The sequence below is a fragment of the Carex rostrata genome, chromosome 22, assembly GCF_964058835.1.
Source record: "Carex rostrata chromosome 22, lpCarRost1.2, whole genome shotgun sequence".
In the NCBI taxonomy this organism is placed as follows: domain Eukaryota; kingdom Viridiplantae; phylum Streptophyta; class Magnoliopsida; order Poales; family Cyperaceae; genus Carex; species Carex rostrata.
In genome coordinates, this window is record NC_135939.1 from 6,669,609 (window position 1) to 6,772,291 (window position 102,683).

General features: G+C 34.4%; 9 protein-coding genes and 1 pseudogene across 20 annotated transcripts; 8 read left to right on the forward strand and 2 right to left on the reverse strand.

The window, feature by feature from the left end:
* Nucleotides 1-12,329: 12,329 nt before the first annotated feature.
* On the forward strand, nt 12,330-18,485 carry LOC144573867 (uncharacterized). Of its 6 annotated transcripts, none has more exons than XM_078323634.1 (5): nt 12,330-12,789; nt 13,555-13,717; nt 14,367-14,555; nt 15,076-15,625; nt 15,959-18,485. In XM_078323634.1, the coding sequence occupies exons 3-5, from the start codon at nt 14,379-14,381 to the stop codon at nt 18,172-18,174; spliced, it is 2,943 nt and encodes a 980-aa protein (XP_078179760.1). In that variant the 5' UTR covers nt 12,330-12,789; nt 13,555-13,717; nt 14,367-14,378; the 3' UTR covers nt 18,175-18,485. The 6 variants fall into 6 exon arrangements, with proteins under 6 accessions (XP_078179760.1, XP_078179762.1, XP_078179764.1 ...); XM_078323636.1 differs by having other exon boundaries at nt 14,372-14,555; XM_078323638.1 differs by lacking the exon at nt 14,367-14,555.
* Nucleotides 18,486-22,298: 3,813 nt separating this feature from the next.
* On the forward strand, nt 22,299-102,321 carry LOC144573947 (glycine-rich RNA-binding protein RZ1A-like). Of its 4 annotated transcripts, XR_013518110.1 has the most exons (5): nt 100,087-100,194; nt 100,485-100,613; nt 101,070-101,422; nt 101,932-102,137; nt 102,257-102,321. XR_013518110.1 is itself a non-coding variant. In XM_078323726.1 (4 exons), the coding sequence occupies exons 2-4, from the start codon at nt 100,503-100,505 to the stop codon at nt 102,074-102,076; spliced, it is 609 nt and encodes a 202-aa protein (XP_078179852.1). In that variant the 5' UTR covers nt 22,299-22,309; nt 100,485-100,502; the 3' UTR covers nt 102,077-102,321. The 4 variants fall into 4 exon arrangements, 3 of the variants coding, with proteins under 3 accessions (XP_078179852.1, XP_078179853.1, XP_078179854.1); XM_078323726.1 differs by lacking the exon at nt 100,087-100,194 and adding an exon at nt 22,299-22,309 and having other exon boundaries at nt 101,932-102,321; XM_078323727.1 differs by having other exon boundaries at nt 100,101-100,182; nt 100,487-100,613; nt 101,932-102,321.
* Nucleotides 27,144-30,769, forward strand: LOC144573967 (glutamate NMDA receptor subunit epsilon-1, putative (DUF3598)). Its single transcript, XM_078323761.1, has 7 exons — nt 27,144-27,550; nt 27,667-27,761; nt 28,581-28,698; nt 28,785-28,903; nt 29,362-29,539; nt 29,775-29,918; nt 30,367-30,769. Exons 1-7 carry the CDS (start codon nt 27,266-27,268, stop codon nt 30,655-30,657), a joined length of 1,230 nt encoding a protein of 409 aa, XP_078179887.1. The 5' UTR covers nt 27,144-27,265; the 3' UTR covers nt 30,658-30,769.
* Nucleotides 36,451-38,630, forward strand: LOC144574234 (putative WRKY transcription factor 3). The gene is made up of 4 exons (XM_078324140.1): nt 36,451-36,648; nt 37,096-37,638; nt 37,729-37,877; nt 37,972-38,630. The coding sequence occupies exons 1-4, from the start codon at nt 36,496-36,498 to the stop codon at nt 38,207-38,209; spliced, it is 1,083 nt and encodes a 360-aa protein (XP_078180266.1). The 5' UTR covers nt 36,451-36,495; the 3' UTR covers nt 38,210-38,630.
* On the forward strand, nt 40,634-43,615 carry ORC5 (origin recognition complex protein 5). Its single transcript, XM_078323988.1, has 4 exons — nt 40,634-41,432; nt 42,011-42,415; nt 42,894-43,194; nt 43,443-43,615. Exons 1-4 carry the CDS (start codon nt 40,717-40,719, stop codon nt 43,491-43,493), a joined length of 1,473 nt encoding a protein of 490 aa, XP_078180114.1. The 5' UTR covers nt 40,634-40,716; the 3' UTR covers nt 43,494-43,615.
* On the reverse strand, nt 44,303-47,203 carry LOC144574172 (putative receptor-like protein kinase At5g61350 pseudogene; annotated as a pseudogene). The gene has a single exon (XR_013518136.1). The product of XR_013518136.1 is annotated as a putative receptor-like protein kinase At5g61350 pseudogene (transcript).
* Nucleotides 54,252-56,486, forward strand: LOC144574108 (uncharacterized). Of its 2 annotated transcripts, none has more exons than XM_078323970.1 (6): nt 54,252-54,733; nt 55,043-55,153; nt 55,272-55,337; nt 55,587-55,652; nt 55,748-55,798; nt 55,909-56,486. In XM_078323970.1, the coding sequence occupies exons 1-6, from the start codon at nt 54,413-54,415 to the stop codon at nt 56,053-56,055; spliced, it is 762 nt and encodes a 253-aa protein (XP_078180096.1). In that variant the 5' UTR covers nt 54,252-54,412; the 3' UTR covers nt 56,056-56,486. The 2 variants fall into 2 exon arrangements, with proteins under 2 accessions (XP_078180096.1, XP_078180097.1); XM_078323971.1 differs by having other exon boundaries at nt 54,255-54,733; nt 55,046-55,153; nt 55,909-56,483.
* HOS15 (WD-40 repeat family protein) lies at nt 67,351-73,700 on the forward strand. 2 transcript variants are annotated; one of them, XM_078323585.1, is made up of 15 exons: nt 67,351-67,576; nt 67,747-67,892; nt 68,367-68,766; nt 69,178-69,225; nt 69,327-69,409; nt 69,800-69,846; nt 69,961-70,111; nt 70,852-70,915; nt 71,440-71,598; nt 72,274-72,395; nt 72,511-72,585; nt 72,697-72,750; nt 72,849-72,922; nt 73,016-73,090; nt 73,181-73,700. In XM_078323585.1, the coding sequence occupies exons 1-15, from the start codon at nt 67,510-67,512 to the stop codon at nt 73,398-73,400; spliced, it is 1,785 nt and encodes a 594-aa protein (XP_078179711.1). In that variant the 5' UTR covers nt 67,351-67,509; the 3' UTR covers nt 73,401-73,700. The 2 variants fall into 2 exon arrangements, with proteins under 2 accessions (XP_078179711.1, XP_078179713.1); XM_078323587.1 differs by lacking the exon at nt 69,178-69,225 and having other exon boundaries at nt 67,364-67,576.
* On the forward strand, nt 75,116-77,607 carry LOC144573940 (Tetratricopeptide repeat (TPR)-like superfamily protein). The gene is made up of 2 exons (XM_078323721.1): nt 75,116-75,594; nt 75,838-77,607. Exons 1-2 carry the CDS (start codon nt 75,204-75,206, stop codon nt 77,349-77,351), a joined length of 1,905 nt encoding a protein of 634 aa, XP_078179847.1. The 5' UTR covers nt 75,116-75,203; the 3' UTR covers nt 77,352-77,607.
* On the reverse strand, nt 77,672-80,359 carry LOC144573941 (TIP41-like family protein). The gene is made up of 8 exons (XM_078323722.1): nt 80,144-80,359; nt 79,588-79,773; nt 79,367-79,457; nt 78,645-78,752; nt 78,485-78,544; nt 78,339-78,380; nt 78,118-78,249; nt 77,672-77,904 (listed from the first exon to the last, which is right to left on the reverse strand). The coding sequence occupies exons 1-8, from the start codon at nt 80,287-80,289 to the stop codon at nt 77,800-77,802; spliced, it is 870 nt and encodes a 289-aa protein (XP_078179848.1). The 5' UTR covers nt 80,290-80,359; the 3' UTR covers nt 77,672-77,799.
* Nucleotides 102,322-102,683: the final 362 nt, after the last annotated feature.

Genomic DNA, 102,683 nt, shown 5'->3' on the forward strand with positions numbered 1-102,683 from the left:
GATAACTCACAACAAATCTTTCCTAAAAATTATACCAAATATTCTCAATATTATATACCATAAATTCAAGTTCTCTATAAATATGTCTCTATTTTGCTCTATTTTTTGTGGGCTTGTTCGGTTGGGATAAGAATATTTTGTACAAACATTACCGTTCTTCTAATTCACATTTATTAAAAAACATTACAATTTTTTTGAATATTAATAAAATAAAATAAAAACTTCCACCAATCTTATAAACAGCACTCTTCAGTACTTGACAACTTAAATCTTGTACCACTGCCGGAAACTTTTATATGAAGCTTAGGTCATGTTTGGTTGTGGAGTAAAGTTAAACCGGATTAAATTTCTTACTCCAAGCTAAACCGGAGTAAGTTAATCATGTTTGATTGAGTAAGCTAAACCACCTCTCTAGATGGTGTAAGTTACTCCGGTTTAGCTCAAATCTTACTCCATCTTAAACCGCCTATGTTACTCCTCGTTTGGCTCCTTAAGCGTGGAGTAAGGGGTTTACTCCACCTCTTACTCCACAACCAAACATGGAAGTGCTTAACTTAACATTGACAAGTTGATAAATTTTCATATCATGTGAAGCTTAATATGGACTAACTGTTGCATAGTTTGAAAATTATTGGATAAGAACAAAATGAATATAATTATGATATTACTAAAAAAATAAAATATTACCTTGGCAAAATCTACAATCCATCATGGACCGTGACAGCAGCTGAACTAAAGAGGATTTCTCATTTCTGGCGGACTTGATTGAGAAAGGATATAAAGCATAATATTAGAATGAGAAGGGGGGTAATTGTGAAAATGCAATCGAAGATTCTGTGGTCCCTGCTTCAAAGGTTCTCATAGTATATACAAATTTCTTGCGAGAAATTCACGTTACCGTATTTTTTAACATTTTTTTTTATTATACCGCTCGATGAGAACAAAGTTGTAACGATCCGAAATGTTAAGGTCATGTTTGGATGGACATTGAATTATAAAAAATTGTGAAATTTTTTTGACAAATAATTAAAAAAATATATTAAATTGGTTTGAAATAATGAATTTAAACCATTGAAATTGAACTGCTTCACGAGAGATGCGTGTAGACGCAAAATTTTGAAAATTTGGTATTCCTGTAATACAAAATCTTGCGTCAAAAAATAAAGTTTTATAAGTTATTTTAATGCATTTTTTTATTATTTTTTTTTACCACTTGACATACTAAATTAATTCAATTTTTTTTTTAAATCTTGCATGTGTACACATCACGTGATGTGAAGTAGTTGAGTTTCAACAGTTTTGATTTGTCATTTAAAGTCAATTTAATAAAATTTTAAAATTATGCTAACCAAATTCTCTTAATGAACATATATAATACATAGCAACTTTATTCGGATTTATTCTCTTTATTCTCTTAATGAACATCTCTACCATCCGATCAGGCCAATCCGGTTCAAGTAGAATTCACAGAGCTCCTCTAACATTCGTGTAACCTCTCTGATCAGATAGTCTGGATTCATTACACATTAACTCAAACCTTGAGTTAATAGTTAATACAGAGGATACAAATTCCTTGATCGGTTGATCGGTCGCCTAACTGAATTCGGGGCCCCACGTAGTAACTCAAATTTCTGTTTGGATCCGGACTATCCAATCTACTCTGGTATTAATATAAAAGAAGTTTGTGCATTCAAACCTCGGAGCGGACTGACTTGACCTCTAATCGGACGGTCCAAATTATAACTAAAAAATTGTGTTACTCTAGAGAATCTGGACCCACGATCAACTTCGCTAGCTTTCTCCTCATTTTTGTTTCCTATATAATACCCAGTGCAGCCAATTGTTGCAACAGATTTATACAAGAGCAAATATAACCCACTACCATATTGACAAATAAATAGTTCAGATTCAGTTTGATAAGGTCAAAAATTCATGATTCGGATATAATTCGGAAATGATTTGGTACAACAAATAAGTCCTAATAAAAAAGTTCATGCTTTTTTCGCGTTTTTCTCTCTGGTAATTCTTGACTCGCGTTTTATTTGCGAATAAAATATATTATATGTTTTTTTTTGCGTTTTATTTAGTGTTCGATTCAAAAACATTAAAAAACGAATAAAACGCAAATTATTCGCGAATTTACCGCGTATATTGTTACTATACCTACTACTAGTCATACACAAGATCTAACCTAAAAGCGCCCATTGTCTTTTTTAAAAAAAATATATTTAAAGAATCTATAAAATCATAAAAAAAAAAATCAAACTCTCGATTTCTAAATAACCAATAATTTTAGGAGTGCGTATCCTCTGGGATATCTCATATTTTGCGTGACCGACATGTCCGGTGCCTATTCGGGGGTGACATAGGGGGCGGTATTACTTGAGCTTTGAGATTTGCGCAAAACGTACTGCAACGGTTGAGATTTTCCAAAAGACGCAAAATATGAGATATCTCAGAGGATGCTAATTCTAATTTTAGAATCTTTTCTAATCAACTATGCTACATTTCTTTTCCTCTATTCAATTTCTTTCACTTCAGTCGTACTTTTTCTTTCTATAATCATCAGCGGACGATGCTACCATACAATGCGACTTATATCACGAGACACGGAATGAACGGTTTAGATTTCGTAAAGTATGCATGATGCGCAAGAGTGGATTGATTTGCCTATTTTCATTGTAGCCCTTTTACTTTTTTTAATTATTTCTTGCAAACTTTAGGGATTATTTGAACTCCATAAGTTATTTTGATAATGATTTCACTATTCTTGGATTGAATAAAATTTGGTCCATTATACTTTCATGTTTAATTCATAGTAAATTTTATCACACTAAATTCTTTTAATCTCATCTCTTAAAACAAAAGATTAGCTTTATCAACTTTTCTATTTATTTGAATTTCTCATAGGTATGGGTCTATGCTTTTTTTTTTTTCAAATAAAGAAGATATAGGAGTTTGGCTAGTATAACATTAGGGTCATTTAAGCATATATAATATCAACTTCAAACCTTATGTTTTAAACTGAATTATTTGCATGTCAAGTACCGTATGTACAATTATTAAATCCAGATCGTTCTTCAATTCTTGCACGAATCTTAAACGGATTCTTTATGTCTGTAATAGGCATCAAATTTTTTTTTTAAGTCGGCCGGTATTAAATCTAGACCGTTTTTTCTCATAATAGAGTTGCGGTACATAAAGGGATACAGATTCTTGAGACGATGTCTTATATGTTCCATGTGCAGTGAGGAGTGAGGTTTATAATAATGTGTATATTATGCAACGGTTCGCTTCATGAATTTAAAATTATGTTTTTAAAGTTCAAATAGTCAATTTGAACTATTAAATATAATTTTTGTATAAAAATATAATTATGAAAAAAGTAAAGCAGTCCAGTAAAACAAAAAGAAAAAAAAAAGTGATAAAACAATAACCGGCTCCTCCTTTCTCCACTCCATTTTGTTCCTCTCAACTCATTTAGATCTTATTTATTGACAAGTGATATCATTCCCTCTCTTTCATTTCTACCTCTTCGAGCAGAGAGAAGAATGATGGAGAGGGGAGAGATTCGAGCTGAACGGAGCCGAGAGTGCGGTATCGTCGAAGCTCGGAGTGTAGAGTTCTTATCTCGATCGGAGCATGATGATGAGTAGATCCAGTTGTCGAAGCACGGCGGCGGTCAAAAGAACGGATTCGGTCGTGAAACGAGATGGGGATTAAAGTATTAAGGTGATGGTGAGTGTATATAGGTATGATTAATTAGAAGAGTAGACATAGTACAAGAGTTTATCTAGGAATTTAACTGGTGATTCAAGGTGATTGGAATAATTTTAGAGGATTTTGTGAGAATAAAAGAGTAGATTTAGAAACTAGAGTCATTTGTTGTAAATATATTTTTTATCGATCGAATTGTTAGTAGATATTAAAGTCACTAAATTAAAAAAAATGTAATTACAAACCATTTTTTTTAACCTTTTTTATTTTTTTAGATAGATAGAAAATCACTAGGTTTGAAAAAAAATGTTAATTCTGACTATGTATATATATTTCATACAGAGATCATATTTAGTCATTCAGATCGACTTTTCGATGTTCAAAAGATAGATCCACAGCATGAGCCGACATTTTTATTTTTATCCAAATTTTAAAATATTTTAATAAAAATAACCAGGTTTTTGAAAAAATTTTAAAAATACCCAAAGTGAGGAAAAATTCCTCACCCCGGAATAAAAATTCGGGAGTGTGGAAAAATTCCGCACCCCGGAATAAAAATTCGGGAGTGCGGAAAAATTTCGCACCCCGGAATAAAATTGTTTAGACCTTTGGATTAAATTCAGCACGGATCTTGAAGCACCCAATTAATCCTCTCTCCCTTCTCTCTTTCTCTCCTCTCCCTCCCTGTCCGTGATTTTCCTGACTCGATCGAATTGCTCGAACCCCCTCTAGATGACCTCCGTTATAATATTGGTAAAGGCATAAAATTTAAATAGGGTTATTGGTAAACTTAAATAATAAGGAGGGGTGTAATGCGAATAAACTTGAATTGTGTAAATTAATCAAGTAGAGGGGCCTCTATGCAAATCTGAAAATTTTGAGTTATTGTTATATCCCGAAATTTTAAATAAATATTAATCGTGCTAATTTAAAATTTTCACTCAAATTAAAATATTACTAATTAAACCAAATGATCGTTTAGAAATTTTATTATCAATTTAAATGAATCTAAAAATTTTGAAATATAATTAAACTATGAAATTATGTATATTAAAATTTGAGATTTAAAAAAAAATAAAAAAATAAAGTATAGTACCTATAATAATTTATAATTATCCACGAGATTCATAAATCGAAAATTCGTTACAAGTTCGTAAAATTTAGAATAGAAAATTAAATAATTTGTGTAGAGAAATAAATAAATAAGAGTTATAATTAGGAGAATAAATATACAAAATTCTCGTACGAATAAAATTATATAAAAGTTACAAATTTCGTTCATTTTTGAATTATAGATATTTGATTTGATATTTATATATATATGTATATACATACATACTAATTGATATCGAATTTTTCGAATTCTAAAATCGAATTATAAATACTTGAAAATATTCATTCAACATTATGGAAATTTTACGAAGCCTCGATTTGAGTTCTGAATTGAAGAATGATTTGTGAATAATTACATGATATGAAATATTAAACTTTGAAACTCATATAGAAGAAAAATTTATAACAATGTTAATTAAAAAAATTATAATTGTTTGCTTCCCGTCATTGAAAATATTCGCACCATATATATATATATCAATCAATGAATCACTTGATTCTTTGAAAAATCTCCACCGTTCAAATTTTGCTGCACTCCAGATCCGTGCTGGATTTATTCCGGGGATTAATTGGGTGCTTCAAGATCCGTGCTAGATTTAATCCAAAAGTCTAAACAATTTTATTCCGGGTGCGAAATTTTTCCGCACTCCTGAATTTTTATTCCGAAGTGCAGAATTTTTCCGCACTTTGGGTATTTTTAAAAAAATTTCAAAAACTTGGTTATTTTTATTAAAATGTTTTAAAATTTGGGTAAAAATAAAAATGTCGGCAGCATGAGCCGTGGTAGAAATCAACTAAATTTACAAAGTACTGTATTCTTTTTTGGGGCCCCTTTTGCTAATTTCTTGTGACAAATTACTGATACATTCTGACATGATTAAGACTTCTTTGGAATATGGCTTACTACGTCAGAGTCAGGCTAAAAATTAGTTCATTGGGAATATTAAAGTTAAGTGAAGTTCCAGATCTAATTTTAATCACAAAATCAGAAACAATGAAATTAGCAAAAAAAAAATTTGAAGGTTATATAGTGGCTTTAAGAAATTAGCAATTTTGAAATTCTAATTCTTCAAGACGACCTAATCCAACTTTTAGAAAAATAATAATAATAATAAATAAAAATAAAGGCTCCCCTAAATTCCGACATCCATTTATTTTTCTGATGTTTTTTTTGCGAAAGCATGCGCTTCTATGTATATATATAGATAGAGAGAGAGAGAGAGAGAGAGAGAGAGAGAGAGAGAGAGGTGAAACCATCATCATCATGTACATGTATTATTAAGTCTATAGCTCACCTAACCGAATTATATATTAAACAAAATAGATACACGTAAAAAACAATGCTTCTTGACTCTTGAGCAACTAACGTGTAGGATTTGGTTCATTTCTAATTTTCTATATTTTACCTAATTATGGTCAGAAGAAGTACAACAAGATCCAGACCCAAATTAGGATTTAGGATCCGATCAGACATGCTGTTCTCAATATAATAGTACGTTAAAAAAGGTAATAAAAGAAAAGTTATTTAATTTAATCACGGACACCGTCTGATGACAGCATAGCATAGCATAGCATAGCATAGCATAGTCTCTCATTATGAAAATTCATGATATATTCAATTCTAGCAGGGACTAATTGTAACAATTTTGAGGCGGATTTAGTAGTAGACAAAATGGTAGAAATAAGAGAGCTGATATATATATCGATATTTGCAATTATTCTTATTATTAGTGCATGTTATGATTAATTTTAAGTCCAATTTATTTGAATAGGACTTAATCAAGACGAAGGAGGCTTTAACCATTTTCGAAAAATATAAATCCATAGCGCATATCCCGAAATTTTTATTAATATCCAAAAATAATAATAAATTTCAAATTTTATCCACTTCTGCGCAGGATTTCAAAAATTGCTCAAACCGGTCAAAATCTCACCGGTTTTCCAACTTCTTTCTGGTTATTTTCTCACTGGTTCAAGAATTGAGACTAGTGAGATTCTTGCCGGTTTCAAGAAAACAAACCGGTGATATTCTCATCGTTTTTTGTGTTTTTTTTTACAAAACATATAATTTTATAATTTATTTATTTTTTATACTGAAATATTATAAATATTTAATATATTTCTTTGAAAATAGATGTAATACAATATAATTTGATTTACTAGAAAAATTGTGACAAATAACCCGGATCAACATTTTTTAGGTCGTATTTTTTGTAGTTGTAAAAAAAATTAATATATTTCTTTATGTGTTATTGAAAAAAAAATGTTTAGATTATGAATTATTGACCCCGGTTCAAAAGTCACTTCTAAGTAAATACATAAAATATTATCATCTTTCTAGTACATTTAATTTCTAAAAAGTTATATCTATTTTTGAAAAAAATAAAAACTTTAAATTATTTAATGATTATTATTCAAAAAGAATTTTCAAAATAGATACATTTTTTTAGAAATTAAATGTACTAGAAAGATCACAATATTTTTTGTATTACCTAGAAGTAACTTTTAAACCGCGATAAATAATTCAAATTCAAAGCATATATTTTTTTCCAATAACACATAAAGAAATATATTAATTTTTCTTACAACCGTGAAAAATCCGATCTGAAAAATGTTGATCTTGGTTATTTGTCGCAGTCTTTATAATAAATCAAATTATATTGTATTCCATCTATTTTCAAGGAAATATATTAAACATTTCTAATATTTCAATACAAAAAATAAATAAATTAAAAAAGTTTCTATTTTGTTAAAAAAAACACACATACAAAACCGGTGAGAATCTCACCAGTTTCTTTTCTTGAAATCGGTCACAAATTTGAGAAATCGGTGAGATTTTGACCGGTTTGGGCAATTTTTGAAATCCTGCACAAAAGTGGGTAGAATTTAAAATTTATTATTTTTTCTGGGTATTAATAAAAATTTCAGCATATTATCAATTCTCACCGATTTCTTTTCTTGAAACCGGTCAAAATCTCAACGGGCCCAATTTGAGAAACCGGTGAGATTTTGATCGGTTTGGGCAATTTTCGAAATTATGCACAAAAGTGAGTAGAATTTGAATTTTTTTTTCTTTTTGAATATTAATAAAAATTTCGGCATATTACCATGGGCTCACTCTTTTATTTAACAATCATGCCAAATGAATGACTTAAAATGGACTGGATGTGAGGCGGCTTTTGTCTCCGACAATACTCATGACATGGCATCCACATTTATTTATTCTGATGTCATTCATATCCGAACCACATATTAGCCGCACTAAAGACTAATATCACCTTGATCCTAAAGACGCCGTTCGGTAATATATATATATATATATAGAGTATGGCTTGGGTGCTATGGATAGCATAGAGGCCTCTATGTTACGGCTCAATATTCGAGTTTTCAAAATCCAAACGGTCGATCCGAACCGTTCATATTATTCTCCATATTAATATCTGCTTGGAGACCAAATTTTACATTTTTCTGAATTTTTTTACTATTTATTAAGTATTTTACAAAATTGTTGATCCAACGGTGGCTGCACAAAACAGTAAAACCGTTGGATTAGCGATTTTCAAAGTGGCTTAATAAATAGTAAAAAAATTCAGAAAATTATAAAATTTGGTCTCCAAGCAGATATTAATATGGAGAATAAGATGAACGGTTCGGATCGACCGTTTGAATTTTGAAAACTCGAATATTGAGCCGTAGCATAGAGACTCTATGCTATCCATAGCACCCAAGCCTTACTCTCTCTCTCTATATATATATATATATTATCAAAACCTTTTCAGATTCTTTAGTGGCTTAATTTTTCAACTATTGATTTCTTAGTGTAAATTAAGATTATGTCCTTTTATCTTGCTTTTGTTCAAAATCTTAATTATTATCAGGTTCTCAAGATATTTCAAGTTCTCAACCCTTGCTTTAAACCTTCTTAACCTCTATTTAGAAATTAAATGAACCGAACATGAAAGTTCTAACATAAATTCATATTTATTTCATTTACAAAAGGGTGTGAAATGCCATAACATCTTTAGGTCGTATATGATTGTGGAGTAAAGTTATTCCAGATTAAATTGCTTGCTTCAAATTAATTAGATATAATGAATTAATCATGTTAGTAAGTTGATAAAAAGAGAAAAAGTAACAAGTTTGTTGTTATTCTAACTACAGAAGAATCTACAGATGAAGTAAGTTACTCTATCTAAAGAGGTGGAGTACCTTATTTCGGATTAACTCAAATATTACTCTATTTTAATCTTTCAAATTTACTTATGATTTTGCTCTTTAAAGGTGAAGTAAAGAATTTACTCCATCACTTACTCCACAACCAATCATAACCTTAATCGCTAACCACCTTACCTTAGTCAATAGTTTAGTAAAATCACATTCACGTAGGATTGAAATTTTTAAATTTACTCTCAACCAACAAAAAAACATCAAAAAGACCATTGTTTATGTAGAATTTGATATTTATTCAGACTGCAACTGAGGACTACCATTTATCGTTGCGGCTCCGAAAAAACCAAAAAATTCAACGTTTCCACCATTCTTTGTTGAATTTTTATTGATTTTTTTAATAATTTTCAAAAAAATAGAAAGAACAACTAATAATTTAAATATGTTAGAAAGAACATCAAACAAAATAAATCAAACATCTTATAATTTAGATGTACTAAAAGGACTTCAAAACATTTTTTAGGCATGATTTTTTCTGATTGTAAAAAAAAAATTAAACTTTTCCTGGGTGTTACTAGAAAAAAAATAAAAATGCTTTGGATCTGAATTATTGATCCTGGTTCAAAAGTCTCTTCTAAGTAAATAAAGAAATTATCATGTTCCTTCTAGTACATTCAAATTGTAAGATACTCCATCTATTTTTGAAAAAAAATTGATTTGACATTTTGTAATGATAACAAATTATTTTTTTTCAAAATAGATACAATATCTTAGAATTTGAATGTACTAGAAGGGCCACCATAGTTCTTTATTTACTTGACGTGACTTTTGAACCAGGATTAATAATTCAGACCCAAGACATTTTTAATTTTTTTCCACTTACACACAAGGAAATAATTTAATTTTTTTTACATCCGGAAAATTTTTTGTCTGAAAAATATTTTCAAGTTTACATCTAAATTATAAGATGTTTTATCTATTTTATTTAATATTGTTTCTAACATATATTCAAATTATCAGTTGTTCTTTCTATATGAAAATTATTAAAAAAATTAATAAAAAATAACTAAAGAATAGCGGAAACGCTGAATTTTTGTATTTTTTGCGGGGCCGCAACGATAAATGGTGACCCCAAAAATAAATCTACCATTTGTTGTTGCAGTTCGGATAATTCTGAAATTCTACACAAACAATGGTCTCTCTTTTTTTTAGAGTATATCTAAAAATTTCGGCACATAGGATGATAAAAATATCGGAATGATGCATGCATGTGTGTGTGTGTGTTTGCGTCATTGCGTGTGATGTATATAATGGAATCATAAACCACAGAAAATCACAGTTAGACATAAAAGGTTCGGAAAGATAATCATAATAAGTTAATAACAGTAATTGCATTTATCTGTTTATCCGTATAAAAAAAGAAGCGTGAACTGAAGCAGTGTGTCACATGGGCCCATGGGCCATGGTGGCATGCTCCTCCCATTTCCGTAATTTATCTCAATATTTGTGGCATTTCAATTCCCCAGTCGGCTTTCTGTATCCTCCGTTACTAACCACGTGGGTCCCACACTGCCCACCATATCAGCATTTTGGAATTAATTCCTCTCCAGTTTATTAAATGACATCTGCCTCCATTTCCAAACTGTTTGTATGAATTGACATCCGCATATTTTTTATGTATGAATTGACAGCCTCAATTTGTATGAATTATTTAAAGTATATAATTAATTTATAAGACGAGCAACATGTCTATCTTTCTTTCCTTTTCTTTTTAAAAAAAATCAGCAAGTTAATTAATAGTTAAATAGTTAATGAATCTAAATCCTATAATTAATTGTATACATTGTTTAATTACAAGATACGATATTGCAATTAATGCATTTTATTTTAAATAAATGCATGCCGCAATATAAAATTAAAAAGTTTCTAAATCAAGAATTGCAATTTATTATTTTTTTTTTGTTTGAAAGTCCGTAGGTAATTGCATTGATCCGATGATTTATAAAGTAGCTATTACATATAATTATTTTGTTTAAATTGAAAAGCATTTAAACCTATACATTGAGCTACTTGTACAATCATCTAATTTGCTATGTCTAGAAATAAAAGATACGTGAAGTCAGAGAATGCGAATTGATATATTCGCGCCCGCAATTTATTGTGCGAGTCCGTGCAACAATTGATTTGGTTTGATCTTTTATTTATTTTATTTGAGTTGACTGGGGCTTCTCATTTCAGTATTGACTGGAGAAGAGTGAACTCACGTTGGATCAAACAAAGATTACGGGTGCCCAATAATTATTATTTGCAGAATATAAAAAAATAGGTACTTGGTACCAAGAGTTCATAATATAATGGCTTTTATTCTGTTGCCATGGGTACCACTAAATGTACCAAATTATTGCATCCTTAATTATCACAAATAATTATATACTAGTTTTAATCTTAATTATATAAGTTGAAGAATAGAACTGTAGACTCTACGTCAGTGTATTTTAACTGTCAGTGATATATTTTAACCGTCAAAATTTGAATCGCTCTTGGCGGCAACAAAAAGGCGGATTTAGTCGATTTAAATCTACCAAATACACACAAACTGCAACAAAAAGAACGTTTGGATATTTTTGAACCACACATGAGTCTGAGAAAAAAATATAGACTAAATCTTAACTAGAACTATCAAAATCTTACGGGTTTGATAATTAAAAGATGGTCCATACTTATAGTACATAAACAATATTTCAATCTTAACATGAGATTACGCAGCTGTATGAATACAAATTCTGTTTTAAACATGATATGATAATTTTGTCGAACAAATATACACTTGTTAGGAAAAAATATACACTTCAATCTTAACGTACAATCAGTGTTGTAAAAAATGTCCATTTAAGCCAATTAATCGTTCGATTAGTTGTTGGCGGTGACCAAACTGTCACAGATTTTTCTGAATAATCAGCTGATTATTTTCGATTATGCCCAATTATTTTCAAATAATCGGTTAGCGATATCCTATCCATCCGACAAACGCATACCGTTATTTACATTAGTGCGTACAATAAGAGGATCCCAAACATATTGATAGACGAAACTACATACCAAAAAAACCAGAAAAGATGCCGGTTTTGTAGATTTGAAGCCTCCTAGTACTGTCCTCGTGGTATATGTGGGTGTGTTTTGCTCATTCCCTTTCTCTCTCCTGTAGCTTTTTATTATTATTACCAATTTCCTTTCCAAAGGTGAAGAGGAGAGAATATCTCCTCTCTCTCAAGCCTTCAACTCAATAAAGCCCCCAAAAAACAACTGCAAACTACAAAGTAAAGAAAATTCATTTTAGAAAAAATAACATATTAAACAGAGAAGAGAGAATAAAAGACCAGATGTTGACAAATTTCCTGTCACTGCTCTTAGAAGGTCGTTTGTTCCTGTGAGAACTGCCCCTCTTCTCTCTCTCTCTATCTCCCAAGTTCTATCTCCCTTTCTCTCTCTATCTGGCCCCCATCAGATCGAAATCTCTCAGTTTAAAATCTCGGTATTCTTCCAATGGCTGTTGAGATACAACAAACCGCTGTTTTTGCTTTTTGATCCCTTTCCTTTCCTCATTTTCTGAAAAATACAGCTTTTGCCATAATATATCGGGGGTTACTGCGGGGTTTATGGTAGTGGGGAAAGTCGAGATCTTTTTGGCTTTTCGGTGGTTTTTTTTTTCTTACTAATTCTCTCTCAATGGGTAAAACTTTGAGGTCCAGTCAAGTCATCTCCAAGTTCTCATGCAGAGCTCGTTGAATTAAGGTAATTAATTGCTCCTTTTTAAGTTTCCTGTAGATTAGTTTTGTTGTTTGTTTGATTGGATTTAGAAGGATCTTCCAATTCTTTTTTTTTTTTCTGGGTTTATGGAGGTTGAGATTGTGTTATTTGGTAGAATTGTGGTGTTTTGCATTTGAGATTTCATGGTTAATATAAAAGTTTTGGATTTTCTCGCTTTTATTTGTCTTTAATTTATGCTAGTGCTGAGAATTGGCCCAATTTGCTGCTCTTTTTTAAGGGCTTAATATTTTATATAATATTATATTTGCTACATTAAGGTTTTAGATTAGATTGGTTTTTAAACACTTGGCATGAATTTTTTTTTGTCTTTCTGGGAGTTTAGCTTTTGGGAAGTGCGTTAATCTAAATTTGTTTTTCAACTACTATTTTCTTAGAAAAATTCTATATTTGAGGTGAAAAGGCTTTTAAATTTGCCATTTTCTACATTTGGTAAGGCTTAGATTGTTTCAGTTGTGCCTAATTCTCTCAAAATATATATTTTTTTCTATTAAGTACTTATTTAATTATCTGATTTATTTGGTCACCTCACAGTAAAAGATCTTACTTCCAATCTGAATTTTTGACAGTAAGCATGATATATGAAGTCAAATACTTTGTTTCAATTGGTACCCAAAATGCTGCTACAATACCTTAGGGTTTCTCTTGTTTATTATCAATTGGATTCCCAGCAAGTCAACTTGTTAAATGATGCTTTCTAAAATTTTCCTTGGTTTTGTCATTGCATGGCAGGTTTCCTTAGTGATCAGAGAATCTCATTTTATCTTAAGATAAACTACTCAAGTAAAAGGGGGATCAATCGTGCGTGACCTCTATTCTTACATAATCTTCCTTTTAGCATGCTGAACAGCGTGTAGAAACAAGCTTCTCCTATCTACATTTCCTTGTTGATATGGTAATTGGCTTGTTATCATGGCACTTGCACAAATTTCATTTGCTTCTTCCCTTTTTGCTCTTGCATAATTTTGGATTAAAAGATGCATAAATTTCTGTATTAGGTACATTCTGTGTAGAAATGGAGTATTTATGTGAAATGTCACGTAATATTAAAATAACAAGGCAGTATTAATTGACAAGACAAAGATGTAGTCTAGACTTTACAGTTGATTTATCATTGGAATGCATAATATTAACAATCTGTGCTATTATTGGATATATGTTTCGTTGTTTATAGCCATGCATGGAGTTTATGACTGCTATACGTAAAACTGTAAGCTGCATGCATGTAACGCTTGCATGATGTACATTTAATTCTTATAGTTGCAAAATTTACATGGACTTAGTCGCTTGGCTGATTTACAAAAATGCCCTTTACAAACTAATTTGCACTTTTTAATCGAAGTTTGCCGAAGTACTTCCATCCCCAGTGTTTCTGTGTTGGCAAGCATCTAGCTGCTATTTTTTTTTGTTAAATTCTAGTTGTCCAATCGAGCATACTCGTAAAATTGAACTTATCGGTGAAGCTTGTCCTACCAGTATTGGTGATGTATATTAAAAAAAAAAGCCTACTCAAACATCTATACACGGTGTGCTTTTTTCTGTAGAGAAGAAGTTAAATGGGGAGTAGAGCTGATAGCGAGGGCTACGTACCACCTGCAACTTATGGAATGGCGGGGCCCATGATGCATCTGTGTTATGATGAGAGAGGAGATCTTTTGCATGGTTATTCAGACCATGAAAAGGAGATGCTCAAGAGAATTATTCTCGAGCATGAAGTTGTTTTCAGAGGCCAGGTGGAGTAAAACTCTGCTCTTGCCTATCTATTTCGAAAAGAAAAAAGAAGAAAAGAATATTGGGGAAATTTACTCGTAAATCCTCAATATATCTTTCATAGCATACACAAAAGAAATATTATTGCTACCTCTCTCTTCGCCATTTTCATAAGTTGCCCAAATATAGACCTCATTAAGTCATCCTTGCTCTTTATGGCCGTGGAGATCGGAGTAGTTTGGGCATTTATTGAAAAGAAATTTAGGAATGTAGCATATGTGGATATTTCAGCATATGATAGGGTCTATATGTAAATTTCTTATGCAGTGGTGACGTGCCTTTCTGTTCAAGTCGAAAATGAACAGCAATATAGAAGGTTTTAAATGGTTTATTTGAACACATTTATTTTTGAATAAAAACAGATTCATATTCGCATATAAAATTTGCGCAACATGGACATTCCTTTGAAATGTTATTCTTTATAATGATGCATTAACAAATTAAATATATTGAACCTCTTAGTTTGTATTGTTCAATTTTCAGGTGCATGAACTTCATAGGCTGTGGAGAGTACAGAGGGATTTAATGTTGGAGTACGAAAGGAATCCATTGCAAAGGAATTCTTCTTCATCTCCAGTTCCTACTAATCAGCACAGCACCAACGAAAACAATTCTGTATTTGATTCCAACCAGAACCGACCCACTTTCGAGTTCGTCAGAGAAGGGAGTGCACAATCTTCCGCAAACATTGTTCCCGCTAAAAAGCCCATGTTTGACCTTCGGCTTCCAGCAAGTGATTACATTGAAAATGGAAATGGATTGGAAGGTGGATTTGGATTAGGAAATAACACTGTTTCTTGCTTTGGTAAAGGTGGTGTGTTTAGTTCAGCTAATGGGGCAGGCACTAGTGGAAGTGAGAGGAATTTGGTATCTGACCTGAATGAACCTGTTGAGGAGATAACGGGTTTGGACTTCTTAGGTGTGAATAGGGACCCAGTTTGGCATAGACGAGTTGACGAAGGATCTAGTTTGGGTTTGTTCAGTGGAAATAGGAAAATAGCTAATGAAGAGTGGTCTCTTGAGAAAGAAAAAGGTACGCATTTTCCTACCATTTACAAGTGTCTGGCAGTATATCCATACAAGGTTTTTACTATTACATCTCAAACTTTCTTATTTGTTCTCTTTTCACTGTATTGGTGCTTTAGTTGCATGGTTGACATTAGTGTGAGATTATTTTGATTTGCAACTCAGTATAAATCCTGCAAGATCAATTCGTTTTTTGCCTGTTAGCTTGTATTTAGTATCTCTGTGTAAATATTTATTCATGCATCTACTATTTGTTCATGTAGTTAGTATGTTTGCATTTTTATTGAGGTGGATTTACTGTTTCTCAAACACTACTAACTATATCAATTTAATTCTTCAGGCGGGAATTCATCAGGAGTAAATTTCTTTAACCCAGATAGGTGCCACCCTAATTTCACCTCTAGGAATTCACCAGGGGTAAACTTTTTCGCTACCTACAGAAGCCACCAAAAACCTTTCAAAGACCAGCATGCCATTGCGCCTCAACTATTTGGCCAAAAGCTAACCTTCAGTTCTGACCCCTCTCAAGCTCAATCAACCCATATTTTTAGCTCTAATAACAGTAGTAATAATAATTACAATAATCATAATTCGGTGGCTCCCACTTCTTTCCCTGTTCTTGATTCAAGCCCCCATTATAACATCTTAAACAAAAATAAAGGCCTCATGGCGGGTTCTATTCATCCCCTAAACCCATTCTTTAATAATGGTTCTGGTACTGCTATGAGAGTTACAGGTGACAATTCTGGATATTTTTTGAATGCGCCTCGTAATCTGGTACTAGGGAATTCTGGAGGCCAGTCATTCGATTTATCAAAATCGAATTGGGAGAAGAATTTCGCTCCGGGTACCAGTATGGATTTGAATGAACCTATTCCAGAAGGAAATCGAGAAATTAAAGGCATTAAATTATTTGGATCTAATTGTGGGGGCTTTGTTCCTGAGGCCGATTGGAAGAAAAATGAAATAAATTTAAATAACACTGCAAATGAAGATGAGCTTTCTCGGAAGGCCTCCAGTTCTGCAAGTGTAGTTGCAGGTGAACCTAATAGCTGCAATATGAAGTTACTTGGGTTTCCCTTGTTTGGCAGTTCTTCTTCAAACAACAAGTCTGCACTGCATGCCAATGAATCAAGCAAGAGTGAAAGAAGGGTTGATTATGAGCATGTGGAACCTGCCAAACGGGTATTAATTGACCTTAATGAGGATCTACCGTTAGAAAATGACCTTAATTCTTTAAAGGAAAGAAATGAAGGTAAAATTACTCGATATGTGATTGATTTGGAAATGCCAGCCTCTCAGTTTGACGAAGCTGACGTTGGTATGCAACATGAAATTGAGATCGAAAGAGAAAGCAGGCCCGATTCGTCAGATACAGAAGCGGCTAATACTATAGTTGCCATTTCACAACTTAAAATAAACCCAACACCATCATTCCATCAACCTGATGCACTCGTATGGTTTGCAGATCTTGCTGTATCTGGTTGTGACAAACGGGGCTCTGAACCTGACTCTGATAGTGAAGATCTTTTTGAATCGATGACCCTTAAACTAGAGGAGGTTAAGTCTGACGATCGTTTTGGAACTGGTAATTTCTGCGAGAAAAAATTCGAAGGAGAGAGCAGCAGCGTAGCAGGCGAAACAGGGTACACTTCGTTGCTTTTTACCCGGGGCAGGCGGGGCCCAGCCAGAAAGAGGCGTCAGAGGAGGGATTTCCAGAGGGATGTGTTGCCTACCATAGCTTCTCTCTCTAGAGTTGAGGTTACAGAAGATCTGCAAATGATCGGTGGTCTGATGAGAGCATGCGGACACGAGTTTGACTCCATTCTGACAAGGCGGGTTGGCCGGGGTACCTCCAATGCAAAAGGGAAGAGGCAACAGAGAAGCCCTCAAGTGAATTCACCTCTGAGGACACCTCAGGTGAAACAGCCAGATAAACACCTCCCTCAGACGTCCTTGTCAAAAGGAAACCTACCTCAGGCGAACACATTACAGAACCCTTGTGTTAACCCATCACAAAGGATTCCAAAGGGGAGCAACCCACAGAGGAACCCTCCAGTAATGAACCAGCAGTCTGGAGTCCCTATGGTGAACCAGCCTCATGGAGGGCCTGTGATGGGCCCACCACAGAAGGTCTCGCTTGAGAACCAGCAGCAAAGAGCCCTCCAGCCAAACAGGCCACAGAAGATCACACTGGTGAACCATGCCCACAGGTTCACACTCTTTAACCCGAGGCAGAAGGCTGCTCCAATAAACTTGTCACAGAATGGAGGCACTGAGGTCGCCCATTCAGACATGGTCCTGGTAGCTAATCAGATGCAGAGAAGCGAGCAAAATAACCAGCCACGGAGAAGTGTGTACATGGGCCAATCACACACAAGTGCGCAGGCAATTCCGCAGCAGACAGTTAACCAAAGTTCTGACATGGAAGGTGAAGGTCTGAGTGTTATTGGGTGGGGCCGGACGACAGCAAGAAGGAACCGGAGACCAAGGGGCCTGCCACTGGCTCCGCAACAGCAGCAGCCAGGGAATAATAATAAGCACTCGTGCCTTTAAATTAAGGTGATTTTGAAACTTTTTTAGAGGGGTTATTTTATAAAGAGGGTATACTTTGGTTTAATTGGATTGGGGGCCGGGTGTGTGTGTGAGTGTGTGGTGGGCGTTGATTAATTGGGTTGGCTGTAAAGTGGCGCTGGAAATTTGACCGCTCATTTTAAATTTTTGTATATCAGGTAATAAGTGAACCTTTTTCTCTTTCTTTTTTTCTCCTTTTCATAGACAAAAACAAAGCAGTTTCAGTTTAATTAGAGAACAATGGAACATAGTTTGTAGATATTAATGGGTGTCTCTGCTTGTTGTGATGCGTGTATATTGTTTTGGTGGTTCTGGGTTCATGAGTATATGGCTTGCCCTGTTCCAAATATACCATTGTATATTGGCTGGTGCTAAATAAGGCGGTGAAAGTTCAGTGAAATTAAATTTTCACAAGGTGGCAGTACAGTTTCTCTGGCATTCTTCAAGCCTAGCAAGTTGTACATTGTGCAGGAAAGTGATAGATACTCTTATTAGGGTTGAAAGTTGAAACCCATTGTTAGCTGATACCATTTGCTCAGCTCATACAAAATGCTTCAGGGTTTGACGCATGGTGCTCTGAAGTAATTTTCATCAGTATTTTTATCTTTTCAATTAGAAATGTTTAAACATGCTTAGTTCTGTTTGCATGTGGCCAGAGTTTTGTTATCATCGCAGCCACAGCCACAGGTGATTATGCTTGGATAGCAAGGGACCTTATATTTATATTTTATTATTTGTTTGTCATATCTCATATGCGCATGGGAAGTCCATTTCATATATGATATGGTAGCTGCAAGGATTCTAGTGCTAGTGCACTATCTTTTGTTTTGTTAAGCACTTTGATTACAAACCGGTTTAATTAATGAGTAGGGTTAAAATGCATAATTGGTTTTGTGCCTCAATCATACCCCGCATCTTTATCCAAGCGATCCGAGCCGCTCAACATGATCTCCATATTAAAATGTGCTTAGAGATCAAATTTTATATTTTTTGAAAATTTTCTACTATTTTTTTAGATAGGTACAAAATCAATGCATCTGGACCATTTAAAAACAGTGATTTTGTACCTATCTAAAAAAATCGTAAAAGAAGTTCCAAAAAATATAAATTTTGGTCTCTAAACACATTTTAATATGGATATCATGTTGAGCGGTTCGGATCGACTGTTTGAACTTTGTAAATAGAAATAGAGACGTGGGGTATGGTTGGAGCACAAAACCAATGGTGCATTTTAAACCTACTCTTAATTAATTGCTTACTAAATATATTATATACACATTTGTAAATATCTTACTTGTGTAATAATCTTCTACAAAAACCGGTTTAATTAATCATACCTACTTTAAATGTTGAAAAAAAAAATTCTAAGGTCAATATTTCAAATAAATGTCCTATAGTATGTGCCTACAAAACATAAAATTAGTATATATGTGGTATATGAATATGACCATAATACTCTCTTGCCGAACATAGACAAACCATGAGATTTAACTAAAAAATATGTCACTAAGAAGGTAAAAAAAAATGACTATTGCCGAGAGTACACTGACCGAAATTGTTATTTATGAGCATATCTATATTACTTCCGTGAAGATATTGCCAGCAATAAGCGTAGGGATAGATTTTTATAGTCACTTTAATTTGCTTTGAATTGGAATTGATTAGAATAATTTATGGGGGGAGTTGTATCATGCGAAAGCTGGAATCATTTACACGTCATTTACAATGCATGGGTTTTTTCGGTTTTTTTCTTTATCATAGAGAAAATTCAAGAATATAAGAGAAAAATGTAATGACTAAGAAATGGTCGTTGAAGTCAACGTAGAGAAACCACACAATCAAACGAGGACAGGAAATGGCAGGCTTGGCAGGGCAGCTGCAGAAATATTGGAGGGGCAAAATTGTCCATAATTTCAGAATCTTAGAATTGTCGTGTTAATATCAACCTGCCGCTGTGTACTACAGGGGATAAGGATCTAAAGGGAAGATCACACCACACGCTCTTATTCTCAGAAACTGTGAGGGCTGATATAAATAGTTTTACTTTAGATTTGGCAGGAGATTGGCGCATTTATATCCCAACAGGATTGCATTTAATCGAATTTAATTCCACCGTGATGTGATCAATGCGAATAGTTGTACCAATAACAATTTCAAAGGACGTACAAGAACATCAGCATCGAGCAGTTATTACAGAAATCAACCAAGGAAATGGAGAATTGGAGATGTATACACAAATTAAGTTGGGAAAAGGCATTTTCGTCGCCCAGTAAAAACGAGCAAAGGATTTTTTTTTAATTTTTTGTTGTTATTGTTGTTGTTGATAAAAGCAAAGGATTTTTTCTCTGTTTCATACTCCGTTCTCTTTTGGATTCAAATCTACTCATTTTCTTAAGAAAAACACCATCCTATTCTTCAATCTGAGCCGTTCAAAATCAATCACACGGCTTCAATTACTTTTTTCTTTTATATCAATATAATATCTTAAAATGAATCATATGTAATTGAAGCTCGGATTTGAACAACTTGAATTGAAAAACAGAAGAGTGTTCATTTTCTTAAGAAAAAGAGCAGATTTGAATCCATCCCCTTTCAATAAACTTTATTTATTTTGACTCAAATGATCCTAAAAAATATTACTCTTCTCATATTATTTTTCTAGAGGAGAATTTTTTTTCCAAGAGTCTCTAATGGTGGCACCAAACTCCAGTCTATGAATTTATTTTTATTAAAAAAGAATTATGAGAAATCTCTTAACCCAAATTCGACCATTCTTTTTAACTATAACATTAAAAAAAAAAAAATCAAACATAATATCATATTGCAAAAATCTCAGAAATGCCACTACTGTAGACATTATCTAGCACTAGCAGTATGATTGGAAAGAGGCAGAACTCTCTTTTCATCGTTGATTGGTGGCTTCTTTCTTTACTCGATTCCTGAACACTCTTGGTCCACAAGATCTATACATGATATATATCTGAGGATGAATTAGTGTATAACCACTCCTTTTTATTTGATTTTTATCTTTTATTTCTGCTTTGATAAATTTCTTATGTAGTCTTGCATATCAATTAGTTTGTTGGCTTTAAAGAAATTAAGATTTTTTTTTTTTTTTATAAGATAGGGATCTAGTCACTAACTTGTGAAGAAATGAAGAAAGTTAATGGTAGATGGTATTTTCTCATATTCACAATAATTAAAATGAGAAATTTCTTATCTTTGCATTGGTACATAATATTGGGTATAAAACCGTATTTGTGTTGACACTTGTTATGACTAAATGATCTTCAGGTGTCTCTTCTGAGTTCTGACTGAGAATGGAAGTAACAAATTAAATATGATATGAAGCTACCAACTAATGAGAATCTTGTCACTAGGTTTTTATTATTGTAAAATTTACTCTAGCTGTAACTTGTGAGTTGTGACTACTTAATCTGAGTATCAATTAGCTAATTATGTTTTGTACATGTAAATTGCAGTTTAAAGATGAATTTGCAAATGAAAGAATTTGGTGTTTTTTTTTTTTTTGAAGTCCTAGCAGAGGCTGCTAGGTTAATTTCATTTAAATAAATAGAGTTACATCAAGCTGCCTACATACCATCAGTAGCATGCAGGCCAATAGGGCTATAGTTGCAACTAACTAATATCTATAAGTTTCGAGAGTAAATTCTAATTTAGCAACTACTTAGCAATATTTGAGTCAACTGCTCATCTCTTGAATGCACCGGTTAGTCAAAATCTTTGGAGCCAGCCATTTTGTTTCAAAAATTACACGATTCATTATCTTCCATACATGCCAAACTACGCATATAAATCTTGAGAGCCACTGTTTGTAGTCCATTCCTCCTGCATTTCTGACCATGCTCCATGATTCTTCCCAAATAGCGTGAGACCTGGTTTCATGATTTGTTTATTCAACCTATTGCCCACATGAAGTCATACTTCCACGGTATATGGACATAAAGAGAAAAGGTGTAGATATTGGTCTCAGGGTTATTTGTTTAGGCATTGGTGAGAAGGAGATTTGCAGCATCAAAGATATTGGTCTCAGGGATCTTTGTTTAGGTTGGAGGCTATAAACTTTATGAAATATTAGAATGATGTCGATCTAAATGTTATATATATAACATGTTATCCTTCTTTTTTGTCGACAACATTTGGTTGGTCAAATAAACATTTGATTAGGAAAATATTAGTGTGTTGAGATAAATCAAATCACAAATTTTAGACAAAAATATGTTCAATCATTGAATGAAGTTGAGATAAATTTAGATAACTGATTAATGTTTGTTCCTACTGTTAATTAGAATAATAATAAAATTTTAGCGTTTGTTGATTGTCTCTGATCTCTCATTGCAATATACATAAACATACATAATATTAAATGAAGAATTAATGAAGACATGTTTTATTTTGTTATTTGCTTTTACTAAAAAAACAATTATAGTTATTTGCTATTGATTATTTTTGTTTAGACAATAGGTCATTATTAATATCATTTGCTTTAAATAAGAGATATTGAAAATAAAGAATCAAGTGACAAATACATGATATATCATGCAAAATTCATCTCTTTTGTACACATACAAAACTTGTTGTGATGTTAATTTGTAATGAAGATATGTTGTATTTTGATATTTCAAATGCAATTGTACTGAATCGCACGATTAAATAACCTTTAAAAATGCTTGAGAGTCGAGACAATAAAAAAAGTATAAGAATATCATCTCTGAAACCAATTTAATAAAAATATGAATTTAGCGTCACAACACAAATCAAGGTCCTGGTACGTTAGTATTCAAATAAACACATCATTTATTTAGATTAAACATCAACTTTAAAATATTCCATCAATTATCAAAATAATGAGAATAATACAAACCATAAAAAATATAAGAACAAATTTAAAATGAACAAGGAATGAAGATTTCGAGATTATAGAATTTTTCATAACAGCACCAGTTTAATTTGGTCCCAGATCAAGTGTTTCATTCGCTTAGAATAAATATAGTCCCAGATCAACAATTTTAAATGAGTTTTAATAGAAAAGATATTAAAATGAATAAATTTGTGAGTTTTTTAAGTTTAGAAGAGTAAATATGATATTATGAATTTTAGAGGGGGAAATACGTAATTTCCAAGTTTTTGAGGGGTATACATGAAATCCCCCCTAAAAAAAAAGGTTAAGGTTACATAATGATTATTTAATAAAAAAAAAAAGACTAAATGTAAGCTATAATTTTTAGAGCTTGTTACTTCAGGAAAAAAAAAAAAGGATTATCAGCTTCATGTTTATTTTATTTTGTTCAAATTGTCTAAACAGGTAACTAAGGATCTGGTCCTGAATTCGGAAAAATAAAAATAAAAATTATAGTTAAATTAATATTTTTCCTTCTTCTTAAATTCACCTAACCTTTTAAATTCATAAACAGACCGTAAAAGATATTTCCTGTTGGTAACTGTCAAATAATTACTACTGTGATGTCAACATATAACCGATCTGTATGACTATGACATCAAAATGTTGACTTAAAACTTAAAACGAGAAATTGCCTTGCTATTCAGGAAGCGTATTCTCTGCGGAGCTTTTAATTTGGTATGTTTTTTTTTATCGGACAGACCAGATTAGATCTTGCAAATTTTAAGAATATATATATTTTTTTCAATTCGAATAAGATCTGATTTGATCTGTCCAATCCGAAACGAACAGATCAAATTAAAAACTCCGCAAGAATTGGGAGAATACACTTCCTTGCTATTCAACCATCTACGGCCAGCAAGCAATATTTGAACCATCAAAATTCACTTAAGACTTCTCCTGATTTCTTTTTATTTTTTAAATATCATTAATTTAATAGGTAGAAAATCATCTAATAAAAAATATTTTAACTGAATGTGATTTTCTATCTATCTAGAAAATAGCAAAACGATTCAAAAAAAATATAATATAGATTTTGTTTTCAAGTACATTTTTATTTGAAAATTATGTTGAATGATTTAATTAACGGTTTGAATTTTAAATGCAAAACTATAGATCCATAATATGAACCTATGTACGCATTAGAAGGGGTCCGGATTTTCTAAAGTAATACAATCTTTGGATTTTTGATCGAGACCGTCCGATTCGAATCCATTGTTCGAGATTGCTTCGTAATTCGAATTCATATTTTGGGACCTCCACTTCGGATAGACTGTCACGGATTCAAATCGAACGATCCCGATTTAAAACTCAAAGATTGGGTTACTTCACAGAATCTGAACTCCATTACAAGTACCATGACCTCACTTATCAAGCAATGCAAGGTAATATTTATCTATTTTTAGAGTAAAATATTGTTAATGAAACCTAAATTTAATTAACTGGAACCTCAAATAATGTGAGGTTATGAGGCGCCACAGGTGTTTTGAAATTAAATAACATCACTATAATTAGCTAACTCATCTTCTATATATATATAGATAGATCAAATTAAGAATCGTGACTATGAAAGACATGAATTTCATGGATTCTGAAGACACACTCTCTCGGTTTGCTTCCTTTTTGACCGTGTCTATGTTGAGCTTCCAATATGTGACAATTGGCTTTTCCTGGCAAAACGATCCACAAAAACTAGTATCCTTTCATAATATGTATAATCTTGCTGTTTGTTTTAGCCTGTTGCTTTTTGAGGTGTTTCTGATAGAAAATAATAGTAAGAAATCAGAAGAAGATCATGATCAGGAAATGGAAGCAAACAATCAGACAAAATCAAAATGGAGGGGTCTGATGATATTTCTCATCTTTGATGTTTTGAAGCTAGTAATAGCGATAGCTCCCATCGCTTTTCCAATTAAAGCTATTCTTACTGCTGTGTCCAAACACAAACTATCTGTATATGATGAAGTTAAGTTTTTCTTTATTATTCTGACATCTCCTCTCTCAATTCTTGGAATAACTGTTTTTTATAGCATTTTACGTGCTAGAGGAGCTATTGGAATATGTCGACTCAGATAATTCAGATTATTTATATTTATTTTTTATTTCCTATTGTACCTTTATATATATATATATGTTCCTTTTTTTTGACAAATATGGATGAATCCACCTATTTCATTACGAAATTGAAATAGTTTGTTTACAAGCAATTAGTGAATTAATACATATCACTAAGTCTAAAAATATAAAAAGACTCACAATACTAGAAAGTCTATCCTAGATCAGTAGATCTACTAAATTTTTTTTTCTTCTAATAATTTTGATCTTCTTTCATAAGTAAGAAACTGAAGATGTAACATCTTCAAAGATATATATAAAATTTTCTCAAAAATAAAATAAAATAGACAAGGTGCTTCTGAATTTTAGTTTCACTTTAAGAAATATATTCTTCATTGAAAAATGCATAAGAAGAGAAAAGAAAGATAACACAGTTGGTTAGGAGAAAGTCATTTCTGTTACACAGTAAAAACTAAGGATTTTTATTGTTGTTGTTGTTGTTGATAGAAGTAGAAATTATTCACCAATTTCATTAGAAATAAAAGCTACTCATAGATGCTGGCTAGTAAGAAATTTTATAATTAACTTCGTTCATTTTAAGGTTTTGTTTGGTCTGACATAGATTTTATGATATGGAGTTCAACATTAATCTCATCATTAAAATATAGAATAATCATTTTGGTATCCGCATTTGAGTATCCACATCATACCCGTACGATATCGTGTCGCGATTAACTTCCATAGTTGTACACAGTGGTCCCCATTAACTATCGACGTAACTAACACTAGTATTAGACCTTCCATTTTGAAATTCAAAACTTCTTTTCTCTCTATTTTTTTTTTTCCTTTTTCGAATCTAGAGGCAATTTATAGGTGATTTCGAAACAGTAGGCCATTTCCATTAGATTTTGAGTCGATCTATCTTCTCTTTTGTGACAACGCTCTCTTCTCAATTCTCTGTGGTTAATCAGTGATTTTTACTAGTGATCAACGAGGTTAATATTTGTTTTTTTTATTGATTTCTAGTTTGTTTTTGTTCTAGCAAATCAATAACGATAGATCGTATCGTTTGTAATTCATATACACAATAGATTTTTAGTTTTAATGAATTTATATGAAAGTGTGAGATGTTTATGATAATTTGATTTGTGCCAAACGCTATAATTTTTAGAGCTTGTTACTTCAGAAAAAAAAAAAAGATTATGAACTTCATGTTTATTTTATTTATTTTTTTCAAATTGTCTAAACTGGTAAATAAGGATCTAGTCCTGAATTCGAAAAAAAGAAAAAGAGTTAAATTAATATTTTCCTTCTTCTTAAATTCACCTAACCTTTTAAATTCGTAAACAGACTGTAAAAGATACTTCCTGTTGATAACTGTCAAATAATTACTACTGTGATGTCAACATATAACCGATCTGTATGACATCAAAATGTTTGCTTAAAACTCCGTGAAACAAACGAGAAAGTGACTTGTTATTCAACCATCTACGGCCAGCAACAGCAAGCAATCTTGTACCGTTGTACGTACCAAATTCAGTCTGGATCTCAAATCAAACCAGGTCCGAATTGGCTCCGATGCAACCCGACCCGCAAGTGCACGGCAGCATTATGGTAAAGATTTTAACAGAGTAGTTTTGACTTTATGCAGCGCACGGCCTATAGAATCAAAACAGCGCTACAAATGGTTAGTGCGCTGCATGAAGTAAAAAATACTCTGTTAATAGATTTATCCCAGCATTATCCCGGGTCCGGATCCCCTAAAGTAACCTAATTTTTGGATTTTCGATCGAGACCGTCCGATTCGAATCCGTCTGTTGAGATTACTTAGCGATTTGAATTCATATCTCGAGATGTGTGCGCTCTACTTCGGATAGATTATCACGGATTCGAATCGGACGGTCTCCATTGAAAACCCTAAGATTGGGTTACTTCACTGGATCCGAGCTCGCATTATCCCCAAGCCCAAGCTCGACTCGCTCAGATTACACTTTCAGATAACGCTTTTAAAGCCGCGAACTCAAACGAACGCGCACACACTGACTCTCTCGCTTGAGCAGTTGGACAGCCTCCATTTTTATTTTTTCTATCATTTCAATGGCGGAAGCAATTGGCGCCAGATTTACTCGAGCAGTTCCCGCTTCTATCTCAAAGCCCAGACAGAGACTCCTCAATTTCTCTAACCAATTCCCCACTTCTCCTTCGTCAATTTCACTGGCTCGTTTCTGTCCAAAGAAGCGAACTCGGCTCAAAACCACCAGCTGCGCTATTGCTGAGACGGCCCAGACTGATAAATCAAAGCTCGAGGAACAAGTGATGAGCATAGATAATTTGCACCGGTTCTTCGACCTCAATATTGGCAAGTGGAATGGTTCTTTCTATGTTAGTCTCCTTTCTTTCTCCCGCTCAATTTTTAAAGTATAAATTATTCGTCTCCTGATTTGTTCTTGTTTTTGGTTTTTTTTTTTTTTTCGAAATTGACTTTTCTTCAATTTCAGCAATTCGATGCGAAAGGGAATTTGTTGCAGAATGTGAGCACAAAGCTGTCAGTTAGCTCATATGGAGAGGATGAGCTTATCAGCCTCATTCAAACGTAACACTTTCTTACCTTTCTCTTATTATACGACAGTACATTTTTAGTGAATGGCAGTGCTTCTTGTCTAAACAGTACACAGTGTCGCTGGACCAGGATTTTCATCAGAGGAGGCAAAAAAAAATATCGAATCGGGTTTAAATAGCTAATTGGGTTTAAATCCATTAACTAATTAGGCACTCGATAAAAAACATTGCTTTAACTTATATTTTCCAATATTCTAACTTGTAATTTCTGATTCTACCTATAATTCTAATTACCAATCATAATTCAAGAAATTTATTTCAATTTTAACTCTAAATTTAACCCAAATTATAAATCAAACATCCAGAGGGGGGCAAAAGAATTGTCGGGGGGGGGGGGGGGGGGGGGGGGGGGGCGGTGGGCAAAGTCGATCGAAAAGTCCCGATCTCCACTAAAACTCAAAATCCAGAGCTGCCCCCCTGGGACCATGTGGGTCCGCCCCTGCACAGTGATATAATACATAATTAATATCCATTGACAATGGACTAGTAATCAAGCAAAACAAGTTCCAAAAATTGATGTGTTTATAGCTATACAGGTAGCTTTACATATGGAATTTTATGCAATGTAGTATTATTTTAAATGGATTATTGGCTCTAAAGTTAGACAACTAAAAATTCAAATTCGTTCAATGGATGGTGAAGCATGCATTGAATCTAAATTATTGTATTTCAGATATAGAATTCATTTAGAATGATTTTCAAATAGTCAATGGATTCTAACTGTAGTAATAGTAATTCATTTCTTTTGTTGCAATATAACTTTATATCATTTTATTTATTTTATTTTTTGTAGGTTGTACATAAAGCAACATCCATCCAGTACATCAATAGCTGGTCAAGAAGAAGAGCCTGACTGGACAGAGTACAAAATCAAAGAGACCAACATGTTCACTGTAGATAAATACCAACAGGTGCTATTGACATTTCAATCTCTATTTGTTTTCCTTCAATGCTTCTTTTTTCTCAGTGCTAATGATCTCTGTTGTTTAGAGCACAGATTGGATTCTTTCCAAAAGAGAAAGCATTCTCTCTCAGGTACCAAACGGCTGGTATGTTAGAGACAGTGCTTCGAGCCGGAGTACTTGGTGAAGACGATACAGGTGAAGAAAATCCAAGGTACGTACTACCTTTGTCTCAGCAACTCTTTGTATTTACCAGTACCAAGCATAGCTGGTATGGGATCAATCCAGCTTATGGTACCAGACAATCTTCAGTGGGTTCAGCATGAATCAGTACGTGATATTACTGAAATATCACTGTTATGATGAAGTAATATGTTATTTTACCATATACGAAAAAATAAGAACATTGATTAGGGAACAATAAAAAAATTGAGCGTGAATCAAGTGAAATGAACTAAATTTAATTCTAGGTTTTTGTGATGTCAACTCAGGAAACATTGTAATACTGGTTGAGTGGTTGTTATCAACTCAGAAACCAAAATATCGGATTCTTGGTTTGGTTTTATTTCAATTTGAGTAATGTCCTTCATCATCATCATTCTTTTGTTATAGTTAGTTATTATTTGGGAAAACAAGAGCTCACAAGTTAAATCCTCTATTTTTCTTATATAGAAATTTGAAAATACCGTCAAAGATTCCATCAGTTGTTTGTGAGAACTGCCTTTATTCTCTCAATAAAGATAGGAGAATCAGGGCATTTCACATATTGGATCCAAAAGGTGTCGTTGAGATGTTTCTCCTTTTCATTGAAGATCGAGGCAATGAGGCACCATTGATTTCTGACTTTCAGGTCTTTCTGTAAATTCTACAATTCATCAAATTTAGTTTCTTACAATTTGTAACTCATTAGTAATAACAAATTTGATGGGTATTCTTGGAATTTGGCTCCTATCGACAAAAAGAACTCCAAAGAGACATGCACACAACAAAACAAATTTGGAGGAAATGGTTGCAGATACTTCAACACTGACATAAGCCATTTCTAACTATGAGCTAAAATTCATGTAAATTTGTGAAAATGGCAGGGAAGCTCAGATAGATTATCTCCGTTTCTGGGGAGATGGAAGGGGCACTCAGTAACAAAAAGGAGTGGAGTCTATGGCGCAACGATTGCTGAAGCAGATACTGTTACTCTTCTTGATGTGGATGCCGATGGTAAATTGATTCAGGTATTTATCCTTATTGTTTCCTTGTACCAGTGATGGTGGTAGCACAACCCCATGCTTGTTCTATTCTGCTATAGATACTAATCTGCACACTAAACCTTTATTTCTTCCTTGGAGTCAGAAAAGCTGGTAGCATACTCTTTCTCTTCTTGAAATGGTATCAATGTTAAATTTGTTAAAGTGTGAGCTTGACCAGTGCATTTTGGTACAGAACCTAACCTGCACAGTATAAACTCATAAATTATAGTCCTTGCTATTTGTACAAAAAGGCTACCATCCTAGCACTAGATTTAACTAGAATTGGAACAGAAATTTGAGTATCTGACTGCTGATCAGGATTCAGTATTGACATCCTATATTGGGCTCTTTGCTATCAGCACTGAAAATATGGAGAGAGTGGAGAGATGCCGAGTATTACAAATATTAATCCAAGATAATATTTTGTTCGTAGGATATTAAGTCTACAGGGAAAGGTAGCACGGCAACAAGCAATGTGCCCTGGACAGGATCTATAACTGGTAATTTAGTTACCTTTGATGGAGGTTATAATATGACGTTATTGCCTGGAGGAATGTATATGGGATGCCCCTCTGATGTCAGCAAGAATGTAGCTGAGTCACAGTCATTCCACCTTGAGTTTTGTTGGCTGGAGTCACCTGATAGGCGTCAGAGACTGGTACGCACCTATGACTGGCATGGGCTTGCTGTCTCATCAACGTACTTTTATGAGGTCAAGGTTTGAGATGAATAGCAGTGAAGTGTAATGTTGTTCTTTGCAAATTTTATGATACAAGCAATGGAAAGATTATTTTTACAACCTTCTCTTAAACAAACAGGGTTCTTTGCAGATTTTAGTTTTTCCATGCAGTTGATTACTGCATTGTGCATAAGTGGTGTGCACATAGCATATGCATATGCGATATGAATAAGTTGTTTGCTCTGGGCAGGGATTTCTTTTAACAGTAATTGATAGTTGAGGAGGGATCCAATACCTCATGTATTTCAATCCTCATCATATCTTATATTTTATATCTTCGTTTTCAAAGTTTAAACTGTCAATCCGAACTGCTTAACATGATATCCGTACTAAAATATCCTTGGGGATGAAATTTTATAATTTTCGAAAATTGTTTTCTATTTTTTAAGATAATTGCAAAAATCACTGTTTATATACAGTTAAAAAACAATGATTTTCTATCTATCTAAAAAAAATAGTAAGAATTTTCCAAAAATTATAAAATTTCATTCCCAAGCATATTTTAGTATAGATATCATGTTGAGAGGTTCGGATCGACACTTTGGACTTTGAAAACGAAGATATAAAATATGAGGTATGATGAGATATGAAAGGTACGAGATATTGGAATTCCCCTCTTGATAGTTTCACGTCTCAGTTGTCTAAAATGTCATTTAACATGCTTGAATAGTGTAAAGAATGTATAAAAGCGTAAATTAATCATGAAAAAAAAATCGTTTCTTCTTTTCTAATAATTGTAAGATTATAAACTGGCCCAGTAGGCATAATCACCAAAATCTGTATAAAAGCAAAGAACCCAATAGGCATAAAATGGTTTTACATTTTTACCGACAACAATTTATAGTTTTTAATACATAAGGACCTAAATTAATTATAAAAAAATACTATTTTTTTTTCCAAATCTTACATTTTTTTTCACTTTCTTCTAAAGAGTTTCCAAACTTGGTGACTATTTCCAAGCTTTTTTTTTTTCTGAATGTGTGCACTTGATTTCTTGTTTAATGAGGAGTATGACGTACTTACAAATATACAAATGCTAATATAAATACAAGTTGAAGTCTTTAAATTTTTTTTAGTAAAATAAGCTTGAGAGGTTATGAATTTTAGGTATAACTTAATCCAACATCCTGTTCTTCTGTTGGTGGAGAAATCCAGAGTCAAATGTCGATCCACATTTTTTTATTTTTTTCCTTTTGTAATTAAAATTGCAACTATAATTAAGAAATTCGATTTTGCGAATAGAAAATGTGACTTCTGACAAATACTATTTTTAGTTGTCAATACTTGGTCAAAAATATTATACAAGTATTGGTTGATATTAAACTATGATCAAACCTTTTAGCCTACTATTCTTAATATATATATAGGCAAAGGCTTCTATGGACATAAGGACCTATATATATTTTTTTTGAGAAAGCTTAATGAAATATTAAATTAGAAGTATTATTTTCCGTAATATATTATCACATAAAAACTTGATATTACAATGTCACTTCTAGACATAGATACTATCCTATGTTGAACTTGATTTTTTTTTTCTTTCTGGTTGAAACGAAGATAATGAAAGAGTAAGGTTAAAATGTATTATAGGTTTTGTTCTCCAATCATGATTCACATTATTTTTTTCGTTTCCAAGGTTTAAGTAGCTGATTAAAACTGCTCAACGTGATTTCAAAATTAAAATGTGCTTGGATATCAAACTTTTTTATTTTTTTTAAGATAGGTACAAAATCACTGTTTTTAAAAGATTTTGGATCATCCAAACAGTGATTGTGTACCTATCTAAAAAATATATAAAATTTGATCTCCAAGCACATTTTTATACGAAATCATGCATGTTGAGGAGTTCTGATCAACTGCTTAGACCTTCAAAGTGGAGAAAATAATGTAGAGCATGATTAGAGCACAAAATCAACGATGCATTTTGAACCTTCTCTTATCATTATCTCTGTTTCAATTTTCAAGACTACTATTAGAATTGTGTATACTTCTAACCTTAATAACTACAACTAATTAAGTCTCGACATGTTGCAACAAAACACAGCAAAACTAAGTAATTAATAATAAAAAATAATAAGGTACAAAATACTAGATAATAAAATATGTAAGAGTTATAATAAGATTTTAGGGGATTTAATGTATAAGAAGAGTTAGAATAAGGTTTTATTGGAGCACTAAATCATGATGCATAATTAATTAGCAGCTTTGATTAGGATTTAGGGGGGCATTTAATTTGTTTGGCCTCCACTAACATCGCAAGGGGCCTTAATTATGTGAAAACGCTAAACAGAAAAATTAAGGAGTTGACTCTAACTTACTCTGCATTTTTTGCTATTTGGATATCTCCATTTCTACCAGAGAGACCTGAATTAAGCATTGGATTGATAGTTGGGTTTCTCACCATTTGGGTTTTAAATGGACGAGAGAGTAGCTAGCTAGGCTCAAACATGTCATGGTTTGTCACCCATGCTTGCGACATGCTTGGAATTAGTTGTACAATGATCGATGTAGGAAGAATAAATATACAAAAAAATATTACGCCAAATGAGTCGCGTCTAACTTAAGCTACTCACGATGTTATAATTAAATTATGTAATTAGGCGATGTTAATCTATTTATTAATTGGAGATCAAACATGCATGTTAGCTACTCAACTATCATGTCTTGCTTAATTTCAATGAATAACTTTGCAATTGAAAGAATTATCTTAATGAACTTTGAATAATAGTAACTATATGTAATTTTGACAAGAACCTAATTCAACCATACATAAAACAAAAGCAATCTTAACTTAAAAGTTGGTAATGAATATTATCGAAATTTGATTAAATAAGAATTATAACAAAACTAGTTTTATATTATTAGAGTATGGTTCAAATGTCTCACGTATTTCATATCTCAATCGTATCTCACATCTTTATCTCTAGTATTAAAATTCAAACAATCGATCTGAACACTCAACATGGTCTCTATATTAAAATCTATTTAACGACAAAATTTTATATTTTTCAGAGACATTTTACTAATATTTTATATTGGTACAAAATTATTATTTTTTAGAAAATTTTAGACCATCCAAAACAGTGACTTGTTAGTTCTTACCTATCTAAAAAGATGATATTTTTTTGCAAAAAAAATATAAAATTTGGTCTCCAAGAAACAACTATTAATATAGAGATTATGTTGAGTGGTTCATATTGGCTATTTGAAACTTGAAAATAGAGATAAAATATGAGATACGATTAAGGCATGAAAACACGAGGCATTTAAACCCTACTCTTATTATTACCATTGAATTTTAGATAATTGTAATAAATATTAAATAATCTTTTGATCAAATGAATATCAACCATCCAATAAATCGATGTATTTGACTTATTTTTATAAATTAAATAATAGATTTATATTTAATTAAAAGAAGCTGATAACAGTACCTGCACTCTAAGTATTTACAAAATCTCCACATTATAAATACCATAACTATCTGGAGGGGGCTGCAAAAACTCCAGCACTAATTTTTTTTTTAAAGTGCTAATATTTATATACGGAAATATTTATACCTATGCACTGAAGTATTTATACCTATGAGGTGAACATTTTGCGTAAATAATTGTCTCCCGAATCAAATCTCTCAAACGTACCCGCATCATTAATTAATATCTATGAAGGACCACTCAAACTACATGAGGGACCATACATGTTTTTAGAGGTTATTTTTTTTTCTCCGTTCAATCTCGTCCATATTTCTGACAACCTGTGAGAAATTCTGCAAATCTAAAACTACGAATGTCTGATATGCAATTTTCTCTTTCAAATAAGATCCATGATAACGTACTTTCGGGCCCATCATATTTATACCTCGTCGTGTAGGTATTTATACCTATACTTGTAAGTATTTTTTAAATATGATACTGGATGATGTTTGAAAGTATTAATATCAGGTATTATAAGTATTTATATATATATATATATATATATATATATATATAGGTTTTGGCTAATATGCTACGGGTAGCTAAGAGGCCTCCGTGCTACGGCTCGGATTTCGAGTTTTCAAAATCCTAACGGTCGATCCGAACCGTTCATCTTGTTCTCCATATTAATATGTGCTTGGAGACCAAATTTTACATTTTTATGAATTTTTTTACTATTTATTAAGCCACTTTGAAAACCGCTGATCCAACGGTAGTTTCTGGTTTTACTGTTGGGTTAAGCCACCGTTGGATCAGCGGTTTTCAAAGTGGCTTAATAAATAGTAAAAAAATTCATAAAAATGTAAAATTTGGTCTCCAAGCACATATTAATATGGAGAACAAGATGAACGGTTCGGATCGACCGTTAGGATTTTGAAAACTCGAAATCCGAGCCGTAGCACGGAGGCCTCTTAGCTACCCATAGCACCGTAGCCACGTCCTATATATATATATATATATATATATATATATATATAGAGAGAGAGTACGGCTAACGCGCTTCCTCTAGCATATGGGCCGAAATGCTTCCGGTGAAAATTTGAAATTTCAAAATCCAAAAAGTCGATCTGAACCGTTCATCTTCTTCTCCATATTAATATCTGCTTGGAGACCAAATTTTACATTTTTCTGAAATTTTTTACTATTTATTAAGCCACTTTGAAAATCGCTGATCCAACGGTAGCTTCTGATTTTTACTGTTTGGTAAGCCACCGTTGGATCAGCAATTTTCAAAATGGCTTAATAAATAGTAAAAAATTTCAGAAAAATGTAAAATTTGGTCTCCAAGCAGATATTAATATGGAGAAGAAGATGAACGGTTCAGATCGACTTTTTGGATTTTAAAATTTCAAATTTCCACCGGAAGCATTTCGGCCCATATGCTAGAGGAAGCGCGTTAGCCGTACTCTATATATATATATATATATATATATATATATATATGCATTGAAATATTTATACTTATGAGGTCATCTATTTTTGTTAGAGGAATGTTGACGCAGAGACGATTAGAAAATGTTGATGAAAGGATACAGGTCCCCATTACCTCATTAGAGGGAGGTTGATGTGGAAATGATTGGAGAATTCGAAAAGATATTATCATAACAAGTTATACATCAAAATATTAATATCTTATTTTTTATTAAGTATTAATATATTATATTCCAAGTATTTATATTTATGAAGGTTGATACGGGCACGAGTAGAAGAACTAAAAAGAGAGAGACCATATTAGTAGAAATCATAATATACCACTCATTTAATGTTGTGAAAATTTTGAGTGTACATATATATATTGAAATGCGGAAACTCTAATAATTATTCTTAATTAAATTTTATGTTCGTTTGTTTACAATACCCTTTAAAAGATTGCGTGCATGAGTGTACATCACAAATAATAGTGATATTTTCTTGTCTTATAATATTAAACTTTGGTGCTTTACCAAATCGTAAGAATTAGTAAGTATATTTTTATTATCCATGTAAACAGCGTTTTCCTACAGCTCAGGCCTCAGGGGATGCCGAAGGAAATAGGGCATGAAGAAATATCAATTCAACCGCTACGTGAGCAAAATTCTTCAGACATGCCAAAACTCCTCCAAGCTTGGGTGTGATGAGAAAACCGCAATTTCAATTCCCTGCCGACTTTCCTCTTTCAAACAAAACATCAAACCAAACGCTTCAATTTCCTTTGCCCTTTGGTCATCGTTGTCATATTTTTTTATTCTTTTTAAGGACAACTTCCCTTTTTTAAAAGGGAATAAAAATAAGAGGAATGGGAGCATAGACTTTCTTTCTTCTTTCTTTCTCCTTGCAGTTTGCACCCAATCACAACCCCCGTACTCTGTTAATGGAACACGGCAACCATGGATCAGGCATGAGAGATCATAGCGATTTCAGCGAGTTCGAGCAAGTTCCGTTCATGGAGCTACTATACAGTCCGCCTTCTGTGGATGATGTGGAGCATCATCATAATTCAAATGGCTCTTCTTGGGGACTTCCTGTAAGTCCAGTTACATGCATATAATGTTTTTTGAAGGTCAGTGAGAAGCCTCACCAACTGTTTCATGGATAAAAGAGAAGTTTTAACCTAACCTAATCTATTATTCTTAGAACAAAGAGGTCTTAGCATTGAGAAGTTCGTTTCTTTATACCTTGTTTGTTGTTGTTGTTGTTGTTGGTGGTGGTGGTGGTAATGGTGATGCTTCTGTTGCTATTGTTGTAGTTTAAATGTTTAAAATTAAAAATAAAATGAAGATAAGGGATCATCTAAGTTTACTGTTTGAAGAACAGAAGAGAGGGATCTTCCGATTTCTATTTCTTGAACCTTTTTTTTTCATATGATTACTTTGAAACTAAAATAAAAGTTTCTTATGCTTTTCACCATTCTTTAATCTGTTTTCATTTGACTAAATTTCGATTTCTCAAATTGTTCAATGATCCATTTCAGGCCAGTAACTATAACTTCTCTCACCAAAAATCGTCGCTTAATCAATTCATATCTCCAATTCCAATTCCAAGTTCTTATGCAGTTGCCTGTAATTACGCCCCGCTAAACCATCTGTCTTCGATCCCACCCCCAGATCAAAACCAATTCAATTTTGAGACCAAATTAAATATTTTGTCCCCAATTGAAAACCTCACTGTTGAAAAACCAGCAGACGATGGATACAACTGGCGCAAGTACGGTCAAAAACAACTAAAAGATGGTAAGTATCCAAAAAGTTACTACAAGTGCACCAGTCCAAGTTGCCCCGTAAAAAAGACGATTGAACGCTCGTCTGAGGGGAATATAACGGATATTACTTATCAAGGCCAGCACAACCATGGTGCAGTGCGTCAAATTGAAAGCTGTGAGGATGGAGAAGAAGAAATTGTTGTTAGCAAATCTGATCAAGAGAGGATGTCAGGTTCAGTTGACAGTGATGGATTGGGTAACAGCGAAGTGATCATAGACAGTACTGCTGATAGTGAGATAGACAAACATTCTAAGGTAAAACTATTTTGTTTCAGAATTGTATTTATATTTATATCATTTTACAAACATCTCCAGATTTATATTTTTTTGACTAATTTTTTTAAGGATGATAGTAGTGGATCAAGTTCTTCTGGTAATAAGAAAAAGGAACAAAAGATAATATTTGAGACGCGTAGTGAAGTAGATCTTATTGATGATGGTTTTCGCTGGCGTAAATATGGCCAAAAATCTGTCAAAGGGAACCCCCATCCTAGGTACAATTATATATATTCCCTGTTGTTATCAACTTGTAACCTTCTTTCGTGTTAACGGGTCGAACAAATTATATCGGTTTTATGTATCTTGTAGGAGTTACTACAAATGCACTCATTTGCATTGTAATGTGCGCAAGCAAATCGAGAGAGCCTCAAGGGACCCAAAAATAGTATTAACAACATATGAGGGAAAACATATGCATGACCCAACACCGTCTGCTAGGGCTATCAGTTCGCATGATGCGATTCAACCTACCATGGTTTCTGAGAAAACAACTAATCGCTTGATGAATGATGCCAGAGAACACGCGCGCTATGGATCTTCAGCCTAAAAAGGAAGCCTTTTTTGTTACTTAGCCACTTTTTTGGCTGATAATTGGTGAACTGCTCATTTTAACTGATAATTGGCTGGACTGCTCATCTTTTCTTTGGTGTGGATTTGATTGGGAAATCTTCAAGAGAGAAAGGAAATAATATACAAAATAAGAAAAAAAAAATAGATAATGAGTGAACTAGACTAGTGAAAAAAGAAGTGTTTTTGGAGAGGTTTTTGTCTATTTTTTTTTTTTTTCATTTATTTGGTTATAATTTCCGAGAGTGCTAAACTAAAGGTGGTTGTGAGGAACTTGTTAATATTTGTGGGATGGATTTGTTCATATTATTTTCTTAGAGAGCTCTGCTAATCTATTTTAAAGCTTTTGAAAAATGAATGTGTAAGTATGGTTCTGTAAAGATTGGAAATGTTAAATATATAGAAGAATGTGCACAAGTTTGTTTGGTTTCATATTTTTGGTTTTGCTCCTTAAACCCAGCACACTGCATATAAAAAGTAACTGAATTGAATCTGACAATACCCTAACCATATATAGAACCAAATATTTTTCTCATGAATACTTTGTATTTGATCAGTGACTTGTAATTGGATATGGGAAAGACAGTCTGGAAAAGAGAACTTGAACTCTGCATTAATATAAATGCTTGTATTCATTTTTTGACTTGTAATTGGACAAACGGGTGAAAAGGTTAACAAATTAATATTGGACGGGTTATGATACGAACAAGGTCCGAAGTTTGATTCATGTTCAGATTAATTCTTACAAAAAGAGCGGGTCTGAGCAATTAATGAACAGCCCGTTGAACACTTCATTTTCCTGTCCAACGAACAACCCGTCCGAGCTGCCCGTTTGAGTGCCTCTAGTTACTCCTCTCCCCCGTTTTGAGCCGCCTCTAGCCCGTCTGAACAATTAACTAGAGGCGAGCCACCTTCCCGAGTGCTTCTCTCCTCTCTCCCAGACGACCTTGGTACCAACCGTCTCCATTCTTGGTAAGCGCTCCCTTCTTCGCTCTCTCTTGTTCTCTCTGATTCGGTTGAATTACATATCAATTTTTAAGGAGTCAAAATGGGACTTTACTTCCTGACCAAAAAAATTTAGTGTGCTTGATTATATTGTAACTTGTAAGCAGGAGAAGCAAAAAAAATAAAAATAAAATTAGTGTGCTTGATTATATTCCCCAACAAATCATTGGACTTTTCATTTAGAATGACTATTTGCTGATTATTTTTTTCTGGATAGCATTTCTTTTATCTATTAAGTTGTTTGAATTTTATTTAAGATTATATTTTGTTGCAAAAAAAGCAACAAATCTGCAAAACAACTTATTATTGATGTTAGATATATAGAAAGGGCGAAATCAACATTGAGAACATGATAGGGTGAAATTTTAAGATATGCCATATTTTCAAATTATTTCGAAAATAAATAATATTTTTACAATTTTTGAGTAAAGGTATACTTGCACAAGCAAAAGCAGTATTATGTCTTTTGTTTGAGTATACACACAAAGCATGAATTGATTGCAGCCCAATTAAGCATGTGTTTTTTCAACAAAAATTATAATTGATGATTCTTAAATGCAAGTGCTTTAATATGCAGTTTCTCTTATATTGGACAGTATTGTGATGTTTGTTTAAGTAGGTTTTAATTACCTCAGTTAATCTGATATGGCAATCCTTGATTTAGTTAGAAAACCTTACGTAGTTAAAACAAATTAATGAAATGATGATTGATTATAATTGCTCAGTGAAGACTGGTACTATTAGTTTTCATACTGTCAAGTATTACTGGTATAGTTTCTATTCCTTACTGGTATGGTTTCCAAATAATATATACAGTTTCTCTGAGGTTTGAACTTTGAAGTGTTTTAGTTACAGTTTCTGACACCTTATGCATCAAACCCAGTAGCTTGGTAGACCTCATTATTCTCCTTTCTTTTTATATCTTTCTGTTTTTGTTCTTTTAATAAAGGTTTAGGTCGACCGAGGCTTAACTTTTACAGGGAAATTAAATTGTGAGAAAAAAAAAAGAGCCAATTGGTTCTCAATAAGCATATTTTGATAATTGAAATTTAAACATTTTATTCTGGTTTTGAATTCAATCAAAATGTTGAGTCTGCATTGTTTATGTTTTATGGTTCAATTTAGTTATACGGGCTTTTCTGAACTGATCTTAAGATGAATGGGCTGAGTCCGAAACGGGCTCAATATTGAACATAAATTGGACGGACTGAGTTCGGGCTTACTCTTCTTAAATACAGGCCGAGTTTGAACGGGCTTTACAGACTTCATAAATTAAGACGGGCCGAGTTTGGACTCAAACCCGCTCATTAACAGGCCTATTTCATAGAACTAAACCCTAACAACCAATTCCCCTTCCCACATCTCAGTTCCCGCCTTCCCCTCAATCAACCTCGTGCTCTCAATTCCCGCCTTTCCTCTCTCTCTCTTCCTCTCCCTCTCCCTCTCCCTCTCCCTCTCCCTCTTCGCTTAATCCGGTCGTAAATGGGGAAACAACCGAAAACACCCGAACCCGAGAGAAGAACAACCCGATCCACCGCTTCCATTTCTCCTGCGCCTACCCCATCAAAGCCCTCCGCTCCACCAAAAACCCCGGAGCTCTCCAGTTCTCTCCGCTATCTCCTCTCAGGTCTCCCTGGTAGAAAGTCTCAGATCCTAGACCTAATCCGCCTCATTGGACCTTTGAATTGCCCCAGCTTACCTCTCCTCTTGTACGGCAACGCCTCCACTGGTAAGACCAGCACGGTTCTCAAAGTCCTAAAGCATCTCGACCGTTCGTTCGTTTACGTCAACTGTAGATCCTGCCACAACCCGAGAATCCTTTTTGAAACGGTGCTTAGCCAGTTAGGGTCAAGCCACAAAAAGTGCAAGAAGATGCCAGATTTTTTGAATTATCTGAGAGAAGCTTTGGTGGAGAGAAATAAAGAGATGGTATTCTTGGTTTTTGATAGTATCGAGTCAGTGCGATCATGGGATAATGGATCGAAAGTACTTTCTCTTTTGCTTACTCTGTATGATCAACTTCAAAATTATGGGGCAGGTTTGCTTTATATCAGTCAATCCACACCTGATGCATATCTGTTGAGATTTGGTTCGTTCCAACCAATTGACTTGTGCTTCCCTGATTACACTTTTGAGGAGATTCATAGTATTCTTATGAGAAATCGGGCCAACCCCAAACTGTATTCTTCATTTTTAAGGTAAAAGACATGCTATGTTAGCATTTTTAATCAAAGTTTTTGGATCTTCTGCTCGATTTGTTTGCAAATAAAAAACAGTATGTTTCTGTATTCTTTGCACTTAGCATCCAGATTGCTTGGGTTTGCAACTGACACCTAATACTGTCTCAGATAGTTACCATTTTTACATCCAACTGCTAGATTGGGGTAATGGTAAAAGGTATCCCTTCAATACTGACAATCTTCAACTTAGTTATAATCTCAAATGGAGCTGAAATGGGGCAAACCAGATTTATTTGCTGCATTTCAATCTGTATAAACTCGTTATTAAGATATTTGGTTGATACAAGAATTGGAGTTGAGGGCCTTTCAGTACTTCATCATTGTTTCTGACAGTTGGGTTTTATTTGTGAGTGTCATAAAAAAAATTGGGTGCTAATTGCAAATTTTGGACGCCACTCATTATATACAAGAAAAGGAAAGGTGGGAGTTATCTGCCAACACATTAGATTATTGTGTTTAATTTGTAAAATTTCTCTATTTTTCTCTTTTAAAGACACTAATTTGGGTTCTTTTATCATTTATTTTTTAATTCTTAGTGTTGTTCTAAAACCCTTCACTCGAGTGACCAGACGGCTTGATGAGCTGGTGTCGGCACTTGATCCCTTGTACAAGAAATATTGCGAACCATTGACTGATTCAACCATCACACCTGACGAGGCCATGAAGAGAAGGTTATTTGATTATGTTCAGCCCCATTTGATTGCTGCTTTAAATCAGACATTTACAATTCCACCTAGGGCTTTGAAAGATAAGGGTGGTATAAAGAGGCAAGGAAGTGGAATTGGGAATGCAACTGGTTTGCCAGAATTGGATTTTCACATGTCAGTTTCTGCCAAGTATCTCCTTATTTCAGCATTTTTGGCTTCAAGAAATCCAGCGACGCTTGATGCATCATTATTCGATTCAACTGGGGGATGTGATGGTCGAAAACGCAAGAGAAAGTATGAAATTTTTCTCTCTTTTGTGCTATTTTGCATACTAGCACCTGCCTGAAAAAAAAAATGAGTTAATGAAGGAGAAGTATGTTTTTTCCCCCAATACTTGTGCTATTGACATATACTGTCATCAGGACAATTCCGGCATTACTTCTGTTGAACTGTATATCAACTACTTTCTATTGTAACTCATCTGAATAATTATTGTACAAGTTAATGCGATGTTTGTTCTAAAAATTAACATCCTATGAGGTACAATAGCATACCAAGCTGTTCTCTTACCAGAATAATTTATTTTTTGGTTTTCTGCGTTCTAGTAGTTTATAGCTGCCAAATCGTAATATATCACTAAAATCAACAAGAACCTAAAATATTAATATAGGGGTGATAATTAGATGACATTGAGATTTGTCTTGAACTTTTGTAATTGTATAACAACAAAGTGTTTTAAGATGGTAAAACATGGTCTTCTTTTCTTAATTAGGAGCTCTCAATCATCAATAGATAAGAAGAATACAAAGGCCGAAGAGATGCTAACAAAGGGACCCGGTACATTTCCACTGGAGAGGCTCCTAGCCATATTTCAGTGCATAACCTCTGTCTTAGAAGAAGAACCATCTCTGAATGAAGAAAAATCCCTAGAAAACGGTATCGGGTTGATGTCAGATGTGTTATTGCAACTTTCTACACTGTGCAATTCAAATTTCCTATGTAAGAGTGGAAATTGTCCCTTAGAGGGGTCAGTGCGGTACCGGTCTATGATCGATGAAGATATGGCCTTGAAGGTGACTTTTATTATAATTATCATATGGTACTTGTCAATGTCTGGTGGTTGCTTCGCCTACAAAAAAAAAAAATCTGGTGCTGGCATGCACAATACCAGTGAATTACCAATACTGTGGATTCCTGTTGCTGGAGTTGACATGCTGAAATGCATGCATTTTACCATTTTGAATTGCTTTCCAGAATTTTGTTATTGCAAAAGTGTTCCTTTTAGGCTGATTTATTTATTTTTATTCAAAAAATGTGGCAGGTTGCAAGGAGCGTCAACTTTCCTTTGTCAAACTATGTTTATAGAAGATAGCCTTTTGATTAATGAAGAGTCAATGTCCTTTCATTTGTACAATGTATCACCCCTTTACACTGCTCCAGAAATTGAATAGAAGGTGAAGGGGATGGTAAGGAAGGGAAGAATTGAAATCAAGTGAGGCACCATCCTTCCCAAAATGAACGTTTTATCTTACGTGATTTTTTTATATGTAAATAATAATTTCTGAAATTAAGTGGTACTGTATCATATTGGTACATTGGTACCAGCACATTTGCATCATGGTCCGACTTCTTGGAAAACACAAAATCTGCTCTTATTAAGAGTGGTACTTAACTGGTACTAGCCCAATCAACACTGTTTGCAATTCACAGTTTTATTCAGTATTTGAAAACATCAAAGTGCTTATTATCATTACAAATGCAAAGGTTAACACACCACATGCAAATTTTCAATTTTAGCCCGTAATTTACTCAACCATTTAAGATTGTTTTTGCAAACCGCATAAAACTCAGCATCCATTGTCATATGAGAATGCAAACTGAGATTAGGTGTAGTAAATTAGAACTTTCAACCACGTTATTTGAACTGATAAACAAAAAGGAATAACAGTATATGAATTCAACCAATGCCCCCAACCAATACAGTCATGAAAACCAAAAATAGCATAGTATAACTTTATTAGAAAACATATTCATTCCATGTATGCAAGAGTTACAAAAGCATTCAAGTCAAATAGTTAACAAAAAGAAAACGATAAAAGCTACAGTATCGTCATTAGTACATATGTTATACTATGAGAGTATGAGTACTCACGACTGACATGTACTGAAGTACAACGATTGAAGATTGAGAATTAGAATACACTGAATAAATTGTTTCTAAATAATTTACAAACAATTGCATGAGCATTTCTACTGTAAATTACAAAAAAGTCTTATTCATACACCTTCAAAACAAACAAAACAACTGAATATACGCAGAAAAAAATATATATAAACAATAGGAAAAGGACCCATAATTATGGGATCATATCATATGTGGCAATCACAAATGTGTGTGAGATGCATCGACTTTAAAAAATTAGGAGGAAAAGGAAAGAACTTTTAGGAACAAGAAGCACCTCCTCATCTCCCTTGGTCTAAAGGAGGAGGAATCTGGGTCCCGGATCTATCGTTGAAACTATCAAACCCTGTTAACCCGCTTTTTTGAGAAGTTGTTTTCTTTAAAGGCATGTCCATTGCACCACCACCAGCACCACTTCCTGAGCTCTCTGCTACTGGAGTAGAAGCCACTTGCAGTTGCAGGGCTGATTCAAGCTTCCATAAAACATCTCCCATTGTTGGTCGATCAACCCCATAGTCTGCTAAACATTTCTCAGCAGCATCTACAAACTTAATTAGCGAGTCTTGATTAATTGTACCTGCTATATTAGGGTCGATGATTTTTTCCAATTGTCCCTTTCGTTTCCATTGTAGGGCCCACTCAGCTAGATTGACCTGATCTCTTGGTAATGCGGGGTTTATCGCTGGTCTAGCACAAAGAATTTCGAAAAGCACAACCCCAAATGAATACACATCGGATTTGTCTGTCAACTGTTGACGCCGAAAATACTCTGGATCGAGGTATCCAAAACTACCTTTCACAGCTGTGCTGACGTGGGTTTGCTCGAGTGAGGGTGCAGTCTTTGATAGACCAAAATCTGACACCTTGGCCACCAAGTTTTCATCCAATAATATATTTGTAGTTTTGATGTCACGATGGATAATTCCTTGAGCTGCACCGGTGTGTAGGTAGTGGAGACCCTTAGCAGCCCCAATGCAGATCTCAAGCCTCTTCTTCCAGTTGAGCAGTGGCATACCAGTCTCACCCCCTCCGGTACCAACATATAGGTGGTCCCGAACGGTCCCCTTTGACATGTACTCGTACACCAATATCATCTCGTTCTTCTCATCACAACATCCGATAAGTGACACAAGATGTCGGTGCCTAAGCTTTGATAGCAATTCAATTTCTGTCAGAAACTCATGCATACCTTGGTCAGAGGAAGAATTTCCTCTTTTTATAGCCAATTTGGTGCCATCCTCTAATTCACCTAGGTACACCTTACCGAAACCGCCTACTCCAATCACCGCCTTTTCATCAAAGTTTTTAGTAGCCTTTTGGATTTCAGAAAATGTGAAGACTCGACTGACCGCATATGTCCCAGACATAAAGATTCCAGAAAACCCGTTTTTACTCTGGGCGGACCCAAACCGGCTTCTAGAGCTCTTGCTGTACCCACTTAAGAAGCTAGATGTTGATTGGCTTGCATTAAGTGGCATGAGCCAAGAAGAAAAGCTGCTTTTCCTCTCCCATCCTGGCTTTTCGCACCTTCTTCTACAGAACATCATAAACACAAGGGCCATCGCAACAGCTGCCATAGCCAATCCAATGGCAGATATTATCATTTTTGTCTTACTGTTATTCTTTGGCTTGGCAGCATAGAACCCATCTAAACTATTAACTTGGTTGCTTATCTTCATCATCTCTAGCCCATTTAGTATTGCGTTTGGCACTCCGGAACTTGTCGAGGTGGGACCAACTTGTACCAGGATGGTGGAGTTGCTGATACTGGAGGAATCTAGCACGAAATCCCGGTAGTAGGTAACAGCGAGGCCCGTGGTTAGACTGGATAGGTCAAGGCTTGACACCCCCATAAGACCATTTAGGTACACATTAAAGTAGAGGTTATTTAATGCCTTACTCACAATGTCGCAAAAGTGTAGCCTTATTAGGTATGAGAAGCCTGGCTCTGCTGGTATCTTCCAGGAAATGTTGAATCGGGCATTGGATGTGTTTGATTGTGCCATCTGTTGTAAGGATGAATACACTGTTGGTGGAGCAATCAATGGGCTCATTGAGCCATCTTCTGGGTACTTGATTGTGCTCACCGGGACCCATGCAGCGACTGCCGCTTCAGGAAGTATTAAAAATGTCGTGTCAGGTTGCCAAAACCGATAGAGCGTGTCATTTGCAGGAGTTATCAAGGGCCCACCCATGTTCAACCGGTACACGACTTGCAAGGCATTGCCCGACAAGTCAATCTGGTTATTTGTGGTGGTCCCTGCTGTGGCAGTGGTGTTTGGTACAAGGTTTGGTGGTGCTGATACGACCTCAATTGCATTCACAAAGGCAACCGAACCTTTTAATGGAGAGAATGAGAGTTTCATGGTGTTGCTTTGGGTTGTGATTAGATATTCTTTAATTACCGGTGACGGTGGTATTATGGGTAACGAAAATCCATGGAGAAGCACAACTGAATCAGCATTGACCGAAAAGGTGGCTGAGGAGAGGTTATAGTTTGAATTTGGTAGAGGGAAAAAATGTAGACGTACCCAATGCCGACCAGCTTGTGCGAGATAGAAACTATAGGTGGATTGGTCCGTAAATACTCGTGCAGATACGTATATGGGTGCGAGGGGCCCGGTTGAGGCATGAGGTGGGTTGTCAGCTGAGATTTTTATATTGGTCGAGGTAGATAAGTATGAAGCAGTGTCTGGGTCGGAACGAAAGGTACGTCCGTCGTCTAATTGCGCCGCGCCTGGTGCACCACAGCTGATCATGTATACATCTCTTGGCTCAAATTTAACACTCGGTGGAGGAATGGCATAGGTTATTGGGGAAATATGAAAGAGAAAGAGTGCTAGATAGGTTAACAAACCTCCAGCCATGGTGACCTTTGAGTGTGTTTGAGGAGAGTATTTGCTGGTAAGAGTTTTACATGGGTGTTTTGTGATCTCTTTTGTTTTGGGTTTCGAAAAGCACTTGAAGTAAAGAGGGAAGATGAAACAAAATTATGATATTTGTGTTTCTTTTGATCTTCTAAGCGGCTTTGGCTTTGTTCACCAAGTTGTAGTTGGTTGCACGTCGACGAAATAAATAAATACAAGGTGCAACAATATGTCTCCGCCGCTTGCCACCCCTACCTTGGATAAATAATAAGAATATACACCAGCTTTTTTTTTATCCCAGTTCAATTCAAACCAGCACATCCGTGGGCCCCATACGGGGGTCGATGACTGATCGATGGACCCGGTCCATGAAAATGAGTGGAATGCATGCAAGGGATAGGCCTGCAGACGTGGCTGTCATGTATATGCTGTTTTCCTTTTTTTTCTTTTTTCTTTTTTCTCTTTTTTTTTTTTTCTTCTATCTTTATAACAGAAAATTGACAGCTAGCTAGGTTGGCTCCCGCCAGCAGAGCAAGGAGAGGACGCCCACAATGCCTAATTTGTAAATATTATCATAATAATATCACCCAACGATTGGATTAATTAATTAATCAGCTTTGTTAATAAATCCTCTGATTTGGTCGTCTTAGATTCTTAAATGATAAATTATCGCCTACATATTTGGTCTGTCACTTCTTCTTCTTTTTATTTCTTATGCTTTATATCGTAACTATCGTATAAGATAATAAGACAGAGGCTTTGATGAATCAATATATATCCGCTAGTTGTCATTGTTGTGATCTTCTTTGAAATCTCTTAAGACCACATTGATGGATTAATTCAATTATATATATATGGAACTTTTTTTTATAAACCATAATTAAAAAAAAAGATTTTTATGAAACCAACATGATTACTTTTTTTTTTTACAAAAAACATAAAAACTGAAAAACTATTTTGGTCCGAATTTTTTTTTTCGGGACCGAAATGGCAATTCAGTCAGAGATATTTTCACAATTTTTCAACGTATTTTTTTCTCGAAATCTGTGAAAACGATTGGAACCAAAATGACATCTCGGTTCTTATGATTTTTGAAAAAAAAAAAAAAAAAATCAAGTTGGTTTAGTAAAATCTATTATTTTTTTATTCATGATTTTTAAAAAAAATTCCTATATATGACACAAACCTACCGTGGCATCGATGGGAGGCTATAATGACATCTTTAGGATTGTTTTGTGTTGGGCTTAGTGTTTTTGCTATTCTCCGTTTTTGTAGAGCACGTGAAACAGGCCCTGCTTTTCAGATAAAAAAGTTGCTTCAGAACACAGATTCGGCCCATTTAAATTTTCACCTCTGAGCAAATATGGTACATACAGCTTCAGCCCATTTCATTGCTTCCACACTTTTGATCTTTCAGCCCACAGATTCGGCCCATTATATTGCTTCTACACTTTTGATCTTTCAGCCCACAGCTTCAGCCCATTGGCAAGGACGAGATGTGGGGCGAATATTTATTTATGTTAATAAAACACATTAATAAGGATCGTATTTGATAATATAAAAATATGGATAAGAATTTTTTTCATGAACTTAACATATGATGTTAATATACTATGTGAATGATTCGCTTAAAATAATAGATTTATTTATTAAAATTTTGACAAGTTATCAACTTATTTAATCATTATTAATTATTTGTTCATTATTTATTGATATTATCAGGTACGAGTAAACAGGTAAACCTATCTTTTTTTTATTCTTTTTCAATACCCCAAAAGTTGTTTTTATTCTGGATTTTTAAAAATAACCTTTGGGCTATTGAATTTTGAATTCTTGCTCCATTCTGAAAAATTAATTGCCCTGTATTGTTATGAGCGTGATTTGAAAATCGGTCGATACAGGTCTGATTTTTATCCGAGATATGTGTATGAGCAAAATTTATGTGAAAACTCGACAGAATCGTCCTAAATTGTATAATCGGCTATATTTTGTATAAAAATCTATGATTCGAGGAACAGTTTTGTAAATATAACAAAATAATAGGATGAGAAAACAAATTCAACATGTGATATTAAAGCTAGCTAGAGAAAAGTGACATTTAACAGACCTTTTCTTATCTAATATGTACATTTCCTTAAATTTTAATATATACGGTTCAATTAAAAGTTTGAATTTACTTTTTTATTTATTTAATTAAAGCAATTTGTAATTCACTAGTTTCTAAACATGATTTTACAAGAAGACAGTGTTTTACAAAATTATAATTTTGTAATGTTATTTAACAAATTAATTTTATTAAAAAAATGTCTTATTCTTTGAATACAAAACAAATTTTGTTTAAAAAAAAAAATCTGAATTTCTGATCCGAGTCAGCAGACTCTTACTAATTTATCTGATTTCATGATTAACTTGTTAATTCCACTTGCGGTTCCGAAATTTGAACTCTGGTTGAGAGCCCACAACTCAATTTTTATTTATTTTTATTAAGCGGGTCTTGTGCGCACGCGTAGATTGTAAATAAATTTCATTGAGTTCGCTACTATGCTTTGTATATTTTTTATTTTGTTGAAAAATCATATCATTGAGTCAAAGAAGAAGAAAAGGCGAAAACACTTTGCTCCTCGGAGAAAATAAAAGCAGTAAATGACTGCTCGATCGGTTGCTCCTCCGTTACTCGGAGAAATGAAAAAAAAGAAACAGTGGGCACCTCCTCTACAAATCCTTGCTGGCTTTGATCTGCTAATGAGTTAATTATTTTCTTGTCCTATCCTGACCATTCTGACAAAAATTCTAAATCTGCCTCTAATATAATATAATTTATGTTAGATTATATTAAAACAAATACGGGTACAAAAATATTTCTGGTATAGACTTACACTTGTTATTTTCAACACAAACTATATTGATCTAAAATTTCGAATCTCTTAGAACCACAGTTAAGAATTGCAAGAATGGTTCAACTTAGTAGCCACTGCTGCCAAAGATTAAAAAAATAAAGAACAATTGCGATAATATAAATTGTAATTAATGATAGAAATAGCTGTTTTATTTTTTTTAAAAATCATCTATACTGTTACACTAACACATAGATGTTTTAAATAAATAAAAAAATTATGATAAGTAAACTTTATACTGTCGTATGTTTTGAGGCAAACGTAAATCGGATTAATGGACGTATATATATATATTTTTTTTTAGAAAGTGGGTGGATCTACCAATTTCATTAGAAACCACAAAAGTCTAATGCTAAAATAGCTCCAAACAACTAGAGCTCATAGCATGAATACAAAAACAAAAGCATTGTCAAGCAATGTATGATGATAATAAAGACTACAACATAAGAGTTGCAGTAAAACCAAGCAGCTAAAAACAAGCACATACTATCATCTAAACAAAATATCAAAGCATCATCTTGTATCCTGCTCCAAGCATGTAGAAGATCAAGCTATGTATCCTGAATTGTATCAGGCATAAGGATTGAAATGCCTGGTACCACTGGGGTGGTCTCCCTGTCAGTTCCTCTTCTTCTACCAGCTCCTCTGAGGGATTGTCCTCTCTCTCTCTGACATCAGAGGCATTAGATCATGAGGGATTAATGGACATATAACTATCTAATTAACAAGTTTGTATGACCGTTTCTATTAATAGTTTTGTTTTCCAGATAAAGTTTGTTCATAGCTCGCCAATATCAACTGCTGATAATACGAGCAAAAGATTATTCTGCACAGGGGCAGAGTCAGACTTTCAGACTATAGTGGTCAAACGTGAATGAGAGTCAAGTATGTAAAAATTTTCTACTAGGAGTAGTGGTCAATTTAATACTATCCATAATATTTTAGTTTAAAGTACATTAAAATAGAGTAAAAATACAAAAAAAAAAATTGAAAATGAATGGGGGTCAATTGACCCCCATTCATTAAACGTAGATTCGCCTCTGATTCTGCAAATATAAACCCTAACTTCTGCAAATATAACCAACTAGAATATTAATTAACAATTAATTTCTTTTTAAATATGAATTTATACAAAAAAAAAAAAACGAAATAAGCAGATACGAAAAGTGTCAATAATTGGCACTGATGAACATAGTGACAAACGAATAATTTGGGTTTGATTCGGCGGGGTCAAAAATTCGTGATTCGGATATAATACAAGAATGAACAAGGAAGCAAACCCCCACCTCCTCCAAAATAAAATCGCATTTTTCTTGCGAATAATTTGTGATTCATATTTTATTCGCGAATAAAAAAGTATTATACGTTTTTCTTTTTGTGTTTTATTTATAGTTCGGTTTAGAAACGTCAAAAAAACAAATAAAAGATAAATTTATCGCGTATATTTTACTATTCGGAATAACAATCTGTGAATTTTAATGAAAGCAACATAATGAAGGGGTTTAATCAAGGAATAGACAATCCAGGCTATTCTATCTGGAAGGACTATGCACGCTTGGCCTCGGAGAGACTTGAGATAATAAACTAAACTAAACTACAACAAACTACAAGATATGGGATTGAGACATTTGATTCTTTCTTGGTCGGTTTGTGTTTGTTGAGCCCGTGACACTAGAAAATTATGGAAGCCTCTTCTCTTCTCATTGTGTTTCCCTAAAGATTTTTGGTGGTTCAAATCTTCCACCGTATCTTCCGCCCAAGGACAACAATTTATTAATTAGTTCTAGTTGATGTTTATTAATTAGTTATTTAGTTTGATCATTGACTGTTTAAACTTAGACTAGACTAGACTATGATTTTTTTCGTCTCCTAATGACCTAATGATCCGAACCTCGAGGCTAGTAAACTATATATGTGAATTTTTTATGGTGCTTGTCTTATTTCCTGGATTTTGGTCTATTCTTCACATATTCTTCCAAAAAGAATAATAACAAATTGCGGAATAAATATCGAAAGAAGATGGCTGCATCTAGAATGAGAAAAATTACCACATGCCGTGACTATATTTTGAAAATTTGATATGATACATCACATCACACGAAATATTTAATCACAGCACATAATCACACGGGTCATGTGTAATTAGAATTGTTATATATACCTTGATCTAATAGTGAATCTTTAATAAATTAATATAAATTATGATTAAATTGTCATACGAGTCACATTTAATCACGGCATGGCTATATTGTATGTTGTGATCATCACTTGACATTTTGGTCACAGTACGACACAACACGTAAAAAATTAACTTGATTACAGTACATCAGTACGACACGGTACGAGACTAAAGTCATGACGTGTTAATCACATCACAGCATGCCACATTTTTTTCACTCTAGCTGCATCACATCATTTATACACATTACATTCCAGTGTTATTAATTACATGCTTAATTATTCTTTATTCTTTAATTTATTGTTCGTAGATCCTACCTTTTATTAATGAACAATCGACGCATGATTTAATAATTAATAGCATATTTGCAACAGAGCAAAACATAATTAAAAAAAAAACATAACGATCGATGCATGTTGGTACGAGTTTAAATCGATCTCAGGGTACCCGAAAAGCTTATTTTCCGGTTGAGATATATACTACTTAATTACTTCAGTTTGAAGATTAAATTATAATTTAAGCTAATTATGATTGGATACATATATATTTGACGAGAATGAAAATCATTAAACAGTCGCTACAGCGCTATACAAGAATTATTTTTTTATTCTTATATGTGCACTGTTTGAAAATATTGTGTCCTCTAAATTATTCTTCATGTGAATAAACAGTACCCATAAAGTTATAAATTTGAATAGAGGAATTAATTTATGTTTATTGAAGGAAGGTCAGATATTTAATTGGGAAGAGAGAGGAAGTATCCATTCTGAACTGGTACGCTTTGGCTCTGGAAACTAGATAAAGAGACAAACTCAGCAATTAATTCAATTAATTAAGCAAGCAAGCAGAGCGATGACTCGATGAGGTAATCTACAGTTAATCCGCATAAGACAAGTCTGTCTCTGGCACGGTTTTGCCTCTGTACTCTGTAGGGCTCGTTTCGCGCCTAACCTATGTAAGCGGTTTTAAACCCGCTATGATAACAGAACCCGAGACGAGGAGAGAGAAGACCCTGTCCGGCTGTCCCTGGCAGGAAACTGGACCCGTTATGACTCATTAAATACGGACAGTACTTGGTGGTTCTACTTCTACATTGTTTCTACTTTCTACGCGACATCAAATGATGAATTATTAATATAAAATTCTCTTAGCAATACAAATTTAACACTAATTTCCGTTTACAGCTTTACTTTGGTTCGATGGACTAATTCACCGTTCGATCTATGTTAAGATGTGTGCGCTCCACTTTAAAATCTGTGTTGTCTGCTTCAATTTTCGTGCATCGAATCTTAATGCAGATCAGACAATTTTGAAATTCATTGAAAAAATAAATCCCATACTCATCGAATCTACTCAGTTCTCCGTTGTATTCATTAGATTAAGCTTTTTTTTTTAAAAAAAACACAATTTTGATCTGTACATTAAATTCTGGACCACATATGCTACTCAAAACAAATCTCCGCCGTCCGATTGGCCCACTTGGGACTTGGGGTGTCAATGACAGAAATGATATCCTCCGCGGAGTTTTTCCGTATAGAGCTTTTAATCTGGTCCGTTCGTTTCAGATCGGACAGACCGGATTAAAAGTTTCGCAAATTTTGAGTTTTTTTTTTAAATTCGGGCAAGATCTGATCTGATCTGTTCGATTCAAAACGAACGGACCAGATTAAAAGCTCTATACGGAAAAACTCCGCGGAGGATACGCTTCCATCAATGACACTCATTCACCCTACTCATATCAATTTTTAACGAATACAAATAAAGTATAAGTAAAATCAATTTTTAGTAAATATGAATATAAAAATATTTCGACCGTATCCGTATCGTATGCATTGACACCTCTCCTCGAGACGAGGCGATGTGAAGGAAACCAGAACGGAACAAACGTCTCTCTCAAGAAAAGTAAACAAAACAAAAACAAAGGTCAAGCAAACCGTACTGTGACAACCATTAAAAATGTTTTATATACAACCTTGAAAAAGACCCACCTCTCTCTCTCCCTCTCGGTGGCTTAGCTCTTAATAACTCTCTTCTCTGCTCGTGTGAAAGAAAAAGGCGCTGTCTTTGCATCTTTGACCTGAGTTAACACTTTTCTCTAGTCTCTCCTGCCTCACCTTTAATTTCCCTTTCTAACCCCACGCTTTCGGTTCAGTTCTCTTCACCTTTTCCATGGATGACAAAGGGGTTGTACAAGGAGAGGAGAGTTGTAGTTACTTGGACATGTTGAAGTGTGGAATGGGAGAAGGAACCGAAGAGGAGATTCTAGGGTTTTCTTCAAGATTTCTAGGGTTTGGTGGTTTCTATGAACCAGTAGGGTTGCCTATGATGTATCATGGAGTTAGTGGTACTGGTAACAGTAACAGTACCAGTACCACTGTACAACAGATGTCTAGTGAGAGCTCCTCCATGTCATCTCTCTCTTCTTCTCCTACCTCTACTGCTGCTACTAATTCAATGATGAGCAATAGTTCTAGCTCTAGACAACAAAAGGTGACTTCTTTTTTGTAAACAGTGGGTTCTGCTCCTGATTTCTGTTTAGTTTAAGATCAAATGCACCAGTTTGATCAACCTTCCAACCTTTTATGGTGACAGCTTTATATATTTTGACAAAGCTTTATCTATTTTTCTGAATTGGATTTTGGTCACTGTCAATTTATATATTATTAAATCTATTTTCTTGTTTCATGATTAGAGCTTTTTAATAAAGTAGAGATGTCAATTCATGCACAAAGTTGCTATTTAACAAGTATGCTTGCTTCTGTGCTCATTATCTTATATAAATTAATGTAAAAAATGTAGCAGAAAAAACAAGAGAATGGAGGGAGAAAAACAGGAGCAACAAATGGAGGTCACAATAAAAAAGCAAAGACTGGAGGTGGGGTTTCTCATTCTCAAGGTGGTACAATCAAGGTGGGGTTTATCATTTATGTCTCAATTATTTAATTATTTTCTCTACAGTAAACAATTCAGTTCATTAAAAACAGTATATTTGATGTGTGTTTTGTTTAATTATTTTGTGTGGGATTAGGTAAGAAAGGAGAAATTGGGGGAGCGAATCATGGCGCTGCAGCAGCTCGTTTCTCCTTTTGGAAAGGTAAAATTGCAACACTGCTACCAAAATCTTCTCCCATTTAATGCCAAAGCTCTCTATCCTATAATATCTGTACAATTTGACTGTTTTTCAACCATTCAAATTGGACTCATTTCCGTTTCCGTTTTCTTCCCGTTACCGCTGGCAGCCGAATATGACCCTACTTTTATCTAAATAGCAGTTGCGCATGTTTTTAATTGGTGGGAAATAAATTTGACTTTGACCATGAAAAAATTACAAAAATGTATGCAGTCTGACACGGCCTCGGTTCTGCATGAAGCTCTTGGCTACATCCGCTTTTTACATGACCAGGTTCAGGTAAACCCTCTCTCTCTTTCTCTTCTCCACTCACGCATCTATCTCTCATCTCTGATTCTCTGTAATCAAATAGACTTGTCTATGTTTCTTTTCAGGTCCTCAGCTCGCCGTACCTGCAACGCCTGCCATCTTCTACAACTTTACATGTATAAAGCTTTCTCTTTCTTTCTCTCTGTGTCTTTCTCTTTCTAGAATAGTTTAGTAACATGTGTTGATATCTCTGGCACTGGCAATAACTTTTTCTTCTGTTTGACAGGAGGGAGCGAGAAGTGATTTGAGGAGTAGAGGTCTCTGCCTAGTCCCGGTCTCATGCACCGAACACGTGACAAATGCTAACGGCGCTGACCTGTGGTCCCCATCCGCCGGGAACACCAATCATCCTTCTTTCTCCTCCAATCACTAGCTATAAAATTGTGTTGGAATTCTCTCTTTAATATGGAACCTTTTTTTAACTCGAGAGAAGGTTTCATTAGAAAAATTGTTATTATGTAAGTAGAAAAGTTGATGCTAAGCCTTGGGGAATGAAAGGTTGCGTTCAATAGTTTGTATCCTTCTGGCATTCTTGGAAGTTGGAAGATGAATGCTTTGTATAATTAATTGCATTGGTAGGGTAGAACCGTAGAAGAGGAGGCTAACTTGGTTTTGCCAAACAAACGAAGCAATCAAGGAAAAGACTTAAAAACTTTTTAAAGGGGGTACTGGTAGGACCATGTGTTTGACTCATGGGGAAGAGAGGAATGGACAGGGCACCGTACTGTTGTTGTGTGACTCGATGACAATGTGGGCCCCTCTCCCTCATTGGTGTTAAATTTTATTAAGTATTACGGTTATTGCAAATTTGCAATGTTACATTTGTTTTTTTTTGTTTTTTTTTTTTTTCTAATGGGCTGTAACATGATAACAAATGATGCAAGCAACAAAATTATAATGTTAGATGCACAGCCATCCGTCGTAAATTATCAAAATTGAGCTCCCTTCTACACGCTGGCAACTGTGGTGTTATTTTTGTTTAAATGACACTAAATTCAAAATTTATAATATAGACTTTAAATAGTGAATTCGAATTGTTCAAACATATCAATTTGATGAGTGATGCGTTTACAAGTAAATTTATTAAATATCAATTCAAGCTGTCATATGTGATTCAAGTTAATTTTAGTGTATTTTTTTTCATCAGTTTTTGACAGTTTAAGTTTATCATTTGTAGTCTATCTAATAGTTTTTGAAAATCAGTGTCATTTGACTCGATTTCATATGAATTCACATCCCCTCAAGTTACTGAACTGAGTACAATTGAATCGGACGGCCCAAAATTGTTCTTTTTAACTTGACACGAATCTCAAAGCACAAATAATACTGCCCTGCACCATTCTAAACAAGCATCGGTTGAGAATAAATATGAGCCGTCTGTTGCAATTATGTTGAGTCAGGTACCTGAGAGGATACAGATCCATTTCCTATGAGGCGTCTGAGGCGAAGATGTTGGATTTATTGCCAACCTCGTTGGATTTAATGCCAACATTGAGCATATATGTAATCTAATTATGCATTGTTTACTGTCATATATGATTGTCAATTAAAGTGATAAAATAAGGAAATAGACAATCAATATATTCATTAGGATGTGGTCCACAAATGTGTAGACCAATTTAGGCAAAAATCAAATCATTGATGGACTGATTCTGAGATTTGCAATTAAGGAAACAGATTTTTCAGCAGCTGCACGGATTTTGATGCGACTGCACGGTTTTTGATGCAATAGCACAAAATACCTTTTTTAAGTTGGCATAAGGCCAGAAAATCTGTTTAGGGTTAGGGTTTGGCAATATGCCAACTCCTCCTCTCTATAAATAGGTTGGTCCCCAAAGCACAAGAATATACGAAAAGTTGCAGAATTTTCTAGCCATCATCTAGTCAATTCTGTAGCCTTCTCTACTTCTCCCCATTAAAGAATAGAGATGTGAGATCATTAAGAAATTGTGAACACGATTTCACAAGGGCAGTCTTGTAGCTTTGGAAGGCTTTATCCTACCACTAAGGAGGCCGTCGACGCTTCAACCTCTATATCGGCACGAAGTTTTTCTTGCCGCTGTCTTACAAGTTCATCAACCGCTTTTGAGAGAAGCTTTGCATAAATACACTAATGGAGTCAGGTATTGCGTCTGCTCCCTAAGAATTGATGAATTTTGCATGATGACCATTTTGGCATAGGTAGATCAATAGTGGCATATAGAATTGAATTGCTTATGTGTAACAATAAGGTTTCAACAGAAGACACATCAAGGAATTGAGGGTCAATTCACTCTCATTTATTTTCAAAAAAATTTGTATTTGTACACTATTTTTTTATATAATTTAGAGTAAAATGTTATGGATATTATAAATTAACCTCATTCACAGCACAAAAAATTTATATGATCGACTCCTATTCATATCTGACCCCCATAATTGAAAGTCGGACCCTGGCGTGGCTAGCAATCCCTTTGGAGGGTTCCGAAGAAGGAGACAACTCGATTATTTTGTTAAGTCAATTCTTTATTCATATTTTCCGCATTGATTGGGGAGATTGAATGCAAATTAAGTACGATATATATATCATTATGCAACTTGTTTCATGTTTTCTCGTAATTGAAAGCGACATATTTGAGCAAGAAAAATTGTCTACCCGGATATGATGATTCTGCCAATTTTAAAACGGCTCAATAATCGAGCCCGGGTCCCTCCTCTATTGTAATTTTTCATGAAAGAAGCGGTACTTGATTGATGGAGCGTAAACAGTCTGTTTGCCCAATTAAGTTATGTATGTATATATATTCTATGGTTGGATTAGACAGCGATTCGTAATAGCTAGCTACGATGCTGTAACCCAAATGGTGTTGCTCTAAATTGTTAATATGTATACGGGTTCACTGACAAAACCTAGCTGTCTATATATGATGACAACGGTTCTTGTACCTGTCGGCAAGATTTCGGTGGTACCTGCTGGCTGCTGACAAAAGATTTTATTGTTAAACATACAACATGCTTAAATAACACGTCAAAGACATGTCCATGTCGTGGATTTTTTTTTTATAAACCATAATTAGAAAAAAGATTTTTACGAAACCAACATAATTATTTTTTTTACAAAAACTATAAGAACCGAAATACCATTTCAGTTTTAGAAAAAAAAAATTGGGACCGAAATGACAATTCGATTCTAGATATTTTGTAAAAAGAGACTGAAATGACATTTCAGCTCTTATAATTTTTGTAAAAAAAAAATAATCATGTTAGTTTCATAAAAAACTTTTTTCTAATTATGGTTTATATAAAAATTCCATGTTAAATTCGAGATTTTTAATAGTAATCTGACGAGATATAAAATTCATAATTCGAATATATAGAGAAAGCTTCAGATCTAGGTATTTGAACCGATTTGTTTAGTACGATGATCTTCTGTTTTAACTTTTAACATATAGTTTAAATATAATTGAAATTAGAGTTTTTGCCTTTTTAATTATTTACTAATTGTTCGTAACATTTATTACCAGAGTGAGTCTATGGTACTATGCATATTACGATTTGTTACCGTGCTATGGCTCTATATTCGAGTTTTCAAATCCTAACGATCGATCCGAACCGTTCATCTTGTTCTCCATATTAATATGTGTTTGGAGACCAAATTTTACATTTTTTGAAATTTTTTTACTATTTTTTTAGATTTATTGAAAATCACTGTTTTTGGATGGTCCAGAATTTTCAGATCAAGTGATTTTCTAAATATCTAAAAAAATAGTAAAAAAATTTCAAAAAATGTAAAATTTGGTCTCCAAACACATATTAATATGGAGAACAAGATGAACGGTTCGGATCGACCGTTATGATTTGAAAACTAGAATATAGAGCTGTAGCACGGTAACAACCCGTGATATGCATAGTACCATAGACTCACTCACCCATACAGAATGGATAGTATATTTCATCTCAATTATGTATAACTTGAATAGTGTACAATACGGTTGGCATCTGTTCGAAACGGAGACAATTCGGAGGGTTCCTGAATGGTACTGAACATTCCGTTTTGAACGGTTGTCAACCGGAATAATTATTATGTATTGAAATATTTTTCTATCCATCTAATATTATTCAATACATTATGTACTAAACGATTTGCTTCTGTATCGAACATATAATTTGAGAAATTAATAATCTCATATTTACTTTACTTTTCTATTTAATATTACAATTTATAATCTTAATCTTCACAAAGTCTTGTTGATTTCCTTTGATTCTTTAAACTTAATCCTGTAAGTATATTGTTCTTGAACCTGTAAACTCACTCGTATAAAGAAATCGTTAAATTAAATTATTGTATATTTTACAAATTAGTCAAACAACGTTATAAGAAGATTGCATAGAACAACAGCTCGCTCATAACTCGCTCACTAACTGTTCGATTTAACTCGCTCATTTACAACTCGAGTCAGTTCCAACTCAAGTTGACTAACTCATTTAATAAATGAGCTAAGTTTGAGCACATCCCAACTCGTTCATTAATAACTCAAGTAACACAAAATTCATTACAATAAATCCCAAGCCCTTCTAAATGGCTCCTAAGTTGTTCATTGGATTGTTTGTTTCGCTAATTGTCTTGTTAATTATGTTTGAATTGTTTGTATTTAGTTAAGGTCATACTAAGCCATTTGAATTATGTTGTGTTTAGATAAACTTTTACTAATATATAACTATAACTAAGAAAATGGACTAGTCAAAATAGTTATAAACGAGTTGTGAACTAACTTGAATTGGTAATGAGCTAAACTCAAGTTAGCTTTACAGCTTCTCATTGCCATCCAAATTCAAATTGACTCGCTGATTGACTAAATGAGGTGAGCACGAATTGGAGGTAACTCGCTCAAACTCAGTTCATTTATAGTCTTTGACATGAGTAGGGGTGTTCATTGGGTCCACTTTAAGGTTTTGAACCAAGCCGAATTAGTTTGGACTAATCGGTTTATTTAGGTTTGGTTTTCTTTTTAAAATCAAATTATAACTTCAGTTCTGTTAGATTTGGAAATTTTCAAGACCAAAATAACCGAACTGACCGAACTTTTATATATTATTAATTTGGTCCGAACTGTCACGGTTAATTTCTTAATAACCAGTTTATTTCTTAATCAATTGCTTTAAATGCTTCAGTTTATTTCTTAATATCCTGATTTATTTCTTAATACTCCGATTTATTTCTTAATCAATTTCTTTAAATGCTTCTGTTTATTTTTCCTTTTTCGAATTTAGTATATATGGATTATTTGTGTTGCAAATAATCTTGAAAAAAGAAAGAAAAAGAAAAATGTGTATGCTATCTTATACTGCTATTTATTATTTATTTATTTATTTATTTATATGTTTAATTTTAAAGTTCAATCTTATAATATAACTATGTTGCAACGTACGGACACGATACTAATTTACTGTTATCTAATCTAATTGTCCACTTCCAAAGACAAGCCTAATGGAACAAAATATTTCTGATTAATTATAACTTTGATTTGAAATCGAATCGAAAACACGCCTGTCACATGATGCCGAGATTTTTATTTTTACCCAAAAAATAAATAATTTTATTATAAATAACCAAGTTTTTCGAAAATTTTTATTTCTACCCAAACCGCATATATTCTGTGCGGCCCGAATTAAAAATTCGGACCGTATAGAATATATGCGGTCCGAAATTTTTTTTTTTTTTTTTTTGGATTTAAAAATTCGGACCGCCTAGAATATTTGCGGTCCGAAAATTTAATTTTTTTTTTTTTTTTTCAAATGGCCTAGGCAATTTTTGAGTGATAATATCTCACGATCTGTTTAGAGATTTTGGATGAAACTTCACAGTCTTGTTCTACGATGTCAAGACTACATGTCGGTCAATTTTCATGAATTTTAAAGATGTTTTTCTATGTTTAACCAGGGATGCAAAGATGGACTCAGAAGCACTCCTTTAGCAGTTCGGGCAATTTTTGAGTGATGATATCTCACGATCTGTTCAGAGATTTTAAATAAAACTTCACAGACTTGTTCTACGATGTCAAGACTACATGTCGGTCAATTTTCATGAATTTTGAAGATGGTTTCCTATGTTAACCAGGGATGCAAAATTGGACTCAGAAACACTCCTTTAGCAGTTCGGGCAATTTTTGAGTAATGATATTTGACGATATGTTCAGATATTTTAAATAAAACTTCACAGACTTGTTCTACGATGTCAAGAATACATGTCGGTCAATTTTAATGAATTTTGAAAATGGTTTCCTATGTTAACTAGAGATGCAAAGTTGGACTCAGAAGCACTCCTTTAGCAGTTCGAGCAATTTTTGAGTGATGATATCTCACGATCTGTTCAGAGATTTTAAATAAAACTTCACAGAGTTGTATTCTTGACCGATATGTATTCATGAAAATTGACCGACATGTATTCTTGACATCGTAGAACAAGTCTGTGAAGTTTTATTTAAAATATCTGAACAGATCGTGAAATATCATTACTCAAAAATTGCCCGAACTGCTAAAGGAGTGTTTCTGAGTCCAACTTTGCATCCCTGGTTAACATAGGAAACCATCTTCAAAATTTATGAAAATTGACCGACATGTAGTCTTGACATCGTAGAATAATTCTGTGAAGTTTTATTTAAAATCTCTGAACAGATCGTGAGATATCATCACTCAAAAATTGCCCGAACTGCTAAAGTAGTGCTTCTGAGTCCAACTTTGCATCCCTGGTTAACATAGAAAAACATCTTTAAAATTCATGAAAATTGACCGACATGTAGAACAAGACTGTGAAGTTTCATCCAAAATCTCTAAACAGATCGTGAGATATTATCACTCAAAAATTGCCTAGGCCATTTGAAAAAAGCAAAAAAAAAAAAAAAAAAAAATTAAATTTTCGGACCGCAAATATTCTAGGCGGTCCGAATTTTTAAATCCAAAAAAAAAAAAAAAAAATTTTTCGGACCGCATATATTCTATACGGTCCGAATTTTTAATTCGGGCCGCACAGAATATATGTGGTTTGGGTAGAAATAAAATTTTTCGAAAAACGTGGTTATTTATAATAAAATTATTTATTTTTTGGGTAAAAATAAAAATCTCGGCACATGATGCCTCCCTAACGATCTACCAGAAGTGTTGTTTTCTTTTCTAATCACTAGTCACTTGCCGATTTTTTTTAAAATACCCATTAAAAAAATTAATTTAATAAAAATAACTAGATCTGAACTGAAATTTTAAAAATACTCAAATCGCGGATTTTTTCCGCGACCCGGAATTTTTATTCCGGGCCGCGGAAAAAATTCGCGCCCCGAAAAAAAAAAAAAAAATTTATTTTTTATTCCGAGCGCGGATATTTTCCGCGGGCCGGATTTTAAATTATTATTATTATTTTTTTTTTTCTTTTGGAGTTTGGAGAAAAAAAATTATTTTTTTGGCCCAACTTTGCAACTCTGGTTAACATATCAAAACACCTTCAAAAATCATGAAAATTTACCGACATGAATTCTTGACTTCATAGAATAAGACTGTAAAGTTTCATACAAAATCACAAAATAGATTGTGAGATATCGGCTCTCAAAAATTGCCCGAACTGCTGAAGGAGTGCTTCTGACCCCAACTTTGCACCTCTGATTAACATACCAAAACACCTTCAAAAATCATGAAAATTTACCGACATGCATTCTTGACTTCATAGAATAAGACTGTGAAGTTTCATACAAAATCTCAAAACAGATTGTAAGATATCGGCTCTCAAAAATTGCCCGAACTGCTGAAGGAGTGTTTCTGACCCCAACTTTGCACCTCTGATTAACATACCAAAACACCTTCAAAAATCATGAAAATTTACCGAATTTGAAGTATCATATTTATCCTTCTAAAATATAGAAACTCTCCAATTTAGTTACCTTTCTATTGTCATTCAGTCATTTTAAATAAAGAAATCTCTCGCGTTCCGTTCTCTTTGCTCTCATGTAAGGCGGCACAAAAAGTTCGTAGTTCGTGATTTAATTTGAGTTTGATTCAAAAAAAGTTCGTAATTAATTCAATTTGAAATTAGTTTGTTATGAAACAAATCAAACCAATTCGTTTTGAATCTTAATTCAAACTCAAACTCAAACTCAAAAAAAGTTCGTAATTAATTCAATTTGAAATTAGTTTGTTATGAAACAAATCAAACCAATTCGTTTTGAATCTGTTTTGAGTTTTTTTTATAAAACTTCACAGTCTTATTTTATGAAGTCAAGAATGAATGTCGGTAAATTTTCATGATTTTTGAAGGTGTTTTGGTATGTTAATCAGATGTGCAAAGTTGGGGTCAGAAGCACTCATTCAGCAGTTCGGGCAATTTTTGAGAGCCGATATCTCACAATCTGTTTTGAAATTTTGTATGAAACTTTACAGTCTTATTCTATGAAGTCAAGAATGCATGTCGGTAAATTTTCATGATTTTTGAAAGTATTTTGATATGTTAACCAGAGTTGCAAAGTTGGGCCAAAAAAATAATTTTTTTTTTCTCCAAACTCTAAAAAAAAAAAAAAAAAAAAATTATTTTAAAATCCGGCACGCGGAAAATATCCGCGCTCGGAATAAAAAATAAAAAAAAAAAAAATTTCGGGGCGCGAATTTTTTCCGCGGCCCGGAATAAAAAATCCGCGATCTGGATATTTTTGAAATTTCAGTTCAGATCTAGTTATTTTTATTAAATTAATTTTTTTAATTGGTATTTTAAAAAAAATCGGAGTCACTTGTGATTAGGGATGCAAACGAACCGAACCAAATCGAACATGCCCTAGTTCGAATTCGAATTCGAAATAATTTCGAACCAAATCTAATTCGAAATTGAAATAGATTTCAAACCTAAAAAGCCAGTTCGAATTTGGTTCGGTATAATTCGAACTAGTTCGATTTGATTCGAAATTAGTTCGAAATTGAGGCAGTAATCACCAATTAAAGAAGAGGGAGAACTCACTGGACAGACACCACCTACTCACTGGAACACCACGATGGCAGGCCAAAGGTCGACGGGAGAATAAGCAGTCAGTTCTTTCACCTAGAGCCGGACTGATAAGGGACGACATCCATTTACTGGTAAGCGGAAGCAAAAAGAAGATTGTCAGATACAAGAGAAAGGGAAATATGCAAATACATCCCCATATTTTTCATTCATCGGAACGAGCGGACAACTTGGATGACCCCCTTTGTTGTTTTCCTTATTTAAATAACTGATGCGAGTGCAGCGTGTTCAGCTTAGTCTAATTTTTTCCAAATTTTTTTTTGGCAATTTACAGCCCAATTCGAATCAAATAAACTCACGAACCTATTCGAATCGAATCTGATCAAATTCGAATTCGAAATTGAATTAATTTCGAATCGAACTGGTTTGAATTAATTTCAAACCGAATCTATTTCGAATCGAATTTTTTTCGAATTTTTTCGAATCAAACTCGAATCGAATCACGAACTACGAATTTTTTGTGCACCCCTACTTGTGATGATGCTTTTCTCTTTTCTTAAGAGTTAAGATATGCAGCACTCATGGAAAGAATGAGCTATTAATATTCTCTTAATTTTCCTTTAAGAGTAATATGCTTTTGAGCACGCAGACCAAGATAGAAGTCTTCTTTGTGGAACTGAAAGATTTGTCTAATAATAAAATTATTCTTTCTTCTCATATAAAGGAATATTTATTCTTCTGTTCAAACTTCAAACTGATTTACTGTACAAGTGACGTTTGTATGTGCAAAATTTATATTTTTTTTCAAGTTATTTTAATATTAAATCAAGTGGTAAAAAATATTAAAAAATGAATGCGTTAAAATTAATTTAAAAATTCGCAGATGATAAAAATTGGCATATTTGACCGCTTGACTTGATACTTAATAAATTCAAAAAATTATTAATTTTGCAAGTAAATGCAAAACTAATAAAGTAGATTGGTTTGAATGGTTTGGATTCGTCGTTTGAGATCGATTCAATAAGTTTTAAAATTGGTGTTATGTAGACTAAAATGACGCTGATACCATACTAGCCGGACTCTATATTGATAACTACTTTTAAATGAGGATCACAGTTATTGGCAAACTAATAAAATTTGTAGAATTTTTTTAATGTAAATATACGTTATTTATTAAATTTCTTACAATTCATTTAGTCGCTGATAAGGTACTCATCACGATTTATTTTAGCTTTATAAAACACATCTATAATTCATTTTATTTATAACCTTATTTATCGCGGTATTAAATAAGCTCATTAGAAAAAAAAAATGCTTGTTAAATATTCTAATAATATTACTTGCATTGAAAATAAATTCAGATAACAACCGGAATAATTTCACAAAGTTTTAACAAAAAAAAAATAATTTTAAATTTATTATTTATTGAGTTCGATACGCTGTTTATCAAATTCGATGTAATATAAACCATGACTGGTCATCCATTGAATTTAAAATAAACCGGTTCAGTTTTATGAGAATATAATAAATTTCAAATTATACTAAATTTGATACATGACTTAATTTAACTGTCAGAACACCTTATCTATAAATTATCAATCAATAAAAAGTTTCTTAAATGACACTTAAAAAATAAAAAAAAATCAGAACTAATAAAAGAGATGATATATATAATTGAGTGAGTCTATGGTACTATGCATATCACGGGTTGTTACCGTGCTACGGCTCTATATTCGAGTTTTCTAATCTTAACGGTCGATCCGAACCGTTCATCTTGTTCTCCATATTAACATGTGTTTGGAGACCAAATTTTACATTTTTAAAATTTTTTTACTATTTTTTTAGATATTTAGAAAATCACTTGATCTGAAAATTCTGGACCATCCAAAAACAGTGATTTTTAATAAATCTAAAAAAATAGTAAAAAAAATTCAAAAAATGTAAAATTTGGTCTCCAAACACATATTAATATGGAGAACAAGATGAACGGTTCAGATCGACCATTAGAATTTGAAAACTCAAATATAAAGCCATAGCACGGTGCCAAATCGTAATATGCATAGTACCATAGACTCACTCTATATAATTTGTATGTGACAAGTATGTATTTAAATAAATTTAGACTTTTATACGATTAAAAGCATAAAAAAATTAAAGAATCAAAAGAAAAGAAAAAATATTTAATTAGAGAGCTGATTTTCATTATTTAATGTTATCTTTTAATTACAGTGGTTAGTGGAGCTTAATATAAGAATGGTGATGTAATAATTAGAGTATAACATTTATACTGATAGTTTTGGATCCCGTATGTGGCGAGTATATGTTTAAATAAATTTACACTTCTAAAAATATAAAATTTTTTTAATTAAATGGTTGTATTCAATAAAAAATGTTGTTTTTAAATTATAGATGTTAGCGGATTACAACATGTGCGTACTTAATATAAGAGTGGAGCATTTATTACGATGGTTTTCGGCCCATATAGCCCAGCCTACGAAATGGGCCTTTTGAATACATAACCCATCTACATTCTTCTTATTCGAAGGCCCATATTCCCAAAAATCCACGACGGAAAACCCTGGTATGCATTTTCCGTAAAATCCAGCCCGTTAATGCTGGAACCTCATTGTAGATCGGACGGATGAAGATGCGTGAAAGGTTGGGACCATTGGTGAAAACTGAATAGTACGCTCAAGTTTTGATAGATGTGCGGAGGGAGGGAGGGATCTTGATTTTATTTTCACGGTCTTGTTTCTCTCTCTCCGTTCTCCATCAGAGAGAGGGAACTAAAACTTAGAAAACCTCTTCTCTTCTCTTCTCCTCTACTGCGTGCCGCAAACAGAGTTTCGCTTGCAATTTCGGCAGTTCGACATGTCCAAGTCGACTATCACCTCCGCCGAGCTCAACTTCCTCATCTTTCGTTACCTCCAGGAATCAGGTCTCTCTCTCTCTCCCCCTCCTGCTCTTGCTCTTGAAACCCTAAAATGTGGTTTTGTTAATTAGCATTTAAACCCTAATTGGGACTAGAGTTCTTGGTGAAAAACCCTAAAATGCAGTTTAGTTATATAGCACTTATTTTGAGGTTTCCGTTTTCTTTTGGAAATCTAGGTTTCACTCATTCGGCATTCTCAATGGGGTACGAAGCGGGGGTCAATAACAGCGAAATCAATGGGAATTTGGTGCCACCTGGTGCGCTTATCACTATTGTCCAGAAAGGGCTACAGTACATTGAAATGGAAGCTAACTTAAGCGATGTAAGTCTTGTAAACCTTTTAATTTAGCTAATGGATGGGAAATTTGTTAGGAAATTGGCAGGAATTGCTTGTAGCTTGTCAGGTACAATATATTTTATGTATAGAATAAGCTATCATATTTTTGTCTCGGAAGATGTTTGGAGAAAGGAAAATAAACAACATGCTCTTTTTTTCTATTGCAAGTAACGATTGTTAGGTTTGTGGTTAAAATTTAGTTATACTGTTGTAAAGTTTGTCTTTTATTCTGGGATTGTAGAACTGTGTAGCTCTCTGTCAATTAAGAGGGGCTGTGTGATTTTGCACTATTTAATATACTCACCCTGACAGCTTCTGTCAGTTTTCAAAAAAGTAACGATTGCTAGTGTACCAAAGATGACCAAATAGTAGCTGAGAATCTTTATTGCAGCAATTTTGCTTAGCCCACCTCCTCCTTTTACTCCCTAACTAAACTGAATTTATCTGTATATTTTAAAGGGAGAACTTGAAGTAGAAGAGGATTATTCTCTTTTACAACCCCTGGAACTAATCTCAAAGAATGTGGGTGAGCTACAAGAGATCATAAAGAAGAGAAAGAGAGACAAGATGGAAGGTGAGAGGGAAAAAGAGAAGGGGAAGGGAAAAGAAGGCCTTGGGGAGCATGAAAGACATGCTGGGGGCGAGAAGGAGAGAGATAAGCATGAGAGAGAAAGAGATTATGTAAAGGAGAGGGACAAGGCAAGGGAGAGGGAGGAGAGAGAGAAGGAGAAGGAAAAGGAGAAGGAGAAGGAGAAAGAGAAGGAGAAGGAGAAGGAGAAGGAAAGGGAAAAGGAGAAGGAGAAGCAGCATTTGGATCGTGCTGAGAAGGCAAGAACAAGTGAAGACAAATCTGGTGGAGGTAAAAACACACATATACATGCTCATCAACTCCTTACCATTCCTGTGCTATGTAGATCTTAAAAATCAACATGTACAAACTTAGGTAAATAACACTTTATGAAAATGAAGTAGGAATTATGTCAGTAAATGCACATAGACTACACAGTATCGTAGTCCCATTCAATTAAGCACCTGGTTTTCTGATTCAATACTGAATGGAATAACAATGCTTTGTTGCAATAACTCAGGGGACTAAAGATGACAAACCTGGCATACCAAAATTTAAGCACCTTTGCTGCTATTATGAGCCACAAAAATTTAAGGCTTGGTGTGCAGAATATAAAACTGCATATTCTTAAAATGCTAAACCCGCCTTTTTTTACTGAACTCTGATAATTAGTTATATTTGAAATTGATTCTTCTCCACTAGGCAAGTCAAAAAAGAAGCGTCGTTTCTTTCTTGGTACCGACTCTGCAGGTATGTCTTGGTAGCTAGTCAGGCCGCCTTTAGTGCTCTCCTTGCTTTCGTGTCTGCTAATACAAAAGCAAATGCATGTAAACGAATGACTTAAATTTCAGGTGTTGAACCAATGGATGCTACTCTGACACCTTACGAGATCTTAAATTCGGAAGTGACCATCTTGGAAGGTCACAGCTCCGAGGTACTGTAATTTATGTTTTTCTTATATCTTTTCATTTTTCTTCTTGACAAGTGTCAACTAATGTGAGGGGCAATTTAAATTTTTTTCCTGCTAAATGTCAAAGTATGTTCCATATACTGCAAAGCTTACATGTGCACCTATAATACATTAATACATATCGTGCATACACCAAATGAATGCAACTAATATCCTGTTTGCCCCTCTCACCTCATTACTTGGAATGAAACCCAATGTAAACCTGTAAACTATTCTTGTTGTTTGTCTCAACGCAACATTTGTATAAAAGGAAGGGTATAGGAGATATTGCTCATTTTGAGGGACATGCATGAAATTATTTCCCAAATAAAACCCTGTGCTTAATTTTGACATTTTATGTCTTCACCTGTTCAGGTTTTTGCTTGTGCATGGAGCCCAACTGGTTCCCTCTTAGCATCAGGGTGGGTACTGAGTTTTCCCTTTGAAAAACTGTGCTATTTTTATATTTCTTTTTGTTGATTTTTTGGCTGTCTAAATTTTTTGAAATGTTCTGATAATGTTATGGTGATATGTAGGTCGGGAGACTCTACAGCTAGAATATGGACAATACCTGAAGGCCCGTGTGGGGTCCAGATGCAGGCCTTGCCTCTCCATTCTCATGTGCTAAAGCATTTCAAGGGGCGAGTCAATGAGAAGAGCAAGGATGTCACTACCCTTGATTGGAATGTAATTGTTGCTCTTCTCCCTATCCTTTTTCTTCTCTTTTTGTCTCTCCATTTATACATGAAGGGGTGAAACCTGAGTAGTTTGTAGTAAAATCATATCCATATATGTATTTTGTTTATGTTTTTAAATACCTTGCTGATATTAAACAAATGACAACAGCCTAATATCTGCACTAACAATTTATATGGGTAAGGTATAAACACTGTACAGTTACAAGATGCTGATTTTACAAAATTTTATATATTTTTTGTAAATAAGTTATTTATTAAAATTTGAGGGAAAATACATAATTAAATGCACATTTTGAATTATCAAACTATATGTCAATAATGCAATTATCTTCCAAATGATTAAGCATGCACATATATTAATTTTAATTGAAGAAGATTATGATCAATGAATGTTGCTTGTCAATCTGAGAGTATCCATATCAGTACCACTTTTGAAACACACTGTTCATAATGCTATATTACTTGGGACTCTTAGGATATGATTATACAGATCTGTTTTGCATTTGGAGGATTATACTATTTATCCATATGATATCTTTATATTTTGATCATATCTGATTGGTATCTAATTATCTATGTCCATATTAGCATCAGATTATCAATATCTGCATCTGCATAGATGTTGATGCAGATAACTTGGATAGGTCTGCTCCATTTACAACCTGTCTATATGAAATATCAGAAGCTATAATGTGTGTTAAATTTATACATGTCCACGTGTTACCATAGGTTGAAGGCACTTTGCTTGCTACTGGTTCATATGATGGCCAAGCTCGAATTTGGGGCAGGGATGGTAAGTTATGGAGCTTCTTTTCTCAATATTTGTTTACTCATTTCAAAGATATTCCTTTTTTCTGTCATCTCTGTAGTCATTTTGTTTATTTCGTAACTCCAAAATAAAAAGTTGCATCTTTGGAATCCAAAAGAATGTTTTTTAAACTGAGAAGATCAAAGAAATTGTCTGTGATCCACTTAAATGAAAGGAACTTCGGTTTTGGAATTCATAACACAATGTGGAGTGTTCTTCAAAAGATATTGCTTCTGTCACCGTGGCTCTAGTCATTTTTTATTTGGTAATTTCAAAATCCAAAGTTACATCCACTGAATTTTACCTAAACAAATATTTTTGAAACTGAAAGATTGCAGATATTGCTGCTATTCACATAGAAGAAAAAGATCTTCTGGTTTTGGAACTTCTAAATAAAATAATTACTGCCCTCTGATTGGTATGCTATAGGCTTGAAAAATAATTAGTGCAAACTTGTTTTCGCTAACTTAACTAAAAAATAATTAAGACTAAAATTACAAAATGAGCAGGAGAATTGAAGAATACTCTGGTAAAGCACAAGGGACCGATATTCTCCCTGAAATGGAACAAAAAGGGAGATCTCCTTCTGAGTGGAAGTGTTGACAAGACTGCCATAGTGTGGGATACCAGGACGTGGGAGTGCAGGCAACAGTTTGAATTTCATTCAGGTATGTACTCAGCAAAGCCACAATATATCATATCAGGGGCAGAACTAGAAAATTTTGATAGGGGTAGCTGAAAATTAAAATGCAAATTGTGGTGAGTGGGATTTGAACCCATCTCAACCGTTAAATAGAACTTTAACCACTGGCCTACAAATAAACATTTGTCATTCATTGAGGGGTGGCTAGACTATATAAAAAGTTTAAAAAGGATAAAATTCAATTAAATTCGCTAAGCCTTAGATCCGCCCTTTGGCTAAGCCACCTAGACTATATAATTAAAATTTTGAAATCATAGGGGTGGCTCAGCCACCTTTGGCCAAGCCTTAGATCCGCCCCTGTATCATATATGCCCTTGCAAAAGTGGGATAATAACCCCATGGAGAAAAAAAGGCATTGGGATGTCGCCTACCTTTGGTGCATCTCCTTCATACTTGACAAAAAAAAAAAAAAAAAACTTCTAAAGTACACCTTCAATCGATTAATGTTATGTTGAGAGCAATAAAGAAAATGGAGAAAGCTGAGTGTTGAATTGGATATTTCTCATGCAGGGTTTCTGATATTTTGATTAAATTGCTCGAGTTCTGATTATTGTTTGCAATGTTTGACATGTGAATTGCTCCTGGCCGTCTTAAATATTCTATCTGATTTGCAGTATTGTTATGATCTTTCATTTTGCAGCTCCTGCACTAGATGTTGATTGGAGGAACAACAATACATTTGCAACTTGCTCAACTGATCACATGATATATGTGTGCAAGGTCGGAGAAACTCGACCTATCAAGGCCTTTTATGGTCACCAGGTTTGTTTTTCCATTTGACTGTCATGTTTAATTAGTTAATCTAGGGCAAGACTAACTCTGCTTAAATCACTATCTGAAATTTTAGAATTAATTTCTGTAATTTTTTTGTATTCAGGGTGAAGTAAATGCTATCAAGTGGGACCCAACCGGCAATCTGTTGGCTTCATGCTCAGATGATGGCACAGCGAAGGTACTGTTATTAATATTATCATCATTCTTAGGTTACCACTAGAATTCTTTGTGTTCTTTTGGTTTTAGTTTTTTCTATTTGTGTAAACTTATCAAGCCCGTGTCAATGCAGATATGGAGCTTGAAGCAGGACAAGTGTATGTATGATTTCAAGGAGCATATCAAGGTGTGTTGAGAATAGTTATTTTACTTTGTGCCATAATGCTTCTTTAGTTAGAGCTACAAGATAGACAAGTCTGTAAGCAAATGAATATCTTATCCCAGGAAATATACACTATAAGATGGAGCCCCACAGGTATGGGCGCAAGCAATCCTAATCAACAGTTGATTTTGGCCAGGCAAGTTTAATTGTTATTTAGTACTACTAATAACCTTTTCCCACTTACCTCTTTTTTTAGCTAATGATTGTGCGTTGCACAACTTCTTTTCAGTGCTTCCTTTGATTCGACCATCAAGCTGTGGGACATAGATCAAGGGTGCCTTCTCCATAGCTTGGCTGGCCACAAGTAATATGCACAATTTACTATATCAATTCCGTAAACATTATCAGATGATCTCTTATCAGTACCTGTCATTAACTCGTTATTAAATTGTAGGCAACCGGTGTATTCTGTTGCCTTTAGCCCTAATGGAGAGTACCTGGCAAGTGGATCCCTTGATCAGTGCCTCCATATATGGTCAGTGAGAGATGGGAAGGTTTTGAGGACATACAGAGGTGGTGGTGGCATTTTCGAAGTTTGCTGGAACAAAGAGGGCGATAAGCTTGCTGCTTGTTTCTCTAACAACACAGTTTGTGTGATGGATTTCAGGAAGTAAGCCTGATGCATTGTGCTATGGCAATATGTTCGATTGATTGAAAGCATTAACCTGTAAGTTGTATTGGTAGCATTGTAGTTATTGTGGTGGTAGCTAGAAGCCTAGAAGTCTCTGGTTAGATGTTGTTGTAAATATTCATTTTAGTATAGCTGACCGTAGGTAGTTAGCTATTGTCTGTTTTATCCTGGATCATATTGACTTTAGCCTTTTAAGGAGTCTTGAATTGTGAAAAATGTCATGTGCAGAAAGATGCTTGTTGCTGAAACTCTTTGGTTTATTGGAGAACTGGTTGTTTTGGGAGGGATACCCTTTTTCTCTTCTACCACCAAATATTACACCCAAGGCCATGTAATTTTATTCCGTTTAGTTTATAACATCTATTGACAACTTTTAAAACAACTAATTTTTACGGCTATTAATATCTATCTTCAACTTTTAGACTTGTTTTTCAAAAGAGGGTCTAAATGTCTCGTCTCTTTCATGTTTTATTGTACTTGTACCTCATATGCTTTATTTATTTTCAAAGTTAAAACAGTTAATCCGAACTATCAACACGATATCCTTGTTACAATTTAAAATTTGCTTGAAGACCAAAGTTTTTCTTCTTTGAAAATATTTTACTATTTCTTAGATAGGTACAAATCTTTGTTTTTTGATGGGTCCAAAGTGATTTTGTACTTATTTAAAAATTATATTTTTTTTTTCAAAAAATATAAAATTTGGTCTCCAAGCATATTTTAAAAGAGAGATTATGCGGATCAGTTCGGATCAATTGTTTGAACTTAAAAAATGAATATAAGATATATGTCGTACTAGAAATGCATAAAGCATTTAAACCCTCTCTTATTCAAAATTCCCACAAATACACATTTCACTAAATAGAAATAAATACTTGTCTAAATTAAAATGAACACTTATTGTTTCTAATTATCAAAACCAAAACTCATAACTCGAATTATTCTAAGATTAATTTGTAATTTTCTAAGTTTATTTTTCAGTTTTGCTATTTTTTTTTAGGAAAGATTGAAGGTCAAGAATTTTGCTAATTTAGAATTTTAAATATTTTTGGTAATATGCGTACTCTGAATTTGTATTCAATTTCTTTCTTAATTGTTTGAAATTAATATATTAATTATTTGGTACTGGGCTAATAATTAAAATAATAATATAAATTATGACTTTTGCAATCATTCTAATTTTATGGAGTTGCTAAGTCTTAATTAATGATATTGATATCTAAGATTAATTAAATTAGTTAAAAATGACCTTGTGGTTCCAATCTAGGAGCCTCCAAATGATTTAGTGGCCTCTTTTTTTTTATGAAAATTTTATGACTTCTTTGAAATCTGTGCCACCTCATCTGTACCGATTGAAATTGAAATTTTATTTGATTTTTTAAAACCAACATAAGCAATTGAAATCTGTGCCACTAACAAAAAAGAAAAAAAAATTGGAGCAGCTAAATGTTTGGAAGGTCTCTAGACTGATGCCGCAAAGTTAATTGACGGCTCCTAATCTTTGGGGCTACTAAATAGCTTGGCAGTTCCAATAAATTATGAATTCTCATCTGATTTATTTGTTTTTATGAATACGGTAGAAATAAAAATTTCGGGAAACATGAAGATGAAAATAATCTAGATCCGTTCCCTACTAGATAATCCGAACCCGCAACCCGCAAATAAACAACAATTGAAAGTTGGAACGACAGCACGATATTCCTAGTTTGAATGAATCTTGGGATAAGGCAAGAGAAGCAGCACCTGCACTGAGCCTCTGCCTCTGAAGTTCTGAGCAAAACAAACCATGTCTCATGCTCTCTTCTCCGCTGCTACCGCAATAACCAGCACCGCTCCTTTCACCTCTACCAGCTCCCCCCATCTCCCTCCTTCATCTCTCAAACCCGGCCAAGCATACCGGCTCCTCTCTGAATGTACCACTGCGCGGCGCCTTTTAGAGATCCACGCCGCCGTACTCCGGTCGGGGATCGACCACCGAACTATCGTCAACTTCAGGCTCCAGAAATTGTACGCTTCTTTCGGTTATCTCGAGAAAACTCTGATTCTCTTCAGACAGACCCCCGATCCCAATGTTTTCTTCTGGACGAATGCAATTCACGCCCATGCTTGCCAGGGCATCCGTTTTACCGCTCTTTTGCTTTTCGTTGAGATGCTCTCCTCCGATGCTACACCAAATTGTATGTATCTTACATTGAATGAATATTAGTTGTCCCCAGAACAAACGACTTGGTTTTTCGATTTTTAAATTTCAAATAGTCAATCCAACCCGTTAGATGTTCAATCTATATTAAAATGTACATGGAGACCAAATTTTATATTTTTTGGAATTTTTTTACTATTTATTAAGATGGTTTGAAAATCTTTGTTTTTCAATGGGGAGTTATACGATATAATTTCTTCATGTTCATGTTTCTTGTTAGGTTTTACACTCTCTTCTGCACTTAAAGCCTGTCGCCTGTACCTAGGCAAGGCTGTACATGGCTATGCAATTAAGCAATCTCTCCACAAGGGGCCTTATGTTGCCACTGCCCTCCTTGACATGTATGCACGTGGAGGTGATGTAGAGGCTGCACGATTTCTGTTTGATAAAATGCCGGAGCAACGTATTGTCTCTGTAACAGCAATGATCACGTGTTATGCTAAACAAGGTGACCTTGTTCAAGCACGTCATCTGTTTGATTCAACATCCGAGAGAGATTCTGTATGTTGGAATGCTATAATGGATGGGTATACACAGTATGGGAAACCAAATGAGGCAGTTATCTTGTTTCGTCAGATGCTAAAGTCGAATACTAGGCCTAATGTAGTGACAATTGTAATAGTTTTGTCAGCGATAGCACAACTCGGCTGTGCCAGTTCAGGAAAATGGGTGCATTCTTTTATCAAAAATAAACATAACCGCATTGAGCTGAATAGCAGAGTAGGCACCGCTCTGATTGACATGTATTACAAATGCGGGAATTTAGAGGATGCTTGTTTGGTATTCAATGAAATAAAGGAGAAAGACATAGTTGTTTGCAATTCAATGATTGCTGGGTATGCAATGCATGGGCAGAGCCAAAAGGCACTTGAGTTGTTTGATATGGTGCGCTTCAATGGTCTTTGGCCTACTGATATCACATTTATCGGGGTCTTGAATGCTTGCAGCCATGCAGGATTAGTCGAACAGGGGCGTCGATTCTTTCATTTAATGGAGAAAGAGTATCAAATGGAACCCAAAATTGAGCATTATGGTTGTATGGTTGATCTATTAGGGCGTGCAGGGCTCATTGAAGAAGCTTATGATCTAATTCAAGGCATGAAGAAGATTGAGCCAGATGCTGTTATGTGGAGCTCCCTTCTCTCTTCTTGCCGACTACACAATAACATGTCGCTGGGTGAGCAAATTGCAAACCATGTAGTTAGCAAGGGAATTGCCAATTCTGGTACCTATGTCCTTTTGTCGAATATTTATGCAGCAGTCGGGAACTGGGAGAACGTGAATTGGGTGAGGCAATTAATGAAAGAAAGCGGTGTAGAAAAGGAGCCGGGATGTAGTGCCATAGAATTGGGAAACAAGGTTTTTGAATTTGTAGTTGGAGATAGAAGTCACACCAAGAGCAAGGAGATATATGCAATGTTGGATGAGTTGGGTGCTTTGATAAAGGCACATGGATATGCCCCCAATACAGACTTGGTGTTGCATGATTTGGAGGAGGCTGAGAAGGAGAAGGCTTTGGCGGTACATAGCGAGAGGTTAGCGGTTGCATTTGGGCTAATTAGCACTAAACCTGGGACAGAGATTAAAATTGTGAAGAATCTTAGGGTTTGTGTGGATTGCCACAACGCCTTCAAATTGATCGCCAAAGTTACTCGGAGAAAAATTGTTGTCAGAGATCGGAGTAGATTTCACCATTTTAGCGACGGAGCGTGCTCCTGTGGTGATTATTGGTGAAATCTATGTTGCTATTGGTGAAATCTATGTTGCATGGATACAGATATATGACGATATGATACAGGTATCGATACAACAATACAATATGAATTGGAATCGGATACGGGACCATGTATGAAGTATTGGGGTAACATAGGGTGAAATTTTATAATGCTTTTCTTTTTTAAAAACTTTAGCGATGGCTGCCATGTACATACAACGATTTTCGTTGTTACGTTGCCATACCTGAAGCTTAGAATAGATATTTGATGAAAAATTTCTTGTTTATTCAGAATACCATAAGATCAGCATAGCCCTCTGCTAGCTTAAGGTAATACCAATTGCCCAAATCTCAAAAACAATTAAGAGATATAACTAACATTCATAAATGCAGTAAGTAACATATATAATTGCGTAGTACATGAAAAATAGTTTTCACAATAGAATACTATGAAGAGAAATTACAGTACTATCTGGAAATCTTTAGCTTCTGGTTTTTGTGCATGACGATCGGTAACCTCTCTTTTATCAGATTAGGATCTCCATATGCTGCTGGGTCAGCTAGGTAACCTTTCTGCACGATATTGAATGAGCCAACTTAGAACCATTTTTAATGAAAAAATACTTCTGCAGAGGTTGGTAGTGTATTTACCAAGAACTGGGGGATATTTGAGCCTACTTTAGCTTGTCATTTGTTTTTTAGGTTACATAAGCTGCTGCTGATCCTCTTCATAATTGTACAATGCAAAAAAAAAATAATAACCAGTTCAAAGAGCAACAAACTTACTGCAGATAAAACACTGATGGGTGATTCTCTCCAGTTGATTTCCCGAATGATAAGAGGTTCATCTTTGGTTTCATCAAAAGCACAATAAACTCTAGTATCTCTCAACCTCATTAGCACACCATCAACTCTAAGCTATAAAAACAAAGCCAGTCAGAGATAAAATAAATGAATATTTAGGGAAAAAAAATAAAAGGCTAACAAAACGTTGATATTAAGCTTACCCAGAACCGCAATAAAAGGAACCAACAGCTTGGCATCACTCTCTGCATAGATGTGAAAATAAACAAGGCATTAGAATAAAAAATGATTTCCATGAACAGGATGAAAATAAAATAAAATTGAAATTATAACAAAGATTAAAACTGACCACTTTAACAGTTAACAGAGAAACTCCATTGTCAGCCAACTCATCTTCATACAGAACCACCTGCATTGAGTTGTACAACAGTGGTTACAAACCAACAAAAAAGGGCCCCTATATTTGCCACGCAATACCTTCATTTTTATTACTTGTTTGTTTGTTTTACCTCATCGTAGAAAAGAATAGGTTCTGTTTGTGATGAAAGAGAAGCTAGGTTAATTTGCTCATCAGTATCCTCCCAGCACAGGCCAAGACAACTGTCTTCTAATTTTTCCTGCATAGAAATGCCATCAGAACTGTGCAAAGGCATCTTATAATCTAAAGCGAACTTCATTTTATTCTCCTACTTAACTGCTAAATAACACATCCTATTTTATAAGTATAATGAATACCCCCCACAAAACCACCAGAAACATCACACGCCTCTACAAAATTAGCAAAATATTGTCGGCTCCCCATAGTACCTAGTACATTCTTACATTGCTGAACCTTTTTTGATAAGCATGCCTATATAAAGGATGTGCATTGTACCCTTATAACTAACTATCCAACGGTGAAGAATTTATTTAAGATTATAAAATGATTATACTGTCCATATGTAATTCAACTTTATTGCACCTTTATTGATTATCTTTCCTGAATTCCTGTTGAGACTTGATAGAGAACAAATAAAAGCGAAGAGAGGCGATTTCCGCGTATCATTGTTCAATACATGAATTGACATCATATTGACAAAATGCTCTTTCATCCACGATATGTGCATATCATAGGTTTTGCAGATTGCATAATAGATTCTGCCTATAATTTTTTTGCAATAGAAAAAAAATCTGCCTTTCACTTAAATCACAGAAAACAACTTTAACATCACAAAGCAATGAGAAATTAAACCTTTGGGGTGTTTTGTTCTCTAGCCTCACTGCCGCAGTATGGTGTAGTGAATGTGTAGTCATAGTCAAGGACAACCTGCTCCGAAGGTTTACTGTACCAAAATACCAGACCAGTGTATTATCAGATGTATAGTACAAGATATTTTGCATAGAAGTTCTAACCTATAAAATTGGAAAGCATATGTCAGAAAAAAACTTTAAAAATGGTAGGTGCAAGAAAACCATCTGAATTTCCATTGAGCTGCCGCTGGGACCTCAACCGGTGGCAATGCCTCCTCCTTCCATCCCTTGAGAGCATCTAGTGCATTGAAATGAAGTTTTGTACCAGTAGGTCTGTGAACAAGAATCAGAGAGCTCTCTCCAAAAACCATCTCTGGCAAATGTGTTGTCTCAAGTGTTTCTTCCCATCTGAATTAAAACAACTAACCATCAGCATAGGTCAGTACCAACCTTTAAATCCCCTTAAAACCAATAAAAACTATAAACAATAAGAAGCTTTCCATACAGCATAGTTACATACTGCACATGTAATGGCATAACCAAATTTAGAAGGCAGCAAAAACTTTAGGCATATCAGTAAAGAAAAGAATGCAAATTTCTCCCAAAAATAATGATGGGTACACCGATAATTAACCCAACTGAAAGTACCAAACCAAAACTTTCATCTGAAACCAATCAGCAACTCGATCACTGATGATCCATAGGATTCACTCAATACTCAAGACCCTCTAATTCACCCAAAGAAGAGAAAATTCGACTTAAAACCAGGAGGGCATACTGTTGAACAGCGGAGGAATTGAGAATGGGGCCATTGAAGGATTCGATGTGCCAGCCCTTTAATCGTACTCCAGTTCTTCCATCGGGAAGAGCCTCCGCTCCAGCCGCCTTTAGGTCGCTCTCCGCCGCACCGCTCCAACCCGCCATCTCTCTCTCTTCTCCCCGTCTCTGTCTCTCTCTCTCTCTCTCTCTCTCTCTGTGGACAGCGATTGCACCGAGGATCGAGGCCGGGTTCAATGCCACTCTTTAACTGGGCCAGGAAGGCTTGAGAAGTAGAAAAATCGGATATTGGCCCAAAAGATATTTTCTAAATAGACCGGGTGTTTTCTTTAATAACGGGCCATGGAAACTTCGTGGCGCATTTTAAACCCACAGCCACCGATTTTTTTTTTTTTTTTTTTTTTGAAATTTGTAGCTTTTTTTAAAAAAAATTATGACATCAACTCGTTAAAATTTCGGAACAGAGCAATTTTTTTCATCATTGACAGTATTTTTCTGCTGGAAAAAAAAATCATAACAATAACAACATTTTATTTATCAAAAAACTTTGTCATCAACAACGGTTTACCTTTACTCTTTGGTTGGATGGAGAGTAGAAGAACGGATGGTAGGTGAAAAATAGAAAAGAATGGAATGTAATAGAAAGGAAGATTAACATATTTAATCTCTTTGTGTTTGGATGATTTATAAGGAAAAAAAATTGACGCAGCTAGCACTGCCTCCGCCTGAGCGAGGCCTCTGTCGGATGAGAAGGTAGGCTATTTCTTTATTCTTTCACGGGGCAGAGGAGAAGGGTTTTGGAGAAGAGAGAAAAGCGATGAGTAATGGACTAGATGTCTCCAGTAAATGAACGAGAGTTTCAGCAACAAACTCTTTAGATCTGAAATGCGATCCGCACTTATCTTAAAACAGATCTAAGGGACCAAAATGCAAAGCACAAGAGCCTCTTCACTTGATCTGAATGGTACAGAATTTTCAGATCAAGTGATTTTTTACCTATCTAAAAAATTAGTAAAAAAATTCTAAAATATATAAAATTTGGTTTGCAAGTACATATTCATATTAAGATCATGTTGAACAGTTCGGATCGACCGTTAAGATTTTGAAAACTCAAATATTGAGTCGTTGCATGGAGGCCCTCTATGATACGCGTAGCATATATATACATATATATATATATATATATATAGTAAGGCTATGCTACTTCGCAAATTAAACAGGCTGTTTTAATTCGCACTCATATCTCTAGTTTCGAAGTCCAAATAGCTGATTCAAACCGTTAGATGTTTAATCTATATTAAAATGTGCTTGGAGACCAAATTATATATTTTTTGAAATTTTTTTACTATTTATTAAGATGGTTTGAAAATCGTTGTTTTTTAATGGTGCAGAAATTTAATAAAAGCAGCGATTTTCAAACCATCTTAATAAATAGTAAAAAAATTCCAAAAAATATAAAATTTGGTCTCCAAGCACATTTTAATATAGATTAAACATCTAACGGTTTGGATCGGCTATTTGAACTTCGAAACTAGAGATATGAGCGCGAATTAAAACAACATGTTTAATTCGCTAAGTAGCATAGCCTTACTCTCTCTCTCTCTATATATATATATAGGCTGTGGCTAATTTGCTGCCGGCAGCATTTCTGCCGGCGGTGCTGCCGCCTTTTTTTTATTTTGTGATGTCCAAACAACAAATCTAAACCGTTAGATGTTTAATCTATATTATAATCTACTTGGAGACCAAATTTTACATTTTTTGGAATTTTTTTACTATTTATTAAGCTGGTTTGAAAACCGCTGATTTCAATGCTGCAGAAATTTATTGAAATCAACGGTTTTCAAACCAGTTTAATAAATAGTAAAAGAATTCCAAAAAATGTAAAATTCGGTCTCTAAGTAGATTATAATATAGATTAAACATCTAACGGTTTGGATTTGTTGTTTGGACATCACAAAATAAAAAAAGGCGGCAGCACCTTCGGCTAAAATGCTGCCGGCAGCAAATTAGCCGGACCCATATATATATAGAGAGATACGCTAATGTGCTTTTGGTAGCATATGGGCCAAAATACACACGGTCCAAATTTGAAATTTCAAAATCCAAAAAGTTGATCTGAATCGTTCATCTTGTTCTCCATATTAATATGTGCTTGGAGACCAAATTTTACATTTTTCTGAATTTTTTTACTATTTATTAAGCCACTTTGAAAATCGCTGATCCAATGGTTTTACTATTTTGTTAAGCCACTGTTGGATCAGCAATTTTCAAAGTGGCTTAATAAATAGTAAAAAAATTCAGAAAAATGTAAAATTTGGTCTCCAGGCACATATTAATATAGAGAACAAGATGAACGGTTCAGATCGACTTTTTGGATTTTGAAATTTCAAATTTGGACCGTGTGTATTTCGGCCCATATGCTACCGAAAGCACATTAGCCTATCTCTCTCTCTCTCTCTCTATATATATATATATATATATATATATATATGTACTAGTATCATACCCGTGCGTTGCAACGGAGACATATTATAAGAAAAAAAATATCAAAGAAAATAATAATAATTATTCAAAAATTAAGACACATGTTAATAGAAAATTTATATGATGTTGTATTTTTAATTAACTTTAATCGTGATCTCTGATAACAATTTGATGATGTGATGATTCTTTATTTTTAAATACCAATGATATCAAATAATAGCTCGATTCGAATCTAATATCAAATATCATACAACAATTCAATATCAACATATAATATGATATCAAAAAACATAAATAAAAAGTGTTATCGTGTGTGTGTATAGGATACACACACACACACATATTATAAGAGAAATATATATTCACACATATGTTCCAATTTATATTCTTCTTCTTTTTTGTTTCCAATTTAGAACACACACACACACACACATTGATATATTATATATTGGAAATATATTCTAAATTGCCTACAACAATATGTATAGAAACAAAGAAAGAGAAATAAGGAAATAAAAAAAATGATTTCCATTGTGATCCGTATAGAAACGAAGAAGAAGTAAGGAAACAAAGAATAAGAAAATGGAAGATGGAGTTTTCTCAATTGAAGAGGAGAAATATGGAAACAAAGAAATAAGGAAACAGATAAATATATCGCTAAATTTTAGAGTTTGTTCAATTTTAATTGTAACGTATCGTGTGGCAGCACATGTGGTGAGTATGTTTTTAACTAAATGTAGACTTCTATACATAAAACAGATGCATTTAATCTAAAGAAGACAAATTATGTAATTGGAGGGCTGAGATCAAATCTGAAGTTTCATCCTTCAATCGTAGCCATTTGCAGATCGGACACCCAACGTGCTTAATAATATAATGAAGATATAGGGATGGGCTACGCTACTCCATGGAGTAAAATGAGTTGGTGCTCCACGCCGCCATATTTTTATTTTGAAAATCCAAACGATCGATCCGAACCGTTAGATGTGATCTCCATATTGAAAATTGCTAATCCGATGGTCCAAATTTTTTTACTGTTCACAGCAAAACAAAATTTTTGAAAAATGCTTAATAAATAGTAAACAAATTTCAAAAAATGTAAAATTTGGTCTCCAAGCACATTTCAATATGGAGATCTGACATCTCCATATTATATCTAAATTACAGCCCTGATTTACACTGAAACCTGTGCTTTATAGCCTATAAATGTGGATTTTTTACTTATATTTCGATGAAATGTGGTACTGCTATGCTTTGTTTGGTATTTTGCAGGAAAAATGGCGAAAAACTGGATCTGACTACTTTTCATACGGCCCGTACAGGATCTGCCCAACTACACATAAGGTTCCACAACAGAGGCACAAAGTCTCCAAGACAAAGCACAGGCATACGGCCCGTACGGGGTCCCCTACGGCCTGTATGGGGTCCCATACGGGGTCCCCTACGGCCCGTAGGGCGCTAATTCGGAAAATCCAGCTGGAATCTGAAATGAGCATAATTTAAGGAGGCCGAAAAGAAAGCCCCTGGGGGCGCGATCTGGGGCATTGAATGAGATATTTCCTCACCAAAAAAAGGGGATTCACAACTGGAACTTGGACAAGCTTTCTTGGAGCAAAAGACAAGAGGAGGAGAGGAAGAAGAGAAATGAAAAACACGAGTTTGCAACGGATCTTCAGATTTTCCACTGTTTTGTCATGAACTCTTTTATTTTCTGTTATTTGTGTTATCTTATGAACATGAGTAGCTAATTTACTTTGTTTCTAGGGTTAAGATGTAGTTTCTAGTTTGGTTTTGTTTGCATGCTACTTGGATTTTGTGTTGAATGCTTTGTTTTTACTTTGTTGAGTAGTATTTTGATTGCTTTATTTGTGCTTGCTTGAATTGATTAGTCATCCCGTTAGATGAATGCGCACATCTAAGTGTTAGGAGCCAAGTCTATGACATTTAATCCAACCGAATAAAGTATATGAAGTAGGGTTAAACCAAGGAGTACCCGAAAGGTGAAACTTTCCTTGAGGCGAAAGTCCTTGGATACTTTTAGTAAACCAACAAGTAACTTAGATAAATTAGGCCAAAATGCGAAAGTTGAGGTTTAACGCATCTAAGAGGGAAGTATTTGAGTCCGGTAATCGGGTACTAGGCCAAAATACGAAAGTTGAGGTTAGGTATCTAGATCTGGTCGATAGAAACCCTAAACATTAGTATCAACACAGAAAACAGTAGCTGCAGCATTAACTCGGGGTCCCTATGTTTGGTGAAACCGGATTACACCCTATGTTTTCAAAGTCCAAATAATCGATCCAAATCGTTCAACATAATGGATATGTTAAAATGTACTTGCAGATGAAATTTTACATTTTTTTTATTTTTTTTACTATTTATTAGGATGGGTACAAAAATTCAATGGTCTGAAAACATCAATTTTGTAAAATACTTAATAAATAGTAAAAATATTCAAAAAAAAATATAAAATTTGATATGCAAGCACATTTTAATATATCCTTCACGTTGAACGGTTTAGATCGACAGTTTAGATATGTGACTTACTAAAATAATTAAGTTTAAATTTGATGTAACATGAATATAAACATTGAAACTTGGTTATAAAGATTGTCATTCACTCAATTACATTTAATAATATATTTTATGATCCTTTGATAGAAAAAACACATGCATTGTTGATCAAGTCAACAGGAGCAATTAAGTCAAACTGAAAAAAGTAAGATTGATTAGGACTCTTAACAGTAGTTAGTTAGATTAGTTAGTTTGTTATATGTATTAAGATTAAATCAATGAAATACAATTCCGGTTACTGTTGAGTTACATGGTTGGATCAAAGTTAATTCAGTTTCAATTGTGCATTACACTTGAAAAATTAATACAAAATTAATTCAGAGTTGGAACAAGTGTCAAAATGCATCCACCATTCCACATCGAGTTACTCTGTATCCTCTGCAGTACGTCAAATTTTGAGTTTAGAATCCGGATGTCTCATAAGAATTTGGAATTTTTTTTAGAAACCATAATTAATTTTTTTTTTTTTACCAAACCAGTTTGATTAATTAGTTTCGTTTTAAAATATATATATAAGAACCTAATAGCTATCTCAGTCTGAAGGAGCTTTTTTTTATATACCGAATTGCCATTTTTTCATGTATACTAAATTAACTTTTTGCATGAAAACATCTCGTACTGAAATGACAATTTGATACATAAGAATGAAACTTCTGACCAAAATAACAGTTTAGTTCTTATGATTTTTGTAAAAACAAAGCTAATCAAATTGGTTTGGCAAATTTTATTTATTTATTATGATTTCTAAAACGTTTTCAGAATTCGGACCAATTTGGCACAATTCTATTTATAATTACAAAAGGGGAGGGAATAGTCACCTGACTTCACCAATTTATTTTTACTTGCTTCATAACACTAAATTCTAAGATGAAATTAAGAAGGATCGAAAGAATGTGAACAAGTTTTTGTAACTCTTAAATCAGAATGTTCAAGAGATAAACTAGTTATCTCTCAAATCAGAAGAAGGTTTCGAAATAACAATTTGTGTTCCTCTTTTTTTAAAAGAAAAAAAAAACTGTGACTTCAAGTTTTACGTAGAATTAATAAACAAAAACTGCTCATGAAATACAAATTAAACAGCTGATTTTCATTATAGCTTAAAAGTTAAATATAAAATAAATAAGGCTAGCGTGTATATAACATTATTAATTTAAAAATAGTTACGAAACTTATTGAAGTGACAAGAAAAACATCTTTTTATATATACTATCTAGCACCTCAACACAGGAAACAGGAAGCTCAAGCATATATATATATATATATATTGACGTCGTCAACAATTACCAGTTCTCTGTCACTGTCAGGGATATTCTCTTCCTTTTTGGTTCTTTTATTTTGTGATGTCTCATGAGTTGCATGGAGTGGCTTTAATTTCTGCCTCTCGGAAAATTATTTTTGCTTTGAACAAAAATAAGCATTGTGCATATTTGTCCCCCCATTAATTAATGCATTAAAGAAAAACCAGTCAGACCACTAAATTGTTTATATATTATATAGGGTCTGTCTAAATTGCTGCTGGCAGCATTTCAGCAGAGGTGCTACCGGGGCTATATTTAGTCGTGTGATGTCCAAACAACAAATCCAAACCGTTAGATGTTTAATCTATATTATAATCTACTTGGAGACCAAATTTTACATTTTTTGGAATTTTTTTACTATATATTAAGCTGGTTTGAAAACCGCTGATTTCAGTAAATTTCTGCAACATTGAATTCAGCGGGTTTCAAACCAGCTTAATATATAGTAAAAAAATTCCAAAAATGTAAAATTTGGTCTCCAAGTAGATTATAATATAGATTAAACATCTAACGGTTTGGATTTGTTGTTTGGACATCACAAAACAGAAAAATGGGCGGCAGCACCGCCGACAACAAATTAGCCACAACCTATATATATACATATTGAAGGGACAAGCTGGCACCAGAATTATTCGCAGTATCAAGTCAAAACAGGAAGGTTGAAGAATAAAGGAATTGAGCATCCAGCCTTGTCCGATATTGAATAGAATATAGAAATATGAATATTGCATGAGCTGTCAAAATTGTAAAGGGAAATTTGTAATATTTAGATTCTAAATATAATGGTTACAGAAACCATAAAAGAGAGGGAGTAGAGAAATAGAAATATTCTTCTCTATAATGAAATTATTAATTCAATAAAAATTGGGTGGGAAGAGAGTTTCAAGGGAGTGCTTGCGTTTTTCTGTGATTTACTTTTCTAACATGGTATCAGAGCAGGAATTGTTCTGAGGTATGGATTGCTGATGGTCATACCGAAGGTGATCTAGATACCTCATTCGATGACATGATTATAACAGGTGATGATATGAATGAGATTCAAAACCTAGAAGAAAAATTGTCCAAGGAATTTGAGATGAAAAACTTAGGTGGACTGAAATATTTTTTAGGCATTGAGGTGTCTCGAAATAAGGAAGGTATTTATTTATCTCAAAGAAAATATATACCTGACCTTCTTACTGAAGTCGGTCTGTTAGACTGTAAACCGGTTGATACTCCAATGGTTCCAAACTTAAAATTAGATGCCTATTCGGATCACACACCGACCAACATAGAAAGATACCAAAGGTTAGTTGGGAAGCTGATTTATTTATCTCACACTAGACCTGACATTGCATATGTTGTGAGCGTTGTTAGTCAGTTTATGCATTCTCCCAAGGAAGAACATTTAGAGGCAGTGATGAGAATTCTCAAGTACTTGAAAGGCGCACTAGGAAAAGGTATTACATTTATGAAAAATTTGCACTTAAATATAATGGCTTATAGTGATGCAGATTGGGCAGGGTGTGTGATGGATCAAAAATCAACAGCGGGATACTTCATGTTTGTAGGTGGAAACCTGGTAACTTGGAAGAGAAAAAAACAGAACATTGTTGCGCTCTCCAGTGCAGAATCAGAATTTAGAGGAATGGTGAAAGCAATATGTGAGTTGTTATGGTTAAAGAAATTTTTAACGGAACTAGGTTTTGAACTAAGGTCCGAAATGAGACTACTTTGTGATAATAAAGCTGTCATCGACATTTCCCATAACCCAGTGCAGCACGACTGAACAAAACACGTTGAGGTGGATAGGCATTTCATCAAAGAAAAATTGGAGGCTAAAATTATAACAATGTCATTTGTACGATCTAGTGAGCAACTGGCAGATGTACTAACAAAACCTGTATCTAGCAAAGCGTTCATCGAGTCAATCAAATGGCTGGGCATGACAGATATCTATGCGCCAACTTGAGGGGGAGTATTGAAGGGACAAGCTGGCACTAGAATTATTCGTAGTATCAAGTCAAAACAAGAAGGTTGATGAATAAAGGAATTGAGCATCCAGCCTTGTCCGATATTGAATAGAATATAGAAATATATATGAATATTGCATGAGCTGTCAAAATTGTAAAGGGAAATTTGTAATATTTAGATTCTAAATATAGTGGTTACAGAAACCATAAAAGAGAGGGAGTAGAGAAATAGAAATTAAGAGAGAAAAACAGAATTATTCTCCTTTGTAATGAAATTATTAATTCAATAAAAATTGAGTGGGAAGAGAGTTTCAAGGGAGTGCTTGTGTTTTTCTGTGATTTACTTTTCTAACAATACAAATGCATGAGTTCTCTTTAAAATTACAAATAGACTATACCGAAAACTATATATATCTAATGTAGTTATCTAAGATAATATCTTCATGAGTATATATATATTTAATTAAATTTATTTTGTATTTATATTGAATAATCAACTATTTCAGTTCATTTTTGTTTTCCTACAAACGTCCATTAATTGTAACCAACCAATGAGGTTCATCAATATCCTCTCATACGTCTCTTCAGTAAGCAACTCTACATTTCTACTGTCGGTCTCTCTGTTATTCTTGTAAAAAAAAAATTAATGAAATGAGGCGCCTTTTATTTATAACTCTAATAGAATCAGTTTATATAGCACCTCTCTCTCTCTATCTCTCTAGTCTCTACCCTCATCAGTTAGAATCTTAACTTCTATCTTATTATTTTTTAATATCGAAATTGCATCATGATTAATTAATAATTGAAATTTACCTTTTACCCGGTCTTAGCTATCTATATATATGTCACATCACGTGTTGTTGTAATTTGATTTTCTTCTTAATTATCTGCTGATTTTAAAATCTAGCTAGCTAATGTTTCATATTTTTCTTGTTAAATAATAGAAGAATAAATGAATAATACATCTAATGTCTGATCGATAGACTACTTCATTATTCTACGGAGTCTATCTAATTTAATTCATGGATTGAATTGTTATATATATATACTGTATGATTCTAGATCTATTGATATATTTTTAAAAATATGTCTCAAATTAAGATGAGATCAGGTAGTCTAGTCTATACAAAGAATAATTTAAACAAAAACAAAAACTAATTAATAACAAAAAAAAAAAAATCATCATCATGACTGATATTCCAGTGCCTCAGGTATGGTCTGCAACCTAGGCTTCCAATGCTCTTCTCTTATAATATTATTTTCATGATAAACTTGCTTTCTTCTCAACAATATCTCTTGTAAAACCTTCTCCCCTGACAATCTCTTATTCCTCAGCAACTCCTCCAACTGTTTCTTTTTTATTCTTATTTTCACCTCTGTCATTCTCGGCTCCTCTCTCAGAAGGTTTCGTCTCTCCGACAACTCGGACTTCTCCTCCTCGTCCACCCATGTCGTCTCCTTTCCAACAGTAATGCAATTCCCCATTTAATTTTGCTTCTTAATTAATTACGGGTGAAGTGAATAGAGAATTATTGAACCTATCTAGCTAGCTCTGGTGTGGAGATTGATGCTATATATATATAGAGGACAGGTCATGAGCTGCGCGTTTTAGAAAAGTTGTTTAATTGAATTTTTCTTGTGTTTAATTAATTGTATAGATGAGGTGAGGAAGAGGAAGGGGTGATGTGGCGTAGAGGCTGAGAGCAAGAAGACTTAGTCACGTCTGACCTCGTCATGTTTTCTAGAGAGACAGCGGTCAGGCCCACTCATTAATGACTGCAGATGATCCAGTGCAATGCAATACCCTGCATGCTGACCGTGTATAATGAGATCTGATCTGAGTCATATATTGGCTTTAAATAATCTAGTACGAATCTTAAAGCGAATTCTTTATGAAATTGATTTTGATTTTTGACCGGATGGAGCAGCGCAGTTTTTAGTTTATACAGCGTACCGATAATAGAATCAAGTCAAAATAACTCTCTCTACATGACTCGATCATGCGCTCCACAAATTTAAAACTGCCCTGTCAAAATCTTTAACCTTTTTGACCCGCTGTAAGATGCTGTCTACACCTCTACGGCCTACGGGCCGTTACCATCACAAAAAGAGAGACGCAAAGCAACGGTACGGTACGTGGGGTTTATTGTCAGCTATACTCATATACAGAATATATGAGGACGGTTCAAATGACTTTATTTTTGTGTTTCTATTATGTTTTTATTTTTTAAAATTTAAAACTTTAGATTCAAAACAAAATCATTAGATGTGATCTATGTTATTTTATCTAGGTGCTCATAAAAATTATCACATTCCAATTTTGTTTTTATGTGAATTAATAAGTAGAAAAATCAATGTCTATAAATTATTCATATTAGTACATTTTTTTACAAGCTCTTGATGACAACCAAAATCAAATTGAAATGTCATAATTTTTTACATGTGCATAGATAAAATGATGTAGATCACATCCAACGATTTATTTTAAATTTGAAGTTTAAAATTTTAAATTATTAAAGTTTTTAAAAATAAAGATATGACAGAGGCTAGAGTTTGGCAAAAACCCGGGTCGGGTATACCCGCCCGTACCCGCCGCCCGGGGTACCCGTGCCCGAGCCCGGGTATGGGTCGGGTACGGGCAAAAACCGGACCGGACCCGTTATTTTCGACCAATACCCGACCATACCCTACCCGAGTTTACCCGTACCCGACTACCCGAGTACCCGTATACCCGACCACTGTTCATCCCATTTCAAAATTCAAAAAATCTGATTTTTTTCTCCCCAAACCAACAAAAAAAACCAGAAAAAATAGGAAAAAACCAGAAAAAAACCAGAAAAAACCAACAAAAAAACAAAAACAAAAAAACCAGAAAAAAACAGCAAAAAAATAAAATAAAATAAAATACCCGTACCCGCCCTACCCATACCCGTACCCGCCTTACCCGTCAAGAGTACACGGGTAAGGGTATAGGACGGGTAGGGTATGGGTTTTGAAAATTATACCCGCCATACCCATACCCGTACCCGAATACCCTTGTACCCGAGTATACCCGTACCCGAGACGGGTATACCCGGGGTACCCGTACCCGCCCGAGTATAAATACACTAATAGAGGCACAAAAAATGAAGATATTTGAACACTCTCATAATATATTACCTATTTTTGGAAATTTTGAATATTTTTTTCCTTTACGGCGCCACAAGTCCACGTGCGGAAAAATATTCAAAAGTTTGTAATCTAATTATACAACACGTGCGTTACTTTTTGTTAAGAAAGAGATGACTGTTGTACCGGTTCCTTGAGGAATCTTGATTAATTCGAATTCAGTATGGACGCTAACACTTGAGGGAATCTGTGCTACCCGCTTCCTTTTCTTACATATATAAACCTCTAATGAACTACCTACGTCCAATGTAATATATAGTCATACGACTTTTAGTTTATTTAAAACTAAAGTCCGACAGTTTTTTTTTTTTTTTTTTTTCAAGAAACTTATAATGAACTACAGATGTCGGACATCTTTTTTATATTCATGCTATTATAATAAATGATTTTTTTATTCAAATTTCAAACTCATTATATTTTATTTTATTATTAGACCAAAATTAGTTTTTATGTCGGGCAATTATTCAATTATAATTGATTAGAAATTAAAATAAATGTACACAATATGTTGTAACTCTATTTTTGTGAAATATTTTAAATTAGCATAGTTGTCGCACATAACAACATGAATATGAATATATTTAGTTCAAAATTCGGAGATTTTTGTTAATATTAGATAGTTAAGTGGCTTCAAAAAATGTCATGTAATTTTGTATTGTAGGAGAACAAATATGATCAAAATCATTTAAAAAAAAATTGACTTGATGCATATACCTTGTTATAATTTATTTTGACATCTTTGTTTGCGAAATATTTGGTGTATTTGTTTTAATTAGTAAAAATAAATTAAAGCATATGTATGATATCATCTATATAGTATGTGCCTAATTTGTTTGATAATAAGAGTTGAAATGTCAAATTAATTAAAAATTATGATGCATCTTATATACTTTAAATAATTTGCAGCATATTTGTTTGCATAATATATATTGAGAAGGGTTAAAATGCACCATTGGTTTTGTGCCTCAACCATACTCCACATCTCTATCTCCGTTTACAAAGTTCAAACAGTCAATCCGAACCGTTCATCTTGTTCTACATATTAAAATGTACTTAGAGACCAAATTTTATATTATATGGTATAACTTTTCTGTATATATATGATGATTGATTTATGAGCATGTGCTTAATTGTATACAAATGAAGTTGATCATCAGTTGAGGTGCGACTTAGAAACGGCACTTTTACATTCATTTGAATTAACGGAATCAGCTACTAATTAACTTCATAAACTGATTATTTAACTACGTACTTTTTACAACTTGTTTAATAATAATAATAATAATAATAATAAACTACTTTTTATTTTATTTTTGTGAAACCTTCAGAGAGACTACAAAGTGGTGAATGTGGCTCAAACTCTCTACCATTGGGTATTCAAATATCTTAGAACTTTTTTTTCTAACCAACTATACTACCGTCCTATATATTCTCTTTTTTTTGAAAGCCTGATAGGGGCTATCAGGTGGTTAATTACATCATAAAAATTACAACAAAATTACAACATTGTAAACAAAGCAACCTATACATCATCCAAATCTTCTATAATTCACTTAACAGTATTGGATCCAGAGCTTCAAATCTCTCCATGCCTGATTTGCTACAATTTTCGGATCAGTCTCTCTACCTTCAAAAATTACACTGTTTCTGTTCTTCCAAATATACCAGCAACCTGCAAAGAAGAAAACAGCCCATTTGCTTGCCAATCCCCGACCTCTGCATGCTTTTTGAGAGTTGATAAGCATGTTTGCAATTGAATCACCATTATAAATTGTGAACCCTGTCAACCAACAAAGATGCATCCAAAAAATTCTTGCAAACCGGCAATGGAAGAAAAGGTGTAAAGAAGTTTCTAGGGGACAAGAATGACATACTGCACAATTGAGTTCACAATTGAAACCTCTTCTAGCCATTGTCTCATGAGTGAGTAATTTATCCCTTAGACATAAATAGGCGAAAATCCGCACAGTTGGCGGCAATTTTAGCTTCCAAGTGAAATCAAACTTGCACCTTGTTTTCCCTCCAGACACCATATTTTCATAGAAGGATTTTGCCGAATATTCATGGTTGCTATTCCATTTCCAAATCAGCAAATCATCTGACTCATTATCAAGAATAATGTTATTTTGTAATCCATTTTGTACAGCCATTCTCAATGACCACTTCCTGTTTGCTGGTACCGGATTATCCATAGCTGCTGTTATTGGATTTGACCATGAATCAAACCAATATGAGATCATATCCCCTGTACCGATCTGCCATTCTGTGCTCCAATCGAACAACGGTCTAATTTTGAGAAGCTGCATCCAAAAGAAGGAACCATTTCGCATCCAAAATCTATGTTGCAGCTCACTCCTTGTAGTTGATCTTAGAGTGATTGCAGTTTGAGTCCACAAAGAATTAGGGTACCGGTATAGTCTCCACCACCATCGCAGCAGTAAGGAGTAATTTCTAATCAGTAGGTTTGTCACACCCATTCCTCCATTTGCTTTAGGAAAGCACACTACTGACCATTCGATTAAAGAAATTCCTTTCCTTGTTTCGTTTTGACCCCATAAGAATCTTCGTCTGATTCTATCTAATCTCTTAATTACCCACTTAGGAAGTAAGAAAGAAGACATAAAGTAGATTGGGATTGCACTTAACACTGAATTTACCAGTTGAAGACGACCCCCTCTTGAGATTAATCTACCCTTCCATCCCTCAAATTTTGATTCCAGCTTTTCAATCAATGGCATGTAGAGAGCCTTAGTGGGTCATTTAATGGTAAGAGGTAATCCCAAATAATTAATTGGGAATTGAGAGAGGGAACAACCTAGTATTGCAGATATTATCGGTATCCGTTCCTCTATGATGTTAATGGGGATCCAAGAACTTTTTTCGAAGTTTATAGTTAACCCTGAGATTGATGTGAAGTCTCAAGATAACCTTCAAGGAAATAACAGTAGTGTTATCTGAACTACTAATGAGCACTGTATCATCGGCATACTGATGGATTATGACAGATTTTTTCAGTTTAGAAGAGATTTTGTTCTGAACCGAGGTATTAATTATCTCGATCATTTTTTGAAGAACATCAACTGCTATATCAAACAACATAGGGGATATAGGGTCCCCTTGGCGTAAACCTTTCTTGTGCCTAAAATATTCAGATTCCTTGCCATTCATTACTATGCGAGAAGATGCAGTACTCAGTAAATTATGTATCCACCTTACCCATCTTTCCGAAAAACCCCGGGCCCGCATGACATCTTGTAAGTAGGTCCAATTTACCGAATCAAAGGCTTTTGAAAAATCAATCTTGACAAAGCAAGCTGATTTCCCATTGCTTGAGATATGGTGAAGCATTTCTCTTGTTGCATTAAAATTTTCAGTGATTTGTCGGTTCTGAATGAAAGCCGTTTGGCTTGAAGATATTAAATCGGGTAGAACCCCTCTCAGCCGATTAGCCAATATCTTTGATATTAGTTTTGGAACTACATTCATGACACTAATTGGTCTATAATCACCCACTGTGTCAGAAATTTCCTTTTTGGGGATCATAATTATGTTGGCTTGATTTACCTCTTCTAAATTAAGGGAATGGCTGTAGAAGGCTTGAACTATTGAAATCAATTCCTCTTTGAACATAGGCCAGTTCTTCTGGAGTAGTTCATTCGGGAGGCCGTCAGGACCCGAAGCCTTATTCTTTGCCAATTGTCTCACCGCAAGTTCAATTTCTAAATCATCAAAAGGATCTTCCAACTTTGATAAATCTGGATTTGTAGGATATAATACCTCTGGATTGAACTGTAGTACCGAATTCTCCATTCCCAGCAGCCCCTCCATTTGCAATTTGAAAGTATCACAAATTTGATCTTCATCTGAAATTACACCAGATTGATTTTGGATAAATGAGACTTTGTTTCGCCTATGTCGTGACGAAGCCACTGCATGAAAATAACGGATGTTTTTATCACCCAATTTTAACCACCTACAACGAGATCTATGATGCCATCTCGCTTCAATAATACCCGCCAATGCATATGCTCGCTCCTTGACCATTATTCGAAATTTGCGCTCATATACCTGTAGGATTCTTCTCTCTTCAACTTGATCAAAAAACAGTAGTGTTTTTTTGCAAAAATGTAACTGTTTTTCAATATTGTCGAAATTTTGGTAGTGCCATTCTCTGAGTTTGAAGTGCATTTGTTGACAACTGGTTTTAAATCTTCGCAAGCTGTTTAGAGGTCGGTTTTCACTATTCCATACTTTCTGAATAATTGCAGTGGCTTGAGGATGAGATAGCCAAAACAATTCCATTCGATGTTGTCTTTTAGCACTTGGCTCATTTGCACAACTCAATAACAGGGGTGCGTGGTCTGAAACCATAATCTCTAATGCTTGGAGCGAAATAATTGCAAATTGTAAAGAGATTTCAGGAGCCACCAAAACTCTGTCAATTTTGGAGTGTGTTGGTGCGGGTCTGTTGCTGCACCACGTGAACTTTCTATTCTTCATAGGGACATCAATAAGTTGTAGATCCCTAATTAGATCGTTAAATAACGACATAAGTCTAAAACATCTCTGATTTCCTGATCTGTCTATGAGCCAACGGACCAGGTTAAAATCTCCCCCTAGGATCCAAGGATAATTAACCAAAGCCAACAATGATCTAAGCTCCTCAATAAAAGCCAGTTTGAGGTCATCCGTTGCAGGCCCATATACATTAGATATTAAAATAACTGCCCCTGAATTTGTTTGCTGCAACAGAGCAGACACGGAGTGTCTTGTGACCCACGAGTTAAGGACCTGAAAGCTGTGCTTCCAAGCTATGACAAGGCCCCCAGCCGAATGATTGGCATGCAATACAACACAGTTTCTATTAAAGAAAGATGGAAGAGTCCTCGAGTAATAATTTAAATTAATTTCATTCCATTTTGTTTCTTGCATCATTACAATATCACACCTTGATTGTCTGATAACATTACGAACCACATCACATTTTTTTAAGCACCCGAGACCCCTGACATTTCAGGATAAAAGTTTGAATTTTCTAATTTTTGTTGACATTATAAAACTAAAAACACTTCTAACACCCAGTTGTTGAATCTCTTAACAAGCTTCCTCATCAGAGGATAGCTCATCATTTGAGTCAAGCTCAAACCTGGACATATCCTGGTCTTCTTCTTCTTCAGTTCTTATTGTTGAAGTGGAGGCCTGATTCAGGATTTGATTTTGGCGGTTCTCATTGTCAGCTTGAATGACATCCTCCACATCTTTGTTCTTAAAACCACATCCCATCGCTAGTTTAGAAACATGTTCATAATCAACTCGGACCTCATAGAATCCCTCCGGATTGAAGGACACTTCTGTCATCTCTTTCTCTTTTTCTTTTCCTTTACTCGTTTTCTTCTTCACAGGCCGCGCAGGAAGAGGTTGCTGATTTTTCCTTTTATTACTAGCCAATGCAATAACCTTCTTAGTATTTTGGGCGTTATTTGCTTGTGTTTGCTTGCTAGGCCTAGTCCATTTATATTTAGAATTTAAAGGAGCAGGCTTTACTGCATTAGTTGGGCCTTTATCCTTGGCCCGAAAAACAAATGAAGAAGGCAATCCTCTTGACGCATGGCCCCCTGTGTCTTGCTTCTCAACAGCTGGAGAGATTAATTTGGAATTATCTGCAATTCCGCCTAGTATAACGCCCGAGTTGTTTTTGGAATTTGTTTCAGATGAGATCTGCCTCTGATTCCGCAAGGAATTTCCTTTGTTTGTGCCTATTCGGACAGGTGCTGATTTGTTGGCCAAAACATCTCCTTTTTGACGGATTCTCTGTGGTTGTATTCTTTTTGTACCTTGATGAGGTAGATTGGATGTAACAGCAATACGACTTGTTTGATTCTGTGAGGAACCCGCTACATCTATTGCTATTTTATTTTTCTCCAACTGAAAATTAGAAAGTTCTGATTCTGCAAGCGGGGGCTGCGGTGCCTTCTGAATATGATCGGGCTGATCCCGTGTGACCAACTCTCGTGTGGCCAATAATGGATAGTCCATGTCTATCTCTTCAATTGTAGCAAATTGGCGGAGCTCCGGTGGGAGTGAGTCAGCTGTCCTCCCCCGGCACATATCACGGAGGACACGAGAACTCATTGGTATAAGTTCCGAATTATCATTCCCCGACTCGTCATCTGAGGATGATGTTGATGATGGTGGTGGTTGAGGCCGTAGGTATTTCTTGGGGTGCTTTGGCATCTCATCAGCTGAATAGATGGGGCCTCTGTGCCAAGCCAGCGTGTACACTTGTATTGGATGAATCAAACCGCTGTCATGCATTGCTAGATGTGGCGATACAAGACTTAGATCATCAACTCCAACAGCCACAATCCAAGAAGCAATGGAAGCTGGATTTTCTGGAGCTACCGAGCCTAGGTATACTCCAAAACGAGACACGGCATTAATGATGTGCCTATCTCTCCATAGATGCGCTGGAACACCAACAAGTTGGAGAAGAACCTTGTATGCCGGTACACTTATCTCAGCACCCTCGAGAGGAGTCCATGGTTGGAAGGATAACCCCTCATCCCACGCTTCTTGTGGTGTAGCGTTTATGAAGGTATCGGGATCAAGTCCCTCCGGTAGAACTATGAGGAACCTGGAGCCACTGAGTATCGATACTTGAATCTCATCTTTCTGCACCAATTTTGTGCGGCATGCATAGTCGGCCACGTTGTCTATGCTAAGGTCCCATTGAAAACCACCCGTGTGCATGACTACTCCATGTTTTAGGCGTTCTAGTTTAGTGAAGTACGCGTCATCACGTTCAATGAAACAGTGCAGCCTTAGCGGTCTCTCATTAGGCATCTCTGGACCAAGATCAGGGTATGAACCGGTGAGTAGCTCCTCAAACCCCGGCTCCCCTCGGCATGCCATTGTTGGCTTTGGAGACTGTCTGACTAGAGGTGGGGGAGGGGGCACCATCTCCTGTTTGCATCTGGAGCCAATATGTCCAAAGGCCCAACATCTTCCACATCGTTTTGGATTACGGCATTTTGCGGCGGAGTGCCCGGTACGGCAGCAGCGAAAGCATCGTCCCTTCCATTCAGTGAATGTGTGTGATGGAGGAAATCTGAGTCTAGACGGGCTATGCGGGGACACGTAATAGATGGTTGAAGTGGGGGACGCTGGAGGAGAAGGTGCTGGTGGTTGCATCATGCTATGGTTCTTGGTGACGGTAGGTGCTGGTTGTCGGAGAATCTGTGCGTATGTCGGGCGAGAGTATGGCTGGTAGAGATTAGTTTGCGGTTGGGGTGGCTGTGTGTGTCTCCAGTTGCTTGGGAAAGACCTTCTTCTCCTTACTTGTTGCCATTCACCATTGCCTTTAGTCGCCTCTGTTGTCGCCATGGGAAAAGATTGAATCACGAGATGACGATTACAAAAAGAATCCTTATCATTTTTACCGTCCTATATATTCTCGATAAATTATCTTTTAAATGGATTGAATTCACTCGACAAATATATGATGAAAATGCTTTTAGTATTACTTTGGATACATTACAACTTTCAAATGTTCATTTCATAGGAAATCAACTCTCCAAAATTCGCATTTTTTTCGTTTATTAAAGAAGACCGGCTAGGGATGTTTATCGGTTCGGTTCAATTCATACTGAATTAAAATAGCAAACCAAAGTTTTATTTGGTTTTCAAACATCAAACCGAACTGAACTGAAATAATATAAAAACCGAACAAATTGAAGTAAATTTTGGTTGAACCGAAATATAATGTAAATCATAAAAATAAAACAAATTGTTAATTTTTTATATTTTTTTAAGGGTGAATTTAAAAAAAACTGTTTGGTTCGGTATATCCGGTTTTAAACCGAAACAAATCCTATACATTATGTCGTAATTTTTAAATTTTCTTAAATGTTTGATTCGTACAGAGGATGGATTTAAAAATTTTGATCGGTTCAATCTACCTCGTTTTAAAATTTCTAAAACAAACTAAACCGAGCTATTAAACCGATTTTAAAAAATAAACCGAGCCATTCCATTTAAGCGAAAAAGCTGAACCGTTTAAACTTCTTTTTTTTTTTTTTTTTAAACTGATCTTTTGCGGTTGGATTTAAAACCGATTAAACCAGAATACTTTTTTTAAATCAGAACCGTCCGAGGATGACAGAATACTTTTTTAAAATCAGAACCGTCCGATTGGAATCCAGGCCTATCCGATTCGAGGTGGAACAGTGGAATGCAAAGGGTCTCTTCAATATTCGTGTGGTCTCTGATCGGATGGTTCGGATCTAACCATAAATATTCTGGTGATATTGACGTGAATTCCACGCTCCGGTTAGTTACGAAAAAGCCCTCGTAGGGTTTTGCTTGGGTAATGATTTTAACAGAAATGTTTTGTCTTCATGCAGCGCACGGACTGTAAAATCAAAACAGAGCTTCATATAGTTTTTGCGCTGCGTTAAGCCAAAATTGCTCTGTTAAATCTTTACCCGTTTTGCTTCTTCAGAAGCCGCAAACGCAGAGAGAAAAGCATCGCTCGCATTTTCCGATATCTAAACTCTGAAGTAGTCGATTTAAAGGTATCTTTCTCTCCTCTCAGATTTGATTGATTCTTTCTCTTCGGTACAGCAGATCTTAGATCTGTGCTAAGTAGCTATTGTAGTCTTCAACTGTGAGTAAAAGAACACAAATTTTTATTTAATCAAATGCGAATTTGATGAATCGCTTGGCAAGTTGTTAACGAGGTTTTGCTATCAAAGCATCTGATGTAAACTGATGATCGTCTTAAATTTGATCAATTTTAGGATTAGTTTGTAAAAAGGCCTATTATGTTACTTAATTTTGACCTTGAATCTTTTGATATTTGCAGAGTAGAGAAAGTTGAGAAATGTCTGATGGAGAAGAATACCAGGTATTTATTGGGAATCTTTCTTGGACTACAACAGATCGAAGTCTAGAGGATGCGTTTAGCAAATTTGGCAAAATTGCTGATGCAAAGGTATCATATAAAGATCCTTTCATAATATAAATTGGCATCCTTTATATTTTTTTCAAGTTATGGACGGTATTTTTTAGCCTAAATACTATAGTTCTTGCCATGTAAAACTTACCTTACTTTTTCATTGTACGAATCTATCGCTGTCCTCATTTAGCATAGCATATAGTTGGATGCTATGCACTTAGCTGTCATGAATTCTGTGTTGTTAACATTATATTATAACGGATAATAGCTATGCATTTATGTTACTTAGTCTTATTTCTAGGTTGAATTGATTTCCATTTTGTGTAACTATAATCTATATCAATAATACCACTGAAAAGCTTACCAGAATGCACAGAGTTTTCTAGAGAAGCAAGTTGCAAAAAAATTGATGCAGCTCTTCTTTTAACAGTATCACAACTTGTTACTGAGATTCTTTCCATTTTAATATGATGATTTATTTGTTTCTGTCAGGTGGTAAATGACAAATATTCAGGCCGGTCCCGTGGTTTTGGGTTTGTCACATTTGACGAAAAGGATGCCATGGAGGAAGCAATAGAGAAAATGAATGGCAATGATTTAGATGGCCGTGCCATAACTGTTGACCGGGCCCAGGCAGGTGGTGGTGGAGGCGGTGGCAGAAGGGACCGTGACCGTGACCGTGACTATGACCGTGGGGACCGCCGTGGAGGAGGCGGCAGAGACCGTGGATATGGCAGTGGTGGTGGAGGTGGTGGTGGTGGTGATTGTTTCAAGTGCGGTAAACCAGGTCACTTTGCACGAGAGTGCCCTTCCGGTGATGGTGGTGATAGATATGGTAGCGATAGGTAAAGTGATTATTTCAACTTTATGTACTTTAATAGTATAAATCCAATTCAGTTATGCATTAGATCACATTTCCACAATTAAGAACATCCAGTCTGATGGTACTGGCAGTCCAATTTATTAGACATGAAATGAGAAGTCTACGAAAATTGAAATAGAAAAAGGTGAATTTGTTTGCAACCAAATGAGTAAGTTTGTTTGACAAAATATTTTTAAGTATTTATTTTTGATATTAGTGTTTGTTCAGATTTGTTACTGAGAAAAATGGTTTTGTTTTGTTTGAAGCTAAATTTATGTACTTTTTTGCGGTACAGTGATAGCAAATTTACAAAAATTGGTCACTTAATAATGTAAAATCCAATCAGTTATACATTAGTTCACATTTCCAATTTTATGAGAAATGAAATGAAAATGGAGAATTTGCTTGCAACCTTGTATATCTTTTCATTCACTGAGTTGAGTTATCTTTGATTCTAAATAAAGCTGGTGTTCTTGACAAAATGTTATTTAGGCATGGAGGAGGTGGTGGTGGCAGGTATGGATCAGACCGTGATGGCGGGGACCGCTACTCTGGCCGTAGTAGGGATGGTGGTGGGTCCCGCAGCAGCGGTGGCCGTGATCGCGATCGCTCAGCCCCATATGATCGGCCCAGATAAGAACATGGGCATTCTTGTATCAGTTTGATGTGATGAACCCTCATTTCATCTATGAATCAAGGTATGAACAATGTTAGTTATTTTTGGCTGTGATGGTACTGGTATTATTTAGTTTCTCTATGGTGTTAAAACAATGTTTAGTTAAATCTAGTGTGTGATGCTTTTTTGTTCTGTATGCAGCCAAGGTGCCTTGTTCACCAAGGCCTTTGTTTGTGTGGTAAAATGGAAAAATGTTGCTCTCTTGATACTCTGGATTTTGGTGCAAAATGGAAAAATGTTGCTCTTGTAAAAAAATGTTGCTTGTTTGCTTTGCTCATGCTCCTTTATATGGTGTTTCTGTTACTTTTCGGCTCTCTGCAATTCATGTGTATACTTGTCTTCTTGGGTACGCAATTGCTTTTCCGTTTAAGGAAGTGGCCGAGCAACTGAGCTTCTTGTGTGCAACTCAGATTTGTGATTCGTTAGTAAGAGATGTAGGTTCATTAATGCTCGTGTTATGAAATGTTAGCGGTTTGATAACTCTTCATGGGAGATGAAGCGGGTAAAATATTAGATCATCTTTTTCCTTGTCATATTATTTTTAATTAGGATATTTAATATTGATTGG

What these genes read in the sequence shown, in the direction of transcription:
- ORC5 (XM_078323988.1), top strand. Translation starts at nt 40,717, where the DNA reads ATGGGGAAACAACCGAAAACACCCGAACCCGAGAGAAGAACAACCCGA. An exon ending in CTGTATTCTTCATTTTTAAG is followed by an intron (nt 41,433 to 42,010) that starts GTAAAAGACATG and finishes TTTAATTCTTAG; the next exon opens with TGTTGTTCTAAAACCCTTCA. An exon ending in GGTCGAAAACGCAAGAGAAA is followed by an intron (nt 42,416 to 42,893) that starts GTATGAAATTTT and finishes TTTCTTAATTAG; the next exon opens with GAGCTCTCAATCATCAATAG.
- LOC144573867 (XM_078323634.1), top strand. Translation starts at nt 14,379, where the DNA reads ATGGGGAGTAGAGCTGATAGCGAGGGCTACGTACCACCTGCAACTTAT. An exon ending in AAGTTGTTTTCAGAGGCCAG is followed by an intron (nt 14,556 to 15,075) that starts GTGGAGTAAAAC and finishes TTCAATTTTCAG; the next exon opens with GTGCATGAACTTCATAGGCT. An exon ending in GTCTCTTGAGAAAGAAAAAG is followed by an intron (nt 15,626 to 15,958) that starts GTACGCATTTTC and finishes TTAATTCTTCAG; the next exon opens with GCGGGAATTCATCAGGAGTA.
- HOS15 (XM_078323585.1), top strand. Translation starts at nt 67,510, where the DNA reads ATGTCCAAGTCGACTATCACCTCCGCCGAGCTCAACTTCCTCATCTTT. An exon ending in TGGAAGCTAACTTAAGCGAT is followed by an intron (nt 67,893 to 68,366) that starts GTAAGTCTTGTA and finishes TATATTTTAAAG; the next exon opens with GGAGAACTTGAAGTAGAAGA. An exon ending in CAACAGTTGATTTTGGCCAG is followed by an intron (nt 72,923 to 73,015) that starts GCAAGTTTAATT and finishes ACTTCTTTTCAG; the next exon opens with TGCTTCCTTTGATTCGACCA.
- LOC144573967 (XM_078323761.1), top strand. Translation starts at nt 27,266, where the DNA reads ATGGCGGAAGCAATTGGCGCCAGATTTACTCGAGCAGTTCCCGCTTCT. An exon ending in CTTATCAGCCTCATTCAAAC is followed by an intron (nt 27,762 to 28,580) that starts GTAACACTTTCT and finishes TATTTTTTGTAG; the next exon opens with GTTGTACATAAAGCAACATC. An exon ending in ACAGGTGAAGAAAATCCAAG is followed by an intron (nt 28,904 to 29,361) that starts GTACGTACTACC and finishes TTTCTTATATAG; the next exon opens with AAATTTGAAAATACCGTCAA.
- LOC144573941 (XM_078323722.1), bottom strand. Translation starts at nt 80,289, where the DNA reads ATGGCGGGTTGGAGCGGTGCGGCGGAGAGCGACCTAAAGGCGGCTGGA. An exon ending in GCTCAATGGAAATTCAGATG is followed by an intron (nt 79,458 to 79,587) that starts GTTTTCTTGCAC and finishes ATTTTGGTACAG; the next exon opens with TAAACCTTCGGAGCAGGTTG. An exon ending in TCCTTTTATTGCGGTTCTGG is followed by an intron (nt 78,250 to 78,338) that starts GTAAGCTTAATA and finishes TTGTTTTTATAG; the next exon opens with CTTAGAGTTGATGGTGTGCT.
- LOC144573947 (XM_078323726.1), top strand. Translation starts at nt 100,503, where the DNA reads ATGTCTGATGGAGAAGAATACCAGGTATTTATTGGGAATCTTTCTTGG. An exon ending in GCAAAATTGCTGATGCAAAG is followed by an intron (nt 100,614 to 101,069) that starts GTATCATATAAA and finishes TGTTTCTGTCAG; the next exon opens with GTGGTAAATGACAAATATTC. An exon ending in GATAGATATGGTAGCGATAG is followed by an intron (nt 101,423 to 101,931) that starts GTAAAGTGATTA and finishes AATGTTATTTAG; the next exon opens with GCATGGAGGAGGTGGTGGTG.
- LOC144574234 (XM_078324140.1), top strand. Translation starts at nt 36,496, where the DNA reads ATGGAACACGGCAACCATGGATCAGGCATGAGAGATCATAGCGATTTC. An exon ending in GCTCTTCTTGGGGACTTCCT is followed by an intron (nt 36,649 to 37,095) that starts GTAAGTCCAGTT and finishes GATCCATTTCAG; the next exon opens with GCCAGTAACTATAACTTCTC. An exon ending in AAAGGGAACCCCCATCCTAG is followed by an intron (nt 37,878 to 37,971) that starts GTACAATTATAT and finishes TGTATCTTGTAG; the next exon opens with GAGTTACTACAAATGCACTC.
- LOC144573940 (XM_078323721.1), top strand. Translation starts at nt 75,204, where the DNA reads ATGTCTCATGCTCTCTTCTCCGCTGCTACCGCAATAACCAGCACCGCT. An exon ending in CTCCGATGCTACACCAAATT is followed by an intron (nt 75,595 to 75,837) that starts GTATGTATCTTA and finishes GTTTCTTGTTAG; the next exon opens with GTTTTACACTCTCTTCTGCA.
- LOC144574108 (XM_078323970.1), top strand. Translation starts at nt 54,413, where the DNA reads ATGGATGACAAAGGGGTTGTACAAGGAGAGGAGAGTTGTAGTTACTTG. An exon ending in TCGTTTCTCCTTTTGGAAAG is followed by an intron (nt 55,338 to 55,586) that starts GTAAAATTGCAA and finishes AAATGTATGCAG; the next exon opens with TCTGACACGGCCTCGGTTCT. An exon ending in TTTTACATGACCAGGTTCAG is followed by an intron (nt 55,653 to 55,747) that starts GTAAACCCTCTC and finishes GTTTCTTTTCAG; the next exon opens with GTCCTCAGCTCGCCGTACCT.